At 47.0% G+C, this 121896-nt stretch overlaps 2 protein-coding genes across 5 annotated transcripts; one reads left to right on the forward strand and one right to left on the reverse strand.

Annotated features, from left to right (window-relative positions):
- Nucleotides 1-53666: 53666 nt before the first annotated feature.
- FAM20A (FAM20A golgi associated secretory pathway pseudokinase) lies at nt 53667-105322 on the forward strand. 3 transcript variants are annotated; one of them, XR_004347491.1, is made up of 12 exons: nt 53667-54058; nt 86048-86232; nt 86904-86954; nt 88461-88539; nt 92907-92999; nt 94302-94417; nt 94930-95110; nt 96019-96128; nt 96592-96673; nt 97179-97238; nt 98052-98402; nt 98497-105322. XR_004347491.1 is itself a non-coding variant. In XM_032616430.1 (12 exons), the coding sequence occupies exons 1-12, from the start codon at nt 53703-53705 to the stop codon at nt 98716-98718; spliced, it is 1698 nt and encodes a 565-aa protein (XP_032472321.1). In that variant the 5' UTR covers nt 53667-53702; the 3' UTR covers nt 98719-105322. The 3 variants fall into 3 exon arrangements, 2 of the variants coding, with proteins under 2 accessions (XP_032472321.1, XP_032472322.1); XM_032616430.1 differs by having other exon boundaries at nt 98240-98402; XM_032616431.1 differs by lacking the exon at nt 98052-98402 and having other exon boundaries at nt 98466-105322.
- Nucleotides 102836-121232, reverse strand: PRKAR1A (protein kinase cAMP-dependent type I regulatory subunit alpha). 2 transcript variants are annotated; one of them, XM_032616433.1, is made up of 11 exons: nt 121093-121232; nt 117812-117991; nt 112384-112554; nt 111475-111566; nt 111202-111263; nt 110331-110377; nt 109497-109655; nt 108128-108188; nt 106912-107033; nt 105901-105982; nt 102836-105321 (listed from the first exon to the last, which is right to left on the reverse strand). In XM_032616433.1, the coding sequence occupies exons 2-11, from the start codon at nt 117983-117985 to the stop codon at nt 105149-105151; spliced, it is 1143 nt and encodes a 380-aa protein (XP_032472324.1). In that variant the 5' UTR covers nt 117986-117991; nt 121093-121232; the 3' UTR covers nt 102836-105148. The 2 variants fall into 2 exon arrangements, with proteins under 2 accessions (XP_032472324.1, XP_032472323.1); XM_032616432.1 differs by lacking the exon at nt 121093-121232 and adding an exon at nt 120690-120844.
- Between the last annotated feature and the right edge of the window lie 664 nt (nt 121233-121896).

The raw sequence follows: 121896 nt of genomic DNA on the forward strand, positions 1-121896 counted from the left end.
AACGTCCAACATTTGCATGTTGGGTTTTTTTTTTTTTCTTATTTAGTTTTATCTGGTCAACTCACAGAGCCTTCAGCTATGAAACCCTATAATCTGCACTTCGTGACTGGCCATATAATTGAGCAATTGTAGTCACGGCTGAGGGCTGCTGTGTGGACGGTAGTCTCTGGGGTTTTTTCCAAATGTTTTTCTGAATGCCAGGAAAGGGAACACGTGAGTGGAATCTCAGGGCCCCTGGTCCTGGAATCTGCAGACCTTCTTCCAGGAGTAATGAAGGTGAAGAAACAGAGCCTTGGAAAGCACAGTGAATCCAGCTTGGGAGCATTTCCCAGAGTGATCTTCTCTGTGTTTTTTTTTTTTAATTAGAATCTTGGGAAAAGCTAAATCTGCCCAGAGCCTATTTGAGTGCTTAGAAGCGTCTTTTTAGAGCTCTGTGCCACAGACACCACCGCTTGCAGAGTGCCATCCATGCCTCAGGGCATCAACACCAGCCCACTGTTCGGTGTCTCAGCACAGAATTGGGGAGTAGCAGCCTCCACTTTTCAGGTGTGCGAGCAGGCTGGCTGCGGCTTAGCTTGTTTTACATCAGGCTGTACGTAACTTACGGTGACAGATCTTGAGCCCAAGCCCATGTGATGCTCAAGAAGATAAAGTCTCCCATTGTACCCTAAACGTGTTGACCTGTGAGTCAAGTGCAGAGGTGTTCCACAGCACGGCACCGTCTGTCCTTTCGTCCCTCTTCCCAGGGTTCTAGAACTGTCTGGGTGTCTCTAAGTCCAACATGTCCCAAACTCCAAACATCACACCCCCTCCAAAGTCTTAATTCCTTCCTCCTATATTCCCCATCTCACTTAATAAAGCTGCCGTCTACTGTTATTAGAAAAGGAAATCTTGGGGAAGTCTTAACATCTCTCCCCCTTCTCTCTCTCTCTGTGTGTGTGTGTGTGTGTGTGTGTGTGACCCACTTCTCTTCCCTTCTAAGCATCTTTCGAATTAACTACATCCCTCATCTCCATCCTCTCTCCACTATCTTAGCTTTAACCCTCTCCATCTCTTCTCTACATTTGCAAGAGCCCCATAACAATTCTCCTTGTCAGAACTATTTTTCTGAAACACAAGTGTGATTGCGGGTCCCCACTTCTCAAATTGCTCCCCTTGGCCTCTAAACAGTAGGAAGCAAAATCCTTGGCGAGTCACACAGGGCCCTTCTTCATCCGCTCCAGCCTCATCTCCTGCTTCTTCCCACCCAGCTTCTTCGATTCCGCCCCCTCACACCCACCCTGCTCCGTGCACACTGACCCCTCTGCACCACCAAATATCCTGGATGCCCACGCTCTTCTCTATGTTTACACAGAATCATCCTTCTGCCAGGACTGTCCTTCCTCTCCTTATCTTCTGGGGAACTCCAGCATATCCTCAGGACTTAGCTGGAAAGTCACCTTCTCTGCGAAGCCCCCTCCCGACTCACAAGCAGGACCCGTACCTCTATTTCCTCCGCTGTTACAATCTTTATCGCAATGAGTCGTGGTTATCCGTTGTCTGTCTTGAGGACTCTGATTTCCCAAAGAGCAGCAGTGACGTATTAACTGCCCCCGTGTCCTCCTACGCCCGGCCCCACGCCTGGTACTCAGTGACTACTCATTCAATGTCTGGCAAAGAAGAGGATGAATGAGAAAAAGAAAAACATGGCCCCCAGGCTTTGGAAAATCAGGTGTGGTTTTGCACTAAGGGGATAGCTGTTACCAGGCACTGGAGAAGATGCTGATGAAAGCACAAGGAGACTCAGAGGTCAATGTGCCCGTGACGGAGGGGGTGCACGTGGCGGTGTTTGAAAGCTCCAAGAGCTACAACGGGACGTCAGCTGGCTCCCCTGCAGCCGGCCGGCAGCTTCCTTAAGCAGCACCGTGTGTTTTGTGTAACTGAGGCAGTTCTACCCATCTTGTAAATCAGAGTCTGAAAATGGCCACGTTGCGGCAATCTTGCAAGGACACGGGAGGAAGGCTTTGTTGGGAGGCCTTCCGCTGTCAGGCTGGGCAAATCGTTTCCCAGGTCCCATTTTATTTCAGCATGAATACGTTGCACACATGTTGGCGACCTGGCCTTTTGCTCTCCACTCTGATGAAAGTTTTTAAGTAGTAGATATTCTCTCTCCACTCAGGAGACCTCAGTCTGCTTGGAAAAGTCAGCATATATACCTGGAATTATTAGAAGTCCCAAGACCGTATCAGATCAGTGGAAGACTGTATAAAATGAGTTGGGAGTAAAGAGGCACCTAGAGAGTGGACAGATGGATGGATGGGTGGATGGATGGACGGATAGATGGTTGGGTGGGTACATCGATGAATGGGTAGACAGATGGACAACTGAATATTCTCTGGACCGAGAATTGCTTTAAGTTCATCAGATACGTGAGAAAATTTTAGTGCTTCAAGGTGCCAGTCTTTCAACACTCCCAAGTAACACAACGATTTAGCCCAATTTAAAATAGTCTATATTACTTTAAGGAGTGACACTAATGAGTGCGAGATGTGAGCATTTTTGGAAAGTTGCAGGTATTGACGTTTTTTTGGTCCCCAAATGACACCTACTTTGTCTGCAGAAAATGCTAGTCCTGGCAGGAAGTCCCAGAAGCTCATCACCACTTAGGAATGAAAATAAGCAACAAACAGGAAACCACGTTTATTTTTTACTGCAAGTCAGCCAAACTCCCACACCTGTGCTCTGCATTTCCTCTGTTGGGTGTCATAAAGTACAGCAAGAAAATGACACTTGCCTGCTCCCTTTCTCCCGAGAAGCTGTCTTACCGTCGCCCTGCTGGGTTCAGAGAGCGTGAGGGAATGCAGGGGAGCACAGCTGGGGACAGTACAGGGGAAAATGCTCCATCCTCCAGCCAGGGTTCCTCAAGAGAGTCATTTTGCAACTCTCCCTCCCAGGGAAGCATGTAGCTCCTTAGCCATGGCTGTGCTTCCGAGTACAAGGTAGCATTTGATAAACCGGCCCCTCCCACCGACAACGTGAAAATTATTCTGGAATGAAATGATTTGGAAGAAAACGATGGACCCTGACAGCCACGGGCTGTGCTCCATGTTCCTTGCTCACCAGGACAGGGAACATTTGCCTTCGAACAATTACGTTGCCCACGATTCCTTCAGTCAATGTACTTTATCCCAGGGAGTCTCTTCCTGGGAGCGATTGAAACGTGAATACCTTTTCTAAGTTAGACTGCTCTTTCAACTCCATTTAAATTACTGTTATCGTTCCTCATCTTCCATAATGATGCACCTCGGGAGGCCAAAATGTCTCTGAGGTGCAGACCTTTAATGAGGATCTTCATCCAAGAGAGATAATTTGACCCGTCGGCTGTGCGGCAGTCACCAGCTCAGCCGGGCCGTGTCCCCGCTTGCACTGAACTTCTCTTGCCCTCTTAAGAGGGCTTCTGCTTGGCTCTCTCCTGTTTTCTCATGGCCCGGGCACCTGAGGTGTCTTTCTGCTTAGATCTGCCTGTGCAGTCTTCATATAGCGATAGCATCATCTCTGAACCCTGACAGACAGATTGGAGAAACATCCTCCTTCATGTGCACAGGAGTAAAAAATCATCACCAGGTTGTTCAGCTGAGAACAAAGTTGCTTTCTTTTCCTAATTTTAATTTTTTTATTGAAGTAGAGTTGATTGACAATGTTGTATTCGTTTCTGGTGTATAGCAACGTGTTCAGTTATATGCATACATACACATATGTATATTCCTTTTCGTTATGGTTTATTACAGGATATTGAATATAGTTCCCTGTGCTAGACAGCAGGACCTTGCTGGTTTTCTATTTTATATATAGTACTTTGTATCTGCTAATCCCAAACTCCTCATTTATCTGGCCCGCCTCTTCCCCTTTGGTAACCGTAAGTTTGTTCTCTATGTCTGTGAGTCGTTTTCTGCTTCATCAGTAAGTTCATTTGTATCATTTTTTTAAGATTCCACACGGAATCTATCACATGGTAAATGGATATCATATGGTATTTGTCTTTCTCTGTCTGACTTACTGCACTTAGTAAGATAATCTCTAGGTGCATCCATGTTGCTGCGGATGGCATTATTTCATTTTTTTATGGCTGAGTAGTATTCCATTGTATATATGTACCACATCTTCTTTATCATCCGTCGATGGACATTTAGGTGGCTTCCATGTCTTGGCTATTGTGAACTAGTACTGCTACGAACATAGGTGTGCATATATCTTTTCGATTAGAGTTTTGTCCGGATATATGCCCAGGAGTGGGATTGCTGGATCATATGGTAGCTCTATGTCTAGTTTTTCAAGGAACCTCTATACTGTCCTCCATAGCGGCTGCATCAACTTACATTCCTACCAACGGTGTAGGAGGGTTCCCTTTTCTCAGCACCCTCTCCAGAATGTGTTATTTGTAGACTTTTTAATGATGGCCATTCTGACTGGTGTGAGATGGTACGTCTTTATAGCTCCAATTTGCATGTCTCTAATAATTAACGACATTGAGCATCTTTTCCTGTACCTATTGGCCATCTGTATGTCTTCTTTGGACACGTGTCTATTTAGGTCTTCTGCCCTTACAACAGAGTCGCTTTCAAATGTAGTCGCTCTCTACCTCACACCCATTAGGATGGCTACTATTTAAAAAAAAAAAACAAAAAAAAAACAGAAGATAACAAATGTTGGCAAAGATGTGGAGAAACTGGAACCTTTGTGCACTTTTAGTGGGAAGGTGAAATGGTACAGCGGCTGTGAAAAATAGTATGGCAGTTCCTCAAAGAATTAAAAATAGAATTACCATATCATTCAGCAATTCCACTTCTGGGTATATACCCCCAAAGAATTGAAAGCAGGGTCTTAGATGCTTGTACACCCATTTTCATAGTAGCATTATTCCCCATAGCTAAAATGGGGAAGTGAGCAAGTGTCCATCAGTGGACGGATGGATAAGCAGAATGTAGCCTATAAACACAGTGGAATATTATTTAGTCTTAAAAAAGAAAGAAGTTCTGGCATATGCTATAACATGGACGAACCTTGAGGAAATTACGTTAATGAAATAAGCCAGTCAAAAAAAGACAAATACTATATGAGTTCACTTATATGATGGACCCAGATTAGTAAAAATCAGAGACAGAAAGTGACTGGTGGTAGCCAGGGGCCGGCGGGGGGAGGAATGGGGAGTCAGTGTTTAATGGCTTTAGGGTTTCAGCTTTTCAAGACGGAGATAATTCCGGAGACAATGGTAGCGATGCTTACACAACAGGGTAAATGTACTTAATACTACTGAGCTGTTCGCTTATAATGGTTAATGCAGTAGACGTTGTGTGTATTTTATCACACTTAAAATTTTTTTTAATTCTTTATACAACGTGTGCCTGAGTTTATGCACATATTGACGAATCTAGACCATTCTGACATTTTCCCAGGTACAAAAGAGTCTGAAAACTCTTCTAAGAGTTTCAGGAAAGCAAACTGGCGTTGCTTTCAGTGTAGGAAGGATCTTGTCCTGAACTTAAGCTGTGTTTCCCTAAGGACTCAGGTATGAGCAGGAATCACTAGAGGCCTCTAAGGTTGATCAGATAATGATGCCTCAATCATTGGGAAACAAGAGGCCACTTCTGGCCCTGCAGGGGGCTCTGTCACTCAGGAGAGCCCCTCGTGGACTTAGGACTGAGTCCCGGGAAGAAAGGGGCTACAAGTAAAATGATGGAAATATTATGGGATCGTGGGGGCCATGACAGTGATGGCCTGGTACCGAGACACGGTAAAACGAAGTGGGAAGAGACGGGGAATCCCGAATAACTCTGACACCTCATAGCCACCAGCCAATTAGCAGCGCCCAAGGCTCCAGCGCTGACAGTCTGAGCCCCCGGAACCCACGGCTAATTGGGAACAGGAAGAAGCGACTCTGGACCAAAGTCAGTGCCCTCGGTGGAGATGCCAGTATTTTTAATCATGGGCCCCTCCCACGGCAGTGCTGTGGCCAAGTCCTTGGGTATAGCTCCACGGGCAGAAAATATCATCAAAGCAGCCAAGGCAGAAGGAAAAGAACGTGGCAGAGGCCAGGTGAAGCACAAAGATTTACGTATGGGCACATATGAGGACACCCTGAGGACACCCAGGAACAATGGGTGGGGATATAGAAGGGAGCCCTTCATCCTTCAACAACAAGCAAGGCACATCCGAAGTCAGCATCCGTTATTACCGTTATTAATGTGAACCCATTCTGACCCCTGGGCAGGCTGGAGATACCATGAGTTGCATTAAGATTCTTAAATATATTTGCTAAGTGAAAAATTCTCACCAGGCTATGTGTATAGACGGGCCTGTGGACATTTGGAGTATGAACTACCTGTCCTAGGATAGGAGCCCTATGACACAACGCTGAGGTGGAGATACCTGTGACTAAGGCTCGCTGCTGAGTGCCCTTAGGAGCCGTGCTTGTAAAGGAGTGAGGGACACGGGACGGGGAGAGGGAGGCTTGAGCTCTGAGGCAGTTGCAACTGCAGCCTCAGTTCCCACCCCATGGGGGGCCCTGAAGCAGAGACGGTTCTTCTTTCTAGAAAGCTGAGTCTTTGGACTTCTGCATCAACCAGTCACTGGACGGGGCTGCCGCGCGGGAGGACGTGCTTTGAGTAAGGGTGCTCTGTTCAGTGAGGGGGGCGCTGGGGGCTCAATGCGAGCCAGGCAACCCTCAGGACATCTGTAGGAACAGCCTCTGGTCCCGAAGTGGGATCTCAGTGGCATATTTCATCACCCACTACACTCCATTTCACATAACTTCTTTTTACTGCCGTGCACCCCTAATCCTGAGTTATTCTGAGAAGTAGAACACAAAGACCCAGCTGAGCCTTCCAGCCTCCCTCCCCCAAACTCACTTGAACCACAAGAGGGAAATAACGGGGTAGAGGAGGGGGTATGAAGCAGAGACCTAACTTGTTGAGATTAGACTCTGGGAAGGAAAGGAGCCAGCACCAATAACCCTTAGAGAGCATCACAGCGTCTGCCTTTGGTGCCGTCTGACCTTCCTTTCTTCATCCTTCCCCTCTTCTTCCTCTCTTCCCTGCTCATTAATGGCCGAAGTCCTTTTCTTGTACGGACGGGCAAGACCCCAGTCTTCACGGAACTTCCCGCCTAGTCGGGGACACAGGTGAATAATCCCCGTAGGGTAATGAGAGCTTATGACTCTTGCAGCACAGGTGCAGGGGAGGGGGTCCAGCACCAACATCAGGCAGGCCTGGAGCTGGGAGGAATGAGGGGTGGGCGTGCAGAAGGGGAGAGCTGGAGGGCTGCTCACGAGCGGAAAGGACAGAGGCGCGAAGACGTCAGCTCACACCATGTACGAGCCCTCTACCTGAAAGTTAGCGGGATGCTGTGGGTTGTCGTCTGATGAAACAACACGATAAACATGTTTTAGCTGTCACGGTCTCTGTTGGTGTTTATTACATCATTCAGACTTCCATCTAACAGCCTCCCCACCCCAGCCTTGCCTTTCAACTTCAATTTTTTCTTTGTTCTCAATCGAAACTCCCATTCCAGGAGTGTTGCTGCCTGTAACTACGTGTGGAGCTGACGGCCAGGTCACAGCAATCAATACAAAGACGTACCAGTGTTCACAGCAAGCAGCACTATTTACAGTAGCCAGGACATGGAGGCAACCTAAGTGTCCATCGGCAGAGGAATGGATAGAGAAGATGTGGTCCACATATACACGGTGGAATATTACTCGGCCATATTTGCAGGAACATGGATACACCTAGAGATTATCATACTAAGTGAGGTAAGTCAGAAAGAGAAGGACAAATACCATACGATATCTCTTATCTGTGGAATCTAAAAAAAATGATACAAATGAACTTAATTATAAAACAGACTCACAGACGTGGAAAACGAACCTACGGTTACCGAAGGGGAAAGGTGAGGGGGAGGGAGAAATTAGGAGGAGGTTGATATTAACATATACACACTGCTAGCTATAAAATAGATAACTAATGCACTTCCCTGGTGGCGCAGTGGTTAAGAATCCGCCTGCCAGTGCAGGGGACACGGCTTTGAGCCCTGGTTCGGGAAGATCCCACATGCCGCGGAGCAACCAAGCCCGTGCGCCACAACGACTGATCCTGCGCTCTAGAGCCCGTGAGCCACAATGACTGAGCCTGCATGCCACAACTACTGAAGCCCGCGTGCCTAGAGCCCGTGCTCCGCAACAAGAGAAGCCACTGCAATGAGAAGCCCGCGCACCACAACGAAGATTAGCCCCCGCTCTCTGCAACTAGAGAAAGCCCGCACGCAGCAATGAAAACCCAACGCAGCCAAAAATTAATTAATTAATTATAACAGATCGGCCCACTGGGATGACTGAATAAGAAATAAAGCCGTTTGCCTTGAGGGAAGTGACATCAGTGTGGAACGGGTTTAGTAACAGTGAAGCCCAAATGCAGGGACGGGTGAGTGGAAGGTCTACCCTCCCTTCATTTAATCACCTCCCATTCTTACCACTGTCCTGAGATTAAAATACCCAAACATCTGTTTAGTCGAGATGACGTTCACCCAGAAACAAAATCTCTCACCTCTTGGTCCCCTAGATACTGACTTCATATCCAAACCAAAGGAAATGCAGGATGAGAAGACAAAGACAAGGCAGGGTTTGGACCATAATGGCCGTTTCCTCTCGCCAGATGGGTCTGTCCTTAATTTCACGGTCCTGCTAATTGGTAGGTCTCTGCTGTTATGGACTTGCTGGCATTTGGGGCCGTTCTGGTCTTAATTTAAGAGAAGGAAATAAGTCACAAATCTTTGTGGACAAAGATATTTGCCATGGGCCACGCATTTCCCAACCAGAGTCTTTTCCTCATTGCCACTGGATCCACGAGGACTCCATCTCGCCAGCCTCGGCCACAGTTATTCCCCCAGAGTGGGCGTCCGGGTCCCGGCCCTCTTGGCTTTTAATGTAGCCATCGGCTAGTCGTTGAATTTCTCCTCTTCCACCCTCTGCTACCCATCTCCCGAGGCTTAAGAGAAGTTTCCTTGAGAGCAACAACTCTCAATTGTCCAGAGAAAGGCTTTTGTACTTGTCCATTTGCAGTCTAACTGTTCGATTCATAAATTGATGAACGAAATGGTCTATTATCTCTCCGTCTGACGTATGCTGTGAACTGGCCTAAGGGTCATGTATAACTTGTAAGCTGTTTAGGGAGATCATGGCAGCTGCTAAAGAAGTTTAGGGTGGGGAAGGTTTAGCTATTCTCTTACAACCTTCCTGCCAGGGCGTAAGGGAAGAAAATCTCAGACCAAAGTCTTCCAACCACATGGACATTTACTCAACAAACGTTTCTTGGCAAGCAGACACAAAACAGTTCACGCAATCAGTCTGCAGACTCAGATGAAGTCCCAACTCTCTGTCTCTTGGGAGCTTTGAACAGTTCCTTTATTAGAAAGGTTTGCTCAAGACAGACACAACAACTCCAGAAGCAGGATTCAATTCTCTCAGTTGGATTCAGGCCACTGGAAATGTTCCAGGGTCACAAGCTGAACACAAGACTACTCAGTCTAAGAGTACCAGCTACAGGCTTGCAAGATCTTCATACCCTGGGGTTGGAAGGTACAGGTGTCTCCAAAACACTTTAGCCAACACCCAAAACCTGAATACTTTCTTTTCTCCGATGAAAGCTGATTCTAACAATCATCGTTCTAGTTAACAAGGTACTATTTTCACCAATAGAAGTAATTCTAATATCACTCTGTTTCCCAGCGATGTCTGCTGTTTTCAGCCAGCAGCCTGTAGTATTTGCTACAGTGAGAGAGAGTGCAGGACAGAACAATGAAGAAGACCAATCCTCCGGGTCAGAGGAAGAGCGGTCTGCAAAGCACAAGGACTTTGGAAAAGTAACAAGAGAGGAACACATGGTCTTCAGTGTGTTGGACAAAGCTCCAGGAAGGAGTCGACTTTTGGAGAACTTGCAAGGTGGAAATGAGAAATTGGAGGAGGATGAATTTTCGACGCTGGTGAAATCAGGGTAGGGGCTGTGACTGGGAAGATCAAAAAAACGAATTAAGAGAATAAGATCAGGGCCTGGGTGTGATGGGGGGAGAACAAGATGACACAGAGGATGTAGACAGTGCAGGGGCAAGGAGGCTGCAAGTGACACACTGAGAAGACCGGCTGACAATCGAACAGCAGAGAAGCACGCTCTCAGGATGTGTGCAATCACAGCAAGCCTACATCTGATTGGCTCATGAAGAACCAATCAGAGCAAGCCTGGGGCCTCCAGAGTGGTCATTCTTTTGCCAGTGTAGACCTTAAACTCACGGGGGGTGAATGATGCCCTAGAATTAAAACTATGTACGGACTTGCAGGAAAGGCCCCTCACTCGGATTTCCCCTCACTTCTTTTCAAAATAGAATTCCTTTGACTTGACTGAATCTAATTCACCAGTCGTTTGTATTAGCAAGCCCACACAGATTTGGGAGTTTTGCTTTATTCTATGACAGCGTATAAAATGCTAATGAACGCTGTCTCCTAGCTACTTTTGAAAAAAAAAATAGAAAAGAAAAGATTCTGTTGCAAACAATCCTCCTTGAATTTTGACACTGCTCCCACAACTTTCCCTCTGGTAGCCAGAGGTAACTGCACTCAGTTGGGGCAAAGAAATCTTTGTTTTCTCATTATAGAACAGATGTTTTACAGAAGCCATTACCCCTATGCCACCCGTAAAAAGTAATCTAACAAATTGATCTTTGATTTAGAAAATAGCTGTGTGATTCTGCCAGCAAAAAAAAAAAAAAAATCTTATTAGGAAAAAAAATGAGTTGTCATTTATATGGACCAGATGTATTTCGGAGCGGCTTTCCTTGATTTCCCAGGATTCTGAGAGTCCAGGAAACGGGGACAAGTGCCTGTCACTGCCGGTTCCGTGAAGTAGGTAAGGGGGGGTGGAGGTTAGGGGGAGGGGGTACAACACAATTTATTTTGGCAGAAGAGGTGTTTCTTCTTCTGTTGGCTCTCAGGACCGAGGTCGATCTCAAGTGATATCTGCTCTGTAAAGGTAACTTTCAACAGGATCATTGTGACCCATCATTCACGTAATATTCAACTTTACGGAGCATTGACAGTCTCAGGCAGGTACCACTGCCCTGCTCAAGGACTTTCAGTGGTCCCCCTATTGCCTACTAAACTAGGCATTAGCGCTTCTCCTGGAAGCTGGAGACCCACCGCGGATACTCCTAAAATCCTTCTCCAGCCCCAGTTTCCTCTCCTCTGTGCTCCCACCAAGCTAGACCACTCACCTTTTCGCCAATCCCCCTCAGCTTTTCCACCCATCCCAGCTGGACCTTCCCAGCTGGAGGTGGGTCCCATTGTATGCAAGGAATGTGTTTCTTCGATTCACACATCTTAGGACCAATTAACCTGCAGCAACACATATAAAGTTTGGAGTATATATTCTCTGACCAGCCAAAGCTACAAGCAAATTTGTTCTTACAGATGTGTAGCCGTCAGTTTTTCCAGTTTCCAAATCTATAAACTATTTTAGGACTTTTGTTAGCCACAAGTATATTTTATAAAGCATCCATTCGAAACTGTATACTTCTAATATTACCCTTTTCTTTCAAAACATTTGTGAAATGACCATGTACGTTGTCCAGTAGCCTCCTTTCTTTGCTTGTTTCCTTATCCACAAATATAGGGCCACCTTTTCATTGTTAACAGTTGTTTAGCATTTCAGTGAATGAATACACCACAATTTATTTAACTTTTTTTTTTTTTGGCAGTCTTGTCAAATCATTTCTTCGGGTGTAGCCTGGAAATGTAACTATGTGTAATCTGGAAGGGAATTGTGGGCCAAATTTTATTACCAGATCTCCATTCATCCATTCTTTCAACGGATGTTTACTGAGCACAGACTATGGATGAAACCTTGTTAAGTACTGGAGATACGGTGGTGAGGACAGCGGGCACCGACTTTGCCTTGTGGGAGCAACCATTTCAGTAGGAAAAGACGTAAATGTATAGACAAGTAAATATATAAATAAGCAAGGTAATTTTAGATGGAATTCAGTGCTTCGGAGGAAATAAATGGGGTTTTGTGATAAAGAGCAACTGGTAGGTGGGGGAAGAGGGATGTGTCCTTCAGGGTCAATCAGAGAAGAGGACCAGTACAGATACATATCACGAGATGTATTGCAAGAAACCGGCTTACACAATGGTGGGCCCTGGCTATGCAAGTCCAAATCCATAGGGCAGCCTGTTGGGAAGAGCAGGCTGACACTTTGGACATGGACTTAAACGGCTAAGCACAGGTGAGATTTCTTTTCTTTTCTTTAAATTAATTAATTTATTTTTGGCTGCGTTGGGTCTTCGTTTCTGTGCGAGGGCTTTCTCCAGTTGCCAGGAGCAGGGGCCACTCTTCATTGTGGTGCGCGGGCCTCTCACTGTCGCATCCTCTCCCATTGCGGAGCACAGGCTCCAGACATGCACGCTCAGTAGTTGTGGCTCACGGGCCCAGCCGCTCTGCAGCATGTGGAATCCTCCCAGACCAGGGCTCGAACCCACGTCCCCTGCATTGGCAGGCAGATTCCCAACCACTGTGCCACCAGGGAAGCCTCTTTTCTTTATGGAAGCCTCAGCTCTGCTTTTGAGGCCTTTCAAATGGTTGAATCAGGTTCCCCCAGATTATCTAGGAAACTCTCCCTATGTTCACATCAACTGACTATGGACTTCAATCACATCCACAAAATACTTTCACAGCAGTGCCCAGATTTGTGTTTGGCTCTAGAACTAAAGACTGTAGCCTAGCTAAAGTGACACATCAAAAAGACCATCGCAGTGTCCTGGATGGGATGGTCCCAGAGAGTGACATTTGGACAAAAACTTGTGGAAAGAGAGAAGCCGAGCAGGAGAAACAATTACCCAGGCCCTAACACTGGAAAGATCACAGTGGGTTTAAAGTACTGCCGGGAGGCCAATGTGCCTGGCCTGTTATAAGCCAGGAGGAAGAAAGAGCAAAATTAAATGGGGGATACCCAATTACGTGGGCCTTTTAGGTCACAGAAAAATATGTGCATTTCATTCTAACTCAAACAGGAAGTCATAAAAAGTTTTAACCAGCAAAGTGATCCAAATTCACACCGTTTTAAAGAGATTACAAGGGAATACCCTGATGGTCCAGTGGTCAGGACTCCGAGCTTTCACCGTCGAAGGCCTGGGTTCGATTCCTGGTCGGGGAACTAAGATCCCACAAGCCACGAGGCACGGCCCAAAAGGAAAAAAAAGAAAGAAAGAAAGAAATGTGAAGCCGTTTAAAAACATAAACTAAAAACTACAAAATAAATAAAAATAAAAAGATAACCAGTCACTGTGCAGGGAGATCAGTTAGAAGGGGATGCAGGTGACAGTGGATCGTGGTACCACTGGGCTGCTGCAGGTGAGACACAGGAAAGCACAGAGGTTTGGGAAATTTTTTGGAGGAACCCCAAGACAGACACTGCTACTTAACTCTCAGGATCCATACTCCCCTTTTCACTTACGAGTCTCACCTTTGCTCGAGGCAGGAATATTGTAAGCTTATTATCCTCAGCTATGTCTACTGCTGGAGTTGTCCAGGGACCTGTGCAAAGGATTCTAGGAGAGCTTTTCTTAAGGACAGACTCAACTAGCTTGATTTTTGCCCTTCCACCTTCTTCCTGCCTAAATAAGATGCAATTTTAGGTACAGAGGCTATCTTGCGCGATGAATACAAAAGCCACACTCTTAGGGGCGTGCATCTGTGCGTCTATCTGTACGGAGACAAGGGTGCTTATTTGCATATACATTAGCATTAAGAAATGGAACCCTTGGGGCTTCCCCGGTGGCGCAGTGGTTGAGAGTCCGCCTGCCGATGCAGGGGACACGGGTTCGTGCCCCGGTCCGGGAAGATCCCACGTGCCGCGGAGCGGCTGGGCCCGTGAGCCATGGCCGCTGAGCCTGCATGCCCGGAGCCTGTGCTCCGCAATGGGAGAGGCCACAACAGTGAGAGGCCCGCGTACCGCAAAAAAAAAAGAAAAGAAAAAAGAAATGGAACGCTTTATAAATGAACTAACTTGTTGAGTCTGGACTTGAGTTATCAGAGGTAAAAGTTCTAAGAAGTCTCTTCTCTTGTCTTGACAAACAGAGCACCCGTTTGTCTTTTCCTAGCAAGACCCAATTAGGCCTTGATGTAGAGATGGCAGGTTGAAATACTATGATTCCACCCATCATATTCACAATTGATGCATTTGCATCTCTAAGGAACCAGATCAGAATAAACAAACTCCTGGCATTTTCTTAAATTTTGGTCTCTGTCATTTATCTCTTAATAATTTCCAGAAGAGGCGGTGGAAAAAGAAGCAATGGTTCAGCCGGGGTCAGCTTCCAAGCAACTGACTGATGTTAGCATTGGAATCTTTCTTCAGTGACATCTTCAGAAGAGAGAGGAGTGTGGAGGCATAATGCGTAATCCCCACGTATGCTGAAAGGATGCAAGACACTCAACAGAGATGCTTACAATCTAGTGCTTTTGGATTTCTTTCTTTTTTTGGCTTTGCTGGTTACTTTTGTTAGGAAGATAACTCCATCTTGTTTCACTGAAGCAAATGTCAAAGTGGCCTTTGGAATAATAGGGCCCAAGAGTTTATTTGTAGCATCTCTTGTTAGGAAACTAGAGGAGTGACCCTAGAGAATCACTTGCTGTACCAGATGTTTTGTTCTCACAGCTCTGGTTGCCCAATTGTCATCTTATTTACAAACGAGAGATTAGCCTGCAGAAAGAGCAAAGGCCTAGCTTTGTAAAGGTGCAGATTCCAGGGCTAAACCTCAAACCAATAAACTTCAGGGGTGAGACCTGGGAATCTGTATGTGATCCTGATAACCTATGACTCTTCCCCACTCCTAAGATTCCAGCATATGGTGATTTCTCCTGGAAGCAAACAAGAACAAGGTTGAAAGAAAACTCCAGAGGCAAAGTCTGTTGAAAGTGGCTAAATTCAGAGCTGGGGAATATGCAGGGGAAAAAGCTACCAGGCTCGCCACCATTTATTGGGGAAATCAAGCCTGTTCACAAGGTCAGATGTTTCAGGAGTAACACAAAGTACCACACCAACAAAAGAAAGAAAACCAGCCATAAGGGCTAAAGGTACGAGTGGTAAAAGAATAATCAGAGGTGGAAGGGGACTGCTTCTTGCAAGAAAATTAGTTTGTTTTGATATTGGGGAAATTGCACTGATTTGGTGACAGTTCTATATTAGAATTAATTATTTTCAGCCCAGAAACAAAAGCATGACTGTGTGGGCATATAGTATAGGATGTAGCATTTTCCATGTGGAGGGGAAAAGAAACACTATTTAACAATTGTGTTGAGATATTCCATTTTGCAAAAGGAGTTAGATCCCTCCCTCATACACAAAAATGAATTCCAGATGGATTAAATACCCAGAGATAAACCACAAGCTACAAAAGCATTAGAAAAAATAGACAAATTTTTTTATAACTTTAAGGCTAAGAAAGACTTCCTAAGCAAGACATAAAACTGAGGTCTAATTGAAAAGATCTGACAGATTTGACAACACAAAAAATGGAAAATCTGCACTACAAAAGATACCATAAATAGAGTTAAAATCAAACAAACCAATAACAGCCTGAAAGAAAATATGCTCAGCAAATAAAATATAAAGAAATAATAACTAGGACTTCCCTGGTGGTGCAGTGGTTGAGAGTCCGCCTGCTGATGCAGGGGACACGGGTTCGTGCCCCGGTCCGGGAAGATCCCACATGCCGCGGAGCGGCTGGGCCCGTGAGCCATGGCCGCTGAGTCTGCGCGTCCAGAGCCTGTGCTCCGCAATGGGAGAGGCCACAACAGTGAGAGGCCCGCGTACCGCAAAAAAAAAAAAAAAAAAAAAAATCCAGAATGTAGAGTTATTGCAAATCAACGAGAAATGGGGAAACAGCACAACAGAAGACCAACAAACAAGTGAGACCAGGTGAACGGTAAGAACAGACAACAGGAAAGGAACCCAGATCATGAGCAAACATGAAAAAAATGCTGAACCTCATTGAAACTCTAGCGGGATAAAAATTATTACAGGAAATACTTTCATGATATTGATAACATCCACTGTTAGCAAAAAGGCAAGATCAAAGACACTGTCGTACACTCTTGGTACGACTGTAAACGCACAAATATTAATTTGTTAATGCCCATGTCCCTGGAATCTGAAATTCCATTTCTAAGAGTGTATCCTCAGAAAATACCAGTGCCAGTACTACAAAGATGCATGTAGAAAACAAAAAAGTTCACTTCAAAACAAAAAGATGTGGCATATAGACATACACACACACAATGGAATACTACTCAGTCATCAAAAAGGACAAAACTTTGCTGTTTGCAGCAATATGGATGGACTTGGAGGGCATTATGCTAAGTGAAATAAGTCAGGTAGAGAAAGACAAATACTGTAATGATATCACTTATATGTGAAGTCTAATAAACACAACAAGCTAGTGACTATAACAAAAAAGAAGCAGACCCACAGATACAGAGAACAAACTGGTGGGTACCAGTGGCAGTGATGGGGGCCGGGGGGAGCCGCAGTACAGGGGTGGGGGAGTGAGAGGTACAGACCAGTGGGCGTAAGACAGGCTCAAGGATGTAGTGTACAACCCGGGAACTATAACCAATATTTTGTAATAACTGTAAATGGAGTGTAACCTTTTAAAACTGTACAAAAATTAAAAATTAAAAAATTAAAATTAAAAAATAAGTTAAACGTTAGAAACACCTGCAAATAGAATTCTTGATCAAGGGGTAGGAAGATTTTTAAGTTGTCTCTTTTTTTTTTTTTTGTAAATTTACTTATTTATTTTTGGTTGCATTGGGTCTTCGTTGCTGCGCGCGGGCTTTCTCTACTTGCGGCGAGCGGGGGCTACTCTTCGTTGCGGTGCGCGGACTTCTCATTGCAGTGGCTTCTCATGTTACGGAGCACGGGCTCTAGGTGCACGGGCTTCAGTAGTTGTGGCGCACAGGCTTAGTTGCTCCGCAGCATGTGGGATCTTCCCGGACCAGGGCTCGAACCTGTGTCCCCTGCATTGGCAGGAGGATTCTTAACCACTGCACCACCAGGGGCACCAAGTTCTCTATTTTTAAGAGGCATATTTCAAAATACGCTGTACATTTTCTACACAGGACTCAGGATAAAAATAATTAAACTGCCCTATAATTATTTGTTCAGCAATATTACAGTCCTGGCGCTGTAAGCTACCCGAGGGCAGAGACCATGCCCAGCCTGTGCCTCATGGTCATTATGGAATGAGCGCAACTTTCCAAGCCTTGATCAAACACCAAATTCTAACGAAATAAACAACTTCAGCTATTTATGAGAGTGTGAGACTCTTAAAAAGACCCCGCTTTGTCTAATGAAGATGGCATGAAACTAGGAATTGGATGACTTAAGTCAAATCACCTAAGGCAAGCCATTTCACCTCCCTGATCTCCAATTAACATGTTTGCAAAAGAAGGATAATAACTGTCCTTCTAAAGGATTCCTGTGAGGATTCATGAAATAACCTAGGAGGTCAAGCTCAGTGCAGAGCTGGAGTTTATCAAGACTGAGTATTTTGTGCAATAGAATGAAAACTGAAAGATACTTATGACGGATAATTGCTTCCTTCAGGAAATGGTTTCTTCAGGGAATGGTTTCTTAGAAATACCGATGATTTACCCCATCCCGGCACTGGTGTATCAGCAGAGCCGAGAGTAAGCAGAATGGACAACGCATCCTGAGCTCTTAGGAAACGGGGTTTTGCTTCAGGAAAAGAAACAAAAGCTTGTTGTTTTGTTTCAGTCTCAAACTGGGGTTTTGACGTACATCTAATCTTCACATCACTTCCTGAGCTTGTGTGGTGGATACTTGGAAGAGGATAGGTCCAGCACCCTATGACATGTCATTGTGTCCCTTTGCAAAGTCGTGAACCCCTGGAATCCATTCTGTACACGGTGACCTCAGCCCCTGGTCACAGATGATTAGTCTAGAAAGGGGTGGCTGCCCAAGCTGGTCCAATCAGAGTATCTCTTCTAGAAACTTGCGAAAGGCCAGCCTCTCTGTTGACCAAAGCTGTTAACTTTAACCCTGAAATGGTATGGCGACCTTTCTCTTTACAGTTATTAAAAGTGGGATTTTTGCACTCCACTGACTAACCTCAGAGAATTTATCAGTAGAGGTAAGACTGAAATCACAACCTGTTATGTATTTTTGGCTTTGATCTCTCTGTCTCTCTCCCTCCTTCTCTCTCTCTGGTCATGTACATGCGCTGGGCGAGGGGGGGCGGTAGGGAAATTCACAAAACATTAGTACTGGTCATGTAGTTCACCCCCCCCATGGTGCAAGTTTAAAGAACAGTAACAATGGTAGGCTTCCTCATCCACAGCCCCACTCTCCTCCAGCTGTTGAAATTTTATAAGCCAACAAGACAAGCTTGTGGCTGGATGAAACAGCACACAGAAAACAGACGGAGCGCTTCCTAGGCCACAGCTCACTTGGATGCATCGAACGCGGTGTGGCTTTTTCTGTGCACCGAGGCAGGCTTTTTGCGGCCACTAATACATGCAGCAGAAGCCGTGTGATCCGGACCACACCACTCAATACGAGAAACAACTTTGAAGAAGACCTGTGTCACCAATATGGAAAGGCCCCAATCGAGTATTTTAAAATGATGACTTCCACAGCCAAGTTTATACAGATATCCTCCCAAACTCCCCCTCCCCCCATAAGTAGTTTAGGAGCTGGTCTGGAGGGTGGGATGGGAGAATGAAAAAATCGGCAAGGGAAAAGTAGAAAAGAAAGAAGAAATTCTTTTTCCCGGAGCTCCAGTGGCTTTCCTGCTCCTGATTCCTTTTTTTTCGTAAGTTACATGAGATAGATACAGAAGCAGCCTTAAGATAAATTGCTGAAGTTGTCTTGGGTGAGGTTCCAATGTTTGTAACAAAACAAGTCTAAATTTTACTGATAGATGTTACTATCCCCCTTTCTCAGTGAGGAACCTGAGGGTTAACGAAGGCAAGTGAGTTGGCCAAGGTCAAACGGTTCTCGCCCCAGGTTTATCTAACTCCCAAGCCCACGGTCTTTCCATTGCGCTGATGCGGACAGGATGTGTCCCAGCCGACAGCAGCCTGAATTATCCTGAATTATCCGGCTACACTGCCTTGTTGATTTCCTTCTTGGCTCTAGGCAACAAGTTATCTAATGAGGGAATCTCATTCATTCCTTGTTCCTCTGCTTCCTATTCTCCAGGTCAGGACTAGAATTCCATTCCCACCCACAGCCCTTGAAATCTCTAGGTCATAGCAGGTCAGGGAGAGAGGAATCTGGGAAGGAAAGCTTTGTGTACCTCTCCTCTCAGACTCGAAGCTGGAAAGGGTGGCTACTGTCTACCCTTGTATTACTTGACTGTGCTCTTAAAAATTAAAAGGCAAGAGGTAAATCTAAGTCCTTCCAAAGGTCAGCTCACTCAGTCTTCCCTCCCACCTTGCCTTTACACACAGGTATTTCTGAAGGAAGGGGGCCCTACAGTTGAACAGAATTACTGCCTCTGAATTTTCTTTATTTTGGTAAAAATTAGAGGGACAGAAACATGGATCACCCAGAATCCTACCATCCTAGCAGTACCAGTGTTAAGGGATTTGGTACATGTTTCCCATCCTTTTTCTTATGCATCTGTTTCAAATAAAGTTGTTATGAACGGGTCCGATTTTGTAACATGTTCTTTTTTAATAAGCATTTTCCTTGTTGCTGCATGTTCTTTGCAACCATAAATTTAAGGATAGACAAACTTTAAGGATATAGCATAATTAAGATGGACATTTACAGGGGGTTCTCTGCAGGGAACCGAATCATTGTAAAATAAACTTTACTTCAAGTTAAAAAAGCCTAAAAAGGTAAATAAGCATCAGGGATGTAATGCACAACAGAATGACTACAGCTGCCACGGCTGCGTGATACATCGGGAAGTTGTTCAGGTCCTGAGAGCTTTCATCACAAGGAGAAAATCTGCCTTCTTTTTTCTTTCTTTTCTTTTTATTGTCTCTACATGAGATGATAGATGTTAGCTAAACCTGTGATGATTTCATTTATTTCACCGTATATGTAAATCAAACCAGCACGCTGCACACCTTAAATTTATCCAGTGATGTATGTCAATTATTTCTCAATAAAACTGGGAAAATATATATACAGCTAGTGAGTTTTGAAAAACACACACATCTGTGTAACCACTACCACAGTTAAGATGTGGAACTTTGTCTTCATTCCAAAAAGTCCGGGCTTCCCTGGTGGCGCAGTGGTTGAGAGTCCGCCTGCCGATGCAGGGGACGCGGGGTCGTGCCCCGGTCCGGGAAGATCCCACGTGCCGTGGAGCAGCTGGGCCCGTGAGCCATGGCCGCCGAGCCTGCGCGTCCAGAGCCTGTGCTCTGCAGCGGGAGAGGCCACGGCAGTGAGAGGCTTGCGTACCACCAAAAAAAAAAGGCAAAAAGTCCTCCATGTCTACCTTCAGCCCCAGGCAACCACTGAACTGTCACTCTAGACTGGTTTTGTCGGCTGTAGAATTTCATGGATACCATTTACTCTATTTCCTTCCACACATCATAATGTTTTTGAGATACAGCCATGCTGATGCACGTATAAAGTAGTTTTTGTTTCTTTTTATGGCTTTATATCCACCGAATGGATATATCACAATTTCTTTATCCATTCACTACCTGGTGAACGTCTGGGCTGCTTCCAGGGTTCTGTTGTTGTTGTTGTTATTATAAATAAAACTGCAATAAACATTTCTGTATAATTCTTTTTGTGGATGTATGTTTTCATTTCTTTTACGTGCACACCTAGGAGTGAAACTTCTGGATCGTCTGGTAAGTGTATAAACTTTATGAGAAACTGTCAGGACTTTTTCCTAAAGTGTTTCTACAGCTTTACATTCCCAGCAGTCATGAAGTCGGTTCTCATTTCCCCACATCCTCACGGGAGCTGCTGTTGTCAGCCTTTTTAATCTGAAATGGGTGGAGGCAGGACCAAAATTCCAAACTCTTTCTCTGGAAAGAGGTAAAGTGTTATACTGTACCGCACAGCCATGCAGCTTGCGCCTCACCGGATGCTACTGGTTAATTTCTGTGATGTTTGTTTGGGTGGAGAGCAGGCTGGAAAGAAAAAAGCAAAGGGGGAGGTAAGGAGGGGGGGAATATTAAAGAAGTGAAGGAGAGTGTGTAGGTGGGCAGCGGGGCTCCAAGGACACATCCCAAAAAGGATTAGCTGGAGCTCAGAGGTTGGCAGATGTCTGTCATTCCCAAGCTTAGGTTCCTGGATAGAAGGAGTCCCTAAAATTGGCGCAGGAGCCCAGAAATCACACTCGTGGCAGCAGACGGAGACTCCTGCATATGTATGAACTCTCCGATGGTAAGACTCAGCTTATCGCTCTGTGAATTTTATCAGTCCTTGCTCACAGGCTTGTGAACACCTGTCTAGAGTTTTGCAGCTTGTGAATATCCAGCCTCAATTACTGAAATGAACCGTGTGTTTAGGGTGAAAATACCCTTTCCTTCGCCAACTCCAAAGCATGTGTCTTGCTTCTTGGACATGACCAGTCGTGATGTCAACAGGAACAGCCTAACCTAGTCTTCCCACCGCAAGCATCTGCGAATATGTTACAAGAGGCCATGCTTCAGATCTTGTATATAAAAACCAGGGTCTTAGGTTTGCTAAATCAACATGCTCAAAATAAAATATGTTAGAGCCATAATTCCCATGGTGAAAAAGACAGTGGCTAGTGTACATCAGAGGCTTTGCCTGCTTTCAGACTCATGCACCGTTAAATAAAGGTCTTTGTGCCTCTTGGGTTTTTCCATCTTCATAAACAAGGACCAAACAATGGACCTCCTTGATGCTAACTAAAAAGGGGAAATTTTCAGAAAACCAACCCTATCTGTATGATGATTACCATAAATTAACATTTATTCTGTGCTTGCCAAAGGCCAGGCAGTCATTGCACTAAGCTCTTAACAGGCATCTGAGTGACTCATTCAAACATTTAAACAGCCCTATCCCATACAGTCGTCCCTTGACATCCCTGGGTGATGGGTCCCAGGAGCCCCTGCCGATACTCAAATTTGCGGATGCTCAAGTCCCTCATATAAAATGCTGTCCTAAGCGAGTACAGTCGACCATATCCGCGGGGTTTTGCATCCGAGGACTCAACCAACCGCAGATCGTAATTTCGCGATTGGAAATCCTCCATGGGTTGAATCTGCGGATATGAAACCCGCGGATACGGACGGCAGGTGCTGTACTCCTCTTATCCCCATTTTAAAAACTGGCGAGGTGGAGTAGCTTGCCCAAGGCCAACAATGTGAAAAGCGCCAGAACCAGGAATCGAGTACACGCTTTCTCACTCCAAAGCTGATGTCCTTAACGACCACCCAGTTACAGCACACAGTAAAATGAACTTGCCACCAGTACTATCTCAATGAACGGAATTGAGTTAATAGTTTATCTCACCTTGCTACAAACGCACATAGGTTGGGCCATTAGTATAAGCCACGTTTTCCAAAGCGTAACCCAGCAAAGTTTCCAGGAGGCTTCTCTTATTCTCCTTCCTTCTCCAGCTCCGGAGCTCCCACCTCTCCAGACGCCACACGTTTTTAGCAGACATCGGGTGAACCTTAAGAAAGAAGGCCAAACATGAAGAGTAGCTTCTAGGAGAAATATAGTATCATTAAAATGCCTACAGGGTGGAAAAAATCAAAACACACTTGGATCTACACAAATTACACGGCAGTTCACCTGGGGCATTAGATTTTGTGGCAACGTAATGTATTTCAAATACTATTAACTTTTGTTCTCTCCTTTTGGCCCCTTCTTCTGTTTTTAACAGCAAAGATATTTCATGCTTATTGGTTCAGGAGATGATGTAAAGAAGGAAGCAAAGGGAAAAAATAATACTTTCCAGACTGTGATGTTTCAAAGGCCCAGGATGTTAGGGCCCTGGAAAGGACTCTCAGCTTAGGCAAAACATTCCTTGGAAAACATCCTAAGTAAGAGTAAAGCCAGGTAGGAACCATGCAACAGGAACAAGGAAGTCCCTACGGGGACATGCTTGGGCCAATGAAGGAAGACCAAGTTGGGTGGTAGTTGTCTCATCCAATACCCTTGTAACCTCATTAAAGAGCAGATAAGCCCGTGGGACATTTGGTTCCCCCAAATTTAAATACAATCCTAGAGCAGAAAAAGAAAAAAAAACAGTTAACCGAGATTAAATGTTTTCCACTCTGGTGAAATAAGGGTTTGAAACAGAAGTTAGATTGAATTTCAAAAATACATTGTAAGTTGTTTTTCTTGTGTACAATTTATATTTATATAAATTTATATAAATTTATACAATTGAACGCAAAGCAGGCGAGCATTCCTGGCAGGCTCCTGTCTCAAAGGGTGTCTCAGGGAAGGATGGAAAGGAAGACTTTACAGGCCACAAGTTTGGGAAATTTCTGGACAGCAAAAGGGACAGGCCATGCTTTACTGCCAAGTCATCTCGTATTAAAGGACAATTTGTTTCTTTATAGACATCCCAGAGCAGGGACGTCAAACAATTTCGAAACACTTCTTCTTAGGGAAAGCGCCAGAATGTTACATAAAGTTAAACACCAACGTGCAGCCCAAGGCCCAAGACCAACAGCGAACCTCTCCAAACGTACTAGGAACCCTGTTTCCCTGGAAGGGGCAGCCTCCACCTTGTGCCCTGCGGACTTGATGCCACGGTTTGCTTTTCTCTTTGAGAGGAGCTGGACAGGCTACATTTTTAGCCAACAAATAAAGGAAGGGAGAAATCCACAGAAAAACAGGTGCTGCATCTGGTTCCCCTCTGATGGCCGCATATCCTGAGTGTGGATCCAATTTCATGCACACGTTTAACTCAGTTGCTGCTTTACAGACAGGACAGGTACAGAAATGACAAGAGAGGTGCTTCCTGCAGTCACAAAGGATTCTGGGTCTTTATACGCAAAGTGTGGTCCAAGGATCCACAGGAATAGCATCACCTGGGAGCTTGTTACAAATGGCTCCTCTGTGCTCCACTCTTGGGCCCCACCCCAAAGTGGAGCACACAGCACTTTTAGGGCCGTGAAAATACTCTGTATGACATTATCATGATAGGTAAACGTCATTATACAATTGTCCAAACCCATAGAATATACAACACCAAGAGTGAACCCAAAGGTAAACGATGGATTTCAGGCGATGAGTTAATGTAAGTTCATCCATTGTAACACACGTCCGGCTCTGGTGATGTGGATCACAGGGAGGCTGTGTGGGGGGAGGGGGCAGGGGGTATATGGGACATCTCTGTGCCTTCCTCTCAATTTTGTCTTAAACCTAAACTTCCCTAAAAAATATATAAAGTCTTTTTTTAAAAATGAGACCCCCAACTGCTCCAGCTCACGGTGGGAGCTGTGTGAAACCCTATAATAAGCACAGAGAGGAGTACAGGCCTGGAGGGAGTCTGCCTGAGATCGAACCCTGCCCTCTTTATTATCAGCTCTACAGCTTTAAGCAAAGCGCTCTCTGGGCCTCAGTTTCCTAATCTGTAAAACGGGGACAATGATGATAGTAATGGAATTTAGCTTCCAGGATTGTCGAAAGGATTAGATGGAACAAAATACATTAAAAACATTTAGGACAACACGTGGCACAGTGAGCTCTCAAGAAACGTCAGCTTTTAGTGTTCGTAAGAGGAGGTGTTTTGTGTGTCGATACCTAACAAAGGAGTTGAGACCATCTTGGAGATTTCTTCCCTGCTCTTCCTTTTCAGCGGCAGAAGACGCAGTAAATGGTTTTAACTGCTTCTGTCGGGTCCACGCTAAATGGTGGGCAGTGTAGTCAACTCTAGGAAAGAATGGCTTACATCACTGTTTCTCAAACTAGTCATTCTAGAAACGTCTTCATTTTTTTAAACCATTTCCATATACAACCCTTATACATTATTTTTACATACATCAATTTACAATGAATTTGGTTTCTTTAGAAGCCACATCAAATCAGTAGTTTGATGTGCTAAGTTGTATTTTTTTTCTAATCCACGTGAAAGGGAAACCATAACTATGGAAATAAAAACATTCACATATGCATAAAAGTGTGACTGAGAACTTGAGGAAGTCTCTTCATTCCTACGTGAGCATTTTATTAGCTCCCAGCGGCGCTTCTAAATGTTTTGACGTTAAATCTCTCCACCCAAGTGACTTGAGCAAAACCTTCTGGCTTCCAGCTCGTCCAGCTCAGCCAGGGACCAGAATCACCAGTCGATTTGCCCAAGATTTACACGGCCGGTGCAGGGAGGAATAGACCACAGCTTTTCTGAAATACAGAAGGGGTGAGCATCCTTCTTTGCCCCAACAGCACTGAGACAGCAGCTGTGTCTCCAGCCCTATTCCAAGCCTCCCCACTTGGTGACTTTGTGTCTCATTCCTGTGATTGTTTAGAACGCCTTTCTTTCACATCAGGATGATTGGTGCGTTCATACTGCAGAGGTAGAAGTAATTATTTCTAAATGTCATGGCTTTCATTTTGCAGTTTTCCAACGTCCGAGGGGCCCAATTTCTTCCAGAGTCAGTTATCAAAGTTTTTTTCACAGAACCAACGCAATGGCTTGGTGTTCTTGCCATCCTGCTTGTCACAAAGCATATTTCAAAGGCTGAGTCTCCTTGGCCTCAGATTCCATTCTTCTTAAACATGTAAAAAAAAAAAAGCTACTACAAAAGGAATGTGTGAGCAAACTCCCATGAGTGACAGCCTCCAGCCCAGTTATTTCTTTTCCACATTTTTTCCTCTGTGAATTGCCTAGCAATATTCTAGCAATTCTTGACAACACTGATTAAGGTATGAGGAAGGAGGACAAGTTAGTAGTGTCTCTCTGCTCTGCTTTAGAACAAGCGTGATAACATCCTTGGACATGGTTACCATCAACATTCAGTTCAGTTGAGTAACTATTTTTTGAGGGTTCCAGGCAAGCCACAAGTGCTAAGTGCTTCCCGGTGACAAGACTTCCATGTGACATCCTCCGGTCATCACAAACGAGGGATGTATCTTTTCCATCCACCCAACAAAAAATGTCTTCAGCTTGTGTTTATCTAAATCACGCATTCTCGGTGGGAGGAAAATCGGTTCCTAGAGGTGAAAATACCTTGGCCATGAGAACAGTGTGTGACCCTCCAAAGCTCAACTCTACCCCACAGAATCTTATTTCCTAGAAGCTAATTTCTCTCATCAGAGACACATTTAATTTTAGTTAATTGAAGTATTTAATTGCATTTAATAATTTAATTTTTTTCTCAGGGGCAGCGATAATGGGGGAAGAAAAGGTCGAGAAACACTGAAAATGAAATGAAACTGTACTTCAGATGGACTTCTCCTTTGACCTAGAAATTCTGCTTCTCTTATCCTCCTAGAGAAAAGGTTCCCGAAAGAAGCACGTATACAAGGTTGCTGACAGCACCATCTTTTTTAATAGTGCAAAAACCTAAATGTCCATTAGTTGAAATGGTTAAGTAAACCAAACTCTCTGTATTATGAGAGACTATGTACCAGTTAAAAGGAGTAAGGTAAGTCTGGATACAGACAGCGAACCACGTCATATTACTGGGTAGAAAAAGCAATCTGCAGAATACATATGCGTGATCGCATTTATATTAGAACAAAAACACAAGATCTACATGGTTTTGTATGCACGTGTCATATATGTAAATACAAAAGAAAGCGAATGGTAGGATACACACGAAAGTAATAAACCCAGGTTACCTCTGGGGAGAGGAATGGATGTGATGGTCGAGGGGCGGTGGAAGAGGTCCATGGGCTGTTGATTTATCTCTTGCCTTGTGCTTTGTTTTTGCATTTTTTTCACAAGAAGGAGTCGTGAACAACTTGTAGAAATAAGAATAATAATAAATATTTACACAAAAATAAACCCTACCTCAACCACCTGACTACTGCCCTGAAGAAAAAGTTAGTCACTTTATTTCTAATAAAACTGGGAATCAAAAGCCTGCAAGCTCCAGTTGGGTTAAAGTTGTATCTGTTTAAAAACTCGAATTATAGAAAACAATGACAGAAAGATACGCCAAGGCTTTGAAAAGAAAACGTCTACCAAGGTTTGAATAGAAGAAATCGAAAAGTTAAGAGATCGGGCTTCCCTGGTGGCGCAGTGGTTGAGAAACTGCCTGCTAATGCAGGGGACACGGGTTCGAGCCCTGGTCTGGGAGGATCCCACATGCCGCGGAGCAGCTAGGCCCGTGAGCCACAACTACTGAGCCTGCGCGTCTGGAGCCTGTGCTCCTCAACAAGAGAGGCCGTAATAGTGAGAGGCCCACGCACCGCGATGAAGGGTGGCCCCCCGCTTGCCACAACTCGAGAAAGCCCTCGCACAGAAACTCAGACCCAACACAGCAAAAGTAAATAAATAAATTAATAAACTCCTACCCCCAACATCTAAAAAAAAAAAGTAAAGAGATCGATTTTACTACATAAAAATGAAACAACAGTGAGCAATATTTCTCCGGGATGGCTTGGAAATACGTATCAAAGTGTAAACCAGCACACCTTTTAACCAGCAGTCACAATTCTAGGAATTACACAAGGATGTTTATCGCTGCGTGCTTTATTATGCAATAGAGAAAAATTAGAAATCACTTAAGAGTCCATTACTAGAGGATTGATTAAGCAAAATATGGCAGATACGTACAAAGAAACACTTTGCATTCATTCCCAATGATGGTCTATTATTTACTGACATGGAAAGAAATTTCCAAGACATTACTGTATTTTTTTTAAGTTGCATCCACCAAGGAGATTTAATGTTGATTTGCAGATACAACACAAATAAGGCTTTCACTAACTTGCCAGAGAGGAAAATTCTAATTGTCAAAAAAAAAAATGTATTGATGGTCAATCAAAGAAATTTGGTGGCCCTCTTTCAGGTGTAATGATGACCCACTTGCAAGGTCAAACAAACAAACAGATATATTATTCCCACCTATCAAGTTATCAAATATAAAACATACATATAATGTACAAAAATATATTAAGAAATAATATACACATAGAAAAGGACAAAATCTTCAATGTAACAGTCAATGAATTTTGACCCCGATGTGCATACACACACAGTGAAACAAGACTTTACTGTATTTTATTTTATTTTCTTATTGCGGTACGCGGGGCCTGTCACTGTTGGGGCCCCTCCCGCTGCGGAGCACAGGCTCCGGACGCGCAGGCTCAGCGGCCATGGCTCACGGGCCCAGCCGCTCCGCGGCACGTGGGATCTTCCCGGACCGGGGCACGAACCCGCGTCCCCTGCATCGGCAGGCGGACCCCGAACCACTGCGCCACCAGGGAAGCCCTGTGTGTGTCTTAATGAGAAAGAAAATACAAGACATTTAAAACGTTGAGTCTGAACGTTCTAAACCGTTTTTCAATCTGTCATCAACGTCCACGTTCTTCCACACAAAATTCAGGCGACCAACGATTCTCCTCCGGGATTTTCTTCTAACACTGACACCTGTTCTGCAGCTTTTGATGTTGGTGCTCTCTTGATCATGCTACAGTCAATCACGACAACCTCTCATTGCATTGAAATTTCTTCCCTCTAGTCTGTGGAACTTCCCAGTTTCTCCTGCCTTCAGTCACATAGCTTAGCAAGGGATAAAAAAAATCCTTCTGTGTGTATTTCCAAAATAAATAAATAAATAACGCAGCTTTATCTACTCATCGATATCGAATGAGTCGATATCGACTCACTTTATCGAATCCCTTCCTCAGGGTCTCATGAAACGGTCATTGTTTTGCGAGAAGAAAACATGGAACTGTGGTCATTTCTCCACTGATGAATACTTGCTTCACAAATATCCAATTCATGTGCCACCTGTCTGGCAATAATTGTAAGATGCATCCTTGACTTCAGAGATGTTAAACTATGGACGATATACAGCCTAGAGTTGATGACATATAATGTCCTGTTTGAACCTCCCAACAGCCCTGTGACATAGTTAATGTTTTTACAGATGAATATGCAGAAATGTAACTAGAGAAAAGAACTTGTCCAAGGCCACACAATCAGTGAGACAGAACAGATACTCAACTCCAGGACCTTCTGATGCTATAACCTGAGCATACGACCTCCACTCTGCTGCTTCACGAGTCAGTAGAGTCCCCTCCGTCCCTAGCATCATGGTCGACATTGTCATCGCCATGACTCCGTCATGGTCATCATCATCACTGTCATAGTGAGACAGGCTGGGGCCTGGGACCCTTTGCTGCAGGGCTGGCACCTGGACAAACGTCTCCTCAAGCAACAAAATACACAGAAACTACATGGGACTAAAAATAACTGCGTGCATGCCCAGTTGGGGCAAATTCTGGACGACAAGATACAAAAAGGCCCAAAGAACCCAACTGCCTGTTTCTGAAGAGCCGGGAGCGACAGCCGGGTGCTGTGCAGGCCCCCTGCACTCAACACCACCAAGGGGTGGGCAGAACACGTCAGCCACCACTCCCGCCCGACCCCCGGACGCACCCCTACCCTCACCCCACGTAAGGAGCCAGCTGCCCCCCGCCTCAGCGAGCGAGCAAGGGGACCTCTTACTTGTTCTCAGTCCCCCTGCTGCAGCAGGGGCCCCAGTAAAGCCTTGCCTGAATCTCTTGTCTGGTCTCTAGTCAATTTCTCTTGATTAAGGAAGCCAAGAACCCCAGTCAGTAACGACAGCAATCACCAGCATCGTCGTCATCAACACAGCTAATATTTACTGAGCATGTATTGACCCTGTGCTAGGCTCTGTGCTAAGGTTTGCCTCATAACTACCCAACAGATAGGTTTTCTTATAACCTCATTCCACAAGCATTGATGGTAAGATGGTAAGATTCAACAGGATCAAGTAACTTGTTCAAAGTTATTCATCTGACACCCGAATTCAAACCCTGGCCATCTGACTATAGATACCACACTCTTAACTACTACAGGATTAAGTACAGGGCACAGCAAACTGAAGGCGCTCGATCGATGACATGTACACTGCGCCTGTCCCAGGGACTGGCGTGCAGGAAATGAACAACTATTACAATAACAGCAGCTGGCGTTTACCGAGCGATCGTGACACGCCAGGCATTAGGCCAAGGGCTTCATACAGTTTCGTTCTTTTTGTCTTCATATGAGCCCTAGGAGGCAGGCACTGCTTTACCCTCATTTTACAGGTGAGGAAATTGAGAACTGGGGAAATTAAGAACATGTCCAAGGTTATACAACCAGTTAGTAACCCAGCACTAAGTCAAGCCCAAGAAGCCTGATTCAAAAGCCCATGTTCTCAAGTACGACACAATATGGCCTCCTACAAAGAGCATTATGAGAGAATTTGTTTCCACTGACTCACTCCGCAAATGTTTCCAGGGCTACGTGTTGTGCCGAGTGCAACGGATACAGTAAAGGATAAGAGAAAGATCGATTCTGCCTCCGTGGAAATTAACAGTCTGGATGAAACACCAATAAAAATGAGAACACTGAGGACCGAATAGAAAGGTGGTGATAGAACACTCGCATTTACACCCTACCCTTCCCGAAACCCTGCTAAGAAGATCATGAGATTATAATGATGGTAACTAAAATGTGTCGTGATGTGTCAGACATTGATATGAATGTTTTACAGGTATTATAACATTAAACTGTCATGGGAAAGAACAAATCTGACTCCATATTGGATCTGTTTCTTTTACTTTAACCTTTGTACTCTATTGCTTTTGCTAGAAGTTAATCACTAAACGAATGTTGCTTATAGCCTGAAATATACAGGGTAGCCCATTCTCAAGGCCCTGACCTTTATAGGTATAACACTTTCCCGTTCACTCATAGAGAAAAAGTCGCAGAACAGAGAATAACATTTGTCTGGTTGGAGGTTCACAGGACCATCCTGACCTGACCTAAGGGGACAGCTGCAAGAACAAAGGATGCTGACACCAAGAAGTCTGCAACAACCAACCACGGCCGCGCCCCTTTTAGTATAAAAGCCTGAATTCTACCAACCACGGCCGCGCCCCTTTTAGTTTAAAAGCCTGAATTCTACCAACCACGGCCGCGCCCCTTTTAGTATAAAAGCCTGAATTCTAACTCAGGGAAGAGGATTCTTTGGGACACTAGTCCACCAGCTTCTCGGTCTGCTGGCTTTCCAAATAAAGTCACTATTCCTTGCCCCAATAACCAGTTTTTCGATTTATTGTCCTTTCATGTGGCAAACAGTATAAGCTTGGACGTGGTAAAAAAACAAAAACAAAACAACCTTATAACAACCTGTTTTACAGATGAAAAAAATCTAAGGCTTGGAGCAGTCAAGGAATTTGTCCAAAGCCATACAATTAGTTTGTGGCAAAGCAAGTGTAAGAATCCAGAGCTTGCGCTTTAATGCACCTCTTCACACAGTAAAGGAACAGAAATATAAATTCTCAAGGACAGAGGCTTCAGGAGAAGGGATATCCTTGAATGGATCAATAGAAGCTTAAAGAATGGAAAGCAGGGCGGGAGGAGTGGCTTATTTAGCCGGGCAGATAACATCATGAATAAAAGAAGAGGACTGAGAAAAGAACTGCTTCTCCCCACTGCTGGACTTCCCAGACACACATAAATTGGGGATATCTGATGTCACAGAGTGTGGGAGGGGGTCACAAGAAGTCACCCTAGAGGATGCAGTGGAAGCCGATATTCATCACCATCAACGCCTTCACCTACTCCCGTGCAGGCAAGGACCCTCCCCGCAAGCAGACGCCAGCAGGGAAACGTACCAACTTCCGGTGTCTCCTTCTGAATGGAGATGTGACTCACTCTTGGCCTCTCCCAAACTCTCACCTGCTCCTCCCACAGGGCAAGAATGGTTAATCTGGGAAGATCTGGCCACGCTTAGTTCAGCGACCCCCTCCCTTTCTTCTTGGGAGAGGGTCTGTCCAGGAGACAGCACGTTTCCTTCTGCTCTTCCCTGATTTAAGTCTCACCATGAGAGGAGGCCTGTCTGGGTCCAGCACTGCCCATGACTGGGTATATAAGTCTCCAAATTCTAGGGTTCAGGTCACAGGCCCACGTGGCTCTCACTCTAAGCCACATCTCAACCTGAGCTTTTAATAGTTTAAGAAAAGTGGTGTTTTGATCTCCCATCTGCCTTAGGTTTTTGTCTTATTTCTCAATTTTCTCAGAACTTTGGTTAATTAAGAAAAACAGAGAAAGAAACAAAGAGACAGAGAGAGAAAAAGGAAGAAGGAAGGAAGGAAGGAGGGGAGGGAGGGAGGGAGGAAGAGGAAAGGAAAACAGAAGATGCAGGATTTTTTAAAAATGTTAAATAACATCCTTGGAGAGATATGAGGAGAATAATGTCTCCATAAAACAAGAATTTATTAATCAGAGAGCAAAGGAGAGTTCTCAAAAAGTAAAGAGAAAGCTCTCAAAATAAAAATTTCTCTTGATGAACTTGAAGATGAAGTTCACCCTAGTTTCTCTCCCAGAAAGAGAACAAATAGAGATAAGGAGGTGAAAACTATTGGGTGGAGGGGGAGAGACATGAAAGAAAGGATCAATCCAGAAGGTTGAACAGCCAAATAATAACAAGAGCTCTAGTTCCAAACAGAAAACAGTAGGTAGGAAATATATATATCCAAGGAGAAAGGAGCCTCCAGGTTGAAAGAGCATTCTGGGAGCCCAGCATCAGAAGCAAAAAGACACCTACATCAAAGGCGCGTCCTCACAGAATTTTACAAATCAGGGATAGAGAGCCACAGAAGGCATCCCTCCAACAGTGCCCCCGCGACAAGGCACTGTGAAGGTTAAGGCAGCAAACTTCCGAAATCTTCACACCCTCAAACCCCTATGATTTTCTGCCCCAGCTTTTTAAATTTTTTTTTTTTAGCAATTCCTGACCCTGAATAAAGCCAACCATCCATTTTCTCTGTTCCTCTTCCCAAGTGTTGCTAGAGGAAGTTCTACAACTGTGTCGATTGTGTTACAAGCCCAGGACTCACAGCTTCCACTGGGCACACCCTCTGGCTCATCACGCCCAGCCAAGAACCCTCCCATCCCTGCCTGGCCGTACGAAGGCAGTCGGATGTGAGTGTCTGTTCACGTGTGTAGATATGCTGCTTTCATATTGTAAAGTATATTACATACTATATAAAATATAAATAATGTATATAATTCTGTATTACAAACTATATCATCACATAATATATAAAATATCTAAAATATTTTACATATAAAATATCATTACACATATAACCATATATATACACATATGTATATGTGTACATACCATATACATACACACACATATGTATATACGTATATATATAAAAACTCAGATCATGATAAGGGCTGTAAAATCCACATTCCTCCGTGAACGAGACCCTCACAAAACGTCACCCTGTTCACTACATTGTTACAGGGACCCTTTTGCCTGGACTATTCCTACCCATTAATTAATGTTCATTAATGATAGTGTCTTGGTTCAAACCTCCTTTCACGCAGAGGCCTCCTTTGAGCCCCCTACCCCAATGCATTGTGATGCCCCGGAGCACGGTAGCAAATTCACAGAGAACACTCTGGGGTATTTTTTAATTTCAAGGGAAATCCTACAGTGGTTGACATCTGTCGGACACATAATTCCTAATTCAAGGTTTTGCAGTTTCAACGTTAGATCACTGCCTTCTTTTTGATCAAATTTGAGCAAAGTTGGGATTAGGGCAGTTGGCGTGATCAAAAAGCAAGAACCACCTGACAGGGCTTCCCTGGTGGCGCAGTGGTTGGGGGTCCGCCTGCCGAAGCAGGGGATACAGGTTCGTGCCCCGGTCTGGGAAGATCCCACATGCCGTGGAGCGGCTGGGCCCATGAGCCATGGCCGCTGAGCCTGCGCGTCCGGAGCCTGTGCTCCGCAATGGGAGAGGCCGTAGCAGTGAGAGGCCCGCGTACCGCAAAAAAAAAAAAAAAAAAAAAAAAAAGAACCACCTGACAATCACTGTGGGAAAGGACCTGAGAGTGGCGGGGTCTGATCTGATGCCAACATTTGAGAAGTTATCCCCAAAAATCACACATGTAACTTTAGCAAGTAATCATTTTTCAAAACAAAAGAGTTTTCTCTCGATTTCTGTGTATTATTTTTCAAACTTCTACTAAATTGTTAGGACATAAACCCTAAGTTTTTTGGACCTGATCACTTAACAAACAGAAATTGGGTATTTCTTTTGGCCTCGCGTGCTGCGGAAGAATTACTAAGGCACTAAGGACTCTGTGAACCCAGAAAGTTTGGGAATCTCTGTCCTAGACCATTAGATCCACTATCATCTGTCTTTGTAGGGCTCTTTACTTCCCTTCACACAACAGTCGCTGTACTTTTTTTTAATATATAAATTTATTGCTTTTATTTATTTATTTTTGGCTGCACTGGGTCTTCATTGCAGCACACGGGCTTCTCACTGCGGTGGCTTCTCTTGTTGCGGAGCACGGTCTCTAGGTACACGGGCTTCAGTAGTTGCAGCACGCAGGCTCAGCAGCTGTGGCTGGCGGGCTCTAGAGTGCAGGCTCGGTAGTTGTGGCGTGAGGGCTTCAGTAGCTGTGGCGTGCAGACTCAGTAGTTGTGGCTTGTGGGCTCTAGAGAGAGAATTTTGTGGCGCACGGGCTTAGCTGCTCTGTGGCACGTGGGATCTTCCAGGACCAGGGATCGAACCAGTGTCCCCTGCACTGGCAGGTGGATTCTTAACCACTGCGGCACCAGGGAAGTCCTAGTCATTGTACTTTGTTGCAAAGTACTTTGACCGGCCTGCTGCTAGTACAGACCACGCGTGCACACATACACACACACACACACAGGCACACACATCTCTATCTACTTTCACATGCATGGAAGCTTCCTCCATTTGTAACTGGCCTTTGAAAGAGGAAATTTGGAGAACAAACCAAATGAAGACGAATGAAACCGTGTCCATGCACGGGGTCCCTTTCAGGTCCAGCAGGAGGGAAGACAGTACAGGCAGAAACCAGGGCAGCTGTTGTAAAACTATAGACGGAAAAAGGGATATTTTGCAACCTCAGGAGACAAAGCATAGATGGAGCCCAGTCCAGGGTGGCACCCTTGCACTTGACACTGATGCTTCCCCGAGCACAGGTTTTTCAGGCAGTGGGGATGGAACAGAGGAATGGGAGGTGGAATGGGAGGACAGATGCACTGCAGGGGACAGACTGGTTTCTGGACCCACCCGTTGAGAGAGTCCCTTCAACATCTGGGAAATCATTTAAATGAGGGCTGAGAGCCTGTCATTCATAGATGGGAAGATTTTGGATCGATGGTAAGCTGTATGAAGACAAGGACAAAATCTAACATCTTTACCCTCGTGTCTCTAATACCTAAGACAGGGCTGACCTCGTGGTTAAGTAGTCGTTCATTTGTTTTCGTCTATGTGTGTTTCTTTGTTTCCGTCTAACTCCCTGCTAAAAGAGCACAAACCTTTCCAACCTATCCAACTCAAAACATACAAAGCCAAACTCAATGTCTTCTCCTCATTTGCTCCTGCCTGTCTTGGGAGGTCCTTTACCGTCCCACGTTCTTCAATACCCCCAAACCAATCCTCCGCTGTGGTTTCCATCTCTGGTCTCTCTCTTGAATTCTGCCTGAGTCAGGTCTCCATTGCCTCTTCCTTGAGCCTCTGCTCTATTCTAGCCCATCCTACACACTCCTTCCTGAAACTCAGGCGGGGAGGAGTACGTCTGACTCCGTGTGGATCTCTTTGTTTTACTTCCGCCTCTGTGCCGTGCTGTCTGTGCTTAGCCATGCTGACTCTGCACCTTTTGCAAAAGAATGTTGCCTATAGCCAGAAATATACAGGACAACCCATTCTCAAGTCTCTGACCTTTAATAACACTTTTCCATTCACACAGAGTTAAAAAGTTGCAGAACAGAGAATAACATTTGTTTTGTTGAAGGTTGACAGGAACGCCAAGATCTGAGCTCTGTGGACAGTTGCAAGGACAAAGGATTCCAGCACTAAGAAGTCTGCAACGACCAACCACAGCCCTCCCTCACCTCGTCTTTAAAAAAGGTTTTGCTGAAACCCTTTGGGGCTTTGGGGGCAGGAGACATCCATCTACTCGCATGGCCCTGCAGTAAACCTTTCTCTGCTCCAAACTCCCATGCTTCAGTTTGTTTGGACTCACTATGTGTTGGGCACACGAACTTAACGTTCTGTAGCCCGTAACAAAACCCAACTGTTCGCTCTGCTACTCAGAAACTTTCCATGGCTCCTTAGTCCTGTCTAATAAAGGCCAAATTCCTTAATGAAGATTGTGAAGGCTGCTTCTGGCCCCTTTCGACATCAGTTTCTCCCATTTCCCTCACCCTGTACTGAATGCCCTACACTCGTCCATCTCTGTATTTTTACCCCGACATCAGTTTCTCCCATTTCCCTCACCCTGTACTGAATGCCCTACACTCGTCCATCTCTGTATTTTTACCCCGACATCAGTTTCTCCCATTTCCCTCACCCTGTACTGAATGCCCTACACTCGTCCATCATCTCTGTATTTTTACCCATTGCATCGTGCTGTATCTACTCTCTCATGCTGGATTATAAGCTCCTTGAACCCTAGGGCACGTGTTATTTGTCTTTGTAACCCCCTGTGCCCCTGCACCCAATACAAGTGCCTTGTTTGGGGAGGGGTACTTAATACACAGTCTATGGGAACAATACTTACTAGCATGATACTCAGGGCTCTCCCTTCCCCCCTTAGTGACTCCACCCCAGGGAAGGAGAACATGACTTATCTGACTCATGAGTTTGGCAAAAGGATCTGAGTTTGCTCAACTCAGACCCAGCCCCCTCCATTCTCCCTTTGAGGAAACAGCCACCTATAGTTAACCTGTATTCTCACTGAATTCTCATTTCTTCTTGGCCACCCAGAAAGTTTGGGGTAGGATCATTCCAGCAAAGGAGGCCTCCAGTTTTGGGGAGGGATGCAAGTTTGATCCAGGGGCATGTACACAAACCTATTGGCCAGATTAACCCATGCCCTACAATATAATGCTTTGTGAGTAAGAAAGGTGATATTTTTACCTCCATCTGTCTAATTCCTATGTCCATTTTTCAACTCTTCCCAATTAAGGCAGGTTAGAGGGGTGTTATATTTTAGGCCCTCTCAAAACCTAGTGTCTCATACAGACAATGTGTATCCTATATGTAGCCTTGATTTAGCTGGCTCGAATTCTGTCCCAGAGACTTATTTTCAGCTTTCTCATCCTGAGTGAGATTGAACAAACAAAGCCTTACTTTATAAATAGTACAACAGCAACATGGCATCTCTCAACTGAGGAAATTGAAACATTTGGGTTTTGAGAAACATTATTTGTTATTGCACAAACAGCAGGCGGTTGGGAAAAGCCAAAAGTGAATTTTCCATGTCAAATTCCTCTTCATCTATAAATCCTCCCCTTCCCGGGGAAATTTATAGGATTCTGGCTCCCGTTTCCCTTTGGTCATCAAATTTAATTTCCCAGGAGGTTTGTTTTTCCTTTTCTTGGTTTCTATTCTAAACTTGTAAAGTTTTCCCGATTCTTGACGTTCCAGATCTTCTCCTGTCTCCTCAATCCGTCACTTCTAACCTATTCCTTCCCTCTACCTCCACTCTCCACTTTTATTCCTCTGTAAATTCTAGAAATGACCAGACCTCCTGCTTCTCTAAGGTCCATTTTGAGCCTTTGCATTTCTTTTGTTAACATCTCAAAACATCCACCAACATTTTTCATCCTTCTCTCCATTCTTTGATCATATGCCTCTTCTCCTCCAAAGTGAGCTTTTCACTTCTACCCTCCATTGAACCCAGGAGACCCCTTTTCTCCATTCCTTTTATATCCTTTCTATTTCTTTTTCTCCCCTGGCTGCTTCCCACCTGCCTTTGAACATACCCAGATCCCTTTGTTTTGAAAACCCTCTCACTTTTCACTTCATTTGTTGCCCAAATGAAGGCTGCCTTCCCGGCTCACCGCCCTCTCATTCACTGTCAAAGCTCTAAAGGCATCATTACACAGGTTCTACCTGTATTTCCACATCACTGAATTGCTCCAGGACTCCACGACCTTTTGCTTCCAACCCAAGCATTCAGTGGAAAGAACTGCTCTTAAAGTTCACCAACAATTTCTTCATTGTCACATTCTTCAGTCTTTACTCAGCCCTTGTTCCTCTTGACTTCTCTGATTCATTCAACACTGATGGCCACTTTCTACCCGACCAACACCACCAGCTTATTTATCTGTCTTTTTGTCTAAGTCTTTTGTTCTTTCTCTCAAAACTGTGATCCAGTCCTGAGTCTTGGTAAACTCTATAGCAAGCATTCACGGTTGCCGTGCTCACATGACCTGACTAATACAACAAGGTGTTCAACCCAATCACGGCAAAATGTTCCCATTTGACGGCAAGTAGTGTAGGGATGGGCATGTGACCCATTTGTGATCCATGATAAAGGGAAGACCTCTTAGGGGTTCAGGGAAACATTTTACTTCCTATAAGAGAGGCATACAAGGAGAAAAGCATTTCTTCCCGCCCATCCCCTTTTTCTTGGGGTGTCATCACATAAGAACATGAAGTATCGAGCCGTGCCATCTCGTCACCAAGAGGGAAGGTCAAGAGAAGAACATAGAAGCCAAGACTGTCCCCTGACATCAAGGAAGTTCCAAGCCAGTGCTGAAACTTCCCATATGTTTGAACAACAACGGGTCTAGAGGTAAGTAATCAACTATTGACTGTACTTCTATGACTTGCACCCAAATACATTGAAGCATTCTTCCAAAACTCTACCTCATCCATTCTCACAGAATAGATCGTGATATCTATGCTGACCTCATCAAGATCCTTATGTCCAAATGTCTCTCCCACCCCCAGACGCCCCGAGTCCTCGGTGTTTCCACTCGGGTTTCACACCATCAGCTTAAAGCACCATGTTCAAATCCAAACTCATCAGCCAAAGGCAGCCAGCCTTTTGTCATCTTCATAAAGATTAAGAAACCATTTGAGCTTTATTAGAAGAACATGAGTTTCAACCTTGCTAGAACTTCACAGGTGGTATGGGGGGGGGGAATTATGCAGACAGGTAAGACAGAATTTAAGATTTATGTCTTAATGAGGCTTATCTCTGTCTGGGTATGCTAGGTATTTCACGATGGATATGGGTATAAAAACATGGATGAGACACAGGGTACATAGCAGGAAGTGGCCAAAGATAAAGCCCAAGTGAGAGCAGTCATGAGACCATAAGAGACCCTTCTTAAAGAGTTAGGCCTTAATAGTGTAGATTGTGTAAGATTTTAAGCCATGGAACAACATGACAGATTTACACTTTGCAGAAGTAGCTTCAGCAACAGCATGAAGAATGGATCAGAAGATGAAAGCCTGAGATACCAGAGCTTTTAAGGCAGTTAACTGAGACAGGTGCGGTTGCCAAGATCACTTCTTAGCTAAGGCAGCCCTGCCAATGACAGAGCAAAGCGTGGTGCAAAATCCCCACCAACACAGGACTCCAGAGCTCTCCATTGGGCTGGTAGAGACTATCAGAGCTTCACCGCAGTCAGATGGCCCCTTCTGCCCAGTAAATCCTGTGTACACAGCATCTGTATCCCAGAGAACCCAACGGACGCAAAGGACATGAGTTCATGCCTTTTATTCGATCTGCTTAAATAAGCATTTTAATAGGTATTAAAGTAAAGGGTAAGAGGTTAGTGACTTCCTCAACTAACCAAAACTACCAAATACAGATATTCAAAGCAATTCACTTCTAATTAATGTGCTCAGTCCTCCCCGGTTCTTTTTTTTAAATTAATTTTTATTGGAGTATGGTTGCTTACAATGGCGTTAGTTTCCGCTGTACAGCAAAGTGAATCAGCCATACGTATACATATATCCCCTTGCTGTTGGATTTCCTTCCCATTTAGGTCACCACAGTGCATTAAGGAGAGTTCCCTGTGCTATACAGTAGGTTCTCATTAGCTGTCTATTTTATACGTAGTATCAGTAGTGTGTATGTGTCAATCCCAATCTCCCAATCCCTCCCACCCCTCCCCCCTTCTCCCTTGGTATCCATACATTTGTTATCTATGTCTACGTCTCTATTCTCCCTGATTGTGTATCTCTGTTAACCCAGAATATAACCATATTCCATCAATATTCTCTCCAAAACATCATCAATTTCTATTGTTTCACTTTCCTCTTAAATTTTATCTTGCAACCAAATATTACGTAGGAAAAATAAACAAGGATGAATAAATAAATCACATGTAAAAGAATTCATTCAAGCCCCTTTGTGTATGTCATCACTGGTTATTTTCCAGACTCAGCTATCTTATGACATAAACCACAGTCATTCAACACATAACTCCATATGGCAAAAGCTCTGTATAGTAAGGTGAACTTACAAGGCATGTATTAAATCTGTTCCCAGAACATCATGGGCAGAAGCACTGCCAAGAGAATTAATTGAAAAGATTCTTGTTTCTGAGAATCTAACAATTTATTTCACAAAGACAGAGGTTCATTTTCTCTTTCTTCCTTTTATACCAATCATCACTGATCCCAGATTAATCTTCCAAGAAAAGCACATATAGCTACAAATATGTTGGCATTTCCTTCTTACAAGAAAAGCAACAGGGACTTCCGTGGTGGCACAGTGGTTAAGAATCCGCCTGCCAATTCAGGGGACACGGGTTCGAGCCCTGGTCCGGGAAGATCCCACATGCCGTGGAGCAACTAAGCCCGTGCACCACAACTGCTGAGCCTCGCTCTAGAGCCCATAGTCCACAACTACTGAGCCCGCGTGCTGCAACTACTGAAGCCCGCGCGCCTAGGGCCGGTGTTCTGCAACAAGAGAAGCCACTGCAATGAGAAGCCCGTGCACCGCAACGGAGAGTAGCTCCTGCTCGCCACAACTAGAGAAAGCCAGCACACAGCAACGAAGACTCAACGCAGCCAAAAATAAATGAAAAGAAAAAAAAGAAAAACAACAAAGCAGATAAAAATCTGCTTTCCCAGATTCTAGACGGCCAGTACTGTATTACTGGTATCCTATTGCAACTTTCTGATTTTTTCTTTCAGGGGTCAGCAAACTACCACCCATGGACGTAATCTGGCCCACCACTTGTTTTTGTAAATAAAGTTTTACTGGAACACAGAGATGCTGTCTGTTTACTATTGTCTCTGGCTGCTTTCCTACTACAATGACAGAGTTAAATCATAGCGACAAGGACCATCTAGCCTACAATGCCTGAAATATTTACTATCTGGCTCTTAACAACAACAACAAAAATTGTCCTAATTTAAAAAGCATGGGATTTTCTCACATTTCAGATATTTATTCGTTCATCATTAACCATTCACAACATTTTAACTGATACCGTAACATGTTAACGTCATTGTTAATGTGTCAGTCTGAAATCAGCAATGATTTCTTTTTTTTTTTTTTGCGGTACGCGGGCCTCTCACCGCTGCGGTCTCTCCCGTTGCGGAGCACAGGCTCCGGACGCGCAGGCTCAGCGGCCATGGCTCACGGGCCCAGCCGCTCCGCAGCATGTGGGATCTTCCCGGACCGGGGCACGAACCCGCGTCCCCTGCATCGGCAGGTGGACTCTCAACCACTGCGCCACCAGGGAAGCCCCGGCAATGATTTCTGAAGATCATAATGAATTACTCTTCTTTTCTTTTGATTAATATGTGATTATTATTTTTTTAATGAACCTAATTTTTAAAAATCTATCACCAAGAAGACATTTAGAATCTTGAGTATAGCATATACTCCATGTTTTAGGCTAGCTTTAAACTTCAAGCTTTAAAACAAAATAAGATTAACCTCCACAAGAGACTGGAAATAAAACTACAGCTTTAAAAAAAAATTAAAAGCTAATTATACCCTAACTGCCATGCTTTTCTTTCTTTCCTTTTGGAAAGATTGCCTCTCTAAATAAAAGAATATGTCAGCCTTTTAAAATGCCTTTTATCCCCGGATCTTTTGATGTCACAGACCTTCCTATTTTAATGGTGCAACATCTTCCTAGGAATTAATCAATGAATCATAGCCTGAGAATGAGATGGAAAAGGAGGAGGAGGTCTACGCTGAAAGAAAGAGATGCAGGGAGATTCCAGACCTGATCTGCTGCTATAGGCGGTGAGGGCTGCCCAGACCACAAGTCTGCTCAACTCAGGTGCCCAGGAGGCTAAGCGTGGACGTCTGGTTACCGACTTCCGTGTCCAGCTTTGAGCTGGGAGCTCTTCAGGTTTGCCCTAGAGCATAACCAAACACAGGTCTCTGCGTGATGAACTTGCCCCTCCACCTGAGATGCCTTATTTCCTCCCCGTTTTCTTCTCTAAGTGGATACAGTTGTTTGGGGTTTTGTGAACTGTGGGTTCAACCATCTTCAAGAGGATGAGATCGGCATTTCTCAACGTAGTCCTTCATTTGTCATATGCCAGCTATTTTTTTACTTTTTATTTCAAAAGTAAGACAAAGATCTTTGCATAAAAATCATAAAAATACTGGTAAGCAAAAAAAAGACAGAGGAAAATTCAGATTATCCCTAAATCCTACCACCCAAGGAAGCCACTGTAACATGTTGCTATGTATTTGGTCATACGTGTCGTGGGTCAAATGTGCTCATCCAGTTCCCCCAAAAGATGTGTCAACTAGACCTGGAAATGTGACCTGATTTGGAAAAAGGTTCTTTGCAAATGTAATTACGTTAAGGATCTCAAAATGAGAGCACCCTGGATTATCCGATAGGTGCTGAATCCAATGGCTCGTGTTCTCGTAAGGAGAGGAGAAAGTACGTGAAGACAGAAGCAGAGACTCGAGTGGTGCTGACACGGGCCAAGGAATGCCTGTGACCGGAGCGGGGCCCTGTGGTCCTGCCCGCCCATGTCCTCCACCTGCCTTCTGTCTGTAGAAAAACTGTAGCCAAAGAATAAGTTTAATTAGAGACGTGAGAAAATGCAGAAGCAAAGGAAAGCAAACGGGGCAAAATAATAACAGCTGAGTCATTAAACAGGGTCAAGGACCTTTGGCTCCTTCTCAAGGGCTATAGATAATATTCTGAGCCATGTCCTGCGAGCTGCCTTAGAGATACTGAAACCCCACCAGGCGGAAGAAGTTAACTACTTGATGACCAGACTGTAGCTGTGACATGAGCTACCATAATTCCAAGGCCTCAGGAAAATGGGAACAAACCCACCCTGGCACTGAAGATTTGCTGTACTTAAAACAGTCAAGATGTTGCTGGTCAGACACCTCAAGATCAATTTCAAGACGACTGTCAAGCTGACTGTGCTGTCTCTACATGTAGCCCCCTCCTTCTGCCTATATCCCCCTGAAACTCCCCTTTAAAACCTCTCGCCCTGGTTGTCAGTCAGGGAGTTGGCCTTTGGACACGGGTCTGCCCTCCCCGCAGTTGCCAGCCTCGGGAATGAAGCAGACTTTCCTTTCCACCAACCTAGCCCCTCGTGCAGGGAGGAGCCACGCCCCACTTTTGGTAACACCTGGAGCCTCCAGAAGTTGGAAGAGACAAGGGAGCATGGCCCTTGCTTTCAGACTTCTGGTGTCCAGAATTGCAAGAGAATAAATTTCTGTCGTTTAAAGGTGCCAGCTGTGTGGCCATTTGTTATAGCAGCCCTAGGAAGCTAACATAATACATCTGTTCAGTAAATAGTGAACAACGGCTGTGAACCAGATATTATACCCAGGAGTTGACGAATAAGACACCAAACCTTTCAAAGTCTTTTTCTACCCATACACAGAAATATATGTATAAATATATTTTAATGGGTTATAATGTAAAAGTTGCTATTAATACATCTTTTTACCTAATAATATAGACACATGTTCATGATAATAATACATAGAGCTTCATCTTACAGATTTTTCCTAAGCAGTCCTCAACTTTGGAACATTGACCTTATTTCCTTTTTTTTTTTTCTATACTGCAATAACCATTCTTTATCTAACTACTTAGGTACACGTTTGATGATTTCCTTAAATTTTTAAAAATGGAATTTAGAGGTCAAAGTCTGTGCCAGTTATCAATTTCTTGTCTCAGTTCCAAATCTACCTTTCTTGCCCCTGCTTTGTGAAACCAGAGCTGGACTCTGTAAACATTTCTCCTCTACCAGCTGGCACAATGTGGGGCTTTGTCGACAGAAGCTGCCGTAGAAAAACCGCAAGGCGACAGTGGCAGGAAGACACTTCCTTCTGGGTCCCAGTGCCTCTTTTTTTAGGCAGCAAAGAGGCCGCCCTCACAGACCAGCTCCAACCCCAGGCTCGGCCACATGAACAGCTCCACACTGTAGCTGTTTCCACTGCCACTCTGGCCATGGCCTCAGACATCTGCCTCACCTCCCATGGACACGTCTACAGATCCACACGGCGTGCCGTGTGCACAGTTTCTCTGCTACCCGTGGCTGGGTTTTCCAGCAGCGGACACATGACCTCCAATGAGATCTAAGTCTCAGCCTTGCGTAGGGGGTGGGAGAATCTTCCTCAACCTTAATTCCTTCACTGTCCACTTCTCCTCAGCCTAGATGCAAGAGCTTCTTTTCTGCACGTGCTACTCCTGGATCCTTGAAAGGCGCCCTATCATTTTTACTAGCTAACGGTCCTTCTGATTAAATCTTTCTCATTCAAATAACCAACGTGCTTTCGGTCTCCTAACTGAGCCTGGCTGATAATCAAGTCTCAATGCACTGATGTGACCAAATTAAGCTCCAGAACGGTTGCTCCCATGTACAATGCCTTCCCCAGGCTCTAACCAATTCTGGACATTTTCATTCATTTTTAGCAATGACAGTAGGATAAGAAAGTATCCCTCGTCGATTGCTTTCATTTGCACTTCCTTGATTACTAGGAAGGTGGAGGAAAGACTACGTGAGTGAGTATATGCTGTATTGGAAGGAGTTCTATCCAGCCAATAATATCGTCCCCTGGGAAGGGGCTGCGGTTAAAGAGAGGGAGGGGGAAGGGGGCCGTCCATTTATTCTCTAAAAGCTTATATATTGTCCAAATACTACCCACAGAGAAGATGGTCATGGATTACTTCTATAATTAAGCAATATCCATCATGACGACACCGTGCTGTCGCAACCTCTCTCTAGCTGGTACGAAATTCACTAGCAGAGCTGAGCAACCGACTTTGGAAGTGCCTTATCTAGACCTGTAACCTCAGGCTCCAGCCCTCATCTCTCTAAGGCTGCATCTCGAACACCGAAAGGAAACGAGGGCCCAGCATGTGTGCTTGGTCACAGCAGCTCTACTTCCCGTATTTCGGGGGATGGGACCTTGTTAGAGCACATGTGAAACCATGGGCTGGACCCTAAGTTCAGATGTTTAGTTCATGAGTTACGGTCACCAAGTCGTGGGGAGAACAAAAGGAGAATATAGAGGCCAATATAGGGTCCAAGTGCCTTTTCCCAACTGTGAGGTGAACACAGTTGGAGATTTTGAATCGCGGGACTTAGCCTAACCCAGAGAGAAGAGGACATGATTAGTTCTGCACAGGGATGGGCTACAGTCATCTACCTCCTTCCAAAATGATTAGTCATCTGTCACACCTTTCATCCTTGCTTCCCAATTAAAAACAAAAAACTGGGACTTCCCTGGTGGTCCAGTGGTTAAGATTCCACCCTTCCGCTGCAGGGGGCGTGGGTGGGATCCCTGGTCGGGGAACTAAGATCCCACATGCCACGGGGCGTGGCCAAAAAATTAATTAATTACTTTTTAAAAATGTTTAAAAACCGAAAACCATGAAGAGTTAAGATGATGGAATTGTACTTATCACAACTGAGAATTGTATAATTCGCTGTCTGATAGGGCTAAAATATGATAATATTGTGTTACAGATATCTGAAATCCTCCTTTCAGGGAGGAAAGATTCTTTAATTACCCAGATGTTTAGAAAGGTACACTAGTCATCAAAAACCACAGCAAGGTAATTTTCACTTCTCCACCCCCCTCAAAAGACATTGACTGAAGGCAGGTTAATTTTCAAAGCTTTTTGGACTCATTTCTATTTATTTCAGCTGTGTTGATGTTCTGTGGCTGAACTTTGAGCCAGAACAAGATATTTGTTTGTGTTACATTTGTCTAATGTTTGTCTCACCCACTAGCTGTGAATTTGCATAATGGGTTAGGAGCAGTGAAAAATGCTTAAAGACCTGGCTTTCCAAAGACCCCCCAAATCCCAACTTCCCACCTTCTGAAAATAGCTATGCTATCGAAGTAGCAAAAAGTGAACCAGAGAAAACGCATCTCTTGTTGTTCGGTGGGATTATAAAACTCCCATAACATGCACAAGTGTGCTGCTTAGAGGAATTACATGATTTGGGAGCAGCTACACTTAAGTTTATGGATTTCTTCCAATTCAAAATATAATTTAATATTATGCAGCTGATTTAAGTCAAGATGGTTCTCACACGTATTCTTTGCCCTCTATCATGTATCTCCTTTTGAAAGAAATGGTTCAAGTTTCTTGACTGTGGATTTTTATTAACCTGCTTAATCTGAATATCAAAGCCCAACTCTTTAGCTCAACTGCCTCTTTAAGAAGATTGAATACCCCAGGATATGAGCCACAAGGAAAATCAAGTTTTTAAGGAAATATTGTAAGTATACAAACAAGCACAGAGAATAATATGACTAACATCCATACACTCACCACCCAACTTTGTCAAATTTAAACGTTTTGTGATATACACTTCAGATCTCTTTTTCTAAGAAATAAATCATAACCAACATTTTTGAAGACCCATGTATAATCTTCCACAATCCCACTGCTCTCACTTCAATCCCATATATAACCACTATGCTGAATTTGGTAATAGTCCCTCTCATAAAGGTTTTCCTAATTTCACTAAATCTATATTTATCCATAAATAATATTGAGAATTGCTTTGCCAGTTTTGAAGTTTATTAAATAGCATCCAACTACTATACACACATACTCACACACACACCTATATATCGTATGTAAATATTCCCATCCTTTCTCCACTTGAAGATGTATCTATGTTCAGAAAATACAGTTCCTTCATTTTAACTGCTGTTTCCCATTGTATAGCCATACCACAGTTTATTTACTTATTCTCTTGTGGATAGACATTTAGATTTTTTGCACTTCTTTGCTATTATAAGGCAGGCTGCAGGGAAAGTTCTTTTGGATAGATGTATGCGTCTTTTGTTTTTTAGTTTCTTTTGTTTTTAATGTATAGATAAGAGAATACTATGACCAATAAAATTCACCCTTTTAAAAAAGGTACAGCTCTGAGAGTTTTAAGGCATGTACACACTGGTGTGACCACCACCACGATGACGACTCAGAGCAGGTCCATCACCCAAAACAACTCTAACAGGCTCCTCCTTTGTAATCACACCTTTGTCACTGCCCCGATGCCTGGTAACCACTGGTCCATTCTCTGTCACCACAGTTTTTCCAGTTCTGGGATATCATACTAATGGCTGCTTCCTTTCAGCACCATGCCTTTGAGATGCAGCCATGCTGTAGCGCACATCAATACTTTGTTCCTTATTATTGCTAAGTAGTATCCCATTGTACGAATGTACAACACTTTATCTATTTTGCCCATCGAAGGACCTTTGCATTACTTCCGAACTTTGGCAATTATTAATAAAGCTGCTCTAAACCTTCACAGACAGGTCTTTGTGCACACAGAAGTCTTCGATTCATCTGGGTAAATACCTAGCTGTGGGATTACTGGGTCTAATGGTAAGTTTGTGTTTATCTTTCCAAATTCTTGGAAATTTACAGGTATCTTTCTGTAATTGATTTCTAGTATAATTTTATTATGATCAGAGAACATAATTTGTATGATTTTGATGCTTTTAAATTTTTTAAGGTTTGTTTTGTAACCCGGGGTATAGTCTATCTTTGTGTATGTCACGTACACTTAAAAATAATATGTATTATGTTGCTGTTGAGTGGCGGGTACTGTAAATGTCAATTAGATCCAGTTGGCTGAAGCACTGCTCAGTTCTACTATATCCTTGTCTTGCAGAGAAGAAAAGAATTGGTTTCGAGCTGTAACTGTTGGATTTGTCCATTTCTTCCTTTGGCTTTGTTAGTTTTGCTTCATGTTGTTAAAAACATACATGTTAACATACATCTTGTTAAAATATGCACAGTAAGGATTATTATGCCTTCTTGGTGAACTGAGGATTCTTTAGGGATTACAATCTATGAATGTAACATTTCTCAGTCTACTTAGCCTTCATATTACCACTTCAAGGGGAGTATAGAACCCTTACTGGCTTTATAGGTTACTTTACCCTCCTCCTTTTATGTTTAGTGGCCATTGAGTCTGTAGATGTTGTAACTCCATCAGACATGCTTTCAACTATCATACATTTTTTTTTTTAATTTATGAGGAGAAAAAGAATCTATTATATTTTCCCAGACATTCAGCATTTCTGTTGCTCTTCCTTCACTCCTAACGTTCCAGGTTTCCCTTTGGTAGAATTTGTCTTCCATCTGAAAAACTGATTTAGCATTTCTATGAGAGCAAGCCTGCTGGCAATGAATTCTCTTAGGTTTTTTTTTTTCGTATTTCATCATCATTCATGAAGGATAATAATTCTAAGAGAGGATTTTGAAATCGTCTAACTTAAAGTACTCATTTTACATATGAGGAAAATGAAGCCCAGAGGCATTAGATGATTTGCCCCCGTGTCACCGAGCCGCTTATCGCCTGAGCCAGGATCAAGGTTCCCGCTTCCTGACTCCCAGCTCAGTGCCCTTACGTTGCCTCAATTATTTACTTTACGCTGGAAATAAAGTTGTGCAAAAAGAGCTGGATTATTGCATGCTAGTACAAGAAAAAACTGTACAATTATCATTTTTTAGAACTGAGAAGGACCTCAGAGACGACTCATATCTGTGCTTCGTGTTTCAGATGGGGAAACCGAGGCCCAGGGAAGGTAATGCAGCAAAGCTGTGACTTTTTAAGGCAAGACCACACTTGTAAAGAGCAGGCACTAGGGCTGCTTGTTTATTTGTGTTCCCTAGTAGTGGTGATGGATTGTGCTGAACCAAACTAACTTATACCCCTACTCTCTCTCTCTCTCTCTCAACTTTATGACACAAGTCAGAACGCCAGCCCTGGACAATGCATCCCAGCTGGACCGTTTGGAATCAAATCTATATGTCTGCTCCCATTAGCACTATCCTCTCAACCAATGATTCCCAAACGTCAGCGTGTATCAGAATTGGACCTCAGTGTGTGCAGAACCGTATGAGCTGGTAAGAATCAGCTTATTGAAACTGCACATTCCTGGTCCCACTTCCAAAGACCCCGATTCACTAGATCTAGGGGATGACCCTGGAATTTACCTTTTTACAAACACCCCAGGTAATTCAAATCCATAGGCTGCACTGTGGAGGCATTATGTTTTGGTCATGAACAGAAACCTCTGGACTTTCTAGCTCAGAATAAGAGAAGAGTGAGTCCAACACCAAATCAGTATCAGTTTTCTGAATCCCGCTCCGTTCTGGATCTGCCATTGACAGTAGTCTAATTGCCTCTCTCCTCTCTCACTGCCTGCTGAGACAGCAGGTAAAGGTAACGTTGTCCTCATACACATCTATACAGTAACAAAATCTCTTAGGGACACAGATGTCTGCAGTTAGCATAGTTATTTCATTCTACGTCTCTTACCTATTGCTCTTTCAACAGGACCATCGAGATTCCTAAGGTTTAGATATTCTAACTAAATGTAATATTTAACATATTCTGGGGTCAGATCTTAAAAGTCCTGATTTTTTTAAATTTTATTTTTATTTTGGACGCGCCGCACGGCATACGGGATCTTAGTTCCCCGACCAGGGATCCAACCCATGCCCCCTGCAGTGGAAGCGTGGAGTCTTACCCACTGGACCGCCAGAGAAGTCCCCAAAGTTCAGATTTTTTTAATACTCTTTTTCAAACCACGTCCCGGATACCTGAGCACACACGGACCCACATATACAGGTATCAATTATTCCACAGGTGTTTGTTAATTTCAGCTCCATGCCTTCGATGTAAGAGTTCCTATGAAAGCAGGAAAAGGAGGGGGAACATGTCGGCCCCGTGCTCGTGGAGTTAGCGCCTAGTGTAGAAAACCAACCACACAAACAAGAAACAACTAGTCGTGTTTTAAGTAACATATGAACATGTGTACAACAGAAATAAGTGCAACCTTCACAGATTGAAGAGCTCTTGTGTTTAAATGTTGACTGTTGTTTTCATGATTTAATTCCTGGAAATAGAGGGCTTGATATTTAGCTAGACTGAAAGGAAACACAAGTGCCCTTTGCGTTTCCTCCTCCTAATTTCTGCCGTGGCTCAGATTCCCTGGCCTGCTCAGGGACCTCTGTCTTAATTGTCTCCTGGATACAGACAGATCTGGTTTCCCTAATAACCATAAGAGATGCTTCAAGGGAGGAACAATGTCTTGTATTTCTTCTTCATCTCCTACAGGGTCCCAAGTTGTTATTTTATTCTAACCAATAGTTCAGCCCCTCCGGGACACCAGGCTCTGTGTGAGAGGCTACAGCTGCAGAGGTATAGCCTGAGATCCCTGCCTCCAATGATTTCCCTTCATTCCTTCTGCAAAAACTTCTCAAGCATTTCCCAAGTGATAAACCCTGTCCTCAGAGCCCGCAGTCCTTAGGTAACAGCCTCCTTCTACACTTGAGGAGGTCATGCTCCAGCGAGGAATGCAGATGTGTACTGGATTCGACTGCAAGGGCTGCTGTAACTAAGGGCCACAAGCTGGGTGGCTGAGACAACAGAAGTATAGTGTCTCACAGTTCTGGAGGCCAGAGTCTCAGATCAAGGAACTGGCAGGGTTGGTCTCCCCTGAGGGCTAGGAAGGCAGATCTGCTCCATGCCCCTTCCCTAACTGCTGGTGGTTTGCTAGCCATCCTTGGCCTTCCCTGGCTTGTGGAAGCAGCACCCTGATCTCTAACTTCATCCTCACGTGGAATTCTCCTTATGTGCATACACCTCTGTGTCCGAAGTCCCCCTCTTTATAAGGACACCAGTCATACACTCTACTCCAGTATGACCTCATCTTAACTGACAGCATCTGCATCGGCCCTACTTCCAAATAAGGTCACCTTCTGAGGTATGAAGAGTTAGGATTTAAACATATAAATTTGGGGGGGTACAGAATTCAAACCGTAAAGCAAACAAACCACTAAACTCAACGTGAGGGACACAGATGAGGCTGGGGAGGGAGCCAGGGCCCAAAACGTGGAGAGTCAGTGCAGGAACCCAAGGGAAAGGCTCATTTCTGGGAGAGAGAAGGAGAGATTTAGACAAACCCTGAGGACAGTGACCTCTGCCTGGTCAACTCTGCCTGTAGGGTTTCCACTCTCCCACCCCAACCTTATTCACACTTCCTATCTGACTTCCACACGCCCTTTTGCCCTTGACCTTTGTGGGGCAGGGAAAACACGCTGCGATAGTCCCTACTTGAGTCAGGAATACTGTTTCCTGAATTGAGCTCATACAAAAGACTCTACTGAGCGAGCAGGACCCCGTGGGTGCGCGAGAGGTGAAGTCATAAGACGTGTGATGGCTTCATGGCCACGTCCTCTGCCGGCCCAGAAACGCAGCCTCGTTATTACGGATGCAACACCGACCCACGGCCGACTTCTTCACCCTCTGGCATGGATGCCTAATTAGACACGTCCGAAGCTGCAAAGTTTCTTAGAAACTGGAGACCAGTTCGAAATTAACTGCAGAGAAAAAGAAGAAGGTGGTTCAGAAAAAACCCCTAAAAATCCTGCCAGCACCCAGCTGAGAGGAGCAGCTGGCAATAGTATCACCTCGGGACTGCTCACTTGGACTAGGCATTTTAGGCCACTACGTTGTGTTGCTGACAATCGTCCCTTTTGGGCATCTTCCTTTTCAGTACTTTTCTATTTTTGTCCCACTCACATCTCGAACCCGTCCCAGTGTACGACAGGAACCAAGAAGTAATCATATTTCTGGCAAACACATCTTTCACACGTACCGCGTGCCGTTCAAAGCAAGTTACAGGCTTTAAGTGGCTCACGCCACACAATAACCCTGCGGGGTAGGATCTGTTACCACGTTCCCTTACAAATGATGGGGATGGCAAAGGCCACAAGGATCTCCCGCCGAACCACAGGAGCAAGAACTCTGGTCTGAACCCACAAGTCCAAGTGTGTCTGAGGGTTCTTGACTCCAGCAGGGAAGGACGGGGTTAAAGACCGGGGTCCCCAGACGCGGGAGGGAACCGCTGCTGCCTGGGCGGCAGGGCAGCTCGCTCAGGCGAAGATGCCTTTCGCTCCACATCCAGCAGGCGGGGGGGCGGGTTTCGGTGAGCACTTCGCCATCCCACCAGGTCATTAAACAGAGCAGCCCGGAGTTCAGGGCCAGGCAACTGCCTCTCCCTCTTCCTCAACGGGAAAATGGAGTGGGGAAGTAGAAGTGACCTCACAGGATATCGGGAGAAAGCCTGAATCATGTGGGCGGACCCGCCTTCACACCCAGCTCACCGCAAAAGTTCGGAGTGGGGTCATGCGGGCGGGGGTGGAGTCCAGCCCCCCCCCTTCGCTGCAAGACAGATTTCCTCTCGGTACAGTGCAGGCGCAGTTGGCACCAAACTCCCTCCAAACAGGAAGTCGCCAAGATGCTAGGTGGAACCGGTGCCTTTTTTTTAAAGGTCAAACTTTTTCCTTGGCTAAGCGGCTGTTTCCCGAGCGCCTAGTACGTGCCAAGCACATGCACACGACACGCAGTCCTTATGGATCAAGTGGGTGCTCTGCGGGAAGATGCAAAGAGAGAAAAGCCCACACACGCGCGCGCGCACACACACACCTGGCAAATCTTACAGGAGAAAGGCTTTCCGGGAGCTGTCTTGTTTTCTAGGAAATCAACATGAAAATCGAAGGTCTCGCGCGCACACCGCGGGAGCCCCACCTTCCCCGCACCAAGCGCCCGGCCTGAGCCCCGGGCAGGGCAAGCGGGGGTCCCGGGCGAGGGCGGAAGGCGCGCGCGCGGCGGGGCGGGTGACCAGGTAGACCGGCAGGGCCGGAAGAGGGCTCGGAGTTGGCTGGCGGGCGGCGCCGGAGGCAGGTGCCAGCGGGAGTGGGCGGGGGCGACCCGGCGTCACCCTCCTCCGGGGACCGGGCGCGCACACCAGCTCGGCCCGCGGAGCCGGGGGCACGGGCGTCCCCGCCGCCCGCAGGAGGAGCCCGAGCGGCCGCATCCTCCGGAGAGACGCCGCGGGCTCCGCAGCCGCCCTCCCCCTTCTCCGAGAGGCGAGCGCCGCCCGTCCCCGTGCCCCGAGCCTCCACCTGCCGCGGAGTCCCGGGCTGCCGGGCGCGGGGCTGAGAAGGTGCGAGAAACAGGGGCCCGGGAGACAGCGGCTCTCGGGGACCGCTCCGCGCAGAGAGGGGACGCCCTTCCACGCCGCCAGCCCCCGCGCGTTCGGCGCCCCGGCCCCGAGTTCAAGGGCCACCACCCTCGCAGGGGGCTCTCCGCGCGGGCAGCGCCCAGTCCCGGGGCTCCGGCGCCTCGCCCCACCACCACCACCCCGCGGCGGGGCCATGCCGGGGCTGCGCCGGGACCGCCTGCGGACCCTGCTGCTGCTGGGCGTGCTGCTGGCCGCCGACCTCTACTTCCACCTCGGGCCCCGGGTACGGCGCCGGCTGCGGCCCCGGGAGCGCCCGCCCGGCTGCCCGTGCGCCCACCGCGCCGCCACCTCGGCCCCTCGGCCGGCCGCGCGCCACGCTCCCCCGGCCGAGCCGGACGGCGGCGGCCCCGGCTCCAAGCTGCGGGCCCTCTTCGCGCACCCGCTGTACAACGAGCCGGAGAAGCCGCCGCTGCTGGGGCCCGAGGACTCGCTCCTGGCCGGCCCCGAGGCGCTGCGCTATTACCGGAGGAAGGTGGCCCGCTGGAACAGGTGAGACCCCGCGCTCCGGCGCCCGGCCCCCGAGCCGATCTCCGCGCGAGGAAGAGCTTCTGGGCAGCAGCGCCAGCAGGAGGTGCTCCCAGCTGCTCTCCCCGCGAGCCCCTGGGGGTCCATCCTGAGCCCCTTCTGTTCCCCGGGCCATCTCCCCCCTCTTTCTCCTGGCCCTGATGTGGAAAGCCGCTGCCGGACTTCGGTTTTCCAGAATGAGGTTCCCCAGCAGAGCAACTCGAGAGAGAGCTGCTTCGAACCCGGCACCTACCTCTAGACCTGGGCGCCTTCCACGAACCGAGGCTACGCCCGCCACCCGGCTCTTCCCCTTTGCTTATTCCTCTGCCCGGGGTCAGAGATCACGAGAGGTCACCCGGGCAGAAAGTCAGTGGTCAGTTTCCTGAAATGGTCGCCATGCTGTGCAAAGTGGCTTGTCCCGTGAGTCTTACGACCTGCAGGCGGTTTTATTATCGTGGGGATTTGAGCACTGGGAAGATAAAAATCTACCTGGGGATTTTGTTTAAATCCAAGGCAAAATATAGAGGGAAAAAAAGCCAAACATGTGTAGGCTAACATTAAGAAGGATTTTGTGTGTGTGTGAAAGGACAGGGTGGGAGGGTCCTTTGGAGAAGCTGGAATGGTCAGTTCTGAGGTCCCCAGCTGATGACAGAAGGCCTTCATAGGAGTTAGGACTCTGTTTTGAAGTACACACTGGTCTGCAGATCACTCAGTCCACTTTCGGACCGCACCCATCACTTTTCTTAATACAAGAGATTTCCAGATTAGATGTCTTTGCTGGCTTTATAGTCCCTCTGGAGGATGGGTAGACATTAAACGCCTATGGAAGGTCAGCGCTAGCCCAGTTTTACTGCTCGTTACTCTGTAGTGCTGAGACTGACCAGGGGTGGAGGGGGCCTTCAGAAAGCAAAAAGAAAAAAAATTGAGAGTTACTGGCCAAAGTCACTGTGGTGTGTTTCCGTTGCAACTGGCTGATGATTTTGTATTAAAAAGAAAGTGGTTCTCGGTTCTCTTGTTGATTGGACGCAATAAAAAGGCAGTTTGAGATTGCTTCTCAGGCACTGTCATTTTCGATATTACCTTTATTTCATCAATAACGTGCAGGTCAGTGAGCTAGGAAGTTTTGCCCTTGGAAGATTATCTCCACGTCCATTGAGGATCTGAGAAGGGACTGTGGGAGAAGTTGCTTGCTTTTGTCAATGTCGATCAATATTCACTTAACTCACATTTCTGTGGCCTTAAACTTCCCTACGTTACTTTTGTCCTTACGGAGAGTCGAAGGGAATCTTTTGGAAGAAAAGCGAAAGTCTTTCTCACCAATCTGTCCTACAGACAATTTTGAGCTTGATTTCTGTGCCATTATATGTCAGAAGAACACATTTACTGACCAGGAATGATCTTGGGCACTTAACGGAGGTTTGATGGGGACTGGTGACCTTGCTGTATTCGGCGCTAACAGAGTAGTTTCGTGTGGTTGGTTGAACATGACAGTTGTGGTACCTACTCATCACTACCTTTTAATACTTGAGATCTCAGGTGAGGTTTGTGGGCTATAACAGGAGGGGAGCTACACTTACAAGTGTTGAAACCGGACCCCAGAGGCAGAGAACCTTCACCCAAGCTGCATTGTAAATGTCAAGGCAAGGATTTTAATACGTGTATATACCAGGGCTAAAAATGGAATGTGGAAGACTCATTAGCCAGGGTGCATTGGAATTGCACTCAAAGTTCTATTGTGAGAGATAGTCACTCGTTACTTTTAAGTGAGACAGCGCCCTGACGACGTGAGGACACATAAAAAGTACCTGCTGCGATGTGCAGGGCCAACCAACGCTCCAGATTTCGGTGCAGACGATTAGAACGAACAGCAAAGGAAAAAAACAACAACAGGGAGGGACCTTGCCAATTGTTTCCCTCTTGCACAGACAAGCCCCCCTTGTTTGTAGCCACAACCCAGCCAGTACTGAAAAGCCAGGCCTTTCTAGACATATGTGGATGCCACCCTACCAGTAATTACTTAGCATCATTAACTGCTATCCAGAATAATTGTAGCAGTAAACCAATCTGCCTCACCGGGAGCGGCGCAGGTAATAAACTAGCCAAATCAGCATTTCCTCCCCAGTGGCCCAGAGGAGCCCATTAGTCTGAGTGAATGATTTTTTTATTTTAACCCACCACACTAATAAGTACTGGTATGAAGTCAGAACGTATCTTTCTATAACTTGAGCTCGTCACCAATAGGAGTTAGGACACGGCCCGCCTTTTCCCCCGCAGCACGTCTCTTTTTGATTTCAGTGGCAGATGGAGCTTATACACTGTTTGGAACGTTTCAGGTTCTCGATCGGTATTTGTTCACGGGGTGTCAACATGTAGTTGACACGCTGGGTAGGGTGTGCTATCCTCGTGCTGTCACGAAGCTTTCTGCAGACCTCCTCAACGAGCTGCTCTTCCCTCCCTTCCTCTCTTTTCCCCCTCGCGGTGTAACTAAGCACGGCAGCAATCCAAGTTAAAAATGCAGTCGGGGAAAATGTCTCTGTCGTGCCATGGGCCGCTGATCACAGCGAGCGGTCCAACACGTTTGGCACCTCTCTTGACTGGAGAAGAGAGCACACAGGGAGCCCGGGAAGTGGGGTCGTCACTATTTCAGACCTTAAACCAACAAGCCAGATGAAGCCTTTTCCTTTCAAAGCAGTGGTGGAGGGCAGCGCTCACCTGCAGCCCAGGTTCAGGCTGTCGCTGCCCTTACGTCTTAGAGGCTGAGCTCTGGGTCCCTTCCCCGCCCAGCAGCTGCCCGAGCCAGACAGCATCTGTCCTTTGACATGTCAGAGCCGGTCAGCTTGGCTTGGCCGTTTGCCCTCATATCTTTGGTCGGTTCCTCTGTAACCCTCCGGTCTGACAGTCAAGGTCAGACAGGGTCATGCCTGCCTGGTGTAAGAACTCCGGCAGCTACAGCACAGGTGCAAGTTTTCCACTCTCTGCTTTTCTTTCTTGACCTCATCCTCAGGTATCAAGAAGGTTATATTTTCCTACACTTACCGAGTCAGCATTTCTCAAACACGTGTGTGTACCTGTGTCTTTCCCTCCATCGGATGCCCCTGTCTTCCGCCTTCACACCTCCACCGCTTGCCTTCGCTGAAGAAAGCCTGGCCCTGAGTCTCCCTTTGAAAATCACAGCAAAGAGACAGCTTTGCAAGAATGACAGCTGTTTGAGGGAAGTAACTTGGCTCCGGCTTTTCCCGGAGAAGCTATGAGAAGATCCAGAAGCCGAAGCAGTTGTAGGAGAGCGGCAGCAGGTGGGGGGGGGGGGGTGGGTGATGCCAGAAGAGACGGGCAAGAATTCATCTGGGCATGAGAGTGGTCTGGCCTAGGAATTGCTGGAGAAAAAGCTTCTTCCCACCGTGGCATCCGGGGAATAGAAAATAAAGTGTCTCTATTCTCATCCCCTCCTTTTCATCTCTTTCCACCTTATCTCATGCTGGCCCAAGATTGTTTGGAGCACAGGGTTATTGAGAACAGGCAGTTCAGCTCACAGAGCAGATAAAAGCCCGGGGTCTTACTCAGGGGTGCCGGCCACTTGTCATTCACCCAGAGTCAGCAGGACCTGGGCCCCTTGTTCGATTCTTCCGCCAGTGATGCCAGGCTGAGAAAGGAAATGAGCCTCCTGGGATTTGAAGAGGGGCCTCAGCCACCACCTGTATGTGGCTAGCAGAAGGAGTGGGGATCCGGACTTGCATTTCTCTTTTCTCCCAATTAGAGCCTTGCTTGGCCGGTTGGGAAAAGCTGTGATTTTAGTGGTTTCTGAATCCCTGGATTTGTAGCTGGAGGAAACCTCTCCACTCTTCTCGGAGCCAAAAGCTCCAAGCAGATGGTTTCAGAGAGAGCTCATCCAGAGGCCGTTTCCAGGTTCCTGCCCCCTCATGTCAAAGCTCAGTTCTCATTGCAGTCAGCTCGGCAAAGACCTAAACCAGGGTGGGTACCAGTGTGCATCCAAGGAGGACGGCACTTCCCGTCTCCAGCTGCATCAGAATGAAGCCCGTCGGCCAAGAACTGGAAGATGCTCACCAGCTGTTCCATTGGTCCCAACCGCTGACAGCCCCCTTTTACCCCAACCAAATTCTCATCCCTCTGGGAACTCCACTTGGTAGTTCTTTGCATGCAAATCCTCCTACCTGAGACATGCTTGGTAGGTGCCAGGTACTTGACATATACTTGCTAACTCAGGCCTCACAATTTCCTGAGAAGTAGGTGCAGGATTCCAAGATGCGCTCCCTAGAGGCCAGGCCCTGGGTGTACACACACCTCATTATCCAAGCCAGTGCTCATCTAGGTACTGCAGTAAAGGGAATTTACAGATGTAACTGAAGTCCCAGACCGGTTGACCTTGGGATAGGGAGATTACCCAGGTATGCCGGACCTAATCACATGAGCCCTTTAAAAGCAGAGTTTTCTCTGGCTGGTCAAAGAAGAGGAGGTCAGAGACTCTGCATATGACAAGGGTTGGATGTCCCATTGCTGACTCAGAGATGGAGGGGCCATGTGGCAGGAGAGATGAGTGACCCTCAGGGTCTAAGATGGGCCCCAGTCAACAGCCAGCCAGGAAACAGGGACCTCAGTCCTACAGCCACAAGAAATGAATGCTGCGAACAGCAAGAGTGAGCACGGAAGCAGATCCTTCCCCAGAATCTCCAGGCAAGAACTCTACCTAGCTGATGACTTAACTTCACCCTTGTACAGCCTGTGCAGGGAACTCCGTCACGCTGAGCTCGATTTCTGACCTATAGCTCGGGGTATAATCAGTGGGTATTGTTTAAGCCACAAGGTTGGAAAACTAGTTCAGCACTGTGTTTACTTCATCTTATGGAGGAAACTGGGGATGGGAAGGTGGTCATAACTTGTCTGCGTAAGTCAGGCAGCCTTTGCACCCAGAGGCTGTCTGGCTCTAGAATCCATGCTCTCTGACCAGCAGCTCTCATCCTCTGCATCCTTGGACGTCCACGGGTGCTCGCTCGCTTTTCCGCTCTGGAAAGGCTTTTCCGACGACTTCCGCCCACTCTGGTCCCTCCCTGACTAGACTCATCCTCTCCCTATACCATCACGTTAATCGTTATGACCGTGCAGCTTCATGGCAGCTGTCATGTGAGCATGAATGACCACTTGCTCCAGGCATGAAAAGCCCCCAGCTTGCACATGGTTGCACGAATACATCTGTTTCATGGTTCCCCGCAGGGGAGAGCCAGAGTAAACATCTGTGGGACAGATAATGGGGGGCAGACAACCTCAGGATTTGGAGGCCGTTAGTCAATGGCTTGCACCCCTATGGGAGAGAAGAAGCCTTGAACAAAAACAATTTTAACCGTGAAATTATCCCACCCATAACCTGGCTCTTTCTCCCTATAAAAGGCAAAGGCAAAGCCAGCCTGCTGAGACATCCTGGAATTTGGATCTGGGGTGCTCTCCCTACTGCAGTAGCGTAAATAAAATCAATTTCCAAAAAAAAAAAAGCCCTGAAGGAAAGTTGAAAAGGTGCCGTTTGCCAAGAAGAGAGAATTTCCTCAGCTCCCTGAACTTTCTGAGGAAGAGCCGCCAAAAAGTCACTCACTCACGAAAAGTGGGAACCACAGAGAGACCCTGACTTAGCCGGAGCAATCCCCACTCACCCCTTGGTAGGTGCTGACCTGTGTTTTCCTTGTGATTATTCATTAAACTGGAGGGCGATGAGAACCTGTGGATTCTGCTGAAGTCGGCTTTCGTGTGGCTAAAAGCCAAGTGAGGATTCTACACAGCTGCAGCTCTAGGGGAGCAGAAGTCCCTAGGAGTAAGGACGTCTGCGTACCTGTCGTTATAGGCAGGCACACACATATATGCCTAAGGAAAACCATGGTACGGAAAAAGGAAAGGCCTAGTTCTTTTTATGGCCTGCCACTTGGCAGGATGTCCTGTGGTTGAAACGTGAAATCAAGACAGAACTGAGCTTGAGTGCCTTGGAGATGCCAACATCCAATACTGTCGATCCCTGGAGGCTGACCTTGGAAGCCAAGAACTGGAGACCACCAGCATCCTCGGGCTTGAGCAAGAAGCACAGTTAAGAACCAGAAAAGGGCCTATTTTATCAGATTCTCTAGTAACCAACCAGGTAAACTTGGGAAGTCACGGGATAGAAAATAGCACAGGACTATGGTTCCCAAGAAGCCAGGAACGTGTACCAAAATTCAGCAAAATGTGGAGAGTAGAGAGAAACTTGAGGAGTCGTTGGCCCAGGGGCAGATGAATTGAGGCACTGGACCATAAAAGACAAGATGGCCTGGGGAGAGATGGGAATTTAGACAGTGTGGGAGAGATGGATGGGTTAGAAAAGAGCTCTGCTGGCAGAAAAAGACCAGAGCTGTTCAGCCCTGGGAAGTCAAGTTCAGCTCTCAGAGAACAAACTTGCCTTCAGCTGTCTGTACCTGGGTCGAGCTCTGTAGTTCGTGGGTACGTACTTTTCGTGATGCTCACCAAAACGGAGCCTGGGGCTTCCCTGGTGGCGCAGTGGTTGAGAGTCCGCCTGCCGATGCAGGGGACGCGGGTTCGTGCCCCGGTCCGGGAAGATCCCACGTGCCGCGGAGCGGCTGGGCCCGTGAGCCATGGCCGCTGAGCCTGCGCGTCCGGAGCCTGTGCTCCGCAACGGGAGAGGCCACAGCAGTGAAAGGCCCGCGTACCGCAAAAAAAATGGAGCCTGTATGGAGGGACAGATTGTCTCTTCTGGCCAATGCAGTCATCCCGGTTTCGTCGGTTTCAGTGGGCTTTTCTATTTCTCTGGTTCACTTTCTTCAGCGGCTGAAGAGTGACAAATCCTGTAGGGAAAGTGTGTTTATCTGCACTCACAGCCCAGCTCACGATTTTTCACTCTGAGTTAAAGAATTCTGCACAACCAGCGGCTGCTTATTTATGCCTCTTCTGTGCTCCTCTTGGGCGCTCAGAGATGCTGGGGGAAGTCAGACTGACCAGCCACAACTCCATCGTCAAGTCAAGCCCCGATTAACCACCCTTTCGTTGCAGGGGTTTTTTTTGTGTTTGTTTTTTTTTTGTAACTGGGGTCACTGGATCCTACTGAGTTCAAGTGATGAGGTCTCTATTTCCCTTAAGTTTTATGCGTACTTTGCATTCTGTGCATATGTTTATTTTCTTAGGAAACAATACATTGTATTTGCAAAGCGTTGCCTACACTCATCAGAGTACTTTGATGTCAAATGACAGAAACCCAACTCCCACCGACGCAAGCACTTAAAGGAAATGTAGAGAATCGTACCCAAAATTCCGTGACGTCAGCTGTCTCTACTCTCCCTACGCTTAGTTCTTCCTCTTGTTGTAATCCCCTCTTGCGGTTTCAAGCCCCCAAAACCCTGGGACCAGAGAGAGAAAAGGGCTTCTAAAATTTCCGGAAAGAAAGACCCTGGGCAAAGCCACTGACTGGCCAGGCCTGGGGATACGACTAGGCTCTGGAGGGTTATGATTGGTCCAGTTCTGAGGAGCATGCCCAGGCTTCAACCAATCACTGACGCGGGGGAGGTGGCGTCACTGGAAAGTCTCCACTGAGCTCTCCATTCAAGCCACGTGGCTCAGTGTGGGAAGAGCAGTTCCCCCAAACCTGGCTGGGTGCCCAGACCTCAAGTGACCCACGAGAACTTATGTGACCAGAGTGATGCTAGAAAGTTTCTCAACTTGTGCTTGCTGCATTTTTAAAAACAAATTCGTTCGTAACAGATTCCTAACGTGCAGAACTTTTACACCAACCATTAAAATTACCGCAAGAAGATAGGAATCTTTATTTATTTGGGCTTTCTCTTAAATCAGCCGTGCTCTCTTCGTGGGAGCCTAAAGAAGGAATTCCTGTGGACCCATTAATGGGCTAGTGTCTCTTTCTCCCAAAACTCAACTGAGAGCCAAGATGCCTGAGTGTTAATCCCAAGAGAAACGCTTACCTTCTCCAGGCCTACGTTCCTCCTTTTGACATGAAGAGGGTGGTTCCCAAAGGCTCTGACGGCTGTTTTCCAAGCTCTGCACATCTTCAACCAGGATTTCTTCTGAGTGAACATATGGGACAAGCATTTTCCCAGCATGTCTCATGAACTTCCAGGGTTCCTGGAGGTGCTTCACAGGTTCTGCAAATGATTGAATTTGCATTTTGAAAGTATATACTTTAAGGCAGTTTTGACATAATATGAGAAAATGCACACCTGATTGTGTTATGCACACTGTGGCACACTGAGCCTGCCACGGGTAATTTATGTGGACAGATGACTTTCCTCCCATCTTTGCTTCATCGAGGAGTGTCCTGACATTGCAAGGAGAGCTGTTAAAAAACTGTCTCCTGTCCCAATGACTTCTGTGTGTTTATCAGGATTTTTTTACACTCTGTTCCCAAAATAATATGCAGAAATTAAGTGGGTACTGAAATAAGACTATCCTGTCCTCCATTCCCCCCCCCCCGATTTTGAGTGCTTGAGTCCATAATCCTATTATCCCTCTTGTTCTTATTAACTTTAAAAAATAATTTGACATATTTGACCATATACATTCAACTTATACCAAAAAGTTATGTTTGACCTATTTTAAACATTGGGGATTCTGTGTAAGATTTCTTTTGAAAAGAAAGTTCCACTTATAGAAAAAATTTGAAAACCACTGATTTGGCATATACAGAAATAGCGTAGATTCCTTTCCTTTTTTCCTAAAATCGATGTGCCTGCAACCCAAGCCTCGTGCCCCCCTCGTCTCCCAGCCCCAGCTGTTATCACGCATTCTCTCTGATAACCAAGCCCCCACCATGACTTTGCCAATGCTCCTGGCCACTCGAGCATAAAAGAGCCACTTTTAGGTCCTGTGTACTCTCTGCTTTTGTTTCCTCCAATACTTGGTGACTTAAAACAAGAACCATTTACTTCTCACGATTCTGCAGGTGAGCGATTTGGGCTGGGTTCAGCCAAGCAGTTCTTCTAGTCTCTGCTGGACTCCCTCAGGCATCCGTGGTCTACATCTGGGATGTACTTCCTCCTATGGAGTCCCGTGTCTAGGACCTGGGCTGAGATGATGATCACGGCTCCACGTGGCCTCTCATCCCCCAGTCCAGCCAATCGGTCTTGTTCACGTGGTAGCAGCAGGGTACCAAGGGAGAGCGGAAGTGTGCGTAGCCTCTTGGGGTCCTGGCTAAAACCTGATGAATGTCACTTCTGCAACATTCGATTGGCCCCAGTAGATCCAAGGCCACCTGGGGAGATGCAGCTACCATGGCCATGGAAGTGGAGGTGGTCTGCACACCTTAGTACTCTTATTGTGAGCAAAGGCTTGAGGGTCGTCTTCTCTCCTGGTGAGTTGTTGGGCGCTGGACAGGCAGCTCTCAGGGGTAAGACCCCTTCCTGTGCGTCAATGGGAAAAATAATATAACCCTTCACAAATCTAGTGAAGCTGCTGTGGACCGAATTGTGTCCCCACAAATTGTGCTGACTTAGGCTCGTATCCACCTCAGTGCCCGGGGCAGCGTGCCGAAAGCCATCTCTGAAACTGTCTCCCTCCTCCCGGTACGGTCCTTCCAGCCTCTAGAGGCCTCTCGGCCTCCCTGACTCCCAGACAAGATGGGCTCAACCCCTTCCTTGGGGCCACGTGTTTAGCTCTTCAATTATTCTCTTTTCAATCTATTTATGGATAGACTTTAAGTCCACCTTCTTCTGCAGGCCATCTTTGAGGTCAAAAGCTGAAAACTGGCTTTTGTCTCTCTTTGCATTCCTCCTATAGTAACTCTAATCCTCCCCAAGGCCACAGGTGCTCTGATTGAGTGGAAAGAGTACACAGCATCCTCTCAGAAGGATTTTAAAGCTCGTTTTATAAACTTTTAAACACTTTCATATTAACCAACATAATATTTAGAACAGTTATGAAGGTTTGTTCTTCCTTATCAGGTGTATTAAGAGCCTGTATTTTATAAACAGATTTCCAAAGGCCATTATCTGTCCATTGATCTGTAAGGCATCTGTGAAAATAATTGTTAATATTGTTAACACCATGAATAGGCAGAGTCCTTTCTACTTCCTGAAGCTCTTTAAACAGTCTATAATTAGTTCATTACTGAAAAAGATTGGGCTTTACAGCCAGTAAGAGGTTGACCGGTGTACCCCCATGGAAAGATGTCCAGTCAATCCATATTTTATTATAAAGCAGTATCCCCTGGCATTGCCCCAGGCTGGCGAGGCTTCAGTGAGCTCCGTGTGGGACCCCTGATGAAAAAACTCGGCAAGAACCACAAGTGCTGCCTTGTCCTGAGACCCTCAAGAGGCCAGACCTCTCAGAGAACTCTCCACTGAAATGGACTAAAACGCCGTCAGTGCAACTCGAGGCCCTCAAAGCAACACATGGAAAAGTGTGTGCTCCCTGTTTATTATATCAGTATGTTATTATAATATAATGGTGAGAAGCTGAGATCTTCTCATGTAATTTGCTATTAAAAAATTAAATATGCCGGGACTTCCTTGGTGGCGCAGTGGTTGAGAGTCTGCCTGCTAAGGCAGGGGACACGGGTTCGGGCCCTGGTCTGGGAGGATCCCACGTGCCGCGGAGCGGCTGGGCCCGTGGGCCACAACTACTACTGAGCCTGCGCGTCTGGAGCCTGTGCTCCGCAACAAGAGAGGCCGCGATAGTGAAGAGGCCTACGCACTGCGATGAAGAGTGGCCCCTGCTCGCCGCAACTAGAGAAAGCCCTCGCACAGAAACGAAGACCCAACGCAGCCAAAAAAAAAAAAAAAAAAAAAAATTAAATATGCCATCCAGGATGGGTTTTCTACGACAAACTTTTCTGCCTCAGTAACCTGGACCCCTTTCAGGGATCCCTTTGTGAGCTGTATAGCAACAGCTGGATGCCTGACACATCCCCCTTCTAGGAAGCTGGAAGTCAAGTCTTTAAGCCATCAGATCTCTTGGCATTTCCTGAGCAGGGTCTAAAAAGAGAATTCAGTCTCTGTATTTGTTTCCTAGGGCTACCGTGACAGATTGCCACTGTTTAAGTCACTGTTGGTGGCTTGAAACAACGTAAATTTATTTTTTCACAATTCTGGAGGCTGCGATCTGAAATTGAGGTGTGGGGCAGGGTAGCAGGCCTTCCAGAGTGTCTATGGGAGAATCCATTCTGTGCCTCTTGCAACTTCTTTGGCTGCCAGCATCCCTCGGCTTGTGGCTGCATCACTCCAGCTCCGGCGTCCTTGATCACATAACCTCCTCTTCTATCTCTGTCTCTCTCCTCTAAGGACACACGTCGTGGATTTAGGACTCACCTGGTAATCCAAGACAATCTCATCTCAAGAGCCTTACTTACCTCTGCACACGCTCTTTTTCCAAATAAGGTCACTTTCACAGGTTCCGGAGATCAGGTCACAGACATCTTTTGGCGGAGCAGCATGCAGCCCGCTACAGTCGTGTGTCATGATGACCATAAAGGCCCTGCAGGTGCCATTTTATTTTTATTTTTTTAAAGAGACTTTTACCGTTTACCTAAAAGATTTACATAAAAAGAGTATTTTGTCGTTGACATTACAGATCTTGCTTTCTCTGCTAGAGCTTCTGATAGACATTCAGGGGCAGCGCGTTTAGGATGAAACGCTTGGCGGTGCCTGGAACGTAGGTCGTCAGGTTGTCATTTGGAACAGAGAAATAGACCCAGTAATTAGCTGAACTTGGACATAGGAACAAAGGTTCTTTACCAAGGTCGCGGAGTCGAACGGGATCGGTGAGTGTACCCAAGCCACGGACCTCTGTCCAGAGAGGGGCCGAAGGGCCGGGAGCAGCTTGGACTCTCCTCGGACAATTCTTTTGGACCTGCTGTGACAGGTGAGCCACCGGGTGATCAGTGCATCAAAGCCATGTGCCGTGGAATGCGACTGCAAAATGTTTGGCTGGAAAAATATTAAAAATAGATGATAAGCCAATGCCCACCTTAGGTATTAGAGAACCATCAATAAAGCAACCATTGGACGCCAGTGTGAGCCGTGTAACTTACCAGGGGCCCCTCTGGGTTAAACTCATCGCAAACTGTACACCCCAGGTAACTGGATGAGGTGGCGTTCTGTTCTGTTATGGGCTGTAAATCCATTGAAAGGTCTGGGGGGTCGGCCCAAAACGATGATCTTGGATTTATAGCAGTTGATCTGCAGACCTTCTTTTTGGCAGGAACCAAGCTAGCGGTCTGTTTAGGCTACTTGTAATTTGTGATATTACAACCACTTTATCTGCATCTATGAAAATGCTTCTTTCTCACTCTCCGGGCAGGGGATGCTGTGCCTCACACACCCAAAATGGTTTTTTTATTATTAATTTATTTGTTTATTTATTTATGGCTGCCTTGGGTCTTCTTTGCTGCACACAGGCTTTATCTAGTTGTGGCGAGCGGGGGCTACTCTTTCGTTGCGGTGCACGGGCTTCTCACTGTGGTGGCTTCTCTTGTTGCGGAGCACGGGGTCTAGGTGTGCAGGCTTCAGTAGTTGTGGCTCGCGGGCTCTAGAGCGCAGGCTCGGTAGTTGTGGCGCACGGGCTTTGTTGCTCCGCGGCATGTGGGATCTTCCCAGACCAGGGCTCGAACCCGTGTCCCCTGCATTGACAGGTGGATTCTTAACCACTGTGCCACCAGGAAGCCCCCCAAAATGTTATTTACTCATTAAGGTATAAGTAAACAACCACGTGGGCCAGAACATTGGGCCCCACTGCAGATGATCTGCTGACTCTTTTCCTTCAGGTCAACTTGCAAAACTACCCACCCAGAGAGACCTTTCCTGCCCCTCCAACATAAGGGATCCCAGGACGCTCTTTTACCAACTCCTGCTTTATTTTCATCAGGGCTCTTATCACATGCCCTCTTGTCTATTGATATGCTTTGTGTATATCCTCATCAGCTTTTTAAGGAGGGATTGAATCGAGTGGATATAGCCATTTCCGGATCCCCAGAACATGTCACCGTTACCTCTTGGAAAAAAATTCTTTGCAGATGCAGTTAAGGATCTTGACGTGAGGAGATCCTGCTGGATTGTGTGGGTGGGCCCTAAATCCTATGACACGTGTCTTTGTAAGAGAAAAGCAGAGCGAGATTAGACACAGACAGAAAAGGAGGAGACTTTGTGACCAAGAAGGCAGAGGCTGGAGTGGTGTGGCCGCAAGCCAAGGAACGCCAGTAGCCACCGGAACGGGAAGAAGCAGAGGATTGATTCTCCCCTGCAGCCCCCAGAAGGAGCAGGGCCTGGCCCACGCCATGATTTCAGACTCTTGGCCCCAGAGCTCTGAGAATGAATTTCTGTGAAGCTCCCAAGTTTGAGGTCATTTGTTAGGGCCGCCACGGGAACTGAACAGAAGGCGGGATGCTGTTTGCTTCTTGGGCAGTGTAACCCCGGGGTCTAAAACACTGCCTGTGTATAGCAGGTACTTACTGAGTGTTTGGTAAACGAATGAATAAGGGAGCATCTCGGAGGCTTTGCAGTTGGGCAGCTCTGGGTTTCAATCCTGACTCTGCCTCTGAAGCACTGGGAGGCCTGAGGCTCATTTCCTCCTGCCTCTGTTTCCTGCCCTGTAAAGTGGGCTGCATACCTACCCCTGGGGGTGTCGGGAGGGCAGATTGAGGTCACGTGTGTAACACACGGGGCAGGGCGCCTGCTTCCTGCGGCCCTGAGTCACCAGTAGGTAAGGGACCACTAGTTAGTTATTGTGGTACGCTCCGTATGGGTTATCTGATAGCCACCAACAGCCAGCCGCGTTCATCGATGTTTGATGCCCAGTGGGTGGAGGAGAGGAGGAAGAAACAGCCTTTGTGGTTCCCAGACGCCAGGGAAAAGCACCCGTGCTTCCAGCCCAGCCCCTGGCCTGCCTGGCCTCAGCCTCAGCTGCTGCCAGAGGGAATGTGCGCGTGTTCATCTCTCTGCAGTCACTTTGACATCAGATACCCAGAGCTTGCGGGCGGGGGAAGACACAGACCTGGGGCAGCCTGCAATTAGTCTACTGACGTCAGAAATTCTATCCCAGCGTGTGTGCGTGCACGCACACACACACGTACACGTGTACACACACATCTTCACACACGCCTCCACACACACACATACATACACACATCCACATGTCCACACACACACGTACACACATACGCCTCCATATACACACATACACGTCTACACACGTATCCACATGCATCCACACACACTTGTATATACACACACCTACACATACACGTGTACATATGTATCCACATACATCCACACGTACACACACATCCACACACACACACACACACACCCTTCTGAGGGGAAACCAGCCAGCTAACGTTCCTCACTAACTTGACAGGAACCCTCCTTTCCCTTCCTCTCGTCTCCTTTTCCCAAGGCCTGTACCAAGCCAGCTAAGCAGGGCGCTCCCCGCTGGCTGGAGGCCTTTCCCCTGGCCCCGACCCTGCTGAGCCGGGGGCGCGGACCCTCCCTCCGTGCGCGGCACAGAGACGACCCCCACCCCGGACCGTCTCCTTTAGCCTCAGAGCCGCCCCATAAGAGGGGCGCTACAGTAGTCCATCCTCAGATGGGAGGCTCAGACCAGCTGGGTCCCACCGGAACCCGGACTTCCAAGGCAGAGGTGCCGCCTCCACGCCGACTGTGCCTCACGTCTTAGGTCGGATCCTGGTGCGCTTTCAGCGCGGGAAGCGTAGTGGGCGGCGATCAGAGCCCCAGCCCTGCGAGGCCCACAGGTGGGAAGGGCAGAGCTGCTTCTGGCCCTGGACTCTGCAGGTGGAGACTGCCGTGGCCCTTCCGGAGACGAGGTTGTCACGAAGCTCAAAAGCTCTACAAAGAGCCCAACTTGTCGGTCCTTATACACCGTAGAGCTGCTGTTCATCTTTAGACTAAAGTTTTGTTTTTTACCGTCAGGGTAAAAAGCTTTATTGGAAGAATCTCTCACCCATGTCCTGATTCCAGGCTTGGGTTTAATCACAGGTCTGCCACTTCTTAGCAGGGTGACCTTGGACCGCCTTCATCTGGGCCCCGAGGTAGTAACAATAATACTGACCCTTTACGGAGCTCCTGGGAGGCCTCAAAGAGTGAAAACTGCAGAGTGCTCCGGGCAGTGCTTGGGGCAGTGTAAGTGCCAGGGGAGGGTGAGCTGTGTTCCTTGTTACTATTCAGACCTGTGGGCCCCTTTGGGCCACTGGCTCTTCTTCCGCCTGATGTTTGTTCACAGGGACAGAGGTCCCCGTGGCTCCCACACGTGGGATGCTCTCTGACGTGCCCCTCCCCATTCCGTCCGCTCCAGCTCGGAAGCCCTGATCTCCGGGCAGGGCTTATGCCACCGCCAGGCCAGAGCTGTGGTTCTGGGACAGCAGCATGGGGCCAGGGACCCAGCGAAGCCCGGAGTGAAAACAAGTGGCCCATTGCGACACAGCTCCAAGAGGAGAAAGCGATTGTATTTCAGCCAGAAAGCAAGGAGCTTGTGCTGGGAAATCAGCCCGTTTGGCAAAATCTCACTGAAACCTCCGTAGTTATTACTTTCTCAACAGAAGACAGATAAGCAGGTTCAGAGTTTCCACCACCACCCTGATGTTTCGGGAGTTTCCCTCCGTGTTCTCGATGCACCTTGACAAAGCGTCTCCGTCTCTGCAGCCTCCATGGAAGGGCGGAAAAGGCTTAGGTCAGAACCCTGGCTGTCAACTTGCTCCTTTTCCACGGACCGTGTTGCTGCTTCCACGGTGCAGACCTTCCTTTCCTCCTCTGTGGATTGGAGGAGTGATGTAGTCACAGGGCTTCGACAGCACAGGGAGAGAACCCCCAAAATACATCTGCAAGAAGCTCTTCGCAAATGCAGAGATCAATAGTATTAACTACAACGATGCCTCGTACGTTAAAGAAGCACCACAAGGCTATGGGAGAGGCATCGGGATCCATGGGTGTCCCAGCCCCCTCGCAGCTGGGGGGACCATGTGCCGAGTTCCAGCCCATGCCATGTGAGCTGGAATGATCTACATCGCTTCCTGGCCAGAGCCTTTAAAAGCCGGGACCTAACCCCTCCAGTTCCTCTCTTTTGTAGCCCCGCTGGCTGGGAGACCACAAGCGGGGGTCTTGGTGTGTCCATCCAGCTGACCCCTGAGCCCCTCTGTGGCGCAGAATCCCCACTGACTGACCTTCGTTAGAGAAGCAACACAACTAAGAGATAAACCTTTGCTGTGTGAAACCACTGAGCTGCCGGGACCATGTTGTTTCTCCCCAGAACCTGATTTTACTCTCCAAATGCAAGTGTCGAAGAGATGTACCGAGGATTCCTATTTCTAAAATCACATCCAGTGGGACTCTAAGCCCGTTTCCCGTGAGGTTGGTTGGAAATTCAATCTCAGTCATCACTGGGGTTCCTTTCCCTAGACCCCCTAGTGTCGGGGGAATGTCCTTAGGGTCTTAGGTAGCAGAAGGTGTGAGGTCCTCATTCTGTCACCTGATCTCGTGCATGAGGGTGGCAGTGCTGCTTTTGTGGCGAGCTCGGGCACGGGACTATTTGCTGGTGCCTGAAATGCGCCTTCCCGGGTGCACCACACAGCCACCTCCCGCCACCTAGGGTCACCTCCAGGACTCACCACCGCAAGCCAACTTTCCTTTCCTGATCTCAGCGAATCTGCCTGTTCCCCCAAAGCGTGTGCTTCTGCCTGCACTTCCCTCCTCTCTCCCCTGTCTAGCCTCTCCCTTTGCTGAGTTTAGGCTTTCCGAAAATAAAACCATTTTACAAGCCAGAGAAGGAGTGGGGAAGCCTGTCTAAATGTCTGCCTGGTCCTGGATCATAAACACCCCCTAAGACAAGGAAACACAAAGTCCGGCCCCTTCTTAGAATAGAGGTGGGTAAAATTCCACGAGAACAAAAGCCACATTAATATCTCAATAAATTACCCTACCCCCCGGGTGACTTCTCATATGCTCGGGAGGAAAAGAGGCCAATGATCCTCTCCGTGTGTAAATCAGATGGAAAGATAACACCATGCAAATTAGCACCAGCGCATGGGCCAAGGACTTGAAAGTATTTAACCTGTGGGGAAGCCACAAGGAAGTCTGCCTACAAACCATGAGTATACGTGCCCCCAGCCCCTACGGTCAGATCCTTCTCTCCTTCGGATGCCCACGCCCGGTGACAGGCGGTAAGGCAAAGGTCAGACACTTTTGAAAAGATGTATGTTCCGGTTAACGTTTGTTTATTGAAGGACCCAGCGTGTGGATTTTTAGTCTCCTCCTGTTCTCAGCCCACGCTGAGCGCTGCCTTTAGACCTCAGCTCTGCTTTTCGCACTCGGGAAAATGGTGGAGGAGAGGGAGGGTACACAGCCATCCAATTCCAGCGTCAGTGTCATTTGCTAACTGTGTGTGTGTGTGTGTGTGTGTGTGTGTGAAACATACACTCGTCTATTTTAGGTTGCACAGTTGGAAGAGGGAAGAACCAGAATTTAGTAGTGCCTCCTTTGCAAGTAACACGTGTGTTGGTATTTTATCCATATGCTTGTTAGGCCAGTAGAAGGCTGACAACTAAATGACGGCTGACCCACATTTGTTTTTGTTTTTTTTTTTATACAATTAAATAATACTTAAAGTCTTTGCTGTGCAGAGGATATCGGAGGAGTGTAGGAGACCCCGAGGAAGGCTTTTATGCTGTCTGTGGAAAATATGAAATTGTGCAGAGTCCAGAATCCATCATAGCAATTTTCGGGTCATTATCAGAGGATTAAGTGCCTTCATGATTCTGTAACTCCAGCCAGGGGTTTCTCAACCTCAGCACCACTGACATTTGGGGCAGACGATTTTCTGCCGTGCTAGGCTCGACAGAAAATTAAATAAAAGAGGAGAATGCATTAGAGGATGTCTAGCAGCATCTGTTAGCACCCCTCTCCACCGACTGTGATGCAAAAATGTCTCCAAATATTGCCATCCGTGAGGGGTGAGGTTGCCCCTAGTTGACAACCTCTGGCCTACACCATGGAGGCCGTATCCCATGGAACAATGTAGTTCACAGCTGTGGGACCTCGGCTCTGTGAATGGTCACGTCGTGATGAGGTTGAGCGTTCAGTGTTAATATTTAATGTTTCTCAAAATCCGTTGTGCGCCACACAGAATCCAGTGCATGTCGTCACGGGCTCTGTAAAGGAAAGGTTTAGGAAGTGCCCTCTGCACGGGAAGCCTGACTGCAGGACTTCTCAGAGCCTTTACTGTCTTTATGTAACTGGGACTCTCCCAGAGAGGTTGCAGTTTGCGACTCTTACGGAGCAAGTGACGTGTGTGAGTTGTGCCGGTGCTTTGCTTTGTGCCCAGGACCGGAATCTGGGAAACGTGGCCCAGCTAGGAGTTCTCTGCTAGGTCCCTACCTCGACTCTGGGGATCCCTTAGACCAGGATCTAAGAAGACCTGCCATCTTCTCCAGGATGTCCAGTCTGCCCTCATCTTTGGCAATAGGTCTGGAAGTTGTTGCGAGGGTGGAGATGCAGGTCTCTCACTGAGACCATAGTCCCAGCTCCGGGAGTGTCCTCGCTCTGTTAGCTCATCCAAAATCAGCAAGGTCTGTTGACAGTTGCCAAGACATGGAAACAACCTAAGTGTCCATCAACACATGCATATATGTATATGTATACACAGTGGAATATTACTCAGCCGTTAAAAAGAACGAAATTTTGCCATTTGCAGCAACACGGATGGACTTGGAGGGTATTATGCTTAGTGAAATAAGTCAGACAGAGAAAGATAAATACTGTTTGTCATTTATATGTGGAATCTTAAAAAACACGACAAACTAGCGAATAGAGCATAAAAGAAGCAGACTCACAGATACAAACTAGTGGACACCAGTGAGGGGGACAATATGGTTGGCGGGGGGAGTGGGAGATACAAACTGTCGGGCGTAAGACAGGCTCAAGGATGTATGCACAACACAGGAAGTACAGCCAATATTTTGTAATAACTGTAAATGGAAAGTAACCTTTAAAAATTGTATAGAATTAAAAATAAGTAAATAAATAAATAGGAAAACACCCAGCAAGCTCTGAGCAAAACGGGCAAGTCTAACCACTTTGATAAGACCAAGAAAAAAAAAAAAACAAGATCACATTTTGGGTCATGAGGACGGAGGTTCCTCACTTTATCTCGGATTTCTGTGTGAGTCCAGCAAGTCCCTTTGTCCCTATATCCCCAACTCCACTTAGTAACGTCTTCCACAGTAGCCAGCCCCCAGGTGAGTGGAAGTTGTCTCCAGCGACGCTCCCCCGCTGGATGGAGCTCTGGTGGCATCACGTGCCTATAGATCCCTCTCCCTGGGGACAAGCTGGGAGGTCAGAGGGAGCCTGGGCTCGGCGCTGCCTCCACGTGAGGAGCGGAGGGCGGGGCGGGGGCCCCAGTGTAGAAGGCACATCGAGTGGGAATGCAGAAATTGACCTCAAAAGCCAACTGGCCAGGTTCATACGGCTGCTCTGGAGTGGCACTCTCCAGCCAGGTGACCTTGAGCTAGTTCACCCATGCCGGCCTCCTTGTCTGTGAGATGAGGCCGACAGTGCCCCTGCCCCCTCCGGAGGGGGAGGAGGGTCCTGAGGGGTGGGCACGGAGCCCCATCGGTGTTGGCATGATGACTCCACGTGAGGGCAGAGCTGGGGACAGCCATGAGGAGTGGGCCAGCCATTGCCATGGCTCTCGTGTTCTCCTGGGAGCTTGTTTCACTGGCCAGCCAGGTCCATTTAAAGGGCTCAGTGGGCAGCCACGTTGCAGAACTTGGGATGGGATGGAGAAGCAGTAGCCTCTCTCCAACCTATTAGCATCCACTGCCCCCCACCCAGTGATAGCTCCTGGGCATGGGGGAGTCAGTTCCTTGTGGGGAGCCCCGTGGACTTGTTCTCGGGGGCAGTGGTGCCCCAGGACCACTCCCTGCCTGGTGGTTCCCATCGGCTCCATCAGCTGTGGCCCCAGTGGCTGCTTGGATTCGTTTCCTAGAGCTGCCATCACAGGTCACCGCGCCCTGCGGGGCTTAACACAACAGAAATCTATTCTCTTACATTTCTGGAGGGCAGAAGTCCAAATTCAAGGTGTAGGTGAGGCTCCAGGGGAAAATTCATTTCTGGCTTCTTCCAGCCTCTGCTGACTCCAGGCCACTTCTCTCCAAGGTCGGCCTCTGGGGCCACATGGTCTCCCGCTCTGCTCTGTATCTGCCGAGGGCCTGTCTGATGGGGATAGTTGTGGTTACCTCCAGGGCCCACGCAGGTGTCCAGGCTCATCACCCCGTCTCCGGATCCTAACTGCATCACTTCCGCAAGTCCCTCTGGTCGTGTGAGGAAACATGTGCAGGTCCCAGGGTGAGGATATGGATATCTCGGCCCAGCACTCAACCCACCGCAGGGATGCAGCATAGAGCAGAATTCGGGGAACTGGGAAATGAAGCAGAGGTCACAATAATCCTTCACGGCCCTCCTTCCCCACCCTACACACATGGAATCTTAGAAATCACAGTAATAACTCACTCACCTATTAATTAATTTAATCCTCACTAAAAAACCCCTAAGGTAGTACATTTATTATCCCTACTTTTCAGAGGTGCAGAGAGGTCAAGGAACCAGCCCTAGGTCACACAGCCGTGCATGGCAGAGCTGGGACTCTGGATGAGGGAACTGCCTCTCCTACCCTCCCTGTCTCTCTGGATGTGCAGGCTCGTGACTCTGAGTTACAGATACAGCAGCATTGTCACCTGTCACCTACCCCTAAAAGTCAAGCCGCGGCCCATGGGCTCAGCGAAGCAGATATTCCTTCAGGCTGAAGGACAGACTCCAGGGGGTGAATGCGTTTCTGTCTTGGGAAGTGAGATGAGGGATTGGGGACCCGCTTTGGGGTCTGACAGGTGGTGGCAGATCCATCTGGCTCACAGCTTCCGTGGACTTGCCTTGGCCTCAAGGGCACAGGGATAAACAGAGAGGGAGGCGGGTGAACAGAAAGGGCTGCAGTGGGGGCTGTGCTCTTGGAGCCCGTGGGTTGGAGCGGTGGGGAGACGCCCGTTAGCATCCCGGGCCTGTTTGCGAAAGGCCACGGGATGGTTTTTTTTTTTTTAATTGAAGTAGAGTTGATTTACAATGGTGTGTTAATTTCTGCTATACTGCAGAGTGATTCAGTTACACACATATATATTCTTTTTCATATTCTTTTCCATTATGATTTATCCCAGAATATGGAATATAGTTCCCTGAAGCCACAGGGTTTTGATGGTGAGCCCACCAGTCTGCTGAGGTGTATTTGAGGAGAGTTGGCTCTTCCAGAGAATTCTGTAGTGAGGACATGCAGCCTGCAGGGACCCGATGGTCTCAGAAATAAAGTCCATTCGAGTAATAAACAGAAAGACCGTTTCCAGAAGCCGACGGCTTTCTTGGCCTCCATCCCTTGTCCTCATTAGCTGTTGTGCTAATGTTCTCCTATCAGGTGTTGGCTAGGAGAAGCAAGGAGGTCCTTTACGTAAAGCCCTGAGTTCCCTGAAGTTATGTGCCTGCCCGTGATATTCATGTCAGGTATTCAGTCAAAAGCGCTGGGTTGTGAGTTGTGTAATTGCCCATCTGAGGCAGATCTACCACGAAGCTGATAAAGCTCCAGCCCAGCGCCCCTTGCTTCCCCTGTGGGTGCAGGAAGCTGTACGCGGGGCGAGTGGGGTGCTGACTAGGAAGAAGAGTCAGTTTCTACGTTAAGTATGAAATCTCAGGGAAAAGGGATCTAACTCCTCAGGGCACTAGTGATTTGTTGATATCTTTTCTCATTCCAAAGAAATAGTCACGCGCATGCCTAATTTTGTATTCACAGTTTTGTACTCTTTTTTCCTAAAGTGGTCCTCCAAATGTGTAAGCGTCAGGTCCCGCTGAACCAGCTCCTTATTCACAGGAGAAATAGGACAAGACGAAGGAAGACTTTTCCAAACTCGTCACCACCCAAACGAAGCAACTCTGGGAAAATGTTCTTTCTAAGACCAATGTCAAGGAGGCTAAGAATATTGAAACCGACCCGTGGATCAAACACATGCGCAGATTGAGGTCGAAAGCCAAGTCCCTTAGAGACTCGCTGTGATGCTTCTATAATTTTCTTCATGGCAGAGTGCTTTTGGAGATTCATAAGATCCGTAGGATAATAAATAAGTAACCTTATGAGTTCCCTTCTAACAGAGATGCCTGTGTTCCGGAGATTCTTGGCCCCCCCGCCCCAAGTTTTGATGCTAGTATTTTGGAGTCGATGGAGTTTCTGCAGCAGGAAAATTGTTGAGGCATCTAAGAATCAGTTATTTATAGAACACTTCCTGCGCGCAGAGCACTTTGTCAAATGCTAAGGAGGCTGTGAAAATCTTAGGCAGGCTCCGGCCCTCGAGAAACGTAGAGCTCTGTTGGGAAGAAAACCCACATGGTTCGGAAATCTTTCGCTGTCGCCCCACCTCCTGCCCGATGCTACAGCACAACGACCACTCAACTGAGTTTCCAAAAGAGGAGATTTTGCCTGAGTGCCTGACAGCCCCGCCTCCCTCCGGCTGCTCGGGCCGCTGGGAGCAGACGGTCTGGGCTCTGTGAACCTCCACAGATGATCCGTCCTAAGCCAGATGATGGGGTTCGGGGAGCCCCATCGTACTTCTCCACCAGGCGCGGCGTCTCCCAGCCATGCTGGGAATGAACAGCTCTAAAAAAGCAAGCAGGGGGTCAACCAATTAGAAAATAATTAATGGATTATCACCAGATTCCTCCCCAGGGGACCTCAGTGTGAGCCCTTAAAGCAGAGAGCACGTCATCTCTCATCACAGCTTCATAACGAGAGAATGTAGCAAAATACAGATTCTCAGGCGTGCAGCTGAGATGGCTCTGCTTGCCAGGGCCTGGCCTCGTTGCTTTTGGCAGGGAACGTGTGTCCAGATGCCAAAGAGAGACTGGTTATTTCAGCCGGAAAGGACAGAAATTAATTCCCAGGATCGGTTCAGTCTGTCCTGACTCAGGAGAACCAGGAAATTTACGAGATGCTACGGTTAGAAAGAAGGAAGGACGGCAGGCAGGATTTCTGGAAACTTTAGCGTTAGAGCGAACATACGCTATCCAGAAAGCATGCACGTCAGCTGCCCTTGAGTACGCCTGTGGTTCCCATTAATTGTCTTTCCAGAAGAATACGGAGGGTAGTTCCTACAGCGCTGTGCACCCACTGCGGGTGAGGTACGGAGCATATTCATTGGCTCCCCAAACTTTATTGAGCACCTGTTGCCTACAGCAAGAACAGCAGAAGAGATGGGAGGTGTATACGGATTTGTAGGGGCGAGAGAGAAAGCTCACATCCACCTGCAGAATTGGAAAAGCTTCAAAGAGGACGTTCCTTGAGAGTTTGACCCTGGAATCTGGAGATGAAAATGTGGCAGTAGGCATTCCCACGGGAGAAACAGCACGAGGTGGGGAGGAAGGTCTGGGAGCACTAACCATAGTGCTCAGGTAGGAAGGGAATGGGGGCGGGGGGAGACTAGAAGGGGTCAGAGGGGCTCTCGGGGGATATCAGAATCAGGGCTGGCAGCGAGGACGTGGCGAAGAATTCTGCAGGAGGGAGACGCGTGCTTGGAGCTCTGATTTCCAGATAATTTGGCTGAGATCGGAGCCTGGAGAGACGAAGGAGAAGACTTGAGTCCTGATCAGTTAAGAGGCCACTGCAGGCTCCAGGCGAGGTGTGAGGGCTGGGGTGGCAGGGCAACAGGAGGAAAGGCAACATTGTAGAGGTTGCAGAGGTGAAACTGCAGCTTTGAGGAATGATTTGGAGGGGACGGGAGTCAGATTTCTGCGCTTCGCGGCCAGGTCGCCTGAGCAGTGACTAGCTTGTTCCTAGAACTGATGGGGCCTCGACTGCCCGTCCTGGTCCAGCCCTAGCCTCTCGCTTTATGGGCCGTCAGACAGTATTCTTGCGTATGTCTTTGCACGGTCTGGTGCCAGAATTATCCCCAAAGGGCCTGACCCCGCCCCATGAGGAACCTAAACACAGTGGAGGCATCTACACCTTGAAACCAAGTGTGGGCAGGGGGTCTATCCTACCCCTTGTCTTTCCTCCAGACCGGAAATCGAGGAACCGAGCAAGTTTTTCAGGCCTGAAGCCGTGCGCTCAGCGACTGGGAGCATGGCGTGGGGGAGGGTGGCGCCCAAGCCTCTGAGAACCTTCCAGGTCCTTCCTGAACCCTCTGAGTCACAGCTGTCTCCCCTCCTTGCCAGATGTGTTCACAGCACCTGGCCCCTGAATACCACACCCCAGGGGCTCTGCCCTGAGAATCCCAGGAGGGACCAGAGCCAGGAATGACATCCTCCACACACTCTTAGCTCCCCACATCCGAGGAAGAGGACCCAGGCCCTCACTTAGCTGGGCGGCAGCAGCTGAGGTGCCCGGCTCCAGGCTTCCCACCCAGCCCCAGGCCAGACCTGCCTGAACAGTCAAAGGATGGAGAAAGCATTTTTCTCTAATGCCCCGAAGATAACCTGGCTACTGCTTCCTTAGCACACCTAGAGACCGCAGACAAGCCACGGTGGGATTCCCGGGTCCCTGGGATGATCCGTGACCTTGCAGACGTGCCAGGGCAGGCGAAAGGCAGTGTGTAGCGCAGCAGTAAGACAGAAGTCCTTCCCTTCTTGCTTACAGGATGTTCCGAGGATTTTGCTGTGGCTTGTGAAGCCGGTGATTTCTAGTGACCCACTGCAAATGTGATGATCTACCTGCTCTCTAGTCTTTATAAGCAGTAACAATAGTTTAAAATGGCAGCCATCCTTGGGCACCTGCTGAGTCAAAGGGTAAACTCACTATAAATTTTGAAATGGAAAGTTGCCCTCTGAAAAGATGTGCCGAAGTATTTTCATCAATAATGCAAGAAAGCATTATACTCGATGCTACTCAGTAAGCCTGTTTAAACCCTTTTAAGGTTTCCATTTTAAAAGCATCTTATAATTGTAAAATTCATGTAGGTAACTACACAAGTTGGTCTACATAGGAAAACTCTTAAAAAGAGCAATACAGGGGGACTAGCCTTACCAGCTATTAAAGTGTTTTATGAAGTTTTTTAAAAGGTTCAGACTATCCTACCAGAGCATGGCTAGACAGAACATGAAACAGAATGGAGAGCCCAGAAATAGACCCCAAAATATAAATGGAAATTTATCGTGTGAAAAAAGATGATGTTTTTAAGCAGTGAGATTTTTTTAAATGGACTGTTTAATAAATGATTTTTAGAGAACCGGCTAGCTATCTAGCGAGGAAAAAGGTGCATGCCATACTAAATATTTTCTACATACCTTTTACTAAATATTTAAATGGAAAAAATGAAACCAGAAAATACTAGGAGGAACCATGATTTGCTTTGCTTTGATTTCGTTTTGTATTCCTGTCACTTCAAAGTGAGACTGGCTTTTCTAAGTATAACGTAGAAGTCAGAGCCTGAATAAAAGGAGTGGTCATTTCAGCCTTTATAAAAATCAACAGTTTTGCATGAAAAAGATCATCCCAAATAAAATCCAAAAATTGGGGCGGGGGAAACATTTGCAAATCCTAGTAGGGAGAAGGAGCTGATTTTCTACGTGTGCACCATCAGTAAGAAAAAGATGAACAGCCCAGCACAAATGGGCAGAGGAAATAGACATGACTCCTGAACACATGAAAAGATGCTCAGCTGAGCGTTCCTCGCAAGATAGAGACGCGCATTTAAAATACACGGAGATACCATTTTTCACCTATTAGGTTGATCAAAAAGTAACACTGTTGGCAAAGCCTCATGAAAATCGTCTCACACAGCGCTCACCCTTGGAGGAGGGCAGCCTGGTAACTTCTGTAACAATGACAAATGTATTCATACCCATCAATTCCGCTTCTAGAATGTCACCGTACAGACATCCTCCCGCACAAGGGAAACGTCACAGCTGCAGGTCAGACTGCACAACATCGCTTGTGGTAACAAAAGAATTCAAACAACCTCGATTTTTACCAATAAGGAATAAGGTGAATTCTGTGATTCCCAGACACTGGAATACTATGCAACCTTACAGAGGAATAAGGAGCGTTCTGGGTGCTGAATTGGAACGGTTGCCAAAACCTAGTGACCAGAGCAAAGCAAGTTTCAGGACAGTGTGGATTTCATGCTACAAAACCTACAAGGGTAAAAGGGGAGAGAAACAAAGGAAAAAACTGGCCACATCAGTTACCTCTGGAGATGGAAGTCGGTGAATGGGCAGACAGGGATGGAAGGGAGATTTTTGAAATTTAAAATTTTGAACCGTGTAAATATTTCCTATTCAGAACAATTTTTGTGGAAAACTCCAGTACTTCCGAGGGTAAGGAGCAGAGTGGATTTTACCCCTCACCTCAAGGTCATGGGACTTGTAACCGAGGTTTTTTGTGAATGAAAGCAACATCCCATCAATACTTTGTGCTTTATTTTTTGGCATCGACTTTATTTCTTCCTTTAAAAGTAAGGCTAGTTTAAAGACCAGGAGTATCTTGGCTGAGACTGTACATAACAATCCCTCCCCCCCATATATATAATATTTTTTTAATATTTACTTTTGCCACATTGAGCTGCGCTTTTAGAAATCCACTTTTTTTCCTTGGGTATAACAAACAGGTAAAAAAAGCAGGTAATTTCTGTGTTGGCCATATTTAAAAAATTTTTATTTTACATTGGGGTATAACCGATTAACAATGTTGTGTTAGTTTCAGGTGTACAGCGAAGTGATTCAGTTATACGGATACATATAACCATTCTTCGTCAAATTCTTTTCCCATTTAGATCCTTATTACAGAATACTGAGCAGAGTTCCCTGTGCTGTACAGTAGGTCCTTGCTGGTTATCTCTTTTACGATTTTTATGTTTGCATGCACACAGCCATAATCAGAGCACAGGCCGGTGTGCTGCAGAACGGGCTCTCCTCTGGGGGCCAAAAAGCCCCGACCTGTCACATTTGCCAGCTTCCATGGTATAAATTCTCCCACGACGGCAGATGTCAAGCTACCTGTCCAAGCCAGCTCCAGCACAGCTCCCTGCTGGTTGTCCCCAAGGAACAAAGGGCACACAGACAACGTTTCTGATTTAAAAAAAAGAAAAAAAAAGAAAAAAAAAATAGAAAACTCTCAACAGCTCTACCTTAAACATTAAAAAAAAAACCCGAAGCCGGGGGCTTCCCTGATGGCGCAGTGGTTGAGAGTCCACCTGCCGATGCAGGGGACGCGGGTTCGTGCCCCGGTCCGGGAAGATCCCACATGCCGCGGAGCGGCTGGGCCCGTGAGCCATGGCCGCTGAGCCTGCGCGTCCGGAGCCTGTGCTCCGCGACGGGAGAGGCCACGACAATGAGTAGGCCCGCGTACCGCAAAAAAACAAACAAAAAAAAACCCAGTGGGAAGGACCCCGTGATGCCCTTTCTTTGTGCTCCCCCACCCCGCCCCCGCCCCCGCCCCCGCCCAGGCTGTGACACTGGCCCTGGGAAGGGCAGAATCGCTAACCAGAGAGCTATGCATCCCCACCCAATAGTAAATACGAACGTTTTAAGAGCGATTTGTCCTCCTGAGGAAGTTACACTCAATTTGCCACATTTGTTTTTCTATTTGGAGGCTGGAGCCCCGGCTGTTGGACTGTTGTTGTAGCTGGAACCCATCAGCTTGCAGCCCCGCTTAAGAAAACCCCACCTCTTCCCCAGCCCTGCTCCAAATCCCAGAATCATTGTTTCTCTTTCTGCTGCTCTAGCTCAGGGTGACTAACTCAGCTCAGGACTTTGCAGTCTTTCCACCAGACTCCCAAGAGAGTCGGGCAGTCCCAGAGTTTAAGCCTCAAAGTAGCCTTGGGAACTAGAACCTGGCCCGGCTCTCTTTTAAAATAAAAATAAATGTGCAGAAAGTAAAGAAAAGCTGGCCGGTGGCCTGCAGACCTAGTAAACTGCTAGCACTGAAGCAGTTTAACCGGAGACATTTCGGATAATTACACCAATAGTTCAAGCCTCCCCTCCACCCCCAGCTGGAAGGCTGCCTGCCCAGAGCTTGCTGTCTTGGGGGGATGTCCCAGCCATCTTTTCTCCCCTCCTTTTGGAGAACAAAGATCTACACTTCTAGTACATTTTAAGCATACAGTGCAGTGTGATTAACTAGAGTCGCCATGCTGTATATTAGATCCCCAGGGGTTATTCATCCTGCACAGCTGAAACTTTGCACCCTTTGACCACTATCCCCCCACTTCCCCCTCCCTCCAGCCCCTGGCAACCACTGTTCTCTCTGCTGCTATTAAATTTGACTTTTTCAGAGTCCACATAGAAGTGAGATCACTCAGTGTCTGTCTTGCTGTATCTGGCTTATTTCACTCGGCTTAATGTCCTCCAGGTGCACTGATACTGTTGCAAAAGGCAGGATTTCCTTTTGTAAAGCTGAATAATCTTCCGTTGTGTGTATATACCACATTTTCTTTATCCATTCATCCATCGACAGACATTTCGGTTCCTTCTGCTACCAGCCAGAGAAAACTCTGCTTTCAAGAGTCATGTAACTACGTTAGGCCCTGCTGGCTCATCTCCTCACCCCCGGTCAACTGTGCCACAACACAGAATAATCCTGGGAGTGACAGGCCATCATGTTCACGGGTTCTAGCGATGAGGGCGTGGAACCTTGAAGGCCAGTTCTAGAATTCTGCCAGCCACAACATCTCTATTTTCTCAGAGACATGTGATGTGGTTTCTCCACATTTATTCATTATTTGACTACCTTAATAGGAAGAAAACATCTTGAATGGGGGTGGTAATTATCCTCTTCTGCTCTGCGCTGGACAATCCATGTTGGGCTCTTGCATTTCATTCTGGGTGTCAGAAATAAGAGGGAAGTGGGACTTCCCTGGTGGTCCGGGGGTTAAGAATCTGCCTTCCAGTGCAGGGGACGCAGGCTCGATCCCTGGTCGGGGAACTAAGATCCCACATGCCGCGGGGCAACTAAGCCCACACGCTGCAACTGCTGAGCCCGTGTGCTCCAGAGCCCACGCGTGCCGCAACGGAAGATCCCGAGTGCCGAAAGGAAGACCCAATGCAGCCAATTAGATAAATATTTTTAAAAAGACAAAAAAGAAAGAAAGAAGAGGGAAACAGACCCACATAACCAAAATCACAAATGGATCACACCGTGGCCTGGGAAGGTGGTGAAGGGAATGCAGAAACTCAACCTGAAGATGGGAACTGAGGTCACGTGACATCCATCTTCAAATATTTACAAGGCTACAGTGTAAGGAAGGGATTTGTTCTGCATAAATCCAGGGGATAGAGCCAGGACTCCTTGATGGAAGCTTCAGAAAGACTTTGGCCCGGAATTGGAAAATGCTTCCTAATAGAGCTGGCCTGATGGATTGGGCTACTCTGGGTGTGGTACATCTGCTTCACTGCAGCTGATCAAGTACAAAACAGGCAACTCCTGGATAGGAATGTGGTAAATGGAATAACACGTTGGGTTCAAGGGTCTTTCAGATCCCTCCCAGGCCCGAGCTCTTTATCCGACAGACTTGGCTTCTTTGGTCCAAGCCTTCCTTTTGAGCCTGCTCCGCCTGGTATGTGCGTCCTTGTTCTCAACCATAATGTTGTGTCACAGTCTGGAACTCCCCTTCACCAGATCTTTCTTTCCGGTTGGCTGTTTTCAGAATTATGGCTTGAAGAATAGAAAATACGAAGCGACAGATTGAAAGAGAGGAAGAAAGGGTCGTCCCAGGAGGACTCATCTGATCGAGCCAATGGAGCTGTTTCTCTAGGAAGGACCGTGGCAGTAAGAGTCTGGAAGAAAGAGCAACAGGGTGGGGCCCTAATCCAATAGGACCCGTGTCCTTATAAGAAAAGGAGGAGACACCGGAGATGTGGCAGGAGACAACAAGAAAGAAGGTGGCCGTCTGCAAGCTAAGGAGAGAGGCTGCAGGGAAAACCAAACCTGGCGACACCTTGATCTTGACTTGAGCCTCCAGACCTGTGAGAGAATAAATTCCCGTCGTTTGAACCACCAGCCTGTGGAATTTTGTTTGTGCAGCCTGAGCTGGCGGAGACAGTAGGTCAGGGATCTTCATCCATTTACAACGTGGACACGGTGCCTGAGACTTACGAAAGCTTTGACAATGCTCTGAGGCCTGGACAAAGACAATGGATTGGCTCAGAAATGGAAAGAAAAAACCCAAAAAACCCCAAACCGAGATGGATTAATATATAACGAAATGTCCACAGAACAATGAGCCAGCGTTGACTTGGTTATACTACTAGATACGATATTCTTTGTTGTTGTTGCTTGTTTATTTTGATACTTTATTCTTAACAGATTCAGAATGATAAAACTTTCAAAAGGGATAGCAACAAATATTGAATGAGGGGTGGATTTTAATATGTGTGACATGATAAAAGGCGAAGGTCTCCAAAAGTAGGGGCACCCAGAGGCCACCAGGACCCTGGAGCAGGTACCAAGAAGGCTAGGACCAAGAGCTGCCAGACATCCATCCTTCCACATCAGTCTATAAACCTGAGCCTCTTCCTCAAGACAAATGACTTTCATCCAGGACAGCGTTATTATTTGACTGTATTCACACAGGGCGAGGTGAGTGCAGAACAAAACAAAACAAGACAAAACTCCATTCCCTCCTGAGGGTCTGGACCCTTGGAGGTAAAGTCTGAGGTGACCAAGTGAAATTTTCTTGGAAAACTACTGTTTTTTATTAAAACTGATTGTTTCATTTCCCTCCCCATAACGTGTCTATATTTATTTTAATATAAAAGTAATTTTTAAAACTATTTACCAGTGAGAACATTTGACACGCCAAGAATATCGGCCGTGTTTGTTTTGTTATGTACCCCATCACAGACCTCAGAGGTAAGGTATCACGGTTTGATAAATACGGATGTATAGGGACTCGCAAACCCTGCCCCATAATCCCACCTAGCCCGTCCCGGTCAGCTTCACCTCGTCAGATGACATGTGCCGACTTGCCTTGCTTTCCAGTCAGACGACCTCCATCTGTTCACTCAGCCATCTATTTTATCCATCCTTCCTCTCTAATCCTCAGCTATACCTGTCCCTCGCCTGCCTCTTGTAATGTCCATGTTGTCCCCAATCCAGGAGCACACCCCACATCTCCCCTTCAATCCAAACACCACCCATGTGGATCCAGCTGAAGCCCACTTTCTCCCATCGGAGTCTTCCTCTGACTACTTCACCATATAATCGTCTTTCCCTTCCCCAAAATGTTAAGGCGTTTTTGTCTGAACACATGTCCAGCAGTTGATTACAACTGCCTTATATTCTGCTCTGATGACTTCACAGACGTACCGCTTGTCTCCCAGACTGGGCTCTGAGCCTCTGCGCGGCAGTGGCATTGTTTTTCAGCTTTTTCTTTTTATCCTGGCAGGAAAGTTTCCTAAGCAGGACCAACAGTACACGGCTAATTAATTCTTCTTTTCTCCTAGGACGTATTGATTAATCTCACTCAGCTTCCAGCTCTCCTTAACAATCCTGACCCTCGTTCTTTCCATTCTCATCAATTACCTTCTCTCTCCTACCTCCTGACTCCTAAGGTCAGGAAATATTGGGAAGTATAAAATACACACTTTTTCATGGGAAAGTGCTGGAAGCGGCCCAGGATCACGCCCTGAGATCCCAGATTATACGAGGCCCCTAATTTGACTCTTAACCGTCTGCGCTTTTCCTCCACGGTATTCGTCGCGGTCTGTGGTTAGGTATTTGCGGGTGTGTGTGTGACACTGTGTAACTGTTTGCCTGTTTCGCTCACTGGATTGTAAACTCTCTGAGGGCAGGGAAGCCCTGTGGCTGCTTTGTCCCCCATGGTACCCTAAGCACAGCCTCAAGCCTCATACATATCAGGTGCCAAGTGAATGAAAGAACGGAGAGTCCAGACGAGGCGCTTCGGCAGGTCTTTGCTCTCTTGTTCCCGCAGCTGAAGAAAAACTCTTCCGGCTCTTTCAGGCGACACAGGATATACAAAGAGCAGCTGAATCTCACTTCCCTGGATCCCCCACTGCAGCTCCGCCTGGAGACCAGCTGGATCCAGTTCCACCTGGGGATCAGCCGCCACGGCCTGTACTCCCGGTCCAGTCCTGTCGTCAGCAAACTTCTCCACGACATGAGGCACCTTCCCACCATCAGCGCTGGTGAGGGTCACAGGACCAGGCGGGATGGACTGACTCTCTCCCAGAGAGGCTGGGTAACCCAACCAGGCCAGGCTCCAGGGTGAAGTGGTAAAGGGTTGGTTCTGACACCCAAGAGAGAAAGAAGCAGAAAAACACAGACAGGGACCTTTTTCCCTTTGAAAGAGATCTTACAACCGTGATCTCATCACAACCCCATAAGGGACGCACAGGAGGTGTCCGTAGCTTACAGAAAGGTGATGGCCACTACTGATCCACTGCTCCTTTTGAATCTGGCGACTCTGTCTTATACAGTGATCTCATGATGTAGACATTATCACTGCCGCTTGACAGATGGGAAAACTGAGGCTCGGAGAGTTTAAAAGTGACCTGGCCGAGGACGCAGTGGTGGCCTGCTGCCTGAGGCCTCGAGCACTATGCCAGCCTAAGGGACACACTGAGGGATCTGCAGACACCAGCCAGCACCCGTTTCCCCACCAGCTGTTGCTGGAGCGTCCACGGAAGGGCTAGAGAGCACGGGGCCTGGATGGAGCAGGCTGGGAGGCTGCGGCCCCAAATGGGGCTCGGGGAGGTCCCCTATTGAATGCGCAAGGGCCCCAGGCTGCCTTCCAGGCTCCCCCTCTGGTGTCTGAACCAGAGTCGAGGGTTCTCAGCGCCCTGCTCCTCCTTCGCAGACTACAGTCAGGACGAGAAAGCCTTGCTTGGAGCCTGCGACTGCACCCAGAGTAAGTGGCCCGGCCCCGCCCCCGGCCCGCCCCGCCCCGCCCCTGGCCCCGGCCACGCCCCCAGGCCCTGGCCCCGGCCACGCCCAGGCCCTGGCCCCGCCCCCGCCGTGGCCCCACCCTGCCCCCCTCCATCCCCCTCCATCCCCTCACTGCCCTGTGAAGCCCAGTACCTGGGAGCAACGTGAAGGTCCCACTGCCCACTCCGTGGGGCTCCATCAGCAGCTGAGGAGCATGGGTCCCTCTGCCTCATCTCTGAGAACCTACATTTCTCCCCACCTTCCCGCACAAAAGAAAAGGCATTTAAGAGGAGCTCTTGGGTAGGACCCTGCTGGGTGGCAGCTGGTCATTGGCCCAGCATCTTCCGTACCATCCAGGAGCTTGCCAGAAACGCAGAATCTCAGTCCCCGCCCTGATCTTCTGAGTCAGAATCTGGATTCGCACAAAATCCTCAGGGGACTAGAGTACATTTTCAGATTTAAGAAGCAGCGGTGCAGGACGGTGGTTCTCAACCCGGCGTCAGAGTAGCCACCCGGGGAGCTTTAAAAATTGCTGCGTCTTGGTCCCCACCCCAGGGGTTTTGATTCGATTGCCAGGGGGAAGCCCAGGCACCAGCATTTTATATAAAAACACTCCAGGTGATCCTCATGCAGCCAAGGTTGAGACGCCCTGGGGTAAATGATGAGTAGAATCAAAAAGATAGATGTGAGATACAGCACGGTCCCTGCCAGGGCGCTGTGACTTGGGTACAGGTGTACCTGGACACTGAGATCCCACCAGTCACTGCCGGCCACGAGGAGCCCCCTCCAGTGACCTCGATGAACTGAGCACACGTCAGAAATTTCCGTGGGTCACGACTTGTTAAAGACACAAGTTTGTAGGGCCTGGGGCTTCCGTTTTCTTTAGTTTCGCCCCTGCCGTTTGCCATTTTTTAGAAGGCAAAGGTGAGGGAGGCATTATCCTGCCCCTCGCGGGACTGACGGCAGGGCAGGGGCAGGGCCAGGCGAGTGAGGTGCCCAGGACACACATCAGGAGGCGGTACCCACTGGCAGGACCATGCACGTGCACCGCAGGTGTCACCAAGCCCCATCACAGCCCAGGTGTCCAGTCTTACGTAGGAAGAGATATCAATAACCAAGTCTAATGCCATGTAACATGTGGCATAGTCAGAGTCTTTAAGGCACAGCTAAAGCGAAGAGGAAGGGGTCAGCTCTTCTTAGGAAAACATCCTTTGGGGTTTTCAGCGAGTGTCTCTCTGGGGAAACCTGCACTGTTTTGCCCTTGCCCTGTAACAGCAGAGAAAGTTTTATCTTGAGTCGCTGGACACACTCTCCACGGCCTGACCCGCTGGACCGTACCCTGCAGGCTCTGTGAGCAAATCCCACTCTTTAGGGTCTCAAGTGAGAAGGGCGAAGAGAAGAAATGGGCTGGGTTTATTGAATGAGGAAATGATCACAGCCTGGACCTTGGGCCCAGAAGCATCGTTAACTCCCCCTTCTCCCCAAACAGTCGTGAAACCCAGTGGGGTCCACCTCAAACTGGTTCTGAGGTTCTCGGACTTCGGGAAGGCCATGTTCAAACCTATGAGGTAAGTGACTGCTCTCCTCACCTCCATATGCACAGCTGTGGCAGCCCTGGGGGAGTTCTGACCAAAAATGAATAAAAGTGGTCTAAAATCTTTAAGCCAAGCATTTAGAGACTCTCTTTGGGGCCATCTGCAAAAGCATACAACTGTTTTGGTGATAACGAGTCAAAATAGTAAGAGCTGGGTCTTTGCTAGTGTTTCTGCTACACACTTGACATGCATTGTGCCTTTGGATCATCAACTATCTTATGAGTTGGGGACTGTTACAATGTCCACTTTATGGATGAAAACACTGAGGCCGGGAGAGGCCAGCTTGCCCCAACCTCCCAGCTACAAGCAGTGGAAGCAGGATTCAAACCAGGCAGCTGGACTGCCAAATTCACACTCCACCTCCAGAAATGAGCCTCGCTTTTTTCCAGGGCTAGGACCCTCATAAAAGTTTAGAGATATCTGCATAATAATACTTGTTTTGGTTGAAAAACTAGACCATGAAGAAAGGCTACCCTGAAGCCAAACACACTTTTTTTTTAATTTTATGTATTTATTTTTTATACAGCAGGTTCTTACTAGTTATCTATTTTATACATATTAGTGTATACATGTCAATCCCAATCTCCCAGTTCACCCCACCACCATCACCCCCCTCCCGGCTTTCCCCACTTGGTGTCCATACGTTTGTTCTCTACAGCCAGTCACACTTTTAAATTAATTTCTATTTTATTCGTAACAACAGCAAATACATGCCTTTAAAATTTTGTAGTGTGTCTATGTGGGTGAAATAATAGGTGTTCAGTCTACGGACAGAGCTTGGTGTGCGTATGGGTTCCTGGCCCCCAAAGGGTCTGCAGCAGAGGTTTGAGATTCCTGAATCAGGAATGGTCCCCTGGACACGACACGCCCAAGAGAAAATGGCCCAGGAGGGGGTCTCATTACCCAAGTCACGCTTTCTGCCAGAAGGCGCGGTCTCCCGGTGGAATCCCATTCGGCTGACTTAGATTCCAAAGCTTCCGTCAACGGGAGAGGCATACTGAAGGCCCTGTAGGTGGGTCTGATGGTCGAATGAGCACTAAATAAAAAGCCTTAGCTCCGACCCCTGCACTGCCCTAGCAAAACCCCTCATAAAGCACTAAGCACTTACATACTTAGGCATATAAAGTACTAAGGAGAGATTTATAATACATCAGCTGCGTGTTGAATCACTTCGGAAGCCTTGAAAAACCCCGATGCCTGAATCCCACCCTCAGGGGGTCCAATAGGATTGGTCTGGGGGGCCCCTCTAATCCCAAGGCAAGGACAGCCTTGAAAACAACTGCCACACAAGGAGATCCTCCATTTTTCCATGTGAAAATCCAAAAATCTAGTTGTTTGGTCAATTTAAATAAATAACGATGTACTGGGAGATTGGGATTGACATATATACACTAATATGTATAAAATAGATAACTAATAAGAACCTGCTGCATTAAAAAGAAATAAAATTCAAAAAAGAAAAGAAACAGGGCTTCCCTGGTGGCGCAGGGGTTGGGAGTCCACCTGCCGATGCAGGGGACGCAGGTTCGTGCCCCGGTCCGGGAAGATCCCACATGCCGCGGGGCGGCTGGGCCCGTGAGCCATGGCTGCTGAGCCTGCGCGTCCGGAGCCTGTGCTCCGCAACGGGAGAGGCCACAGCAGTGAGAGGCCCGCGTACTGAAAAAAAAGAAAAGACAAGAAAAGAAAAGAAACAGATGGAGTACTACAAAATAAATAAACAAACAAATAAATAAATAAATAAATATATATATATATATAAAACGATGTACATGAAACGAGGGAATGTCTGCCTGTATTTAATTTTAACCATGAAAACAAATCTCATAAAACAATACAGAGATTTGGAAATATTGCTTCCCCCCGACCCCGTCTCACATGTCACTTGTCCAAAATTTTTGACATTGGTCCTCAGCATCGCTGGAGTCGAGTTTGGGATCAATGTTAAATCCATGTTAAATTCTGCCCCTGTCACCACCAGCAGCCTGTTTTAACCAGTCCAGTCAGGTAATAAAAGCAGCATCTCAGCTGAATGAATCTGTCCCAGACAAAATAAAGAAATTGAGAGGGAGCCCTTGAATACGTTAAGACTCCCTTTTCTGAGGGACAGTTTGACGAGGGAGGGTCTCATCTTATATTCAAGCCTATAAAGTACTAAAAAGAACTGTGTTCCTTTTAAAAGAAAGCGACAGCTTTGCGCACACAGGGCCATCAGCCCAGGTCCAGAAGCAGGCACAAATTCTTGGGTGCCACTCAGCTGGACACAGAGCCACCGACGTCTTTGGGCCGTCGGAGAGTTTTAAATGATCGTTATGGTTAGTCGTGCATGTTTAATGTATAGTCCTAACTGAGCATCAGTTAGAGAGGAAGCAGAAGGAACACTGATGTAGAAACACGAGATGTTAAAGAGAAGCGTCAAAATAATGATAAATCTGCGAATTCACCATTTATCGCCACATCCACGCATTGCATTCTCTGAGCAGAATTCGTATGTGGCACATGAAAATGTCTGTAATTTTAAAAACTGGAAGCTAATAGAGGGTGGATGAGCTCTATTTGGGGGAGAAAAAGCGACTCACACTTGTAGTGTTTTATTTGCAAGAAAGCCCATGAAATAACAGCCTGAAATCTCTTCTCTGCCTTGTCAATTACGAACAAAACGCAAAAAGTGCTCAACTGAACCAGCTGTTTCCCTGAGTGTAATGCAAAAGCTTCCAACATTAGGTCACAAAAGCCATTTGATCTACACTCACGCCATAACACAAAGTTTAATCTGCAGTTTCTAAAATTTAGTCCCAAGCCGAAGTATCATTTTAAAATGTATTTCTTGAAAAAGCATGCATTTTTTTCCTATGAGTAATGTAAAGTAAAGAGCATTTGTCCCTTTTTAAAAAAGGAAAGTAGAAATTTATCTTTGGGTAATACAAATTCTGACCACAAAGATTATATTTTTAATGTGATATAATTCAATAGATGCAATGAGAAATACATCTGTGCTTCTCAAGCTTTGGGAAGTACCGACGTAAAGGAGAAATGATTTCCAAATTTAAAATCATGCCTAAATATGCCATACAAAAATGAAGAAATGATGGTTTAGAAAATTCTAAAGGGCATCCCAGAGATTGTGTATTCTCTCTTTTTTTTAATTTTTTCTTTACCTTTTTTTTTTTTTTTTCCTGGCCAGGGGTTAAACCCGTGGGTCACAGCAGTGAAAGTGCCGGGTCCTAAACACTGGACCGCCAGGGAATTCCCAGACTGTGTATTCTTACATACAGAATTCAGGGACGAAAACGAGCTGAGGACACATGGACAGTCCTTGCTGACCTGGACATTCGGCGAGGCTGTAAGCAGCCCTGGGTCAGGCCTGGGCCGTACTCTAAGTGCGGCTGCACCTTCTAAAGGAGAGTGCCCACTCTGGGCAGCCCCTTGCCGTGGCTTCCAGGACTGGCTGGTGTCTGGGACGAAGCGCCCATCACTGTTTCCATTGCAGGCGCCGCGTACTTACAGCTCATTACACATTATGCTGATTTACATTTACATGCTTTCACAGCCCTCGTGCAGCCCCGCACGGTGGATTATAAAATTACTTGAAGATCATCCTTCTTCCAAGGATTATCATCAGCACTGGGGCCAGTCAACCTGGGGCAGCAGCCGGGATGCCCTTCATATTACTGGGAGGCACCTAAACATACCTAGCCAGCCAGCCCTTCATGACCAGGCAGGATGGTGCTTTTCAGGAATCTAGTAGGGATTCTTTAATGTACGTAAGTACATATCCTCTGCATCAGCCTCCCTTCGATCCCTGGCAGGACCCGCTCTCACGACCCAGGTGAGGTGCCTCCGAGTAGACGGTCGATTCCCAGACCCAGAACTTTTCGCTCTTCCGTGTCAGTCATGCTAGATTGCACCTGTAGGGCACTTTTCCTTTTATAAAGTTTGTCTCGTACCCCACCTCTCTTAATCCTTGGCCCCCGGGTGTACACAACCTCTGGTGTGTTAGCCAGTGCCTTGTCTTCTGTGTGTCTGCGGAAGAATGGATTTCTTCCCTCCAACCACTGGGCTTTTCAGACAATCAGCGGCCGTCACCAGAGCTGCTCGAGAAGGAGGCTTGGCACCCGGGGGCCTCCAGGATGGTCCGCATCTTGCAAGAAGCTTCGCTCCTCCCGCCTGCCGGTCTCCCCAGCCGAGGGAGCCACGGGCTGTTCCTGATGTGCTGTCCCATCATCTGTGCATCCCTGGAAAGCATAAAAGCGTGTCTTCCTTTCCGTCTGGTCACGTGTGTCAGCTCTTTTCTCAGGCTCCCAGCTGAGGTCTGAGTCCAGGGCGTGATTCCTTCCTTCCAGACAGCTGCGAGATGAAGAGACGCCCGAGGACTTCTTCTACTTCATTGATTTTCAGAGACACAACGCTGAGATTGCAGCTTTCCATCTGGACAGGTAGGGTCTGGCCCCAGGGAGGCGGCGCTGACTGCGGAGGCCAATCCCCAGAGGGCGCCCCAGGGAGACCCGGCCCGCCCCCACTTCCTCCTGGTACTTCATCTTCTTCGTGGGTCCCAACACCTTCAAACCCAACATGACCCATCCAACCCCATGGATCGAAAATCACAAGGCCTTTTTGTTATTTATTTATTTTATTTTTGGCTGTGTTGGGTCTTTGTTGCTGTGCACGGGCTTTCTCTAGTTGCAGCGAGCGGGGGCCTCTCAATGCGGTGGCTTCTCTTGTTGCGGAGCACGGGCTCTAGGCACGCGGGCTTCAGTAGTTGTGGCTCCTGCGCTCTAGAGCGCAGGCTCAGTAGTTGTGGCGCACGGGCTCAGTAGTCGCGGCTCACAGGCTCAGCAGTTGCAGCTCATGGGCTCTAAGGCACGCAGGCTCAGAAGTTGTGGCGCACGGGCTTAGTTCCTCCGCAGCATGTGGGACCTTCCCAGAGCAGGGTTCGAACCCGTGTCCCCTGAATTGGCAGGCGGATTCTTCACCACTGCACCACCAGGGAAGCCCCACAAGGCCTTTTAAGGTAATGAAAAGAGTCACTTAGTAAGAAAACTAACCCTGCCAGACTGCCCCAGCTACACCTGAACCTGACATTGCGATCTGGCTCTAGTTTCCTGCCCTGAAAGTGGCAAGAATGTCATTTCCCCAAAGGGTCTCAAGGTTACGATATTAAAAGGTGAGAGCACCTTCCTCAATTTCCTAGCTCCCTCTGTTTGCCTGTCGTTGCTACTCGAGGTGTGGTCTGGGGACCAGCAGCCTGGCCACCCCCGGGAGCTCTTCAGAAATGCAGACTCTCAGCCTCACCCTGGACCCACTGACTCAGAGCTGCATCTGAACGAGATTGCGGGTGACGCGTGCACACTGGAGCGTGAGAAGCACTGAGCTAGGACACAGCGTGGAGGGTGGAAGCTTTGCCCAGGAGGCCTCATGGGATAAGGATTCCTTTCCCACCCCTTCTCCCAGCCCCTTAGATGCAGGCTAGCCCTCGGCACGGTCAGCTCTGCACTGCGGAGACCCCCGCCCTCGGCTGGGTGTGGTCAGAAGGCCGGTCCATTTCTTTCTTTTTTCTTTTTTGGATCCTGCCGCTTGGCTTGCGGGCAGGATCTTAGCTCCCCGACCAGGGATCGAACCCGTGCCCTCTGCAGTGGAAGCGCGGAGTCCTAACCACTGGACCGCCAGGGAATTCGCAGCAGGTCCGTTTCTAATGGGCGATCATCCCCCAGATCTGAACTGGGCTCCCCCTCTTTCAGGATTCTGGACTTCCGACGGGTACCACCGACCGTAGGGAGGCTCGTCAATGTCACCAAGGAAATCCTGGAGGTCACCAAGAATGAGATCCTGCAGAGTGTTTTCTTTATCTCTCCAGGTAGGCTTCTGGCCAGAGCAACACTCTGGGTCTAAGAATGTGGTTGGCCAGTGTGGTCTGACCTCCTGCTGGTGGCCCCATCCCCTATCAGGTGGCTACATGCTGCCATCAGACACTTGCACCCTGGGCCACCTGGGCGTCACACAAGGTGACCTGGGGATGGGAGACGGTTGGACATGAGATGCTCACCAGCCTGGGCCCTGAACTCTGATGCTGGCCGCCCCCGAATCAGATGCACCCATCCGAACAAAGGCTGGGTTGGTCGCGTGGGCGCGATGCAGCAAGGCTGGTCCCACACCGTCTCTACTCAGACGTTCGAGAGCTGGTCCCCAGGATGCTCAGTTGAAGAGCATCCACAAGCCCCTACATCGGGAAAAGGCGCTGTTTTCTTCTTCCCCGGCCTTTCCCCCCCCGAGCCGCGGGTTCAGGGTTTCCCTTCCCTCCTCATGGATTTCGTGGGGCAGGAGGACGGCGTGCGTCCTCCGCTTACCGCTCTCCTTCTCCGCCTCTAGCCAGCAACGTGTGTTTCTTCGCCAAGTGCCCGTACCTGTGCAAGACGGAGTACGCCGTATGCGGCAACCCGCACCTGCTGGAGGGCTCCCTGTCCGCATTCCTGCCGTCCCTCAACTTGGCCCCCCGGCTGTCCGTCCCCAGCCCCTGGATCCGCTCCTACTCGCTGGCGGGCAAAGAGGAGTGAGTGGCCCCTGGACCAAGGACTCGCTCGCCTGGCTTGGGGAGCCCTGACGCTGCCTCAGTCCTCCTCTGCCTCGTCTCACGTGGATCCTGGTGTCCGTTCTGTCCCTTTCGTTCATGCGTTTGGTTATAAAGAGCCCACTGCGTACCCAGCACTGGAGGCTGGGGGAGACAGGACAGACCTGGGCTGTCCCTTCAAGAAGCTCTGCGGTCTAGCGGGGCGGCAGACGGTAGCCAGGCTGTGCCCACCTGCTGTCCCGCAGAGAGGCCCACGGGGAGGCCGCGGGAGGGGCCGGGTTTGCTGAGTCCACGCCATGAAGCCGGGACCTCACGGTTGTTCCCCAGGGCGTGGCACACTCCCGGGCACAGGGCAGGTCCTCGGTTAATACGAGGTGACTGAATGAATGGGCTCGTCGATCCAGCCACCCCAACCGTGGTGGGAAGAGGAGTAACCGGGCCAGAATTTCTGGGGGACGTGACAGATCCTTAGGGACTCGTGAAGGCTGAGGAAGACACCCCCCCCCCAGACGAAAAGGGACCTGGGGGCGTTCTAGGCGGAGGAGCCCACGTGGCAGAGGAATGGCAGAGGATGGCTGGCAGGGGGGGCTGCGAGCGGCTCGGGAGACCGGAGGGCAAGCGCCCGAGAGGCTGGGCGAGGGGCCGCAGAGGGAGCGGGTGCCCTCCCGGCACACGGGCAGTAAGGCGCCCAGCCAGGCGATGCTCGGAAACGCGCGGAGAAAGGGCCCCACCGCTTCTCACCCAGGGCGTCTGCCGGTCCCGCGGGTCCTTGCCCAGGTCCTCGTGGGGGCGCCTGCCGCCAGCGGCCCGGGCAGGACCGGAGGGCATGGATGCGGGTCGGACACCTTGCCGTCCGGGCTTCTGCAGCCCAGGCCCTGTTCTCCCCTCAGGTGGGAAGTCAACCCTCTTTACTGCGACACGGTGAAGCAGGTCTACCCGCACAGCAGCAGCGGCCGCCTCCTCAACATCATCGACATGGCCATCTTCGACTTCCTGACGGGTGGGTGCTGCCCGCGGGGCCCGGCCGGGCGGGGACCCTGCGGCCTGGGCCACCCGGCCTCCATAACCTCGCGCCATCCACGGGCTCCAAGTGGTAGAGGCCCCGGGGACAGGAGTGAGCGGGCCGCCCTCCTGCTAGGGGGCTGCGGGGAGGCGCACAGCGGGCGCAGCGGCGCGGCCCAGGGAGCGGAAGGCTCGGCAGGAAGGCCGCTGTGCGCCCTGGGAGGCGGCCCGGCGGGGCGCCGGCGCGGGTGGGAAAAGCCCCCGACGGGACGGCAGCTCACACCGGCTCTGCCCGCCTGCCTGGCTCCCTCCTGCCCCCTCCGCGATTCCACCGGCCACCTGGGGGCGCAACAGCTGGCGGCCCGGGTTCCGACTCCGGCCTCTGAGCAGCCCGCAGGCCTCCGAGCCCCGCGGGGTCTCGCAGGGCGGGAGCCCGCGCCCACGCCTCCCCTCCTCCACAGGAAACATGGACCGGCACCACTACGAGACGTTCACCAAATTTGGGGACGACGGGTTCCTGATTCACCTCGACAACGCCAGGGGGTGAGCGTCCCCACGGCCCTTCTCCGGCGGCGGCACCGCTGTGCAGCGGCCCCGGGGGCGGCAGGGCCCGAGCCAGGGCCTCCACGGTCGCGTCCCGCCCCCTCCGGGCCCTCCTGGCCCCGTTTCCTCTGCTCTTGATCTTTGCTGAGTACCGCCTGACTCTCCTCCAGCCTAAGAGCGCTAGGAAGCAGATCCACGTTTTCTGTAACCCACCCCACGGTCCCCTCCCGGAGACCCAGCGCATCATCCTCGTGCTCGGCCTTGGCCCTGTGCGGCCGGTGCATAAATGGACGGATGCTTGCTTTTGCCAGCTGTGGACAGAGGCTCTTGTGACCTGACGGAGAAGGGCTGGAGAGGCAGCGGCCGTGATCCCTGGCATTTTACCCCAAGCTGGGATTCAAAAACGGCAGAGGGGGAGGCAGGAGGAAGCACTGAGGCGGGAGGTGGTGCCTGCCCCCCCCACACACCCCGTGCCCCCGTGAAAGCCTGTCTCTCCTCCCTGCAGGTTTGGACGGCACTCCCACGACGAAATCTCCATCCTCTCGCCGCTCTCCCAGTGCTGCCGGTGAGCTTTCCGTTCAGGGACGGGTCACAACTGTGACACTTCGTCCTGCTTGCCACCAAGCTGCGCAGGTCATCAGTTTTCACTGGCCGAGGATGTGGGTGGGTAGAATGACAGGAACAACCTCATTCCTTGTGCTACAACCACAGAACTGTCCCCAGCACTTCTCACACCTTCATCTCTCAGCAGATGACTTAGGATCTAATCTTTTAAAACCTCTCGGTCGCCCGCTTTAATAACACACTCAGATCATCACTCACTTTTCGAAGAGCCCGACGGCCTCTGACAGGACTAACCAGACCTCTGCTGCGCCCCGCACTCACGTAAGCTCATAGGTATTACTGCCTGATCACCAGCTAAGCAAAATCCTGACTGAAGTCCCATAAACTCATGTCAGATTAAAGGAAGTCCTCAGGCCTCTGCCTGGCCAGCATTTCTCCAGAGAACCTCTGCCCTGCCTCTACACCTCTCTGGTGTTCCAGCCAAGCTGGTCAAGATCGTCCACCCACTCAGCTGCAGTGTCCGGAGCTAATTAGAAATACGGGGCCCACACATAGCAAAACGGTGTCTATTTCCAGCTGGAAAACTCAGAGCAGAGCCTGAACTTTCTTTCTCCACTTCTTGGGGTAACTTACGTGTGCCTCCCTCCCTACCCACTTCCTCTCCTCCTGAGTAGGAAAGGCAGGAGTTGTGTATGACAATGCGTGGACACCTAAGCTGCTTACATATCTGAGTCCAGGTCACATTCCCACATAAAAAGAAATCAAAATCCTAAAGGCAAGGTTGGCCCTACCCCATTTCCATCCCTGATTTTAGAATCTGACACAGAGAAATCAGAATTACAAAGTCGAGCAGAAACAACCTGGAGCCTGGCGGTACCCGCAGCCTCTGAGACGGCAAACATCTCCATCATTTCACCTGCTGGAAACTTCTCTCGTTAGCTTTCAATTTCCTTGAGAAGCCATTATTACACAGCACTTCTGTTCGGATTCCCCGAGGAGCAGGAGATGCTTGGCGGGACGACTGGGCCAAGGACCGCCAAGTCCTATAGCTGTCACCCTTCATCCATTCCCTTCTTACCGGGTTTGCATTAAGACGTGCCTGAGAAGACACTGGGGGCGAAGGCTCTCCAGACGTCAGCCCCCACCACTGTCGGCGGGAAAGGAAGTAAGTTCGAGAAGTTTCTTTCTTTACGTTTACTTACTTGGTCCCCTGACTTTGTCCTTCCAGAATAAAAAGGAAAACACTCTCGCACCTGCAGCTGCTGGCCCAAGCCGACTACAGACTCAGCGACGTAATGAGGGAGTCGCTGCTGGAAGACCAGCTCACGCCTGTGCTCACAGAGCCGCACCTCCTCGCCCTGGATCGCAGGCTCCAGACTGTCCTCAGGACCGTGCAGGGCTGCATAGAGGCCCACGGAGAGCACAGCGTCGTGGCCAACGGCCCCACGGGACAGTCGGCCCCAGACTCCGGCCCCAGCTAGGGGCTGGACGAGTCTAACCTCGGGAACTATGCCTGGAGCCCGCGGTGGACTCTGGAGTGTGGACCACAGTGTCCTCGCGGGCCCGGTCAGGAGCTCACGAAGCAGGCAGGGCACTGGGATGATTCCAAAAGAGCAAAAGAAGTGGGACCCACTGCACTTTCCTCCTTGGAGCACTGCCCTGGCTCCCTATCTCCCCAGAAGCTCAGCTTCAAGGCCACAGACCACCTGCTGAGCCCACTGGGAAATCTGGACACTGGACGGCCTGGAAGCCTGGCTCCCAGCAGAGAGCATTAACTGTAACAAATAAAATTACGGGACATCAGATGGACACCCCCAGATCTTTATTACATGTACAAGGATAATTCCTGATCCAGATTAATAAACATCTGGCATCTCACAAGCAGACCCCCCAAAAACAACCCTAAATATGATAACTCCAACTGGTTCAAAGTAGTCTGCACACTTTCTATTCATATTCTAAACACTGTGGCCCAGTCTGAACACAATAATCCCTACTGACTGGTCCTAAAGTAATTTCTCAGAAGTGTTATTACAAGAGGTGAAAATAACATAGGGATTTGCTCAGAGTATCAGCAAAGGGATATTTCAATCCGAAGAGTAAATGTCAATTGAAATAACATCAAGGCTGTCAAAGCTGGCATCCAGCAACAATAGAAGGCAAAGCGAGGGTGGCCCTGAAGGGGGGACAGCGGACGAACGGGTCCGGCAGGTCCATGAGCCCGGACTAAGCAGCACAGCCAGGGCCGACCCGAGCCCACCGGTGAGTCCTCCTCCCCAAAGATTCAGGAATTGTCCCCCACCCGTCCCCAAGCGCAGCAGGGCTGTCTGGAGAAGCCTGGCACTCTGGATGCCACTCCCCTCTGCTCACTCAAAGCACTAAGTCAAGTTTACTTTCCAAGCCTCCCTCAAAAGTGGGCATCTCAGGGGTTTCCTGTCTCTTCAGCCTCCTCCCTGCTGACCTGCTTGTGTCTGAATAGGAGGCTGTTTCTTATTCAACAATCCATGAAAACACACAGGATAGGCGTGTATTCACGTTAATCACTCAGCAAGTAAAAACGGCTGATTTCATCAGCTCAGCTTTTCTGGTACAGGCCAGAGGCGCAAATACCAGTACGAGTGGGGTGGGAAGAAGCTGTCGCTAAAGTGGGTATGAGGTCAAGACGCCTCTAGACGTCATCCAAGACGTCTGCCGTGTGCCCAGAGACAGGGGCGCTTCCGGCCCAGCCCGGCTGCCCCCATCACTGGTACGCTGCCCCGAACCTACGTCCCCGTGATAGTGATACCACTTCCATTCACGGAGCTCGTTCTCCACGTGCGAAAGTCAAACGCAGGCTTCCAATCCTCCTCGACAGAGAGGATCCCTGACCCCCAGTGTACCTCCAAGAAAACTAAGGCTCAGGAAGGTTAACTAAAATCGCGCAACTTAATGATTCAGAACTATCCCAAAGCGTTCTTTCCACTGTAACGCAAAACTCAACAGCATCTCACCCAATTCACGCAGTTGTATTTGTTGGCTTTAAAACAAAAACCAGTCTTCAGTAGAGGAACCTCCATTGCAGAGCCTCGTGTTACTGAGGCGTCTCTACTGCTGCTCAAGGCCTCCCACTTCACAGATGGTTTCTTCTACTTCAAGCCTACGTTTCCTCTTGGAGGGGGTGCCAGGTAATCACACAGCGGAGCGAGAGGAGAATATTCAGGCGAAGGTGTGCAGAGACTATAGCACGAAATGGTCTGAACTTCCAAACTGCAGAGGCTCAGGAAGGCAGGCCCAGCTCCACCTCGACCCGGCCTCTTCCATGACAACGGACTAGTTTTCAGATGGCCTACAATAAAAATGCTGGCGTACTTTACAGACTGAGAGTAAGAGAACTGAGTTTGACCACAGTATGTCGCGTACCTAGATATTTCATCATTCACCCATCCATTATTTTTTCACTAATACCAAAATTAAGCCTCTGCCATTTGTCAAAAATACCAGAAAACAAAAGACCCCAGTCTTAGATCTATCAAGTTCTTCCAGCACGCTCATTCTGGACCACTGTTCAATTTTCCATGACATAAAAACTCTCCTGTCTCTATGTTAAGAACTTTTCATGTTTTCCTGTCAGTACTACTGACAGCAAACTAAAAAATGAAAGGGAACCGACAGCCCACGAGCTGGTGGAGAAAGCGGTCTGGAGGAACTCACTTAGCCTCCCCCAAAGTCAGGAGGACAATCTGAGTCTGAAGACGGTAAAAAGGGTAGTTGATTCTCTTATCTGTGGTAGTTTTATGGTTGATGAGTCACCAAGGACACGGAATCAGCGGAGACAGCCGCCTTCCCCTAGAAGCGATTACAGGGCTATAGGTTCCTGTGAGAGCCTCTGGTGACATTCCTGTCAACCTACCAATACACGATCTTGATTCCTGTGTTATGGTATGTTGAAGACACCTCAGTTAGTATCCACTGTTGCTTCATGAACACTGAGCTCGGCCAACGGCGCTGCCGCTCACGCCTGAGAGAAGCTGGCTAACACGTACCCCTCTAGAGACCCACCACAGCCATCTCACCCTCGGGACCCCCAACCAGGACATGAGCACTCCTCTGGGGGCCACTTTAAATAGAGAAATCACCAACAGGAAGTATAAAAATGCAAAAAAGTGGCACTAAATAGACCAAAACAAGGGCATCTGATGCCAGCTGAAACTAGAAGGCAGAGTGTGCCTGGTCTGACCTCCGCCAGGCACTCGCGTGTCGGGAGACGCGGACCCCTCTCCACTCAAGTCTGGGAATGACTGTGACAGTGCCGGGAGTACTGATTTGGGGGTTACAAATGAATTTCAGCAAGTACGCAAATTTGCAAAGTTCGCAAATACAGCATCCGTGAACAACGAGCACCGACTGTAACTGACTTTGAGGCTAACAAAGATGATAAAAAGCCCTCCATCTAGTGGTGACTTAGAAAACCACAAAGCTACTTAAGCTACACTGGCAGAGAGCTTTCGCAAAACGAAAAAATTCTGCTCATTAGTGGTTTGGGTTTTTAGGCAGCATCAAGATGCAGTCACAGCTCTGGACTTCTGTCAGTCCACAAATTTTAACTTTATAACGCACACAGTAACACTGACTGCTGTGTGAAACTCCTTAGGGTAAGAAAGGAGGGATTTACCATTCTCCCTTTTATGTTCTCTCCACAGTCTTTCCTGAGGGCTATTATGATGGTGATCAACACACTGCCTCTCCATGTTGTTTTAGCCCATCTAGAAGTACACTGCCAGGGCCTAACAAAAATACAAAAAGGGTTCAGCTGTTCATCTGTGGTTGGAGAGAAAGCAATATTAAGAAAACTAACATCATACTACTTCAATTGTACACTGTCAATATTTAAGTCATTAAAATACAAAAAGGGATTTCATATAAGCCAGTGTTTTAGAGGGAAAATTAAACTACAACCAGTAGTACAGTCAACCCAGGAAAATGTTCTTCAGTTATATTCTGTTGTGACTCAAAAGGTTCCAACTCCAGCAGGTTGAGGGAGGGGATTACTGAATCTGGACAAAGTGCATGTGTTACAAAGTAGCACAGCTTAAGCAATGTTCTGGGCAATACAACATTATCTCCAACTTCACTGGATGTAAATGAATTCAATTTAATCGTCCCCGCCTCAGAAATGAGAAATGTTAGGAATAACTTTGTATGTATGCGGAATATAGAAGCATACCTAAATATATGAATGCACATATTAAATTTAAACCAAAGAGTATGCTGACCTAGAAATGACATCCCCCATGAAGTGTGGGAAAGTTCCAAAGCCAGAGAACCAGTCTACCCTCAATAAAAAGGAAATCTTTGACCTCTGATTTATTGTTTTCCTTCCATTGCTCAGTACAGATCTGCTACATCTCAATTACCCTTAAAGAAAGGTTTTTAGATTCATTCTTTGACAAACTGAATTGGAAAACACTGAAAACAAACACATTATTGTTTCAAAACACCGATCCCCTAATTCACTTTCGATTTTCACTCATGCCCACCGGATTAGCAGCTTCGGGGGTGGGGGGGAGAGGAAGAAGAGAAGCAGAGGAGAAAGGGAAGAAAAACTGATTCGTTAGAGAATTAAATTATTTAATCTTTTTTATTACTTGACCTACCATTAAGACAATCTATAACAAAAAGAAGAGGGTATATTAGCACACACAGTATAATCAGACTAGTGACCAGGAAACAATACAAAATGGTCCTTTGGCCATCTACGCTTTCTAGAGCAGTGGAGCTCATAAATCCACTTACCAAGCCCAGAAATAATGACTTCTAAAGCCCCGAATATCCACTGAGACAAATGATGCCAATCGTGATTTCTCACACAGACTGCACAAAGATAAGGCTTTAAATGTGATCATTTTAAAATTCAGACTTAAATTTTCTTAGATTAAAAATTACAAAAGGGAGTAAACAGCAAAGCCAAATGATTTAAGAACAAAACTCATTTAGAAATCACTGTTATGAATCTAAACATACACAAGAGCATGATTATATACATATATGAAACTCTGCAAACTTATGGCATTCTAAATAATTTAGTTAAGTACAGTTTTGGCATTTAAACAAAGATCAAATCAAGCTTTAAGCTAATAACATAATTTTTATTTTTAATCTTTTAAATATAAAAAGCTAAACACAAAATACAGACCAGAAAATCCTCATTTAGTAAAGATTATTTTGAAAAATAAAAAATTTGAAATAAGGTGGCTTTCTATCCCACACTAAAATGTAAATAAAATCTCTTCCCCAGATTTATACTCCAAACTTAGTAACAACCCAAAAGCTGTTCAAATCTATGAAAAAAATTTACCATGACCAATTTAAATCACCTGGGAAAGGGGAAGGAGAGGGGATTAAAAATCAGAGCCAGATGCACACAGATGGAAAAAATGCTTGCAGTCACCCCCAATATAACCCTATATACTATATAAATCACAATGCAAATAAAAGTGCCTACATTATGGAACTGTGAAATTTTGTTTCAAAAAATAACAATAATAAAAATAAACAGTTGGGTATCATTGGTGCACATGGAATAATGTAACAACACATAAACCTTGATAAGGCTGGAAAATACTGAAATAAAGTTAAGACTCAAAACACTCGTTTACACAAAAAAGTTTGCCAGAGAAATAAGGTGGTAGATAGGAAAGCAGAACTTTTCAGTAGGATGGCCTTTTAGACCAATATGAAACACAAACAAACACATCCTACCCCACCCCGCAACCCACCATAAATTCTAGTTGATGTAAACAGGGAAGGAAAGGTTAAAGCAAAGTAAAACGCTTCTTTCAAATCTCCTGCCCCAGTGAACTGAGTGGGGCAGAGCTCCCAACACTGAACTCTGTCCACCTGCCACTTCTCCCTTTAGCAATCCCACCTCCGTTTTTCGGTTACGACATTTAGTCTGTCTTTTCCCAGTAAATCCAATCTCCTGGAATCAGTGCTTAAAGAGCGTAAGAGATTATTATCCGGGACTCAACTGAAGGATATACATTAACCAAAAACCCTACGTTAGCAACCAAGCGTGCAGACCTCAAATCTTATTCTCAGTTCAGCATGTGCTGATCAACATTTGGCACCGGCTGGACAAGTGAAGTGTGATCAGAGTCTGTGAGCTGAGGCAGATGCAGTTAAATCATTACCCAATGTTTGCAGCTTAGGATTTGGTGTGAACCTTAAAAGGCAGGTAGGTATAGACAGCCACTCCTCAACATATTTTAGAACTGGAGAGGAAACATTAAGAACAAGATATAAACAAAACCAGGCAAAGTCGCTTGACAAATAAAAATTCTTGTTAAAAAGAAAAAAAAAAGAACTGAACAGATCATTTCCACCTGATAATTAGCAAAAATGGGCATTTTTTCACCCTTAAACTAGTTTAAATACAGGCAGATGTCTTTCTACTATACTAAGATTTTTCTATATCTGTTTTTCCTAATCCTCAGAGCTTAATGAGAAATCGTTTATTCTATAAAATATAGCATATATGGCCACAGTCTAGAATCTGCTTATGGTAACAGGAAACTTCTGTCACTTGAAAGGCAATCTTGCACGGTTACATCATGACTGTACGGTAACTCACATGGCGCAGGGTCTGCCCTCACCAGAAAGCATGGCACGCGCGGCCCAGGGTGAACACTAACACGGCACAGACAAGCAGGGACAGCCGAGTCTCCACAGAACTCTTTCTATTTATTTAACTGTGTATGAGCACTCAGTTAATGCTCCAAAATAAAAATGGTGCAGTAAGAGCAACTTTTAACAGAAACCGACAAGAAGCTGCGATGCCACTGGCCACGTGGCGCTGCAAAGAGGGGCCAGACAGCAGTCTGCGTGGGGAAGCCTGGACAGGGAGAGGCGGAAGGGAGGCACGGGAAGCAGGTTTCAGACGGACAGGGACACAAAACTGTTGTACTGCTGGATGTTCCGTTTGAGGATGTCCGAGCACGGGCCAAGGACACGTTCAAACCTCGGGCGGTCCAGCTTGACGCACTTCAGCGGGCCACGGGCAACCACGGTGGCAGCGCGAGGACGATTCATGAGCAGCGCGATTTCGCCTGCAGGAGGGAAAGGGCTGAGGTGGGCTAGCTCCCTCAGAAACGTCTTCTGAGGGGCGCCCTCCGGGGAAAAGAAAACCCGTATTTTTCCTCCTAGTAACTCAGTACAGGCCACACTACATCTGCACCTCAGGAAAAAACCAACTGACAGATATGAGACAATCAACAACTTAATTATTAACTGAGTCGAGGTCAAAATCTCACACTACTTCTCTGAGAGCCGAAAACTAAAATAAAAAATAAAATTCAGGGCTTCCCTGGTGGCGCAGTGGTTGAGAGCCCGCCTGCCGATGCAGGGGACACGGGTTCGTGCCCCGGTCCGGGAAGATCCCACATGCTGCGGAGCGGCTGGGCCCGTGAACCATGGCCGCTGAACCTGCGCGTCTGGAGCCTGTCCTCCACAGCGGGAGAGGCCACAGCAGTGAGAGGCCCGCATACAGCAAAAAATAAATAAATAAATAAATAAAAATTTAAAAATAAAATTCAGGAGAAGAAAAGGCAAGATTATGAAAGACTGTGATAGCTCACTGAGAAGTGACTTACAGAAACTATGTGTTTATTGTGAGGAAATCCACATACCAAAATAATCAGAAGGCCCCAATCTTCCCACTTCAACAAATTCTTCATTTTCTGAACGACGCTGTAGCACAGCAGCTGAACCCTATAACAAGATCACCAAAAAGCAAAACACATGAATACTTTCAGATCCTGGGTGGCATTTTAAATATTCTGTGCAATTTTAGTTACTCTGCAAAAAAAAAAAAAAAAAAAAAAAGACTCAGCAGTTATGTCAAATCCTCTGTGTTCCTGTGATAAACGGTAATTGAAGAGTCACTACAGGCTTGATGCTTATTTACCCCAGCAGTTCCTGCTAGGAGGTACTTCTCATCACGCTGAGGTACTTCGAGGGTTCAGACTCAGGTTAGCAAACTGTAGAAGGAGGGCCAAATCCAAGCTCACTGCTTTTATAAATAAAATTTTATTGGAACAATACACCAATTCATTTAGATACTGTCCATGGCTGCTTCCCCACTATGACAAGAGTTGAGTCTGCAACAGAAACACTATGGCTCATAAATGCCTACATTACTTACTGTCTGGCCCTTTACACAAAGACTTCCTCAACCCCTGGTTTGAACAACACCGATTAGCATCTACTGAGCCACATTCACAGCGAATCTGCTCTGTGGATCTCCTTGGCTGGCAAGAGTATCCTCTATACATTTCCATGGATTGTGACGATATAAAACATGGTAACATTTAGAATTTAAATACCTGCCTTTGATCCTGTTTGCCAAATTAGCCCAAATGCATGATTTTAACAAGAACGGTGCAAGTACATCACAGCCTGTGTGCTAAATGGCTGAGTTCTGTTTGGCTTCTGTGAGGAGAATTAATTCGAGTAGGTCAGAATTCGGCTATTACTTCATGCAAAGCCCTCATTTAAAATGTGGTGGCCGGGCCGAAAACCAAACAACGACATTTCAAAGGGAACGATAATTTTTAAATAAAACTGTTTATCTTAAGAACGGTAGCTGTAAATGAGAAGTGGTGTCCCCTATTCCCCGCCCGGTGCTGCCCCGTCTTTACCTCTAAAATAATGAAGAACTCATCTCCCGGCTCCCCCTGCACCACAATCTTCTGCCCGTCTTCAAACTGCACTGGTTCCAACGCATCAGCTACCGTGAGACGCTCCCACTTGTCCAGAGATTCTAAAAGGCAGGAATCAAAAGAATTTCTCTGCATTATTTGGTATTGCTAAAAATCTCAAAACAAAAGGTATAAAGAAGTCAACCAAAATACTCTAGTAGTGGCTCTAATCCAACACGGCACCTGTCTTCAACTACCTCTCGTCTCACCAAGATCCTCCTGTTACTTACAGATGACCCTAGAGCTTTCTTTCAGTAGCCAAGTGGCCAGGTTAACCTATACCAACTGCATCCGATGGTACAGGGATAAGAAAAACGTAATCGTTAAGTATTCCTAAAGATTGCCATCAACGCAAATCGAACCTACAATTACAGGACCCAAAAGTAATAGTTCCAGAGATTCAGAGAAATAATGTATCAATTTAAGTCCTCAGTAGAATTTATTTACAAAACCAACAAGAGTAACTAGAAAATAACTTTTGTTCCCAAAGGCCAAACTAACACCCAAGACACTAAACAAATGTAACCATTTCAGAGAAAGGACAAATAAGGGCAAAAAAGTCCATTCACTATAACAAAGCAATGACTCAAGACTATATTACCTTATAAAAATCGCCATTTCCCCTCCCAATGAAGAACAGCTTGTAATAATATCTCTAAGTCCACATAACAAAATATGTAGAAATGCCTCCAATTACCCTACTTTACTCTAAATTTCCCCACACTTCTAGCATTTTTTCAGAGAAAGCAAGCTAATGACACCTATTCTTTCTACAGAGGAAATGCATTCTTGGAAATACTCACTTTCCTGAACCAATAAACTCACTGATGGAGCAACAGAGAAACAAGTCCCAGGGGGAATAACTGTGAAAGTCCACACTCAGGAGAACACTTCCAGTCTTTCTGTCTCTCCAGGAGGAATAAGTAACACTTATTTCTAATTTAGAGGTCCGTCATATACTAGCGAATTAAACACACTTTAAAATTACTTTTAATTTAGTCACACTTCAACTCTGCATTCCATGTGGTTTTTGTGAACCATTAAAAAAAGAAAAAGAGTTGATAACTGGAGTAATCTTTACGAAATACAATCAGTTTCCTTAAGCATTACTAACACTTCAATGTAACAATTCTCCGTGCAATCTTCCAAAACTTACCTAAAATAGACACTTTACTAAGAAACTCCTCATACATCTTGCGCTTTCTCAGTGTGCTTCCCTATAAATGAAAAAAGAAAGTGTAATTCACATAATGCTGTGGAGTAAGAAATACTGTTTCAAGTAAATGAACAACAACAGAGAAGTCAAAGCTTGCTACTGCTGCTTGATACATGACTGGCTTCTTCCTGTTGGAGATGGTAAGCCCTCTGTTCAGTTCAATCAAAAGCTCTTAGTAACTTGCTCCTAAAAGAAACACCAGGTGTATGCCCAAAGGATTCACAAATTAGTGAAGTGTCAAAAAAGCAAACAATCAGTTCTCCAAAAAAACAAAACAAAAACACAAAAACCCAAGTAATATATGTGACTACACTTGAATATATTTCCAGCCCAGGGTCCTTTTCCACAACCCTGATCCTGCACAGAAGGAAGGAAATACAACTGCTACCACAGAAACAACATCCCACCCTGACAAAAAAAAGTGCCGTAACCCCAAACTAACCCAAAATGTCTTATCTGCGAGGTTTGCTAAATACATCTGGGGGACAGAAAGGGGAAACACACAGTTCCTCTATAATAAACATCCCTTACCCAGTAAATTGCCTTGGCAATTTATATACTTATAAATATATATGTATAATATGTATTTATATTATTTAATATTTATTATATAATATGTATCTATTACATATACATATACAAGTATATACACAATAGATATACGTATCTCCATCCCAGTACAGAAAATTTTCTAAGTACGTCCAACCACGTACTGTCAAACAGCCAGACATGTAATACACAAATTTAAGAAAGCCATTTAAGATGACTAATGCCATTTACTGGGACTTAAACCCCCACGCTACTCCATGAATTTGTCAGGAAGTTCTCATAGAGTCTAATTACATCAGCAGAACATTCCAATGGTTTTTATTACTTCGTTTATTCCTTTACAGTGAGAGGGGACATGAAACCTGCATCACTGCTAACCTCCTTTCCGTTTAGAGAAGCTGATGGCTTCTGAGTGGCCTTCAATAACGCCATGCACCCGGAAGCAGCACCTCTCAGGCCAACTGTAATGTGCAGCGATCAGCTAAGGGAAGATGCACTGACTTGACAAGTGGAGAGATTCCCAGACATAAGCTGACCACTGCATACACACCACATTCGTTTCCCATGTTATTTCTGGCCAAAGTTTTGTTCTCAAAGATCACTGTCTCAAACGGTATAATGAATAATGCTAAGCTGGGCTTAATACAAGCATTCAATCATTACAAGTAAAAAATATTCTCATTTTAATGTGGTGATACTATTTAAACATTAGTTACACAGCCTGGATTGTGAGCCACACTCCAAAACCCATGTATCTTACCATAAGGATTCTTCTATAGCTGTCTCGGTCGATACCCCACAATTTCACATTTGTCTTTGCCTTGACAGTGGCTGCTCTAGGTGTTCCATAAATCAAAGCAAGTTCCCCAAAGCTCCCTCCTTCCCCAACACTGGTTGCCCACTCATTGTTGACGTAGACCTAAAATACAAAAGCATTGTTTTTTTCTACATAGACAAATACGTAAGTATTAAAAACCTGCAAACCTTTTTAAGAGGTCAGAACCCTGAACTTTGTTTTAAAAAATAAAATGTGTTACATTTTTGGTACACACGGAGCAAAACAGCTGACTTCTGACAATGAGTTAAGTAAGTTCAGAGTGTCTGTAATTTACCTAGTTTAATTATCTGATAAGGAAAAGGTCCTCTGTAAGGATGACCAGGGCAAAAAAGGTGAACTAAGCATTAATATTAACCACATGTATTTACAGAGCACTGTGCCAGGCACGGTGCTAGGCAAGCATTTTACCTGCAGGAGGTACCGAGTTTTCTAATAATCTTATGGGAGCAACAAGACTTCCAGAACCAAGAAAGCTGTACCCAGTCTCCCAGCTCACGACCGGTCTAGACTCTCCCTGACCCCTGTCTTATTCCACAGCACACACACACGCCTTAACCACTTATCTAGCAAAAGTTCTGAACTGTAGGTCTAGCTGAAGAAATTACCTTTAGAAAGTATCTGTGTCAGTAAAATATTTGGCAAAAGGAATCGAACATACAAGGATGTAACAGCCCTTTAGAAACTCTTAGAAGCAATAAATATCAACAAGTTGACTTTTAAGATTATCAACACATTTTTGCAATTATTAAATCTTACATCCATCTCTCCTTGATCAATCACATAGAAGTTATCCCCTTCATCACCTAAAGGCGAGGAGAGTAAAAAAAAAGTTAGAAGCATATTAATTAAAGAAGCACAAATCGAACCAAATTAATGTAAAAATGAACTTGTGTCAGAGAGGTGCTGTGAGAGAAGAGTATATTACAAATTAACAGAACCTTTCAAGAAAAAAGTCCAGCCATTTATTTTAGAAGTCATAAAACTGAGTTTTTAGTCATCTCGTGGCAAAGAATGCCTCTGGAAAAAAAAAAAAAAAGCCACTTGTGTGTACCAAGACATTAAACGCTACATCATCTATAACAACAAAACAAGAAACAACTCAAATAGTAAGCAACAAGTATCAGACTGTCACTAAACAAGAAAATATATGGATTATGAAGACCCATGAAAATATCGAGAGTAAATAAGAAAGGAAAAAAGAGAGGACAGCAAAAGATGAGATCCATGTTACTACATGTGGTCAAAAAAGGTAAGAATCAGTAGAAGGCACAGAACCTTACACAGAGACGGGCTAGATGATGAAGAATAGAAGTGTTTTGCTTATTTTCTACTTTATTTTACTTTGTAAGTGGTTAATAGCAATATAAAGGATATGTGAAATATGTGTGGTTCTGGAATTCCATACAAAGTTAAAATGCATGAATTCCCTTTAACAGTTACCATAAACAAAACTATATCAGATGTTAGGGAAATATTAGTCCCTTAGGCAAAGTGTGCCTTTTAGCTCAGAAGATTTTACTTAAAAGAAATAAGAAAATCTAGTAGTATAACAGAAGGAAAACCGCGGGCTTAAAGAGGAAAAAACTTCAATAATAATAGTGCGTGCCATAAAAGCAGCCACCCTTACCCTGCTGAATAACAGTCTCTCCAGCAATAAAGGAAACCGGAAACATGGCATCAAAAATATCACTGCAAGGGAGAGAAGGCCTCGCGTTACATTTCATGTGCTGCTTCTGTGGATTTCAAACATTAACCTTAGAATTAAAGCTCCCAGATTTTCAGCCTAGATTGTTATCAGGTGAACAATTACTAAGAGCCTTAAACCTTGCGACAGTGATGAGACTAGTTTGGGACACCAACTGTACTGGAAAAATAGTGTAACAAAAGTACCTGTACCTACCTTCTCTCATTATCATCAAGATGTGAAAACAGTACATTCTTTTCAATGGCTTTGGCTAAAGCAGCCATTGTCTTATAATCTTTTGGTATAACCTAAGAAAGAACAGAAAGTCAAAATGACGATTCCATAAACCAAGACCACTTCATGTTTGCAACCTAAATTACAATGAAATGTCAAGCTACATTACGGTATTTAAACAAGGCTGCTTTGAGTTAAATATTTTCAACACAACATTCTCACACTGTCTTTGATCCACGAAGTTCTCAACAAATATTGACTCAATAATCCCCTTTGCCTACATCTAGGCCTGTGTTTAAAGGCTAGTATTTGGTTCCTAGTCAACAACTAAAGGAACAAACCAAAATTACCTTGCCCGAGGTGATTAGTGAGGCAAAACTAAGCATTTTATGACAATTGGTCATTTTCTAAACTGTGATCAGGCACTGTTAGTCTCACAACCTCTTGCAAGCACAATTCTCTTCCCCCTTCAGGCTAACAGCGTAACTCGAAATGGCAGACTGGCTCTAAGAGCCAACTGAGACAAATGACGCTTGTAGGGTAAAAGGTTGAAAGCCACAACATGAATTACAGGATGTCAAGAAACTGACACCATGATTCAAGAGAAAAAGGAGTACTGCCTGCTCTTCTACTGCGAAACAACAACATGCAAACCAAAACCCCCAAAACTCACTTATGCACTGCTTCATAATTACTGTTAGTTATTTCCTCTGATGGCATGCTGTTACAGAAACCTGTTCCCCAAGTACCCAGGAACTGTATAGGATGGAGTACGATCCATCCTGTTTGTATTTTACTACTCAAAACAGCGCACGCATTCATCAAAGAAGACTGGATGACTACCACGTGGGTCCCAAAACCATGTCCTCAGTGTTCAGATATCAAAACTACCTTCCTCACGTAGGACGCGGCATCCTCCTCCGTGTAGACCTCGGCACTGATGGCACCTCGTCGCCTCCGGCCTTTTACCGCTGGGTTGGGTGGAGGAGGAGAGATTTCATCCTCCCTCGAGTCTGCACGAGAGCTCGCTTTCTGCAGAGTCTGGATCTGTTTTGCCTCCTCCTGAAAAAGATTATAAGTTTATAAAATGAGACCCTTCAACATGGCATTCTTCAGCTGGTATTCTCATACTCCAATGACGGTCCTTCTCAGTCACTTCAAATCTCTCCCTCTATTACCAAGCTGAAAGTTAAGGTGCAAAGGTCAATTACAAATGGGGGGGGGAAATGGAGAGTCAAGCTTGAAAATAAATACTCTGGAAAGACTTCACTGTTTCTCAGAGGGTAACAGATGCTATATTTATTAATGAACAAAAGCCACTGGTACAGGGCACGTAACATGCAAATAAAAAATTATATACTCATTATGATAATATACTGACAATGATTTGTAATGCACTCAACAGTAATGAACTGCAAAACAAAAGGCTGGGAAATTAGTGTGAGATCCCTGCCCCACCCAAGAATGCCATCTCGGAATAATCACTCAGGCACAGCAAAGTCATAGAAGAATGTCTAGATTACTGCTACTCCATTAATTCAGTATGTATTCTCTGGATCTGCCACGCCAAGTCTACACTAGGCAAGGGGAACATAAAAACCAGTCGGAGGGCTTCCCTGGTGGTGCACTGGTTAAGAATCCGCCTGCCAATGCAGGAAACACAGGTTCGAGCCCTGGTCCGGGAAGATCCCACATACCGCGGAGCAACTAAGCCCGCGCGCCGCAACTACTGAGCCTGTGCCCTAGAGCCTTCGAGCCACAGCCACTGAAGCCCGCGCGCCTAGAGCCCGTGCTCTGCGACAGCAGAAGCCACCGCAACGAGAAGCCCACGCACAGCAACGAAGACCCAACGCTGCCATAAATAAATTTATTAAAAAAAAAAAAAAAAAACACCAATAGGAGAGAGTCCTGAGCCTGTGGAGCTCCTATTGTAGCTGGAGTCTCAGGTATAAACAAATAATGAAATGTGATGGTAACCTAGAATTTAACTAAGATCGGATGTAACAATACTTCTCCTGACAGAGCTGGATGCATTCTTTATGGTCAGGGTTGACACTTGAAGTTAAAACAAAAAAAAGTTTACCCGCTTTTAAAAACTTATTAAACCAATCCGTTTAAAACTGATGTCAACTACCTGACCTTCTTATTTTTCAGATCTAGGGCCTTAAAAAGAAATTCCTCTCAGGTCTTCAGTAAAGAATGAGTTATGCCCGGACGTAAAATCAGAATGAAAAAAGCCAAGAATGGTGAGCTATTTACATTCTCATTCATCTGACTCACCCTCCACTATTTTTCTAAGCCGTCTTTCAAATTCTAAATGAACTCAGCATTTACTATTTCTGAAAATTTTTTGATAAAGAAACTAAGGAGCTGCCTACTTTTTCTCCTGCATGGTACTCAGCTCTGCATTTGGCATCAAGACAAATAAAAGAACATATAAACACAGCAAGGAAAATCTAGAACGATAACAATCAAGGCATTAATAGTGTTTATCTCTATTTTTATTTTTTTATTTTTTGGAGGAAGGAATTGGCTTTATTTTTCTCATTTCTCTAGATTTTCTAATTTTCAATTAAAAACACAGTAAGAAAAGCCTATAACAAAACCAACTTTAATATATTTGCATATTTAGTTACAAATGCACTTACCTGTTGACCAAATAATCCAGTAAGTCTACTGCCAAGAATCTATTCTAAAATATGCGTGTGTGTGAAATGACAGATATACAAGGTTATTTATTGTATCATTGCTTTTAATAGTAAAACACTGGCAACCACCAAAATGGTCGTCAACATGGAGATTAAATAAACTGTAGTACATCCATACAATGGAATACCATGCACATGCTTGATATGAATTTGTAAGTGCCCATACATTATCCCTGGAACACAGTGTCTTCCTGCACTCTAGGAAGACAACGAAGTGGGAAAAAGACTTATTGTCATATCCTTTTGTACCTGCAGAATTTTGAACCATGTGCAAATATACAACCATTTTTAAAAAAATACATTTTTAAAGAAAACCCACTTCATTTTCATTCCGGTAATTCCAGTAAACAGGTAAGGTTTTCCCATTCCATATTAACAGAGAACTTTAAAACTCAAGTCTCCCCCAAAGTCTAAAGTTCAAGAGTATAAATGAAAACACAAATTCTACCCCAAAATCTGTCACTGATATTTCACAAAAATTTCATGGAAAGTTTCACAAGTAATATCTCATTTGGAACTGTCTTCTATCTAACTGAATTTTTAAGACAATTTTGAAGTACCAAAAGCATTTTGATTTTAACACTGTTCCATGGGTTTTCATCTTCAATAGCAATCAGCTAGTACCTAATCCTGGTGACTCAGAGCCATTACTGAGCTCATCGATTTCTATTATACATTTTTACGTCCTTTTTCTTGCTGTTGTCGTTCATCCTTCAGTCAGTCTCCTCCCTCCTCAGTTCTCTCACTTATTAAAACAAAAACAGACAAAAGAACCCCTCCCAGTCCACTTACTGTCAACACATCCTAGAGTATTAAGCTCCGATGCTGTGCCCACCGCTTACTTAATATGCTTTCAACAATCACTATTTGTCCGCTCCCTGCCCCTGCCATTCCATGCTTCCCTGTAGGTGAAGTAAACGTCCCCGTCCCACGGACTTGGGGCTGGGTAAGTGGCTTGTTTTGCCACAGCATGTCCTCTTGTAAGATCTGACTCTGGCCCCTGCAGCAATCAATCCCTCTCGGCCTTGGGAGCAGCTCCTTCCAGTCAACCCCAGAACAAGACACATGGAGCCAAGAAGAGAAGATGGGCTGAGCCCACAAGAGCTGCACATGACCAAGAAATGAGGACTTCTGTAGTCAACGAATGAAATTTGGGGGTCGTATGGTACTACAACATAAAGCTACTACCCCATATGACCACAGCCAAGTTACTTGATTTCTCTTAGTTTTACCTGCTACCTCTGTAAAATGGTGATAATCACCAACCTCACACATCTGAAATAATGAGTACGTATGTATGTATGTATGTATGTATGTAAAGTGCTCACACGGTACCTGGCACACAGAAGACACTCCATGGTCGGAGCTATTAAAATTCCTCTGATCTATCAGACAGGGAGGTTCTAATAAATATATGCAGAAAAGAGGATTCAAATTACAGGTAACAGTCTGAAATAAAACCCAGAAGCTTTCAATGGAGTTTTTTGGTGCATTTCTTATTGAGCGGTTGAGGGTACCAGAAACATGACCCCTGGTTAACACAGGGAAAGAGATGACAAGAGCGTGACCATATTTTCACACATATAACCTAACACCTAATGCACAGAACAATGACCTGTTGAAAAGTTGAAAACCTAGTTACTTGAAAGTCCAGATATTTACATTCAACCCTGGCTAAAGGAATGTATGCAAGTGAACAAAGATCCTTGAATTATAAGAAAAAGTGTTAAGCTGTGACTTTTATTAAAAGGCAAAGAAGCCAACACACATTAAATTAAAAAATCCCACGTGCAAAGAAACTAATTTACTCATCATTTCTTGTTTTCCCCTTGCTCAGTGCTTAAACAGGGCTATGAGAGCACAGGCTCTGAAAGGAGCACCACACACTCAACACTCCCTATAAAAAGACACACCCTTCACGTCTCACCAACCTCACCCCCTCATCAGATGGCTTCTATTGATGTCCAAAGAGAAGAAGAGGGATCACCTTACAGTGACCAATTTCAGAATCAGGTCTCCAGAAACACACTTCACTTCAAAACAGGGAAGGCCCACAGCAGCCTGGCGCTACAGTATTTCACTATCAGGAAACTGCTGAAATAAAAGAAAACCAGACTTTCTACCACAATGCCAAGACAGCAAGGCTACATTCATCGGGACTGCTTAGTTTTTTGTTGTTGTTGTTGCTGTTTTTGCGGTACGCGGGCCTCTCACTGCTGTGGTCTCTCCCGTTGCGGAGCACAGGCTCCGGACGCGCAGGCTCAGCGGCCATGGCTCACGGGCCCAGCCGCTCCGCGGCATGTGGGATCTTACCGGACGGGGGCACGAACCCTCGTCCCCTGCATCGGCAGGCGGACTCCCAACCACTGCGCCACCAGGGAAGCCCCCGTTGTTGTTTTTGATTAGTCTAATCATGGTACTAGACACCAATTTCAACAAACAGCTTTTCAAGAAAACAGTAGAAAATTCCTGATCACTGAGCCACCCAAACATTTTTTAAACACTAGTAAAACAGACTCTTTTACTAGTAAATTATGCTGGTTAAGAAACTGTCCAAACCAGTGGGATATATTACAAATATTTCTGCAATACAATTAGATAATTAACAATCATATACCTAAGAAAATGCCTCCCAACTGGTTCACAATTATGAACCACATCAAAACTTCAATATGCTTAAGAAAACCTGTAAATTTATCTCGCTGAATTTCAGAAGCAAATCAAACAAACTACTCAAAACATTTAACAATCCAAACTTTCTCATTCATCATTTTTTGAGGGAAGTGAACTCAAGCATCCACCTTGATGAAAAATGATCATTTTGCTTAGAAAAGCACACACCACATGCTTAAATCCCACTGACATACACAGAATGAGGATGAACAACAACGACTAAAAACTGCACTAATTTTTTTTCAAGAGGAAACAAGTCCTGACCAGAGCTGTAAAGTAAAAATTTGACAACCATCAATCTTGATCTCTCTGTTCTAGAGTCGATTCACCTGAGACATATTCTACAGTAAAACACACTTCACTAATTCAGAGTTTCTGAAATATGAGTCCCAAGCTAGACTCAACTGTTTCATTACAGTGATTTCGAAAGGTGGGATAAAACTTATAAGTTCACTTGCTTTACTGAAGAAAAAAGCATTGAATGCTTTCAAGTACTGTAGAATTTCTCACTTCAGTGGTACAGCAGTACCACTGCTGTACTACTTTTTAAAAAATTTTTACTGGAGTATAGCTGATTTACAATGTTGTGTTAGTTTCTGCTGTATTACTTCTGATCAACTGTACCTAGTCAGTTATTTCATTTAGTGAGTTTTATGTACTAATTAAAACAGTTACAAGGAACTGTGTTTGGAAGACGAAAACCTGTTAGCCAAGTAAACTTAGCATACAGATTGGTTTTGATAAATTCTACCGATGACAAAGTTAAAAATTACTTCAAGTGCGTTAACTACATTTCTTTTCTGAAGTTCTATTTGAGATGATGATGATGATTTGGTCAGAATTCCTTTTCTTCCAAAAGGTACAAATCAGCGACACTCTACAGCATCCCCTTTAACAATCGTCAGGGTCATCTCATGCTCTGCCCCATTTATTTTTACCTTCTCCAACCTCTCAAAGTATTCCCTGAGGAATGCCATGGGCCTCTCGGGCCGCGCGGTACACAACTGCACGATGGAGTCCTTGAGCAGGGCCTGGATGTTGTGCTTCTGCACGTAGAGCTCGCATTCCCGGAGGCTGCGCTCCTCCTCACTGGCGGTGCTGCCAGACGCCATGGCTCACTATGGGGAAAACACACAGATGCCTGTGAAAACTGTTTACAAAGAGCAAATGTCAGTTTGGCCTTAGACCTAACAAATTCACTAGGCAACTGATTCACAAGGATTTCTTTCTCAGTAGATTTTTTTTAAACAGGGAGGTGAGGGCTAGGGAGTCAAGTATGTACAGAAATAGCATTCTCTCAAAGTAGTGTTTCACTGAGGTCCTGCTGCACAGGATCTAGGCTCTGCAGGCAGCCACAGTGAGAAGAACCTCAGCTCTCCGTTGGAAGTATGAGCCACTTATCCCCGGCAGAGGCGGGGTGCTGAGGAGTCAGGCCCTTAAGGGAATTTCATTCAGTTCTCCTCCTACAAAAGAAATCATGATGCCGTGCCAAGTGTGTACATGGCAAATGGGACAGAGAATTATAAGGGCACACAAGTCAGCTCTAAGTGAAAGCAAGAAAGCACAAGAAAGAACATCTGACATTCCCTATTCGTAACCCGGATCCCAGGGGAGTGTTCTAATCTCACCCAGCAAACCACTGGAGCAAAGGCTCTGGTTAGCCAACTACTAGCACAATCAACATTTTTTAAAACACAAAAGAAACCCCAGATGAGTTATAAAAGCAACTTTTAATCCTAGACTCTTTTTACCAGATTCCAGCTCTAGATGATAACACACTTACCCACTAGTAAGAGGGCAAATCCTTAACAGGAAAAAAACCCCACATAAACAAAGAAACACCTTACTAAGTAAACGACAAAAGATTTGGACAGGAAAAAAACCATTTTATTCATCTGGACAGGAAAATGTTAAAACATTAAGTTTTAAACTCACATGAAGACTCAAGAGATAAAACTGCATTTAGTGAATTTTAGAAGGTTCAAACTACCTGGATGTGAAGTAAAATAAACAAAGGTAACAATGGGCAGCTAACCTTACCCTGGAATTAAAAGCTTACTAATTTAACAAAAGAGCCATAAACTGTTTTCCTTTCAACTCCTAATTATTAAGTAATTAAGATTAGAAGATAAAAGTGAGGTCTCCTCCACTTTGCAACTGAATTCAATGCTAGTTGGTCTTTTCCAAATATAATGCACACAAAACCACTGAGATGACACTGTAAATTTCAAAGGAGAAAGAATCAGCAGAGTAAAGAGCTACCGTGCTGTTAGGCATCTTGCTTTGACAACTTTCATGGTAAGGGTCAATAACGAGTAAACTAATTAACAGACCATGAGAAAGTCTGTAGCTCCCTGACAAGCACTTAAACTAAGAGGCCACAGAAAAAGCCTCATGCTGCTAATTCAGAAATAAACATTCTAATACAAACACAAAAAACAAAACAAAACAAACACACAAAAAACACGGTACTTTCGGACAGATTTACACCAGCCCCTTTTCCAGTTCAGACAGCCCCATGAACTGAGAATCCACTTCAGTAGGATTTTCTGCATTTGAAAAAATACTGTACTGAAAGCCACCGAGAACAATGATCAATCAGATCTTTTTATGCTTCAAAACATTCAGAGCCATCTCAGGAATATCAATACATGTATTCAACGGATCAGAGAAATCATTCGAAGATCAGGTCTGTGGTAGAAATGAGAGAACTGGGGCTAAGCGTGAGACTGGTTTGTTGTTTGCAACGATGTATTTAAAACACCGAAAGGAGGACACTAGAAATAAGGTAGCATATTAACATAAATGCCCCAGGACTGGCGCAGTCAGGTCACCGTGTGAACCCCAGAATATCCGTATTTCACGGTCTTATTTTTTTAATCGAATACCCCTAGATTAAGTCCGTCCTCGTACTTGGTTGTAAAAGCATAACAATTTAGCTCCCCCCGCCCCCAATTATTTAACTGCTGCAAAACGTACACTGCATTGCCTCTCCTCCTAAGAAAACACTGAGATTCTTTCTTTCACAAAGTCGGTTGTGACACAATTCCGTTTCAAAGGGATCACATGCGAGGCGCTATGCCAGACACCTTGAGAAACTCGCTGATTCAGGCCGCAGACCCTCAGACCAGCCAGGAGCCCTTCCTGGGGGTCACCCTCGGAGCACCGAGAAGACCCATCTCTCGGGCATCCCTCCGGCGGTGACGCCGTTCTGCGTCGCACCTACACTGAGCTGCCGGGGGAGGGGGGGCGGGTCACAGGTACCGCGCCCGTTTCGGGGGCAAGGACACGAAAGTGCCCTTCACTCCACTTAGGCCACAGTCACGGCCACGAGAAGAAGGGAGGCCCATCCTGCAACCCGCTCTGGTCGGAAGGCCAAGGGGAGACCTGGGGGGCGACGACCACCGCGGGGGCGGGGCGACAATCCCGAGAAGGAAGGGGAAGCGCCCGCGGGAGAGGCCGGAGGGAGGAAAACAAGGACTGCCGGGTCCCCGGGGCAGCCGGAAAAGCCGGGGGGCGATGGCGGATTCCGGGGACATCTCGCCACCGTCCTTCAGGAGAAGCGGGAGGGCGAGCGGGGAGGCCGCAGGGGCGGGGCGGTCGGAGCGGGCCCCGGGGGTCTGGGGGGCGCAGACCCGGGCCCGGGAGCTAGGCCCGCGAGGGGCCCTCTGGAGGCGCCGAGCCGGGAGGCGCAGGGGGTGCGGCCGTCCCCCGCAGGTCGCTCCCCGCGACGCCATCTTGGATCGGCCCGGCGCCTCCAAACGGGCGGCTGGCGGCAAAGCTGGGCGCGCGGGGGCCCCCGCCGAGGCCTCTCACCTGAGGGCGGGCGGCGGCGGGTTCGGACTGCGGTCGAGGCGGCGGCCGGCGGAGCTACCTCAGCGTTTCCCTCCCAGCCCGAATCCACTCGGCTACAGCTGCTCCTCGGCGGCTCCACCGGAAACGGCCGCGCTGCAGCCAATCAGTGCCCGGCTGCTGACGTCAATGCGCCTCGCTCTGGCCAGACCCGTCGCCTTGGCAACCTTAAAGGGGCAGCGGCCCCGGGTCCTCCGCCGCCGCTCGTTGAAGGACCCTCGCCCCTCCTCTGCCTAGAATGATCCCCCTTCTACTCTTCTTTCCGTCCTGCCTTGTCCCTCGTCCGCAGCTCTCCTCGCGCTTGCCTCTGATCTTCTCCTCTCTCTAGCCCGAGGCTTCCCTCCTCTGTTCACCTGCCGCCCCTTACCTGTTCCAGTCTGGACGCCACAGGTCCTCTTTTTTCTCTCTGCTGCTCTTCTCTCGCTCTCCGCGCGGCTTTGGGCAGCTCCCCTCTCTCCTGCTCTCCTCTCTTCTCCCCACCCTCACTCCCACCTCCCCCGCCGCCTCCGCCTTTTCTCCCAGCCTTCAACCCCCGCCCCCAGGCCGACCCACGTGGGGCGTCTCGGATGACAGGTGGGCGACTCCGCCCCGTAGCCCGGGCCGGAGGGGGACGCGGGGCCGGGGAGGGGGAATTCCTGCCGCTTCCTAGCCCCGGAGGAGGTGGCGGATCCGCTGCAGCTGCGCCAGGGGCCGAGCGCGGGCGGATCCCGGGATGCGCACGCCCGCCGCGTATCCTGTGCTCTGCCCGCGCCGCGGCCTCCGGGCCGCCATCCGGTCCAGGAAATCCGAGCCCTGCCAAGTGTCTGTTTGGCCAACCGGGCCGCTCTCCCCTCCATGGGTGCTGTCGCCAGTGGAGGCCACACAGTCCCTATGGGCACAAAATGCTGGAAAGGACTTTGTCGGGGTCCAAGAGAGGCCTGAGTCCTTCTAGCTCCTGGAATGCCCCCATCCTCGCCCCGACTCCGCATAATGAGAAGTACAAAACGTGCAAGTGGGCACAAACCGTCTGTGACCACACGAGAAATCTCAACCGCCTGTAAAAACTGCCCTCATCGGGGATGATGGAGGGGAGGGCGGGGGAGCGACTTCTATACTGCTTCAGCCATTTTTTTTTCCCATGCAAGTATCCGCCCGTGGAAGAGGAAACGGGATGAGAGGCAGGGGACGCTTT

This window comes from Phocoena sinus, chromosome 20, assembly GCF_008692025.1.
Source record: "Phocoena sinus isolate mPhoSin1 chromosome 20, mPhoSin1.pri, whole genome shotgun sequence".
Classification (NCBI taxonomy): Eukaryota; Metazoa; Chordata; class Mammalia; order Artiodactyla; family Phocoenidae; genus Phocoena; species Phocoena sinus.

Bases quoted from the DNA above. Each gene is read 5' to 3' on its own strand.
- PRKAR1A (XM_032616433.1), bottom strand. From the start codon at position 117,985: ATGGCGTCTGGCAGCACCGCCAGTGAGGAGGAGCGCAGCCTCCGGGAA. The intron at 111,264-111,474 runs GTAGGTACAGGT...TCTCCCTTGCAG, and splicing joins CTTGATGATAATGAGAGAAG to TGATATTTTTGATGCCATGT. The intron at 107,034-108,127 runs GTAAGTTTTGGA...CCTGCCTTTTAG, and splicing joins TAGTAAAGTGTCTATTTTAG to AATCTCTGGACAAGTGGGAG.
- FAM20A (XM_032616430.1), top strand. From the start codon at position 53,703: ATGCCGGGGCTGCGCCGGGACCGCCTGCGGACCCTGCTGCTGCTGGGC. The intron at 97,239-98,239 runs GTGAGCTTTCCG...CCCGAGGAGCAG, and splicing joins CCGCTCTCCCAGTGCTGCCG to GAGATGCTTGGCGGGACGAC. The intron at 98,403-98,496 runs GTAAGTTCGAGA...TCGCACCTGCAG, and splicing joins CACTGTCGGCGGGAAAGGAA to CTGCTGGCCCAAGCCGACTA.